We start from the raw sequence: 123,339 nt of genomic DNA, 5'->3' as shown, positions 1-123,339 counted from the left end.
AGAATATGAAAATCTCTGAGGGTAGGTAGGAAGTCCGTGCTGATGGATCTCCCGGACCTAGCAGGTCATCTGTTAGTTTTCAGTAAATTTGATGGACAAATGAGCTAATGACAACCATGACTTTAGCTCTCAGGAATGACTTGATGTGTAGCTATCTCAGGATGTTTATGGAGCTTGAGTACTAGACAAGGATCTTGAGTTGAAAATATCTGAACAGATACTCACTATACAGTTGAGTAGTACACTTTCCCAATTCACTGTTGCTTAAAAAGAGTCATTTCCTGACCTCAACAGACGTAGATCTGAAATCCTATTCACTTAACAGTTGAGTATTTGAGCCAAGGGTCCTAAGCCTGAATTTCCAGTTGTAAAAACAAGTATGCCATCACTCACCTCATTAGGTGGGTGTGGGCATTCCTTTATTCAAATAAAAGGTCCCATTGGATGCCAGGAACAATTTTAGAACTAAAGTGATAGCTGTAAAGATGGGTCAGAACCCTGCCCAGTTGGGGTTTTTACTCAATTTGACTACACATATGGGGTGGGAGGAGAGGAAACATTTCATAAATGAATGCAAACAGAAGCAGGTGACGTAAAAATATGAAGATAATGATATAGGGAAGTAGGATGAGGGTTATTTTACCTCATGTGGCCATGGACATTTTCTCAGAGGAAATATCATTTCAAATGAAAACATGAAGAGTGGGAGCCACCAGTTGTGGGAATTCATGGGGGATAAAAATTCTGAGCAGAGTGGACAACCAATATCAAGGCCTGGGGCTGAAATGAGTTCAGTGTGTTTGAGGCAAAGAACATAAGGTGTGTATTGGCTGGAGCAGATGGACACAAAATGCTATTCACACCCAAGGATCAGCCATCCTATCAAGGTGGCAGTTGCAGGTAAAATTAGGATTTTTGATTTGACTCTAAGTGCAGCTCCAAGGTTTCCAGCAGGGATACCACACGATCTGATCCATATCAGAAGCACTTTCTCTTGCTGCTTCGGGAGAATGGAGACTCACACCAAGGAGCTGGTAAAGAAAAATTTCTCAGGACACTCATTGAAGAAGGTAAAGAAGATGTTATTGGAGAGGAACTACAACAACAGGGATTTTGAAGTAGGGTAGAGAGATGGAACTCAACCATGAATACAATAAGAACAAGTGGAGATTGATAGCCAAGGAGCAGGGTTAGGGTCAGTGGATGGAAAACTACTAAGAGGAAACATCAAGGCTTGGGGGATTCTTGCCAAATCGACTCAACAGGATTCTTGCTGAGGGCAGGCCAGGTGATCAGCTATCACCCTGGGGGATGAGGAATTTGATCCGATATTGATCATGATCTGATACCAATGGTAGAGGATTTGTGCTAAACTGACTCAACAGGACTCTTGCTCAAACTGGACTATGTGGGCTAAGGAGAGAGCCCAAGGACGAGGTCTAGTGAAAAGAGGACTCAGAGCACTGGTTCAAGTTTGGTCAAGGAGAGTCTTTGTCAGTACCTACTTAGGATCTGAATTCTTCCAGGTGAGAGTGGACTCAGGGACACCTTGATAGTCTCTGTGAGGTGCCATGCCCTGCAATCAGCCCTTTAGGCTTGCCTTATTTCATCCTTACAGTATTCCAGGTGCTATACTCTCCAGGATCAGATATTGATCCTGAGGTACCAGAGAAGTTAGACAGATCATCTAAGTTTATGTGGCCACAAAGTGGCAGAACTGGGCTCTGAAGCAGGTAAAATAAATAGCTCCAGAGTCCATGTTTCAGCTGATCACTCTGCTATCATGGCTGTTTGATCTCGGGCATAGTCATGGAGAACTAATTCAGGTTACATCTTCAGAGAGAAATCAATAGTTTGTGATTGATTGGACATGGAGGGAGTGAGAACGCAATAAGCCTCCATTTGAGCCCGGTTCCTTACTCCTCTGGCTGCTTCCCAGATACCCTTCACAGTGAGGAAGGGGTTGGGTTTAGGGTTAGGGTCAAGAACAGTCCCCTCTGCTGTGTGTCTGAGGTGCACACCCACTCTACTTGATTTTTGTCACCAGCTCCATCACAAAACCATGTTTCAGCCAAGGGTGGGCATGGGACATTGCTGCCCAATGAAGTTAGCCAAAGTCTTTTTGGTGGGGGTTTTGAGAATGTTATTGCTGTCTTGATAAAAAGGGGCAGAAACAGCTGTGTACCCTTTGACCTTTCACCCTGCCTGGTAAGCAGAGATGATACTTGCAATCTTAAAGGTAAAAGGCCCTGCTCAGGGCAGCAGAGCTGCAAGAGGGACGCTGGACCCTGTGGGGGTTAGGCTGCTGCACCTGAGTATACTCCAGACATGGATTGAGGGATAAAGTCAGCTGAAGCTTCCTTACATCTGAAACCTCAGGTGTGAACATCCTACCCTAAGAACAGGAGGCTCATCCCAACTTCCACACTCCCCAAGCCTGCTGGACTGCATACCTCATAATTCTGTTTGCACTGGGCTTTGAAACAAATCCTGTGGACCACCCAACATGTAAGCATATACATTGTTTTCATTTTTCCTAAAATTCACATAACGAAATTAACCATTAACCATTTTAAGTTCAGTGGCATTTAGTACACTCACAATGTTGTGCAACTGTCACCTCTGTCTAGTTCCAGACATTTTCAGCACCCCAAGAGGAAATCTCATACCTATTAAGCAGTCACTCCCCCTCCTACCCCTCCCAGCACCTGACAACCACCAGTCTGCTTCCCGTCTCTATGGAGTTCCCTATTCTGGAAGTTTCGCATAAATGGAGTCTCACATTATATACGAAAGCTAACTCAAAATGGACCAAAGACTTAAATGTAAGAGGAAAAACCTAACGTTTGAAGGTATTCATGAGCCGCCTAAAGTTTTATGCAGGCTTAAGAGAAAGGACATTTCCTCACAAGTGTGTCTTCTCATATTAACAGAGGCAACTGTGCTTCTCCCTTCCTCCCTCAAAAGGCAAAGAACCTCTGTGCAGGATCCTCAATACCCTCATTTTTTTCTAGTTTGCAGAGTCTCTTTTGGTCCTATGATCTCCTCAAATTTGTCTTCAGGTCACACTTACCAGCAGATTTCATATTTCTTCCCTTTTTAAAAGAAATGATGGTGACTACTCCTTCCCCAGTGCCATTTATACACCAATCAGGTGTTCAGTGTACAATTTAGCCCTTGTTGAAAGGGTCGAATGAGGTCATTGTGTAAAGATGATCCTCTAAAACATGGAGAAGGGAAATTTAGAGAGGTTAAGTGATTGCCGATTTTTATCCAGATGTTGTTTTGAGCCAATATTGTAATCAAAGCAGTCTTATTCCAGGACCTGTGATCTCAATTCCTCTGCTAATTGATTCAAATAGATACCATCCCAACATCCCCAGTAATCATATGGAAAAATAAGGACAATTCAGAAGAGAAAATTCAACTGATTAAACACAGAATAAAGTATTCTGCTAAACTAGAAGGCAAATTAAGTAAAACTTGTCAAAACCTAATGAGTTTTCAAGGCCGGTAATCATTATCCGATACTCATTGTATGATTACAGTGGAAAATAGAAAAATTATACATGTAACATGATTCCAATTGCGTCAATGAAAAGAATCTTACATGGAAATAGTATATAAACATCCAAAAGTTCTGTGATTGCATTTACATTGCAATGCAGTGGAAGATTCTTATTACTAGTCTTGAGCTTTCTGTCTTTAATTAGCATATATTTTATTTGTATGAGGACATATTTAATAGAACAATGATTCAGCTACATTATGGAGAACTGTCAGAGAAAGACCAAAAAATATCCTTTGTATTTAGAAGCTAGATTGCAGAGGATAGAAACATGCCTGAGATGTCTTGAGTTGGAGGCATGGGCCTAGAATGCTACTTCTAGGAACTTGGCTAAAAAGAGAAACAGGAGATGAGACACCAGCTTCAGGAAAAATGAGAGACTGGATACCAGCCACACACGGCAACACATTAACCCATTGACTAGCAAGGGTCCCTTCACCCTTGATAGCGTGAGATGTTTACACACAAAACATGTTATTCTATGTTGTTCTATTTGGGCAAAGTTAATCCAATTTACGTTCATGTTTCAGTGACCTTAGGAAGCTGAGGTTCAGCGAGAGAAAAAAAAGCTGTTCAAAGTTAGGGAAGGAGTCATCTGCGGAGGCTCCCTTCCAAGATTGTTTCCACATTTGCACAGAGGGGAGGTTAATTTGAAACCTTGGTAACCCTTTGAAGGCATGACACCCAAACATTCCAAGAAAGAGAGAAGGAATTCTCATTCCAGAGATTTAACAATTGAATGAAGAAATAGATAAATGAAGTAAAGAAGCAGGGATGTTACTCACCTCTCCAGCGCCAGGACCTGCTCCCTGACTGTGTGTGCCATAGGTATAGAAAGCCTCCTATAAAAGAGTTTCCCCTTCTTCCCAAGCTCTGTGATTGGCCCTTGGGACCCAATCCCATTGCTGAGAAATTCCTGCATCCACCATGACTACTAACAGGTGGAGACCGTTTCCACAACTTGAGCGTCGTGTTCTTCCTAGACTAGCTGTTCTCAACCTTGGCTCATCTACCTCTGGCATCATTCCAAAGTATCAATACTCAGAGATTCTGATTTATAGGTCAGATTGGGGCTGCCCAGGCACTGGGGTTCTTTAAAGATTCCCAGATGATTGTAATTGCAGCCAAGCTTGGGAACCACTGCTTAGAACCTTCAGCTGTGATTAGCTACTGCCTCATGTCATACCAGGTATGTTAAAATCCATCCACATTTCATGTTAAATACAAGTGATGCATTAAATACAAGAGGTACATCTGGAGCCACGTTCATCAGTTTTACACTGACAATATTAACTTTTGTAGATATACAAGTAACACTTCAAAATTTTGGATTATGAAGTTTCCCTGTTTTAGAACCAATATATCTATGTCCACATCTCTTTCCCTCCTCTTCAGATGCTCAAACTTGAAGAGTCTCTAGACCAACACAGTATACTATACAATAAATTGAATACAGTAAAATAATACAATAAGCATGTACTATAAGTCACATATGTAATTCTAAATTTTCTCATAGGTACATTAAACAAGTAAAAAGAACAAAGTAAAATTAATTTTTACAATATATTGAATCCAATATATCTAAGATATTTCAACATGTAGTCAATATAAAAATAATTCAGATATTTTACATTCAACGTTTCGTACTAAGGCTTCAAAATCTGGTCTGTACTTCACACTTACAAAAATCTGGTCTGTATTTCACATTTCATTTAGATTAGCCAAATTTCTGGTATTTGATAGCCAGATGTCGCTCGGGGCTACCATATGGGTTAAGTCTAGACCCAAGGACAGGAAAGTGCTCTTTGGCTTTAAAAGGGAGGAGAGTCAAGGGATGCAAAGGGCTGGTCTCCTGGCATGGGGCTGTTTCTTTGAGACTCTTGATATGGAGTCCCCCAGTAAGAGGGAGATGAGCCATGAGCCCTCAGACCTGAGAATCAACCCACCAAGAGCTGCTGTTCAGGTCACGGTACTCAGAGAAGGACAGTCATCCCTCCAAACCTTTCTAGGCTGTGCAAACTTGGTCAAGTTCCTAACCTCTGTGCCTCAGTTTCTTTATTTGTAAGATGGGAATGAGAATAGCACCTGCCTCACAGGACTAGACTATTTTCAATGAGTTACCACTTGTAATGGATTTAAACAGTATGTGGAAGAAAGGAACTGTTATCAATTTCCGTTTGAAGATAAACATTTTGCCACATGCCTCAGAGGAGATGAGATGTTGGCAAACATCCTGCTGAAAGAAAAGTAAGTAAACTAAAGAGAAGGAAAGCAGACAAGTTTACTCTTCTTTACTCAGGGATGTTAGGAGAAAGATATATTGGCCTGGGATGACTGGGGTATCCTCAACAGAACAAGGGGAACAAAGAATGAATTTGAGAGGAAATGTTCAAAGGCTCTGCTTTCAGGTCAGTGTTTCATAAACTCAGGAATCTTCAACTTCAAAGACGTTTTTATTTATGTTTTCATGTTGGTAATGACACAACACATCATCTATGCAGTAGGTATGTTGGGGTCATCTGGTTGACTGCCTTATACCCAAGGACTGGGGAGCAACATTCGTCCACACTGGGAGTCTTGGGAAAATGCTTTCTGTTAAAAGAAATCAGTACATGGATCACACATGACAATATTTGCTCTTGAGAGTAAAGATGCTCCTTACCCTAGGAGTGTGTGGTTTACAAGGGAAATTGAGATGGCTCGTCCAGTGTTCAAAGCTTATATCCCTCACATGAAACCAGAGTGGCAACCCATTGAAAGATATTATAACTGGGTTTGGGTTGGCAAACTTTAATTTTCCTGGAAGAAGAGCTTTCTTTACATAGAACCCCAAATGTTCTATGTCCGAAACATACTTTTGTGAAGTGGGCATTCCCTTTACCTTAAATCTAGAAGAGGAAATATGTGATCTTCTCCCTGTGCACACTCTGAAACACCGAGAGCAGAGGCCATTCCACACAGGTGCCAGGGAAGCCATATTAGTAATGTTATACATAGTAATCATTTTAATGACTAAATATTTTAGCTCTTATAGACTGAGAATTAGCCATCCTTCAAAAAAATGTTTTTCGGGTTCTTATGTAAATTTTCATAGACATGCAAAAATGAGGCAATGAATATTTTAAAGTAGATTTATTTTTATAGAAATATTACATCCTCCTGATTCAAAAGACAGAGGTTAGTATTAAGAACAAAGTAAATATGTCCTTTCCTGCCATCCAGAAGTAATCATTGAACATGCTCATCTGCATCCTGTTGTTTCCCCTTAAAATTATATCTTGAACATTTTCACTCCTTTCTCTCTGTCTCTAATGTAAATGAACATGAATTATATATATAATTATGTACATGACCAAGTAGAAAACCATTCAGTCATTTAAATCATGCATATAGTATAATAGATAACAGTATATATATTACATCTAATATGTTATACATATATAAATATATAAATATGCACATATAAATATATTTGCATAATTACATTACATATTACAATGTTAATATATTTAACATGTATAATATATAGTTTATTAAATATTATATAAATATATAAATACATAAATATGCCCGATATAAATGACTGAATAGTTTTCCATTTGGTCATGTACGTAATTGTCTTTATCATTCTCACAGTTTACTTTTATATATTTTTTGTGTTTGTGTGTTTATGTGCACATGTGTGTGCCTGTGTTTGTGTGTGTGTGTGTTTGTGCGGCTATTTAAAGAACACTGAACTGAGAATTCCTGAGAAAAGGAGTTCTGCATTGTGTAACCATCTCTTGATGTCAAGTTTCTGGAATGGGTTTGTTGAGTCAAACGTAACCCACATCTGATATTTTGAGACATGTTGCAAACTACCCTCTAGAAATTCTGCACCAACTGACGCTTCCGCCAACTTCTTCCTCTGACTCAACCACAGAAGCGAGTCAGGCACCGCAGACTCTGAGTTGCTACCTTCTGTGCAGCTCTAAAATCTGCTCCTGCTTTCCACACCAATGACCTTATTAGGCTCAGACCAGACCTTCTGTAATGTAGATTCTTTTGCCAGTCTTATGATGGACTCTTGTCTTCAGTCTCCTCCCTTGTAGTCCAGTCTCCACGGTGGCCTCCAGGAAGATCTTTCTCAAACACAGTTTTGATCCTGTCCCTGCTCCATTCAAAACTCCTCCTTGATTCTCAATCCCTTTTCCATAAAATCCAGACTTAATGTGATTTTCAAGACTTGTTTAAATCTGGCCTCAGCTGATTCCCAACTGTCTTATCTCTTTTCACATTTTTCCTCCACTTGGTGCTCAATCCAAGCTAAAGGTTTGTGGTTCCTAACACATGAGGTAATACTTATTTACAGCGTCTCTTTATCAAAAGTGATGGTAGGCTTTTTAATTTTATTTTTTAAATAAAAATTGTGTATGTTTAAGGTGTACATGATGACGACTATAGTTAATAATACTGTTTTGAACTCTGGAATTGCATCTTATAGACGTGGGTCCTTTGCTATCGCCTCTGCGGTTGATTTCTCCCCATCCTGTTAACTCCCACTGGTTAACACCCCATTGGTTATCACTTCCAGATAACTTGACCAACTGCATTGTTACAGAATATTCTACCTAACTTTCTTCACCTGCTAGACCAGGGGTTGGCAATGTTTTCTGTAAAGGGCCAGATAGTAAATATTTCAGGCTTTGTGAACGCTAATTCCTATCTCAGAGACTCAGCTTTGCCATGGTAGTGCAAAAGTAGCCACGGGCAATATGTAAATGAGCATGGCAGTGTTCTAATAAAGGTTTATTTACAAAGACAGGTGATGGGCCAAATTTGGCCCATGAAGCGTGGTTTGCCAATCTCTGGTCTGGTGTAAAGTTCACCAAAACTGCAGGCTGAGGGTCAGTGTCCTGTTTCTGTAAATAAAGTTTTACTGGAACATAGTCGCTCCAACCATTCATTTACATATGAAGTTTGCTGACTTCTGCACTATATCACTGGTTCTCAACCTTGGTTGCACGTTAGAATAACCCGGGAAGCCTTAAGAAATTTTACTGCCTGCAAGAGATTCTTATCTAATCAAAATGGTGGAAGGTGGAAATCTTTGTTTCCAGGATTTAAAGATTCTTTAGTTGATTTAAATATGCAACCAAGATTGAAAATCACAGTACTCGAGCCATATCTCTTAAGTTGTTGTCTCTTAATTGTCTGAATTTGAAACAGTGGGATTTTATACTTTTCCCGAGCCATAGAATCAATCTTCAACTCTCCTTCTCTATCTCCTTCCCCAACAATTCTCATCCAAACTAAAGTTTGGGAACCATTACACTAGACCAGGTGTTGGCAAATGTTTTCTGTCAAGTGTGAAATAGTAAATATCTTAGGCTTTGAGAGTCATCTGTTCTCTGTTGCATCTCTTTAACTCTGCCATTACAGTGTGAAAGCAACCACAGGTAATATGTAATGTGCAAATGAAACTGTATGACTCTGTGCCAATAAACCTTTACTTATAGACACTGAAATTTAAGTTTTGTATAATTTTTACAAGTTGGAAAATATTATTCTTTTTTCATATACTTCCATCCTATTTGGGGTCCTTTGGTCTTCATGAATATGGCTATGCCTATTAGCTTGATTGTGGTGATGGTACCACAGGTGTTTGCATGTGTCCAAACTCATCAAATTGCACACATTAAATATGTGCAGTTCTTCGTGTATCAATCAACCTCAATAAAACTGTTAAAATAGTATTCTTCTTTTGATTTTTTCAACCATATAAAATGTAGTGATGGCTGCACGACAGTGTGAGTGTACTTAATTCCACTGAACTTTACACTTAGGAATGACTAAGATGGTAAATTTTATGTTATGTACACTTTACCATTAAAATGAAGCCAAAAAAGGGAAAAAATATAAAAATGTAAAATATATGGGCTGTACAAAAACAGGTCGCTTGCTAGATTTGGCCCTTGGGCCATAATTTGTTGACCTCTACACTACACAAGAAATTCTTTGGCAAGTGGGATGGTTTTAGGATCTTTTCCATGCGTCTAGGTTGTAACACAAAACCTCACACTCAAGAGGATTTAAGTATATGTGTTTAATCGATGAATAATGAAAACTTATGAAAAGTTACTGCATCATTCTTTTGATAACTTTGGAGGGTTGAGGAATTGCTGGGCAATGACAGTAGAGATTCTGGAACTGATTGGGTGATAATCTTGAGGTCTCTAGATTCAGAGGGGGTGGCAGGACTTCTGAGTGAGAGGGGTCCCCTCAACCGGGCTGACGGCCTCAGATTTAGCATCAGCGATTCCAGAGGAGGGACCTTCCAATGGGCAGCTGTAAGTCCTATTGCCCATGAAATGCTGGCACCAGTGTGTGGCTTATTTTAGGGCAAGTATTGCATACTCGCTAGTCTGGGTCTGTCTGGGCAACGAGGGTGTGGCAGCTGTCCCCTGTGTGGGGACACTGCAGGTCACCTGGGAATAGGTGACCTCCTGAGGGTCTACAGCTTCAGAGGCCTGAGGAAGAAAGGGAGACTATGAAAAGCAGGTGTGACATGGGGGATTTCTGGGGGCAGCGTAGAGGAAGAAACTCTTACTTGTCCATCCGTTGGTCCATCCTTGAGCTGTCTCTCTTTCCTAGCAGCATCTAGAGGGAAGAGGAGATTGTCACGGACTGCATATTTGTGTCCCCTCAAAATTCATCTGCTGAAACCCTGACTCCCAATGTGATGGTATTTGGAGGTGGTGCCTTTGGGAGTTAATTCAGTTTGGATGACATCATGAGGGTGAAATTCTCATGCTGGGATTCGAGTCCTTCTAAGAAGAGGCCAGAGGTCTAGATGCCTGTCTCTCCACTGTGTGAAGACACAGCAAGACGGTGGCCATCTGCAATCGAACTCTCACCAGGAACCGAATTGTCAGCACCTTCATCTTGGACCTCCCAGCCTCCAGAACTGTGAGAAATGAATGTTGTTTGAGCCTCCCAGTCTACGGTATTCTATTATAGCTGCCAGAATGCACTAAGATGGAGGTGGTCATGTTTTCAGAGAGGGCTGTAGTGGATTCCCCCAGCTCTCTGTTCTGGTTTCCCAGATGGGAGCCGGGTTGCTAGAAGTGATGGTAATCAGAGCAGGAGGCAACAAAACAGCCCACACCTCCTTGCCTCTGGATTCCTTCAACCGCCTCCCCTGCTCCCAGCAAATTCCCCTCCCCATTTCTTCTGTACAATTTGCACCACCAGGGTCTCTGTGTGGGCTCCCCTCCCCCTTTCAAGAACATACTGTTTTTGGCCTTGCAACGGTGGAAGATGAATAGGAGGAGGAGGAGAAGGAGCAAGAGAGTAATGGCCACTGGGACTCCAATCAGAATGTTCTGGTATTTCTCCCAGGAGTTTTGGTTGTCAGGTGAGGCTACAAAAGAGACAATAGCTTTGGAGCAGCTGCCCTTTATAAGGTACCTTCACACAAGGCACAGTTTCTGGGTGCCGTCTCAGATCCCATCACAGTCTCAAAGCACAGAACTGTTGACCCCATTTCTTGGAAAAGAGGAATGAGCTTTGACCACCTCACAGTCATAGATGAGGAAGCACTTGGAAACGGAAATTTGTGTCAATATAGAGATCAGCACGTGACGCAGATCAAACCTGGCACATCACTGTTACTGTGTGGCCCATGAGCTCAGAATAGATTTTACATTTTTAAACTGTTGACACAAATCAAAAGAGGAACAATATTTTGCAACACGTGAAAGCTATCTGAAATCCAAACTTCAGTGACCGTTCGTACCGTTTCGTGGGAACATGACCTTGCTCCCTGGCTTTTGTATATTATCTGTGGTGGCTTTGGTGCTACAAAGTCAGAGTTGAGTAGCTGGGGAGACCAGATGCCCACAAAGCCCAAAACATCTACTATGTGGCCGATTATGGAAAATATTTGCCCACCCCTGAAGTAGAGGAAGAACAGCTCAGGAAAGAGCCAGCAGAGAAATACAGAGCGTGATGATAGCAAAGCTGAGAGGAGAGCTCATTTCAAGAATTAAGAATTCAGCAGTTATATCGAAATTTGTATGGAAAAAGTATGCATTTGCACTTTGTAAAAGCAGCCACAGACAAGACATAAAGAATTCTTTATGTGTTGGCTAGATTCCAATAAAGCTTTTTCTTTTTTTTAACCAAACGAGCACCGAGCTGGATTTAGCCCTCAGACCAGTCTACCAATCTCTGTTCTGTCAATCTCTTAGGTATTTTGACCCCAATAGATTTTGTTTGCGAGCGTATTTGTCTTTTCCTTTAGGATTCTCTTCTCCCACTACCCACAGTGCCTGGATTATTTTATCTACTTGCTTTGTGATCTTCATGCTCAGCAATTCCACACTTGTGTCTCCAGTCCTTCATCCTTCTGGCTCAAGATTTATAAAGCTAACTTCCCATTGCACATTTCCCCCAGAATGAAGCACGGCCAACTCTAAAGCAACAAATCCAAGTTGAAACTTCTCCTCTTGCCCCTGATCTTGGAAACTCCTCATGTGTCTATTTCTCTGTGAATGGTCCCCCAATGCACCCACATCACAGGCACCGATAGAGAAGTGACTTGGGACTGGAAGTAAGTTCATATTAAATTCTTCTGAGCATATAGGCAGGGAGTGAGAGCGGCCGCACCACAAAAAGTCTTGTCTCAACAGTCCTTAGTCATGTACAGAATTTGCTTCTATATCTGTGGGGAAAATGGTGCTCAGAGGAGGGAAAAGACTTACTGAGGGGGGCACAGTGAATTAGTTGTAGAAACAGTTTTCATAATTTTAGTGTCATCAGCCCAGTATAGGGATGAAGCCTCCAGAGAACCCAGTTGAGTCTAGAGTTCACTAGAGCAATTATCCTGAGCTGATACTATGAGTATTTGCCCTTCTGGGAGTAGGGCAAATGGGTAAGGGGCTGTGAATCCTGGACGCTCTCAGGAATATTGGAAATGTGGATCAATGACGAATGACATCTATGGATAGTACTGATTTTATTTGCAATCCATACACTCTCTAACCTTCTGCTCATCCTTGTGGAGAGCAGTCCCTATATCTGTTTGCTGTCTCTGCCTCCAGCCATCAGAACTCCTCTTGAAAAGCTGGCTGTATTTCTGGTAAATAGCCTTCTACTCCAAGTCTGAGAGAAGAGAAAATGGAAACTCCTCCTTTCAGTTTTCCGCCTAAACTCAGTTACTCACCAGTTGAATTTTGGGGGTTCGTGGGGTCTCCACGGTCAGGAGATTCTGCAAATGGGGATGAAATGTGGGTGGTTTTCTTCCTCTCTGCTCAGGCTCTCTTCTATTTGGATGTTTTTTAAAGTTTTCAACCTAAACTCAGTTACTCACCAGTTGAATTTCGGGTGTTCATGGGGTCTCCACGGTCAGGAGATTCTGCAAATGGAGATGAAAGTGAGTGGTTTTCTTTCTCTCTGCTCAGGCTCTCTTCTACTTGAATGTATTTTACAGTTTTCCACCTAAACTTGGTCACTCACCTTTTGAATGTCGGGGATTCATGGGGCCTCGAAGGCCAAGAGCTTCTGTAAATGGGGATGAAATGTGAGTGGTTTTCTTTCTCTCTGCTCAGGCTCTCCTCCACTTGAATGTTTTTTAAAGTTTCAACCTAAACTCAGTTACTCACCAGTTGAATGTTGGGGATTCATGGGGTCTGGATAGTCAGGAGCTTCTGCAAATGGAGATGAAATGTGAGTGGTTTTCTTTCTCTCTGCTCAGGCTCTCCTCCACTTGAATGTTTTTTAAAGTTTCAACCTAAACTCAGTTACTCACCAGCTGAATGTTGGAGATTCATGGGGTCTGGATAGTCAGGAGCTTCTGTGAATGGAGATGAAATGTGAGTGGTTTTCTTTCTCTCTGCTCAGGATCTCCTCCAATTGAATGTTTTTTAAAGTTTCAACCTAAACTCAGTTACTCACCAGTTGAATGTTGGGGATTGATGGGGTCTGGATAGTCAGGAGCTTCTGCAAATGGAGATGAAATGTGAGTGGTTTTCTTTCTCTCTGCTCAGGATCTCCTCCAATTGAATGTTTTTTAAAGTTTCAACCTAAACTCAGTTACTCACCAGTTGAATGTTGGGGATTGATGGGGTCTGGATGGTCAGGAGCTTCTGCAAATGGAGATGAAACGTGAGTGGTTTTCTTTCTCTCTGCTCAGGGTCTCTTCCAGCCAGATTCCCAATGAGTACACTGCCGTTCCCAGCCCTTGGGCATGTGGTACGAGAGCAGCATTGGGGGTGAGGGGGAGTGAGTTCCTCCGAGCTTTTGTATAAACAGATGGTGCTGACACGGCCTTCCCACCCCACTGTCCTCCCTTTTCCCAGTCCCCGCTCTACCTGGACACTGTCAGTCTGCAGGAGGGGACCTGAGGATGGATGGGCTGGGGCTTCCTCACCTCTGACCTGAAGATGCAATGGGTCACTGGGGCGAGACCACACATAGGGGTAATGTTCAAAGAGTCCGTAGCATCTGTAGGTCCCAGTTTGTGTGGAGGAGACTTGATTCAAGAGGAAGACAGCCTCGTGATTACCACCCTGGTGGCTGATGAGTTGGTTCTGGATGATGCGATCTCCATGTTCTTTGCGAAGAATAAATGCTTCAAACTTGAGTGTGGAGAAACATTGTAACTTCACATTCTCCCCAGAAGCCACCACATTTCTCGTCATGCTTGATAGGGACGGTTTGTCATAAGCATCTGAGGAAGAAGGAAGTTTGGTGACAAAGGGAGGGACACCTGCATTGTTCGTTTTTGTTTCCCGGGAGCAGACATGGCTCTGGTTTCTATCACCTCATTGTCCTTCCCTGAGGAGTCTGTCTCTGCCTCACCTCTGATTCCTTCCTAGGGATAGAGGTTTTGGTCCTCTGTGCTTGATATCTGCAATGTCTAGTACTTCGCTCTGCAAAGAGGTCAGTCCTGGCTCTGCTGCCTCTGTGTCCCACTCACCGGTCATCACCAGCTGCAGGGGCTCACTGAACTGGGACCAGCTGCCTCCACTCTGATAGGAACAGTGGTACAGCCCTGTCCTGTCTGGTGTCATCTCTGTGATACTGAAACTGTTGATCGTCTTAGACAGCAGTTGTTTCTCTCTGTCCGAGGGCTCAGGGCTTCCCACTTTAGATATCACATATTCTTCAGCGTCTGCAGGCCCTTGGCACAGGATGGTCACAGGACTCTTAGGTCCAACCGTGGATCCAGGCAGAGCTGTGATGCGAGGTGGGGAGAGATTTCCTAGAAGGAAGGGAACAGGCATGGACTTACAGGTGTGTGGGTTTCTCATGCCGTCCTTCCACTCCTCTCCTCTTCCAGCCACTGGCCCAAATGTGGAGTCCCGTCTTCCCAGCAGTCAAGAGAACTGATATCTGGCCTACACCAGGAGTAGGGTCCTGGGAGTGTTAAGAGGAATACTCACTGTTCTGTGCCTGAGTGTTCTGGCCTAGATACAACCCTGGAAGGAAACAGCGGGTGAGACAGTTTAGCCTCCTAGAACTGCTGGACCTGCCCCCCTGTAGCCTGTATTTGTAGCTGGGCCCTTGTCTCTCAGACTCACCAAGACAGAGCAGGGAGGGAAGCACCACGGACATGGTCCTGTGCCCAAGTCGGCCTGCTGGCCCCAGCAGTGCTGCTCTGATCAGGAACAGGCTTGTCTGCAAGTGACACAGACCTCCAGGAAGTGTGGGATGGCGTAGTTCTCAACCTTAGAGTGAAGGCAATCCACATCCTCTTTCCTCCTCCTGGGTGGGGCTTGCAGAAGTGCCTGACATCATGAAGACGTTCATCACCTGAACTTCCACCTACAATCAGTCCAACCTGATCCCTACTTCCTGTCCCAATGCCACATGAGCCTTTTAAAGTTTGTATATAAAGCCAGCGGTAAGAGAAATCACAGGCAAGGAGCAGGACCGAAATAACTGCCAGGACTGCTCTGACAGACCGTGTGAGCTTGTAGCTCTCGCTTTGTAACACTGAGATTATATCTCTTTGTGTACAGCAGGGGCAACGATAACGAACTTCTGAAAAGCTGTCCTCACAGCGTGAGCACGTTGTCCAGAACAGGCTCTGCCAGAGAGGCAGTAGCGTAATTATTAGTTCTTCCTCTTCGTCCGTCGATAGTCCCAACACGTTGTTGGCATCGATCCTGTCCATGGGGAAAATGGTGAACCTAAAGAAGGTACTTTCATTGCATTTTGTCACAGCTTAGTTCTCAAACCATCACACTGGCTGAACCTTACTGAGCAGCTATTCTGTCCATTCTTCTGGATCCATATGTAATTTAGATTTAAAATCATCCCCTCGGGGGCAGCCCGGTGGCACAGTTGTTAAGTGGGCATGTTCCTCTTTGGCGGCCCAGGGTTCACCGGTTCGGATCCCGGGTGTGGACATGGTGCCAATTGTCAAGCCATGCTGTGGCAGGCATCCCGCATATAAAGCAGAGGAAGATGGACACGGATGTGAGCCCAGGGCCAGTCTTCCTCAGCAAAAAGACAGGATTGTTAGCAGATGTTAGCTCAGGGCTAATCTTCCACAAAAAAGAAAAAAAAAAATCTTCCCCTCATTCTGTTGACATGAGGCATTCTTCTCCATAAATCTGAAATAATTTAATAGTAACCCTCACTGAGTTTTCCTTTACGAAGATCACATGGGGGAAGGTTACTTATAATCTTCAACAAAATGGTGGTGGGTTGGATTATTCCACCAAGTTATTTAGTCAGCTCTTAATTCATCAGATTCTTGGACCTTAGGTCCATTTGTAGAATCATATATAGTTCTGCAAAATCACAAATATCTCCTGCTTCTGCTCAAATTTCTGTTTGGTTGTTGGGCATTACCAGCGTCTTCACAGCCCAGTCAATTAGGCTCAGACAAATCAGATCCCTATGTCTGTATCCTTGGGTCACGGCCTGGTCATAGAGAAACGTGATGTGGAGTTTGTGATTGGAGGTGTTGGTGGCTGAGGAGAAGGGGTTTCTCCAGGACTGAGAAGATAATGGAAGGTTCCAACTCAGAGGAAGAGGCCGACAGGTCAAAAGTGGTTACACAGGGCTTTCCTCTCTTTGACACCAGGGGAAGTATCCATATCTGTCTGACTCTCTATCTATCATCTCTCTCATCTCTCTCTCTCTCTCTCTCATTTCTCTCTGTCTTTCTATTTATCCATCATCCCCCTACATATTTCCATCATGTATATCTCTCATTTATCCCTATTTATTTATCATTACCTACATCTATCTATTAAACTTTACCATCATCGTCTCTCATCCATACATCATCTATCATTTATGTGTCTTTTATTGCCCTATCAATACCTATGTCTCATCTGTCTATGATCTATCTATCTATGATCTATCTGCCTATGGTCTATCTGTCTCTGCCACTGAACCATTAAAAGAGTCAAGAACATAGCAGTCACTATTTCCCAGGAGAACCATTTCCAGTCACATTAATTACTGTTTCTTTGCTCTCAAACTATTTGGACTCATTTTTTTTTTTAAAGATTTTTTATTTTTCTCCTTTTTCTCCCCAAAGCCCCCCGGTACATAGTTGTATATTTCGTTGTGGGTCTTTCTAGCTGTGGCATGTGGGACGCTGCCTCAGCGTGGTCTGATGAGCAGTGCCATGTCCGTGCCCAGGATTCGAACCAACGAAACACTGGGCCGCCTGCAGCGGAGAGCGCGAACTTAACCACTCGGCCACGGGGCCAGCCCCTATTTGGACTCATTTTTAAAGGATATCTCATAGGACTGGATTGTTGTGTTCTAAAACCTGCTGTCTATTTTTTACAGTCTGAGGACTAAGAACAATTTTTACATTTTTAAAGGATGGAAAAAAATAAAAAAAATTTAATATTTTGTGATTCAATGAAGATGATTTGAAATTCACAATTTAGTGTTTGTAAACAAATTTTATTGGAACCCAGCCAGGTTCGTGTGGCTCTGTGTCACCTACAGTAGCTTTTGTGCGACAACAGCAGAATTGAGTGGTCGTGAAGAAGATCAGAAGACTGACAAAGCCCAATATATTTACTATTTGTCCGTTAGAAAAAGCTGTCATTTAGAACATGACAGTGACGGCAGGAAGAGTCTGAGCAGGCGTTCAGATAAAACATCCAAGAAAAAGTTATGCATGTGCTAACACTGAGAAAAAGTGTAGGAATTAGCCAGAAGAAGGGAAATTTGGTGAGGTGACAGCAGCCAGTGTTAGAGAGCTCTTAGAGAGTGTCATCATGGGGCAGAGAGGAGAACAAAGAACAAGTGGTGGACCTTAGAATCTACCTGTGTCTACAGAACGGAGTATCCTTCTTGTTAAACTCTGAGGATATTTGTGATTTACTTCAGTAGGTTGGAGCTAAGAGTTCCAGAATGATTTCATCAACTCAGCTGTAACAGGAGTCTGATCTGACCATTCTGTGAGTCTGTTGTTTTAGTGCCATGCTCTTAAAGGTGTTCCTTTTCAGAAAAAACAAAAATAAACCCCAAACTGGAACAATGGCTAACATCACAAACATCGGTGTTACTTGAATCGTGAAAGAAACACACCAACATAAACGTTCATACTTTTACATTTGCTTTGTATATTCTGTAAATTAAAAGTAAAGGACGTTATTGAAAAAAATCAGCATTTCTATTCCTAGACCAATTTTTTTCCCCTCAAGTGCAATAACTCCGGAACTTACACATTCAGACATACAGAACCAGGATTCGTTAAGCATCTCTCTCTCTCTATTTAGATCATGTCCTGTCTCAAATTCTAAAGAATATTAAATATTCAATCCCCACGTCTCCCCCAGGAGTTAGTGCACAAGTGCAAGCACAGCCCTGCGCTATGGTCAGATATACTGAGCTCCGGGAGGTCGGCTGAATGGTCCCCCTCAAGTTGTGCTCGTCTAATTCCCAGAACTGTGAGTGGGACCTGCCACAGCAAAGGGACATTGTGAGGCGAGGAAGATGAGAATCTGGAAACTGAGAGATTATCCTGGATTATCTTCTTGGGCCGAATGTCACCACAAGGGTCCTTATAAGAGGGAAGCAGGAGGGTGGGAGCAAGAGAGAGAACAAGGCGGGAAGGAAGCAGAGGTCAGAGAGGAGAGAAGATGCTACACTGGTGGGTTTGGAGATGGAGGAGGGATCCAGAAGGCAAGGAATGCAGGCGGAGCCCAGAAACTGGAAAAGGCAGGAACACAGACCACAGCCTAAAAGAGGAACGCAGGCCTGCAGACACTTTTTAGACTCCTGCTCTCTAGAACGAAAAGAAAATGAATTGGTGTTGTTTTAAACTGAAGTGTCTGGGGTAGGTTGTTACAGCTTCAACAGGAAACGAATCTTCTTCATTATCTCAGTAGATGACATGGCCAGGGCCCTATCTCCTCTAGCTGCTCCCCCAGGGTCCACACAATCCTCAGATGCCAAAAGAGGGACATCAGTGCTGTCATTACACTCAGGTGGGGGCTTGTCTGTGTCCATTTAAGGGCATCTTCTGGCTGTACCAGGCCTCAGCCAAGAGCATCCCCAGGACCAAGAGAATCAGGCCAGCCATGCTCAGCCGGACTTGATTCTCTGCAGAAAGATGCCAAGCAGCAGGCTCTGCGAGAAAAAGGACAGAAGGGTACAGAAGAGGCATCAAGGCCCATTCTGCTAACATACTCCAAAACCCGAGCCCATTTCTCCAGTCTACTGGCTCTGGCATGTAGCCTGCCCAGCAAACCCCTCACTGGATAAGCCATTACTTACCTTTCGTTCCTCCTGTCATTGAGACTGTGGTGGTGATCCTGACAGGGAATTCTGTGATCAAGAAAGACAGGAGTTGGGAACAGGGTACCTCTTCTTGCCCATTGGAGCCCTGCCTGCTCTTTCCTTGCTATTTCCCTGTGATAAGCCATGGACTCAGCAAACAGGGACTGTCCCCCTTGACACTCTGTGGGCACATGAAGCTTCTCTCTACCTCATGCCTTTTGCACCTGCTCTTTCCTGTGCCTGCCCTGCTCCTTCTACAAAGATCAGCAGTTATCAGGTGAACGTCTGGCGTTCGTGGGATCGGGATCGTCAGAAGATTCTGCAAACGGGGCTGAAATAGGAGTGGTTTTCTTTCTCTCTGCTCAGGCTCTCTTCTAACCGGACTCATAAAGACTGCACGGCCCTTCCCTGGCCCCTGGGCTTGTGGTAGGATAGCAGCATTGTGGGACATTGGGGGTGATTTCCTCTGAGCTTTATGTATAAACAGATGGTGGCGACATGGCCTTCTCACCGTGCTGTCCTCCTTTTCCCAATCAATGCTTTCGCTGGACACTGCCAGTCTCCAGGAGGGGACATGAGAATGGATGGGCTGAGGGTTCCTCACCTCTGTTCGGAAGCTGCAACCGGTCACTGGGGTGAGGCTGCCCATGGAGGGCATTGCTGAAGACACCGTAGCATCCTAGACACTCTCAGGAATACTGGAAATGTGGATCAATGACGAATGACATCTATGGATAGTACTGATTTCATTTGCAATCCATACACTCTCTAACCTTCTGCTCATCCATGTGGAGAGCAGTCCCTATATCTGTTTGCTCTCTCTGCCTCCAGCCATCAGAACTCCTCTTGAAAATCTGGCTCTATTTCTGGTAAATAAGCCTTCTACTCCAAGTCTGAGAGAAGAGAAAATGGAAACTCCTCCTTTCAGTTATCCACCTAAACTGGGTTACTCACCAGTCAAATGTTGGGGGTTCATGGGGTCTCGATGGTCAGGAGCTTCTGCAAATGGAGATGAAATGTGGGTGGTTTTCTTTCTCTCTGCTCAGGGTCTCTGCTACTTGATGTATTTTAGAGTTTCAACCTAAACTCAGTTACTCACCAGTTGAATGTCGGGGATTCATGGGGTCTGGATAGTCAGGAGCTTCTGCAAATGGAGATGAAATGTGGGTGGTTTTCTTTCTCTCTGCTCAGGGTCTCTGCTACTTGATGTATTTTAGAGTTTCAACCTAAACTCAGTTACTCACCAGTTGAATGTTGGGGATTCATGGGGTCTGGATAGTCAGGAGCTTCTGCAAATGGAGATGAAATGTGAGTGGTTTTCTTTCTCTCTGCTCAGGGTCTCTTCCAGCCAGATTCCCAATGAGTACACTGCCGTTCCCAGCCCTTGGGCATGTGGTACGAGAGCAGCATTGGGGGTGAGGGGGAGTGAGTTCCTCCGAGCTTTTGTATAAACAGATGGCTCTCACACGGCCTTCCCACCCCACTGTCCTCCATTTTCCCAGTCCCCGCTCTACCTGGACACTGTCAGTCTGCAGGAGGGGACCTGAGGATGGATGGGCTGGGGCTTCCTCACCTCTGACCTGAAGATGCAATGGGTCACTGGGGCGAGACCACACATAGGGGTAATGTTCAAAGAGTCCGTAGCATCTGTAGGTCCCAGTTTGTGTGGAGGAGACTTGATTCAAAAGGAAGACAGCCTCGTGATTACCACCCTGGTGGCTGACAAGTTGGCTCTGGATGATGCGATCTCCATGTTCTTTGCTAAGAATAAATGCTTCAAACTTGAGTGTGGAGAAACATTGTAACTTCGCATTCTCCCCAGAAGCCACTACAGTTCCAGTCATGCTTGAGAGCAATGGTTTGTCATAAGCACCTGAGGAAGAAGGAAGTTTGGTGACAAAGGGAGGGACACCTGCATTATTCATTTTTGTTTCCCAGGAGCAGACCTCGCTCTGGTTTCTATCACCTCATTGTCCTTCCCTGAGGAGTCTGTCTCTGCCTCATCTCTGATTCCTTCCTAGGGATAGAGGTTTTGGTCCTCTGTGCTTGATATCTGCAATGTCTAGTACTTCGCTCTGCAAAGAGGTCAGTCCTGGCTCTGCTGCCTCTGTGTCCCACTCACCGGTCATCACCAGCTGCAGGGGCTCACTGAACTGGGACCAGCTGCCTCCACTCTGATAGGAACAGTGGTACAGCCCTGCCCTGTCTGGTGTCATCTCTGCGATCCTGAAACTGTTGATCGTCTTAGACAGCAGTTGTTTCTCTCTGTCCGAGGGCTCAGGGCTTCCCACTTTAGATATCACATATTCTTCAGCGTCTGCAGGCCCTTGGCACAGGATGGTCACAGGACTCTTAGGTCCAACCGTGGATCCAGGCAGAGCTGTGATGCGAGGTGGGGAGAGATTTCCTAGAAGGAAGGGAACAGGCATGGACTTACAGGTGTGTGGGTTTCTCATGCCGTCCTTCCACTCCTCTCCTCTTACAGCCACTGGCCCAAATGTGGAGTCCCATCTTCCCAGCTGTCAAGAGAACTGATATCTGGCCTAACCCAGGAGTAGGGACTTGAGGGTATTTAGAGGAATACTCACCCTTCTGTGCCTGAGTGCTCTGGCCTAGATACAACCCTGGAAGAAAACAGCGGGTGAGACAGCCCAGACTCCTAGAACTGCTGGACCTGCCCCCTGTAGCCTGTATTTGTAGCCAGGCCCTTCTCTCCCAGACTCACCAAGACAGAGCAGGGAGGGAAGAACCAGGGACATGGTCCTGTGCCCAACTCGGCCTGCTCTTCTGAGGAACAGACTTCTCTGCAAGCGACACAGACCTCCCGGAAGTGTGGGACGGCCTAGTTCTTCCCCTTAGGGTGAAGACAATCCACATCCTCTTTCCTCCTCTTGGGCGGGGCTTGCAGAAGTGCCTGACATGCTGAAGATGTTAATCGCCTGAATTTCAATCTACAACTAGTCCAACCTGATGCCTACTTTCTGTCTCCAATGCCACATGAGCCTTTTAAACTTTCTATATAAAGCCAGTGGTAAGAGAGATCACAGGCAAATGGCAGGACTGAAATAACTGCCAGGACTGCTCTGAAAGACACGTGAGCTCATGGCTCTTGTTTCTTAAGGCTGAGCTTCCGTCTCTTTGTTTACAACATGGGGCCATGATAATGAGCTTCTGAAAAGCGGTACTCACAGTGCGTGCCCAGTGGCCGGAAGAGGCTCTGCCAGAGAGATGGTAGCGTAATTATTAGTTCTTACTCTTCCTCTGTTACAGTCCCAACAATTGTTGGCACTTATCTTGTCCGAGATGAAGCACCTAAACACGGTACTTTCATGGGTTTGTCACAGCTTTGTTCTCAAACTATCACAGTGGCTGAACCTTCCTGAGTAGCTATGGCATCCATTCTTCTGGATCAATGTGTAATTTAGGTTTAAAATCTTCCCCTCGTTCTACCTATGTGAGGCACTTTTTTTCATGAATGTGAAATAATTTAATAGTAACCCTTCCTGAGTCTTTATTTATGAACATTACATGGTGGAAAGTTACTTATAATCTTCACCATAACAGTGGTAGTTTGGATTATTGCGTCAAGTTATTTAGTCAGCTCTTTTTTTTTTTGAGGAAGATTAACCCTCACCTAATTGCTGCCAATCCTCCTCTTTTCGCTGAGGAAGACTGGCCCTGAGCTCACATCTGTGCCCATCTTCCTCTACTTTATACGTGGGACGCCTACCACAGCATGGCTTGCCAAGTGGTGCCTTGTCTGCACCTGAGATCCGAACTGGGGAACCCCAGGCTGCTGAAGCGGAACGTGCAAACTTAATGGCTGCGCCACCGGGCCGGCCCAATAGTCAGCTCTTAATTCATCAGGTTCTCTGGACTTTGGATCCATTGGTAGACTCATATATAGTTCTGCAACATCGGAAATATTTGATTTCTGACAGGTCAGAAGTGGTTACACAGGGCTTCCCTTTCTTTGACACCAGGGGAAGTATCCATATCTATTTATCTATGTCTCTTTATCTTTCGTGTACCTTATCTCTATCTGTCTGTCTATCTATCTGTCTATCTATCTGTCTATCGATCTATCTATCTATCTATCTACCTATGTACCTATCCTCTCTCTGTGTCTTTCTCTCTATTTATCCGTCATCTACCTAGATATTTGTATCATATTTATCTCTCATTTATCTATATCTATCACTTACCTCTGTCTATTTATTAAACTTTACCATCATCGTCTCTCATCTATCCATCATCTATTATTTATCTGTCTTGTATTTATCAATCAATATCTATATATCATCTGTCTATAATCTATCTATCTATCTATCTATCTATCTATCTATCTATCTATCTATCTATCTTCATCCTCTGAAATAGGGAGCCCTTGAACACACCAGTTGCTATTTCCTAGGAGAACCATTTCCAGACACAGTAATTAGTGTTTCTTTTCTCTCAAGCTAAGTGTTTCTTTTCTGTCAATTTTTGAAGGACAATTCATAGGACTAGATTGTTGTGTTCTAAAACTTGCTGTCTGTTTTTTACAGCCCCAAGAGTAAGAACAATTTTTACATTTTTAAATGCTTGAAAAAATGAAAAAAATTAATATTTTTTGGCCCATGGAGATGATTTGAAATTCAAGTTCAGTGTGTGTAAACAAATTTTATTGGAACACAGCCATGCCTTTGTGGCTATGTGTCACCTGAAGTAGTTTTGTGTGACAACAGCAGAACTGAGTGGTTGCAAAGAAGATGAGATGACTCCCAAAGAAGAGAAATTTAGTAAGGGAACAGCAGCCGGTAGCAGAGAGCTCTTTGAGAATCTAATCACAGGGCAGAGATGAGACCAAAGGGCAAGTGATGGAACTTAGTATCTCCATGTCTCTACAGAACACAGTATCCACCTGGTTTAAGTGTGAGGATATTTATTCTTTACTTCAGTAGATTGGAGCTAAGAAGTTCCAGAATGATTTCATCCACTCAACTATAACAGGAGTCAGATTTAACCATTCTGTGAGTCTGTTGTTTTAGTGTCATGCTTTTAAGGACGTTCCTTTTCAGGGGCTGGCCCGGTGGTGCAGTGGTTAAGTACGCACGTTCCTCTTCTCGGCGGCCCAGAGTTCGCTGGTTTGGATCCAGGGTGCGGACATGGCACAGCTTGGCACGCCATGCTGTGGCAGGCTTCCCACATATAAAGTAGAGGAAGATGGGCACGGATGTTAGCTCAGGGCAAGGCTTCCTCAGCAAAAAGAGGAGGACTGGCAGTAGTTAGCTCAGGGCTGATCTTCCTCAAAAAAACAGAAAAAAAAAAGATGTTCCTTTTCAGAAAAAACAAAAATAAACCCCAAACTGGAACAATGGCTAACATCACAAACATCGGTGTTACTTAAATCGTGAAACAAACACACCAACATAAACGTTCATACTTTTACATTTGCTTTGTATATCCTTTAAAGTAAAAGTAAAGGACGCTATTGAAAAAATCAGCATTTCTATTCCTAGACCAAGTTTTCTCCCCTCAAGTACAATAAGTCAGGAACTTACACATTGTGACATACAGAAGCAGGATTCGTTAAGCATCTCTCCCTCTCTATTTAGATCATGTCCTGTTTTAAATTCTAAAGAGTATTAAATATTCAATCCCCACGTCTCCCCCAGGAGTTAGTGCACAAGTGCAAGCACAGCCCTGCGCTATGGTCAGATGTACTGAGCTACTGGAGGTCGGCTGAATGGTCCCCCTCAAGTTGTGCTCGTCTAATTCCCAGAATTGTGAGTGGGACCTGACACGGCTAAGGGACATTGTGATGTGAGGAAGACGAGACTCTGGAAACTGAGAGATTATCCTGGATTATCTTCTTAGGCCCAATGTCACCACAAGGGTCCTTATAAGAGGGAAGCAGGAGGGTGGGAGCAAGAGAGAGAACAAGGCGGGAAGGAAGCAGAGGTCAGAGAGGAGAGAAGATGCTACACTGGTGGATTTGGAGTTGGAGGAGGGATACAGAAGGCAAGGAATGCAGGCAGAGTCCAGAAACTGGAAAAGGCAGGAACACAGACCACAACCTAAAAGAGGAACGCAGGCCTGCGGACACCTTTTAGACTCCTGCTCTCTAGAACGAAAAGAGAATGAATTGGTGTTGCTTTAAACCGAAGTGTCTGGGGTAGGTTGTTACAGCTTCAAGAGGAAACGAATCTTCTTCATTATCTCAGTAGATGACATGGCCAGGGCACTATCTCCTCTGGCTGCTCCCCCAGGGTCCACACAGTCATTAGATGTCAATAGAAGGACATCGGTGCTGTCATTACACTCAGGTGTGGGCTTTTCTGTGTCCACTTAAGGGCATCTTCCAGCTGTACCAGGCCTCAGCCAAGAGCATCCCCAGGACCAAGAGAATCAGGCCAGCCATGTTCAGCCGGACTTGATTCTCTGCAGAAAGATGCCAGGCAGCAGGTTCTGCGAGAAAAAGGAGAGAAGGGTACAGAAGAGGCACCAAGGTCCATTCTGCTAACATACCCCCAAACCCGAGCCCATTTCTCCAGTCTACTGGCTCTGGCATGTAGCCTGCCCAGCAAACCCCGCACTGGACCAGCACTTACTTACCTTTTGTTCCTCCTGTCATTGAGACTGTGGTGGTGATCCCGACAGGGAATTCTGTGATCAAGAAAGACAGGAGTTGGGAACAGGGTGCCTCTTCTTGCCCATTGGAGCCCTGCCTGCTCTTTTGTTGCTATTTCCCTGTGATAAGCCATGGACTCAGCAAACAGGGACTGTCCCCCTTGACACTCTGTGGGCACGTGAAGCTTCTCTCTACCTCATGCCTTTTGCACCTGCTCTTCCCTGTGCCTGCCCTGCTCCTTCTACAAAGATCAGCAGTTATCAGGTGAACGTCTGGCGTTCGTGGGATCGGGATCGTCAGAAGATTCTGCAAACGGGGCTGAAATAGGAGTGGTTTTCTTTCTCTCTGCTCAGGCTCTCTTCTAACCGGACTCATAAAGACTGCACGGCCCTTCCCTGGCCCCTGGGCTTGTGGTAGGATAGCAGCATTGTGGGACATTGGGGGTGATTTCCTCTGAGCTTTATGTATAAACAGATGGTGGCGACATGGCCTTCTCACCGTGCTGTCCTCCTTTTCCCAATCAATGCTTTCGCTGGACACTGCCAGTCTCCAGGAGGGGACATGAGAATGGATGGGCTGAGGGTTCCTCACCTCTGTCCGGAAGCTGCAACCGGTCACTGGGGTGAGACCACACATAGAGGGCATTGCTGAAGACACCGTAGCATCCTAGACACTCTCAGGAATACTGGAAATGTGGATCAATGATGAATGACATCTATGGATAGTATTGATTTTATTTGCAATCCATAGGCTGTCTAACCTTCCGCTCATCCTTGTGGAGAGCAGTCCCTATTTCTGTTTGCTCCCTTTGCCTCAAGCCAGAACTCCTCTTGAAAATCTGGCTCTATTTCTGGTAAATAAGCCTTCTACTCCAAGTCTGAGAGAAGAGAAAATGGAAACTCCTCCTTTCAGTTTTCCACCTAAACTTGGTTACTCACCAGTTGAATGTTGGGGATTCATAGGGTCTCGATGGTCAGGAGTTTCTGCAAATGGAGATGAAATGTGGGTGGTTTTCTTTCTCTCTGCTCAGGGTCTCTTCCAGCCAGATTTCCAATACCTACACTGCTGTTCCCAGCCCTTGGGCATGTGGTAGGAGAGCAGCACTGGTGGTGAGGGGGAGTGAGTTCCTCTGAGCTTTTGCATAAACAGATGGTGCTGACACGGCCTTCCCACCCCACTGTCCTCCCTTTTCCCAGTCCCCGCTCTACCTGGACACTGTCAGCCTGCAGCAGGGGACCTGAGGATGGATGGGCTGGGGCTTCCTCACCTCTGACCTGAGGATGCAATGGGTCACTGGGGGAGACCACACATAGGGCTCACGTTCAAAGAGTCCGTAGCATCTGTAGGTCCCAGTTTGTGTGGAGGAGACTTGATTCAAAAGGAAGACAGCCTCGTGATTACCACCCTGGTGGCTGACGAATTGGTTCTGGATGATGCGATCTCCATCTTCTTTGCTAAGAATAAATGCTTCAAACTTGAGTGTTGAGAAACATTGTAACTTCACATTCTCCCCGGAAGCCACTACAGTTCCAGTCATGCTTGAGAGGGACGGTTTCTCAAAAGCACCTGCGGAAGAAGGAAGTTTGGTGACAAAGGGAGGGACACATACATGCATTTTCGTTTTTGTTTCCCAGGAGCAGACATGGCTCTGGTTTCTATCACCTCATTGTCCTGCCCTGAGGAGTCTGTCTCTGCCTCATCTCTGATTCCTTCCTAGGGATAGAGGTTTTGGTCCTCTGTGCTTGATATCTGCAATGTCTAGTACTTCGCTCTGCAAAGAGGTCAGTTCTGGCTCTGCTGCCTCTGTGTCCCACTCACCGGTCATCACCAGCTGCAGGGGCTCACTGAACTGGGACCAGCTGCCTCCACTCTGATAGGAACAGTGGTACAGCCCTGTCCTGTCTGCTGACATCTCTGCGATCCTGAAACTGTTGATCGTCTTAGACAGCAGTTGTTTCTCTCTCTCTGAGGGCTCAGGGATTCCCACTTTAGATATCACATATTCTTCAGCATCTGCAGGCCCTTGGCACAGGATGGTCACAGGATTCTTAGATCCAACCGTGGATCCAGGCAGAGCTGTGATATGAGGTGGGGAGAGATTTCCTAGAAGGAAGGGAACAGGCATGGACTTACAGGTGTGTGGGTTTCTCATGCCATCCTTCCACTCCTCTCCTCTTCCAGCCACTGGCCCAAATGTGGAGTCCTATCTTCCCAGCTGTCAAGAGAACTGATATACTGCCAAACCAGGAGTAGGGTCCTGGGAGTGTTAAGAGGAATACTCACTGTTCTGTGCCTGAGTGTTCTGGCCTAGATACAACCCTGGAAGGAAACAGCGGGTGAGACAGTTTAGCCTCCTAGAACTGCTGGACCTGCCCCCCTGTAGCCTGTATTTGTAGCTGGGCCCTTGTCTCTCAGACTCACCAAGACAGAGCAGGGAGGGAAGCACCACGGACATGGTCCTGTGCCCAAGTCGGCCTGCTGGCCCCAGCAGTGCTGCTCTGATCAGGAACAGGCTTGTCTGCAAGTGACACAGACCTCCAGGAAGTGTGGGATGGCGTAGTTCTCAACCTTAGAGTGAAGGCAATCCACATCCTCTTTCCTCCTCCTGGGTGGGGCTTGCAGAAGTGCCTGACATCGTGAAGACGTTCATCACATGAACTTCCATCTACAATCAGTCCAACCTGATCCCTACTTCCTGTCCCAATGCCACATGAGCCTTTTAAAGTTTGTATATAAAGCCAGCGGTAAGAGAAATCACAGGCAAAGAGCAGGACCGAAATAACTGCCAGGACTGCTCTGACAGACCGTGTGAGCTTGTAGCTCTCGCTTTGTAACACTGAGATTATATCTCTTTGTGTACAGCAGGGGCAACGATAGTGAGCTTCTGAAAAGCTGTCCTCACAGCGTGAGCACGTTGTCCAGAACAGGCTCTGCCAGAGAGGCAGTAGCGTAATTATTAGTTCTTCCTCTTCGTCCGTCGATAGTCCCAACATGTTGTTGGCATCGATCCTGTCCATGGGGAAAATGGTGAACCTAAAGAAGTTACTTTCATTGCATTTTGTCACAGCTTAGTTCTCAAACCAGCACACTGGCTGAACCTTACTGAGCAGCTATTCTGTCCATTCTTCTGGATCCATATGTAATTTAGATTTAAAATCTTCCCCTCGGGGGCAGCCCGGTGGCACAGTTGTTAAGTGGGCATGTTCCTCTTTGGCGGCCCAGGGTTCACCGGTTCGGATCCCGGGTGTGGACATGGTGCCAATTGTCAAGCCATGCTGTGGCAGGCGTCCCGCATATAAAGTAGAGGAAGATGGGCACGGATGTGAGCCCAGGGCCAGTCTTCCTCAGCAAAAAGAGGAGGATTGTTAGCAGATGTTAGCTCAGGGCTAATCTTCCACAAAAAAGAAAAAAAAATCTTCCCCTCATTCTGTTGACATGAGGCATTCTTCTCCATAAATCTGAAATAATTTAATAGTAACCCTCACTGAGTTTTTATTTACGAAGATCACATGGGGGAAGGTTACTTATAATCTTCAACAAAATGGTGGTGGGTTGGATTATTCCACCAAGTTATTTAGTCAGCTCTTAATTCATCAGATTCTTGGACCTTAGGTCCATTTGTAGAATCATATATAGTTCTGCAAAATCAGAAATATCTCCTGCTTCTGCTCGAATTTCTGTTTGGTTGTTGGGTATTACCAGCGTCTTCACAGCCCAGTCAATTAGGCTCAGACAAACCAGATCCCTCTGTCTGTAGCCTTGGGTCACGGCCTGGTCATAGAGAAACGTGATGTGGAGTTTGTGATTGGAGGTGTTGGTGGCTGAGGAGAAGGGGTTTCCCCAGGACTGAGAAGACAATCGAAGGTTCCAACTCAGAGGAAGAGGCCGACAGCTCAAAAGAGGTTACACAGGGCGTTCCTCTCTTTGACACCAGGGGAAGTATCCATATCTATCTATCTGACTCTCTATCTATCATCTATCTCTCTCTCTCTCATTTCTCTCTGTCTTTCTATTTATCCATCATCCCCCTACATATTTCCATCATGTATATCTCTCATTTATCCCTATTTATTTATCGTTACCTACATCTATCTATTAAACTTTACCATCATCGTCTCTCATCCATACATCACCTATCATTTGTGTGTCTTGTATTGCTCTATCAATACCTATGTCTCATCTGTCTATGATCTATCTATCTATGATCTATCTGCCTATGGTCTATCTATCTCCGCCACTGAACCATTAAAAGAGTCAAGAACATAGCAGTCACTATTTCCCAGGAGAACCATTTCCAGTCACATTAATTACTGTTTCTTTGCTCTCAAACTATTTGGACTCACTTTTTAAAGGATATCTCATAGGACTGGATTGTTGTGTTCTAAAACCTGCTGTCTATTTTTTACAGTCCGAGGACTAAGAACAATTTTTACATTTTTAAAGGATGGAAAAAAATAAAAAAAATTTATTATTTTGTGATCAAATGAAGATGATTTGAAATTCACAATTTAGTGTTTGTAAACAAATTTTATTGGAACCCAGCCAGGTTCGTGTGGCTCTGTGTCACCTACAGTAGCTTTTGTGCGACAACAGCAGAATTGAGTGGTTGCGAAGAAGATCAGAAGACTCACAAAGCCCAATATATTTACTATTTGTCTGGTAGAAAAAGCTGTCATTTAGAACATGACAGTGACAGCAGGCAGAGTCCGAGAAGGCATTCAGAGAAAACATCTAAGAAAAAGTTATGCATGTGCTAACACTGAGAAAAAGTGTAGGAATTAGCCAGAAGAAGGGAAAGTTGGTGAGGTGACAGCAGCCAGTGTCAGAGAGCTCTTAGAGAGTGTCATCACGGGGCAGAGAGGAGAACAAAGAACAAGTGGTGGACCTTAGAATCTACCTGTGTCTACAGAACGGAGTATCCTTCTTGTTAAACTCTGAGGATATTTGTGATTTACTTCAGTAGATTGGAGCTAAGAAGTTCCAGAATGATTTCATCAACTCAGCTGTAACAGGAGTCAGAGCTGACCATTCTGTGAGTCTGTTGTTTTGGTGCCATGCTCTTAAAGGTGTTCCTTTTCAGAAAAAAGAAAAATAAACCCCAAACTGGAACAATGGCTAACATCACAAACATCATTGTTACTTGAATCGTGAAACAAACACACCAACATAAACGTTCATGCTTTTACATTTGCTTTGTATATTCTGTAAATTAAAAATAAATGACGCTATTGAAAAAATCAGCATTTCTATTCCTAGACCAAGTTTTCTCCCCTCAAGTACAATAAGTCAGGAACTTACACATTCTGACATACAAAAGCAGGATTCGTTAAGCATCTCTCCCTCTCTATGTAGATCATGTCCTGTCTTAAATTCTAAAGAGTATTAAATATTCAATCCCCACGTCTCCCCCAGGAGTTAGTGCACAAGTGCAAGGACAGCCCTGCCCTATGGTCAGATGTACTGAGCTGCTGGAGGTCGGCTGAATGATCCCCCTCAAGTTGTGCTCGTCTAATCCCCAGAATTGTGAGTGGGACCTGCCACGGCAAAGGGACATTGTGATGTGAGGAAGACGAGACTCTGGAAACTGAGAGATTATCCTGGATTATCTTCTTGGGCCCAATGTCATCACAAGGGTCCTTATAAGAGGGAAGCAGGAGGGTGGGAGCAAGAGAGAGAAGAAGGCAGGAAGGAAGCAGAGGTCAGAGAGGAGAGAAGATGCTACACTGGTGGGTTTGGAGATGGAGGAGGGATCCAGAAGGCAAGGAATGCAGGCAGAGCCCAGAAACAGAAAAGGCAGGAACACAGACCAGACGCTAAAAGAGGAATGCAGGCCTGCAGACACTTTTTAGACTCCTGCTCCCTAGAATGAAAAGAGAATGAATTGGTGTTCCTTTAAACCGAAGTGTCTGGGGTAGGTTGTTACAGATTCAACAAGAAACAAGTCTTCTCCGATATCTCAGTAGATGACATGGCCAGGGCACTATCTCCTCTGGCTGCTCCCCCAGGGTCCACACAGTCATTAGATGCCAATAGAAGGACATCGGTGCTGTCGTTACACTCAGGTGGGGGCTTGTCTGTGTCCATTTAAGGGCATCTTCTGGCTGTACCAGGCCTCAGCCAAGAGCACCCCCAGGACCAAGAGAATCAGGCCAGCCATGCTCAGCCGGACTTGATTCTCTGCAGAAAGATGCCAGGCAGCAGGTTCTGCGAGAAAAAGGAGAGAAGGGTACAGAAGAGGCACCAAGGTCCATTCTGCTAACATACTCCAAAACCTGAGCCCATTTCTCCAGTCTACTGGCTTGGCATGTAGCCTGCCCAGCAAACCCCGAACTGGACAAGCACTTACTTACCTTTCATTCCTCCTTTGATTGTGGCCACAGTGGTGATCCCATCAGGGAATCTGGGGTCAAGAAAGACAGCAGTGGGGAACAGGGTGCCTCCAGTTGCCCCATTGGAGCCCTGCCTGCTCTTTCCTTGCTATTTCCCTGTGATAAGCCATGGACTCAGCAAACAGGGACTGTGCCCCTTGACACTCTTTGGGCATGTGAAGCTTCTCTCCACCTCATGATTTTTGCATCTGCTGTTCCCTCTACCTGCCCTGCTCCTTCTACAAAGATCATCAGTTACTCACCAGGTGAAGGTCTGGGGCTTGTGGGAACAGGATGGTCAGAAGCTTCTGCAAATGGGGCTGAAATGGGAGAGATTTTCTTTCTCTCTGTTCAGACTCTGTTCTCCCCAGATTCCCAATGACTATACTGCCCTTCCCTGGTGCTGGGCATGTGGTAGGAGGGCTGCTTTGGGAGTGAGGGGAGTGAGTTCTTTAGAGCTTCTTGTCTAAGAAGACGGTGGTGACATGGTCTTCCCACCATGCTGTCCTCCTTTTTCCAGTCCCTGCTCTACCTGGACACTACCCATCTCCAGGATGGGACATGAAGATTGATGGGCTGGGGCTTCCTCACCTGTGACCCAAAGCTGCAATCGGTCACTGGGGTGAGACCACACATAAGGGTAATGACCGAAGACACCATAGCATCTGTAGGTCCCAGTTTGTGTGGAGGAGACATGATTCAAGAGGAACACAGCCTGGTGTCCACCACCCTCAGAGGTGGAGATTTGGTTCTGGATGGTGTGAACTCCATCTTTCTTCATAAGAATAGATGCATCAAACTTGAGTGTTGAGAAACACCGCAACTTCTCATTCTTCCCTGAAGGCACCATGATACCAGTCATGCTTGAGAGGAAGGGTTTCTCATAAGCTCCTGAGAAAGAAGGAAGCTTGTAGATAAAGGGCTGGGCCACATGTATGCATTGTCCCTTTTTGTTCCCCCAGAGTAGACATGGCTCTGGTTTCTATCCCCTCCTTGTCCTGCTGTGAAGAATCTGTGTCTGCATCATCCCTAACCCTTTCTAAGGATAGAGGTTTTGGTCCTCTGTGCTTCATATCTGCAACGTCTGGTTCTTCCCTCTGCAAAGAGGTCAGTCCTGGCTCTGCTGCCCTTGTGTCCTACTCACTAGTCATCACTGGTTGCAGGGGGTCACTGAACTGGGACCAGCTGCCTACACTTTGATAGGAACAGTGGTACAACCCTGCCCAGTATGGCGTCATCTCTGAGATACTCTAAGTGTTGGACGTCTTAGACAGCAGTTGCTTCTCTCTATCTGAGGCCTCAGGGCTTCTCACTCTAGATAGCGCATATGCTTCAGCTTCTGAGGCCCTCTGCACAGGATCATCACTGGATTCCCAGGTGGAACCGTAGATCCTGGTAGAGCCATGAGAAGAGGTCGTGGGAGATTTCCTAGAAGAAAGAAAACAGGTATGGACTTACAGGTGTGTTTGTTTCTTATGACCTCCATCCATTTCATCCCCTGTCATAGCCACTGGTTGGAATGTGGAGTCTCCTCTTCGCAGCTGTCAAGAGAGCTGATATCTGGCCTAAACCAGGAGTAGGGTCTTGGGAGTATTAAGAGGAATACTCACCCTTCTGCGCCTGAGTGCTCTTGCCTAGACACATCCCTGGAAGGAAACAGTGGGTGAGACACCCCAGCCTCCTAGAACCGATGGACCTGCCACCTGGAGCCTGTATTTGTAGCCGGGCCCTTCTCTCTCAGACTCTCCAAGACAGAGCATGGAGGGAAGCACCAGGGACATGGTCCTGAATCCAAGCTGGCCTGCTGGCCCCAGAGATGCTGTTTTTATGAGGAACAGACTTCTCTGGATTGACAAAGACCTCCAGGAAGTGTGGGTGTGGCCCCACTTTCACAAGGAGAGCAAAGGCAATGCACATCCTCTCTCCTCCTACTTCCTCCTTTGTGGGGCTTGCAGAAATATCTGATACATGAAGAGGTTCATCATCTGAACTTCAAGCTACAATTAGTCCAACTTGATCCCTGTTTTCTGTGCCCAGCACCACATAAGCATTTTAATCTTTCAATATGATGCAAGGGATAAGAGAGATACAGGATATAGAAGAGGAAAGAAACCATTTCCAATCATAAGACTGCTCTGAAATATCATGTGAACTCATGGCCCTCCCTTCTTAATTCTGCATTCCATTTGCTATATACAAAATGGAGGAATGGTAATGAGTTCCTGAAGAGCTCTAATCACATAGTATGTAAATTCTCCAAAATAGAGTTTGCTGGAGAGGCAGTCACATAATTATTATTTCCCCTCCTGCCCCGCTTCTGTCTCTATTCCCAACATAAAGCCAGTACTGATTCCCCATGGGTGTTAATTTTGAACCTAAAAGAGATACTTATACTAGGTTAAGTCTCACCTTTGTTCTTCAACTTTTCACACCGGCTGAGCCTGACTGCACAGCCATGCCACTGTTCTCCTGGATGAACAGGTAGTGCTGATTTAAAATCTTACCTTATCATACCTTCATAATTCTATCATCACCCAAAACCTAAAACAATTTATAGCCAATCTTTTATGAGTGTTCATTTCTTCTAGATAGGTAGATTACAGAGAGGGAGTTTGCATTTAATCTTCAGGAAACTTATTAGTATTTTAAGTGAATAGTTATTTAGTCACCTGTGTAATCATGTTGTAAATCTAAACCTTTTGCAGGTAGGATTCCATGGGAGCCTCGGGACTACTGTGAGTGCCATGGAAGACAGGCTTTATTACAGAGATTAGAGCTTAGGCGATTGTGGTCCAGACAAAGAAGTCTGTAGAAGGCCAGTGCCATTGCATCTGGTGTTCATTCTGATGTCACTAAGAGTCAGCCAGCTTGAGTGTTGAGAGGAAAAGCTGGATATGAGGTGAGACAGCTAAAGGGCACACTGGAGCCCTCAAGGGAATTTGGGGGCCAATCTCTCTTTCTCCATCTCCAACCTCAATGGTGTATGATGCTCTTCACCACAGATCTTCAAAAATGCTAATGCAGCTGCCAGCCTCATTGAAGGTGCTGAGGGAGCTGGAGGAACAGTGGGTTTGGCTGTGGGCTCACACCAATGGGTCAGCCAGCAGGTCCCATATAACATGTGTCTGTATAACATTGTGTATAACGTGTGTCATATAACATTGAGGTCTGTAGAAACAGCAGGGCCCACATCAAACCTGGTCTATGAGGGATTTGGGGCACTGCTGCTGGAAGCTGATGCTGGAGGCTTGTTCACCAGCCCTCCAGTGGTTTTGACTCTTCACAGTATTATCTAATACTCATTTTAAGTGAATCAGGAGTGCAAGCTTCCACTGATATCATCTAAAAGCTGTGAGATTTAATGAGTGGTTGGTTCTGGGGCTGATAGGAAAGGGAAGAAGTAAGTATGGATGGCCCTAGGTTTTTATTTGAGTTACCGACTGAAGGCTGGTGCCATAATGAAGGATTGAATGAGCCTGCATTTTTGCATGTGTGTGTGTGTTGTATCGATGAAATATCTTCACTCACTGTATTACCTCATACGTTCTATGCCTTCAGGACAGAGGTGGGTCCTGGAGGACTGGCTGCTTCATATAATGGCTGCCAAACTTGTGTTACTGTTTATTTAAGGACTGTCTTTCCCTGTTTAAAATACCTCCATGTTTAGTCAATTTCACAAGGCAAAGTCTTATATTCTCTTTGACACTGGCCACCTCTTGCCAGAGACCTTGGTAGGGGTCCACATTCCTTATATCCACGGCTCTTAATTTATTCGCTTCTATGGCCTTTGTAGACAATGGTAGAATTGTACGTAGTCCTTCAAGTTCAGAAATAGCTCTTACTTCCACTAGGATTTCCCTTTGGTAGTTGTGTATCAGTAGCATCCCTCTAAGCTTAACATTCTCATCATCATGGCCTGGCCAGTTAGGCCCAGACAAGTCAGAGCCCCTGTGTTTACGTCCTGGAGTCATGGCCTGGGCATAGAGAAACATGGTGTAGAGGCTGTAATTTGAGATGTCTGTGGGAGAAGAGAAGGGGATTCCCCAGGACTGAGAAGATCATTGAAGATTCCAACTCAGAGGAAAAGACAAACAGGTCAAAAGTGGTTAGAGAGGGCTTTCCTTTCTCTGACACTAGGGAAAAATATCCATATCCATATCTATCTGTCTATCTATCTATCTATCTATCTATCTATCTATCTATCTATCTATCCATCCATGTTTCTAACCTATGTCTTTCTTTCTCTATCATCTTTCTACCTATTTATTATTTATATCTCTCACCTATCTTTCTCTCTCTATTTCTATATATATGTTACACACATTTGTATATTTATCTATTATTTTCTTAGCTTTCTGTATCATGTATATCTCTCATCTATATCTATTTTTCATTCATATACATCTATCAAACTTCATCATCTCTTATCTATTCATCCATCCATCATCTATCTATCCAACCATTATCTATCTATCTATCTATCTATTTCTTTTTCTATCATCTTCTATCTGTCTCCATCCTCTAGAGCCACAAAGAGCACCCTTGACCACAGCAATCACTATTTCTTAGGAGAACCATCTCTAGGCACATTCCTTATCATTTCTTTCCTCTCACACTGTTTTGGCCTCAGCTTCTTGGGGAACAGAATATAAGACTGGATTATTGGGTTATTAAGCCCCCTGTCGGTTTTTATATGCTCTGAGGACTAAGAATGATTTGTACATTTTTAAATGATTGAAAAAATCAAAAGAAAATAAGTATTTTGTGACCCGTGAAAATGGTCTGAAATTCAAAATTTGGTGTTCCTATACAAAATTTTATTGGAACACAGCCATTCCCACTCATTTATGTGTCATCTACAGTTGTTTTTTGCTAAAACAAGAGAACTGAGTAGTTTGACGGAGACCAAAGATCTTGCAATTTAGTATTTGGCCTTTATAGAAAAAGTTAGCTGATTGCTGTTTAGAACATGACAGAGGCAGCTAGCAGAGTCTGAGAAGGCATTCAGAGGATACTTTCAGGAAAAAGCTATGCACATGCATATTTCAATGATTTTTAGTAAATTTACCAATTTATGTAACCATCACTGCAATCTGGTTTTAGAACATTCTATGGCCCCAATGAAATCTCAAATTTCACTTTATAGTTTATCCCATTGCTACCTCCAGGCTCAGGCAATCTACTTGGTGTCTCTATAGGGTTGAGCTTCTTGGAAATTTCATATTTCAGATTTCTTGGAATCATGATAGGTGGTCTTTTGCATCTGGCTTCCTTTCACTTGGCTTAATGTTTGCAGGGTTCATCCACGTTGTGGCATGTATCAGTACCTCATTCTTTCTTATTTATTTTTATTGATTGATTGAGATATAGATGACATATTGTATTGTGTAAGTTTAAGGTGTACAACCTGTTGATTTGATACATTTGTACATTGCAATATGATTACGACCATAGTGTTGGCCAGCACTTCCATCAACTCACATAATTATAATTTTTTATTTGTGGTGAGAACATTTAATATCTACTGTCTTAGTAACTTTTGAGTGCATAATGCCATATTTTTAACTATAGTCACTATGCTGTACATTAGATTCCCACAATGTATTCATCCTATAACTGGAAGATTGTATCCTTTGACCAACAGCTTCTCATTTCCCCCACCCCTCAGGTCCTGACAACCACCATTCTACTCTCTGTTTCTATGAGTTTGACTTTTTTGGTTTCCACATATAAGTGATACCATGTAGTGTTTGTCTTTCTCTGTCTGGCTTGTTTCACTTGGCATAATGCCCTCGAGGTTTATGCACGTTGTCACACATGGTAGCATTTGGAAAGCCTGTTTAGAAACAGGCGGTTTAGAGGGTGGTTTTATTTCTCCCTCCCAGGGTGACAGTCTTGCCTTGTCCAGGAGATTCATCTGCTCACTTGCAGAGCCCCATGTCCTGGCTTACATAGATTTTAATAGCACTGGACATTCTGTTGAACTATTTTTGATTGTGGCTCTTATAAGTTCATCCAGTGCTCTGTTCTGGCCACATAATTCCTCTTTTACATGTCCAATCACCTTCTCAGTCTTTGTCTACCCCAGAAAACTCATTGTTCCAACAGAAGTCTTTTAATTCTACCCCTTTCCCCTGCCACCATGAGTTACATGAACTTGGGGGTATTGCTTAACTTTTCAGTTTCAACTTATTCACTCTTAAATGAGGATGTTAAGAGTGCATATACCCCCTAGGGTGTAGGATGATTAAAAGAAATAATTTAACACTGGCTTATGGTACATATGATTCCATGGAGAAATATGCGATTATATTTACTTCTAGCTGATTTCCTAAACACTAAAATGTGTATGTGAGTGCATGTGAACAAACGAGTACACCTTTAATTTACGTTTTTTGTTATTTAGTGAGCTAACTAGCTAGTTATTGTTCTTAGCTAATAGTTCAAGGCACTGACTGTCATGCCATCCTTTCTTGATTTGAATGCTAGATCAATCAATTGCAATCCTATAACTCGCTGAGAATTAGCTTTTAACATCAGTAAAACTGAAATGATAATATTTCCTATTTCATAAATTTTACAAAGATTAAAAGATGTAACCACACAGAAGGCTATTAGAATAGTTTTAAGCAATAGTTTGCTGAGTAATTTTATTATTATTAACATTGACTTTTCATTTTAAAATTGATCACTAGTAATCAATACTTCATTTTAATTACACAGGTTAAGTCATCATGTTAAAATACTGTGTAGTATTAGATTCTGAGGCGTGGGCTAACATAACCTGTTCTGCAATGCTTACTTTTGGGCATTTGCTTGTTTTGCAGAAGCCTAAGCTCACTTACAAATGTATGAAAATCTTTCCATTATTTGTCAGGCATTCTTAATTTTTGATAGCTGTTTATTGATGAGGTTAATCATCAAGACACTTAATGGATTTGTATTTCAGTATTTCTGAGTTGTAAGCGTGAGTTTTGAAAAGAAGATGAGAGATGTGATTTTTACAGAGTGAAGGAGAAATATGTTTGGGGTGTGTTTGTTGTATGTGTGTATAGAAGCAGCAAAGTGATGGGCACTTTTTATAATCAGTGAGTTGAGACATGGCAAGATGTGGCTTCAATTAAATTCCCATTTGCTTAGGCTAATTGGTAGATCTAGCCAACATAACATTCCACAGTACAGTTTATTTTTCAGGGAGACAGAAAGATAAGCTGACAGCAGTAATCAAGGCTTTTCACCTATATTTTGAGTAATCATATCCAGAAATTCTCTGGCCAAAGGTCTTCCAGTTGTATAATCCAGCAGATCATGGAAAAATAGAAAACACTTCTTACATACCCACATGTACACACACACACAGACACACTGAGCTGTGGCTTTTTCCATATTTATCCTATTTTATCCATTCAAAGCCTGCAAAATAGCTGGTGGGAATCATGACTTTTTGTGTTTGAAAGTGCTAATTTACCTCTTCTTTCTCTAAGTTTAGAAGCAACTCTGGGTACGTATCCAAGGGAAGCGAAATCAATATCTCAAAGAGATATCTGCACACTTGTGTTCACTGCAGCATTATTCACAGTAGCCAAGACATGGAAGCAACCTAAATGTCCACCAACAGATGAATGGATAAAGAAAATGTGGTATATACATACAATGGAATATTATTCAGCCATAAAAAGAAAGAAATCTTACCATTTGTGAGAACATGGATGAACTGGAGGACATTACACTAAGTGAGGTAAGCCAGACACAGACAGGCAAATATTGCATGGTCACACTCGTATGTGGAATCTGATATATGGATCTCATCAGGATTGTGGTGTAGGTGGACTCTGAACTCACCTCCTCTGATGAACACAACCAGGTTACAACTATTCTTGGAAAAATCACTTGGGAGAGAGAACTGAAAACTGGATAAAAAGAACCCGCACAACCAGGGATAGTCCTGACTGAGGTGGACTAGGGAGAAATTCCTTCTGGAGAGAAAAAGAAGCCACCTTCATGAGCTGCAGAGCTTCACAGCAGCTGAGTGGGAGCCACCCTAAGGTACACAGCCCTCCCTGGAGTAGTGGGGGATCTGAGTGGGGGCATGTCACCACTGTAAGCATCCTTCAGACTCAGCACAACTGAGATGAGTGTCCTACTGTCTGTCTTCCCTGACTGTTAACTGCAATGGGGAATACCCCCAGACAAGCTATCGGAAGAAAGCCGAAACAACCTGGCTCTTAAATGGCCCATGCACAAATTCATCCACCTCAGAGAGCAACCTAAAATCATCATAAAGAAAGCTTCACAGTCCTTTGGTAAAAGAGACTCACCTGGTAGGCTCTGGGTGCATCTTGGTGAGAGGTGAGACCTCTCAGGAGACTGAGACATTGGTGGTGGTCACTGTTGTGACCTAGTACATGTGTGCTGACACAGACGCTGACAGTCACCATTGAAGTTCTTCCACTGGTCTGATAGCCCTGGGGTCTGCCACACCCACTAGAGTGTAGATTTAACCTACTTCAGCCAGGGCAGGCAGCCCACCCTAGGGACTGGCCCCACCTAACAGCAAGACCTCATGCTACTTGTCAGCCTGCATATACTGAGTGCCTTGCTCCTCTACAGGCAGGTGAGTGTGTCTGCCTCTGTGGGGCAGGGCTTGTGTGAGGACCAGGTGAACTGTGGGGTGCTTTGGTGGAGAAGTGGGGGCCTCTGCAGTGGGGTGACTGGCTATGCTCCAGGGAGTTGGGAAGTGTGCACGGACCAGTGCTGTGTTGACAGTGTGTGTGGACCTGTGGGAGGTGGGGCTTATCAGTGGCAGAAGACCTGTGCTTCACAAATATCTACAAAGAGGATCAGCCCTGTCTTCTGAAGCCTGAAACAATTGTGTTCCCCTTTCTGGGTCAGCCCCACTCAGTTGCAATCCTAAGAGAGCTGACAACAGCCTTGCAGGCCTGAGGCCTACAGCAACTCTAAGCCCCTGAGCCTAGCAACCAGCTACACTGGGTACCAACCCAATTAAGAGGAAAACCACAACAGGAGTGTGCTATTAGACCTTGTAGTCAATGGTGCTGGGGCTCCGCAAACTGGATTTACTGACTGCCAGCCAGGGAAGGAAAGACTAGACTCTCTGGGTACCTGCAGTGAAAGCAACCCTGCCACAGCAGAAGGACACAAGTAGCCTACAAAGGGGTCACTCCTGGATCATTTGGACTGGTGATGAGAGGGAAGCACACTGCTGGGCCTCAAAAAGAGTCTCTTACATAAGGCCACTTTTCCAAGAACAGGGGACATAGCTGACTCACCTAATACAGAGATATAAGCACAGAGAAAGAAGTAAAATTAGGAGGCAAAGGAATACTTTCCAATCAAGGGAACAGGACAAAACCCCAGAAAAAGAACTAACTGAAACAAAAATAAGCAATCTACCTGACAAAGAGTTCAAACAAAAACTCATAAGGATGCTCACTGATATTGGGAGAAGACTGGATGAACACAGTGAGAATGTCAACAAAGAATTGGAAAATATAAAAAAGAACTAATCAGAAATGAAGAATACAATACTGGAAATGAAAAATTCACTAGAGGGACTCAATAGCAGAGTAGATGATACAGAAGAATGGAAAGACTAGAGGAAATCACCCAAGCTGAACAGGCAAAAGGAAAAAGAATTAAAAAGAAGGAGAACAATCTAAAGCAACTCTGGGACAATACCAAGCACACTAACATTCGTATTATAGGTGTCCCAGAAGGAGAAGAGAAAGACAATGGGACAGAGAATCTATTTGAAGAAATAATAGCTGAAAACATTCCTAACGTAAGAAAGGAAACAGTCATCCAGGTACAGGAAGCACAGACAGCACCAAACAAGATAAACCCAAAGATGCCCACACCAAGACACATTATAATCAAAATGCCCAAAATTAAAGATAAAGAGAGAATCCTAAAAGTGGCAAGAGAAAGGCAACAAGTGACATACAAAGGAAAGCCAATAAGGCTATCGGGGAACTTCTCAGCTGAAACCCTACAGGCTAGAAGGGAGAGGAATGACTTATTTAAAGTGCTGAAAGGAAAAAACCTACAACCAAGAATACTCTATCCAGCAAGGTTGTCATTCAGAATGGAAGGAGAGATAGAGTTTCCCAGACAAGCAAAAATTAAAGGAGTTTATCACCAAGAAACCAGTTCTGCAAGAAATGCTGAAGGGACTTATTTAAGTGGGAAAGAGAAGACCACAAATAGGGATAAGAAAAGTATATAAAAGAACCCAAAACAGGCAATAAAATCACTGGTAAAGACAAAAATACAGTAAAGGTAGCAGATCAACCACCTATGAAAATAATATGAAGGTTAAAAGACAAAAGTACTAAAATTACGGATTTCAATGATAAGAGGGTAATGGACAGACACACACAAAATAAGAGATTAGATATGATTGCAAAAACATAAAATGTGGGGGGAAGAGAGTAAAAGAGTAGAGCTTTTAGAAAGAGGTCAAACTAAACAGACTATCGACTCAATATAGATTGCTATATATGTAGAATATTATATAGGAACCTGATGGTAATCACAAACCAGAAACTGATAATAAGTAAACAAATTAGTAAGAGAAAAGAAATCAAACATATTACTAAGGAAAGCCTACTATCTGATTTTGACAGCCCCAGGACTAAGGACAATTTTTACATTTTTAAATGATTGAAAAAATCAAAAGAAAATTAGTATTTTGTGGTCCGTGAAGATGATTTGAAATTCACAGTTTAGTGTTTGTAAACAAATTTTATTGGAACACAGCCAGGCCCATGTGTCATCTACAGTAGTTTTCGTGACACAACAGCAGAATAGAGTGGTTGCAAAGAAGATGAGATGACTCCCCAACAAGGGAAATTTAGTAAGGGAACAGCAGCCAGTAGCAGAGAGCTCTTAGCGAGTGTAATCATGGGGCAGAGGTGAGACCAAAGGGCAAGTGATGGAACTTTGTATCTCCATGTGTCTGCAGAGCACGGTATCCACCTGGTTGAAGTCTGAGGACATTGATTATTTACTTCAGTAGACTGGAGCTAGAAGTTCCAGAATGACTTCATCAACTCCAATGTAACTGGAGTCAGAGTAAACTACTCTGTGAGTCTGTTGTTTAGTCTCATATTTTAAAAGATGTTTCCTTTTCAGAAAAAACCCCAAAACAAACCCAATATAGGAACAATGGCTAACATCACACACATCTGTGTACCTTCAATCCTGAAACAAACAAAGCACCATAAATGCTCATAATTTTACATTAGCTTTCGATAAACATTAAATCAAGAAAAAGGATATTGAAAAAAAAATCAGTATTTCTATCCTTAGACTAATTTTTCCCCCTCCAAATACCAGCGATCTTAGGAATTTATACTTTACCTTATACGTAAGTAAGCTTTATAGGCATGTCTCTCTGTTTAAATCATGTCCTGTCCTAAATTCTAAAGAGTGTTAAGTATCTCATCCCCACGTCTCCCCCAGGAGTTAGCACACAAGTGCAAGAACAGCCCTGCTCTATGGTCAGATGTACTGAGCTCCTGGAGGTTGTCTGTGTCCATTGAAGGGCATGTTCCGGCTGTACCAGGCCTCAGCCAAGAGCATCCCCAGGACCAAGAGAATGAGGCCAGCCAGGCTCAGCCGGACTTGATTCTCTGCAGAAGGATACCAAGCAGCAGGCTCTGAGAGAAAAAGGACAGAAGGTTACAGAAGAGACACCAAGGCCCATTCTGCTAACGTGCTCCCAAAACCCAAGACCATTTCTCCAGTCTACTTGATCTGGCATGAAGCCACCTAATCCACCTCCCACGGGAGAAGCACTTACTTACCTTTCATTTCTCCTGTCCTTGCTGCCATGGTGGGGATCCCGTCAGAGAATTTTGGGGTCAAGAAAGACAGGAGTGACGAGCAGAGTGCCTCCAGTCTGTCCCATTGGAGCCCTGCCCACTCTTTTCTTTCTTTTTCCCTATGATAAGCCATGGACTCAGCAAACAGGGACTGGCCCCCTTGACACTCGTGGGCATGTGAAGCTTCTCTCTACCTCATGCGTTTTGCACCTGCTGTTCCCTCTGCCTGCCCTGCTCCTTCTACAAAGATCAGCAGTTACTCACCAGGTGAAGGTTCAGGGTTCGTGGGATCAGGATCGTCAGAAGCTTCTGCTAATGGGGCTGAAATGGGAGAGATTTTCTTTCTCTCTGTTCAGACGTTCTTCTACCTAGACACCCTAATGACTATACGGCACTTTTCCATCCCCTGGGCATGTGGTGGGAGAGCTGCATTGTGGGTGAGGGGGAATGAGTTCCTCTGAGCTTTGTGAGCTTTGTGGTGACATGGTCTTCCCATGGTTCTGTCCTCCTTTTCCCAGTCCCTGCTCTACCTAGACACTGTTTGTCTCCGGGACGGGACATGAGGATGGATGGGCTGGGGCTTCCTCACCTCTGACCTGAAGCTGCAATCTGTCACTTGGGTGAGACCACACATGGGGGTAACGGCTGAAGACTCCGTAGCATCTGTAGGTCCCAGTTTGTGTGAAGGAGACTTGATACAAGAAGAAGAAAGCCTCGTGTTTATACCCCTGGTGGGTGGAGATTTGGTTCTGGATGGTTCGATATCCATCTTCTTTGATAAGAATAAATGCATCAAACTTGAGTGTTGAGAAACATTGCAACTTCACATTCTCCCCTGAAGCCACCACAGAACCAGTCATGCTTGAGAGAGAGGGTTTGTCATAAGCTCCTGAGAAAAAAGGAAGTTTGTAGATAGAGGGCTGGGCATCATACATGCATTGTCCCTTTTTGTTTCCTGGGAGCAGATGTGGCTCTGGTTTCTATCCCCTCTTCGTCCCACCATGAGGAATCTGTGTCTGCATCCTCCCTAACCCTTTCTAAGGACAGAGGTTTTTGTCCTGTGTGCTTCGCATCTGCAAAGCCTTGTTCTTCCCTGTGCAAAGGGTTCAGTCCTGCTCTGCTGCCTCTGTTTCCCACTCACCGGTCATCACCAGCGGCAGGGGGTCACTGAACTGGGACCAGCTGCCTCCACTCTGATAGGAACAGTGGTACAGCCCTGCCCTGTCTGGTGTCATGTCTGTGATACTAAAGCTGTTGGTCATCTTAGACATCAGCTGTTTCTCTCTGTCCGAGGGCTCAGGGATTCCCACTTTAGTTATCATGTACACTTCAGCTTCTGCAGGCCCTCGGCACAGGATGGTCACAGGATTCTTAGATCCAACCATGGATCCAGGCAGAGCTGTGATATGAGGTGGGGGGAGAGATCCTAGAAGACAGAAAACAGGTATGGACTTACAGGTGTGTCGGTTTCTCATGCCATCCTTCCACTCTATCCCCTCTTACAAGCCATGAATCAGAATGCTGAGTCTCCTCTTCCCAGCTGTCAAGAGAGCTGATATCTGGGCTAAACCAGGAGCAGGGACTTGGGAGTATTAAGAGAAATACTCACCCTTCTGTTCCTGAGTGCTCTGGCCTAGACACAGCCCTGGAAGGAAACAGTGGGTGAAACAGCTCAGCTTATAGAACCACTAGACCTGCTCTCATTAGCCCTGTATTTGTAGCTGGTCCCTTCTCTCCCAGACTCACCAAGACAGAGCAAGGTGGGAAGGACCAGGGACATGGTCCTGCATCCACACTGGCCCGCTGGCCCCAGCAATGTGCCCTTATGAGGAACAGACTTTTCTGTATGTGACACAGACCTCTCGGAAGTGTGGGCCATCCCAATTCTCAGCCCAAGTGTGAAGGGAATTCACATCCTCTTTTCTCCTCCTGGTTGGGGCTTGCACAAGTGTCTGACATCTTGAAGCTGTTCATCATCTGAACTTTAGACTACAATCAGTCTGACTTCATCCCTGTTTTCTGTTCCTAATTCCACATCCACATTTTAAACTTTCTATATAAAGTGAGTGTGAGAGATTACAAGGCAAAGAGCAGGAGAGAAATAATTCCAGTCTGAGGTCTGCTCTGAAATACCAAGGAAACTTATGACTCTTGTTTCTTAATGCTGAGATTATATCCCTTTATGTACAAAATGGGGCAATGATAATGAGTTTATGAAAAGTGGTACTCACAGTGTGAGCACATTGTCCAGAACAGGCTCTGCTAGAGAGACAGTAGCATAATTAACAGTTCTTCCTCTTCGATAGCCCCAACACATTTTTGGCACTGATTCTGTCCAAGCGTAAAATGATGCACTTAATATGGTATTTTCATTGGGTTTTGTCACACCTTTGTTCTTAAACTATCACACTGACTGAACCTTCCTGAGTAGCTATGCCGTCCATTCTTCTGGATCAGTGTATAATTTTGATTTAAAATCTTCCCCTGAATCCACCCACATTGGGCACTCTTCTCCACAAATCTGAAAAAATTTAATAGTAACCCTTACTGAGTTTTCATTTTTTGAGGATTACATGGGGGAAGGTGACATACAATCTCCACTAAAACGGTGGTAGGTTGGACTATTGCTCTAAATTGTTTTGTCAGCTTTTAATTCATCAGACTCTAAGGACTTCGGAGCCACTGGTATAATCATAGATAGTTCTGCAAATTCAGAAATACCTTCTACTTCTTGTAGAATTTCCCTTTGGTTGTTGTGTATCACTATCATCTTCATGGCCTGGCCATTTTGGCTCAAACATCAGGTCCCTGTGCTTGTATCCTTGGGTCATGGCCTGGGCATAGAGAAAGGTGATGTGGAGGATATAATTCGAGATGTCTGTGGCTGAGAAGGAGTTTCCCCAAGACTGAGAAGATAATTGAAGGTTCCAACTCAGAGGAATAGGCTGACAGGTCAATAGTGGTAACACAGAGCTTTCCTTACTCTGAAAATATCTGGGGGAAAATATTCACATCTAACCTTCTGTCTCTTTAGCTCTCTTTATCTTTCTACCTATCTATCTATCTATCTGTCTGTCTGTCTATCTATCTATCTATCTATCTATCTATCTATCTATCTATCATATATCTAGTCTATTCATAGCATCTGTCATCTATATCATTGCTCTCCCTTTCTCTATTTATCCATTATCTACCTAGATTTCTATCATGTATATTTCTCATCTATCTATACCTATATATCACTTACCTATGTCTATTTATAAAGTTCATCATCATCGTCTGTCATCTATTACCTATCATTTACCTATCTTGTATTCATCTATCAATATCTATGTATCATCTATTTGAACATCATCTTTCTGTCTTATTTGTATATCTATCTGTCTGTCTATCTATCCATCCATCTATCTATCTATCTATCCATCTATCTATCTATCTATCTATCTATCTATCTGTAATCTATCTATCTATCATCTATTTCCAACTGCTAAGGAATCAAAAGGGAGTCCTTGAACACAGCAGTAACTATTTTCTAGTATAACTATTCTCAGACACGTTAATTAGTGTTTCTTTGCCTACAAGCTATTTGGACTCAACTTTTATTTATTTGTTTCAGCACCAATAGTCTAGTTTTTACCTGCCAGAATACACACGTGTTCCTTTGCCCTTTTCGCCCTCCCACATTCCCCTCCTTCCTCTGGTAACCACTAATCAGTTTCCTTATCTATGTGTTTGTTTGTTTACCTTTCAGATATCAGTGGAATGTTATAATATTTGTCTTTCTCTTTCTGACTTATTTTCCTTAGTATAATACCTTCAAGGTCCATCATGTTGTTGGAAATTGCACGATTTTGTCTTTTTGATTTGTCTGAGTTAATATAAATTTATATTCCATTGTCTGTGCATATATATGTACCACATCTTCTTCACCCATTCATCCATTGGTGGGTATTTGGGTTGCTTCCATTGGGTTGCTTCCATATCTTGGCTATTGTGAATAATGCTGCAATGAACAGAGGGGTGTGTGAATTTTTTTGAATTGCTGCTGTCATATACTTTGGCTAAATACCCAGTAGTGGAAGAGCTTGATCATATGGTATTTCTGGTTTTAATTTTTTGAGAAATCTCCATAATGTTTTCCATAGTGGCTGCCTCAGTTTGCATTCCCAACAGCAGTGTTTGAATGTTCCCTTCTCTCCACATCCTCCCCAAAACTATTGCTTCCTGTCTTGTCAATTATGGTCATTCTGACAGGAGTGAGGTAATATCTCATTGTAGTTTTGATTTGCATTTCCCTAATGATTAATGATGTTGAATGTGGTTTTTCACATGCCTGTTGGCCATCTGTGTATCTTCTTTGGAAAAACGTCTGTTCACATCCTCTGCCTACTTGTTTATTGGGTTGTTTGTTTCTTTTTTGTTGAGTTGTATGAATTCTTTAAATATTTTGCAAATTAACCCCTTGTCAGATATATGATTTGCAAATATTCTCTCCCAGTTGGTGGGTTGTCTTTTCATTTTGTTTATGGTTTCCCTTGCCTTGCAGAAGCTTCTTACTGTGATGTAGTCTCACTTGTTTATTTTTTCTTTTTTTCCCTTGCCTGAATAGACATGGTAGTTGAAAATATACTGCTAAGATCAATGTCAAAGAGTGCACTGCCTATATTTTCTCTAGTACTACGTTGAATAGGAGTTGCAAGAGTGGGCACCCTGGTCTTGTTCCTGTTCTCAGAGGAATTGATTTCACTTTTTTCCCACTGAATATGATGTTGGCTGTCGTTTGTCATATATGGCCTTTGTTATGTTGAGGTACTCTCCTTCTATATCCATTTTATTTAGTGTTTTTATCATAAATGAATGTTGGATCTTGTTAAATGCTTTCACTGCATCTATTGAGATGATCTCATGATTTTTATTCTTCACTTTGTCCATGAGATTTCCAAATGGATTGTTTTGTGGATGTTGAATCATCCCAACCTCTCTGGAATAAATCCCACATGGTGTATGATCCTTTTAATGTATTATAGCATTCCACTTGTTAATACTTTGTTAAGGATTTTTGTATCTATGTTCATCAACGATATTGGCCTGTAATTTTCCATTTTGGGTTGTCCTAATTTGGTATCAGGGTAATGTTGGCCTTGCAAAATGAGTTAGGAAGTGTCCTGCCCTCTTCAGTTTTTTGGAATAGTTTGATAAGGATGGGTATTAAATCTTCTTTGAATGTTTATCACAATTCACCAGAGAAGCTATCTAGTCTGGGCTTTGTTTCTTTGGAGGTTTTTTGTTACTGTTTCAAACTCTTTGCTGGTGATTAGTCTATTCCGATTCTCTATTTCTTCTTGATTCAGTTTTGGGAGGTTGTCTGAATCTAAGAATGTATCCATTTCTTCTACATTATCCAGTTTGTTGGTGTATAGCTTTTAATAGTATTCTTTTATAATCCTTTGTGTTGTCTGTTGTAATTTCTTGTCTTTCATTTCTGATTTTATTTATTTGAGTCTTCTCTCTTTTTTCCCTATTGAGTCTGGCCAAGAGTTTATCACTTTTGTTTATCTTCTCAAAGAATCAGCCCTTAGTTTCATTTATCCTTTCTATTATTTTTTTCTCTCTGTTTCATTTATGTCTGCTCTGATTTTAATATTTACTTCCTTCCTCTGACTTTTGGCTTTGTTTATTCTTTTGTTCTTTTTCTCATCTTTTAGGTATAGGGTAAGCTTGTTTATTTAATATTTTTCTTGCTTTGTGAGGTAGGCCAGTATTGCTGTAAGTTTCCCTCTTAGCACCACTTTTGCTGAAAGCCTGATGGGGTTCCTTTGTCAGTTATTTTCTTCTCTTCGGCTGCTCTTAATATTCTTTCTTTGTCATTGACTTATGTCAGTGTTAATATTTTATGCCTCAGAGAAGGTCTTTTTGCGTTGGGGTAATTAGGAGTTTTATTAGCTTCACATATTTGTGTGTCCAGTTCCTTCCTCAGATTTGGGAAGATCTCAGCTATTATTTCTTTGACTAAGCTCTCTGCTCCTTTTTCCCTCTGGGATATTTATAATCTTTATATTACTCTTCCTAATTGAGTCGGCATTCTGTCAAAGAATTTTTTCATTTAAAAAAATTCTTAGTTCTTTCTTCTCCTCTTCCTGGACCATTTCTGGGTTTCTATCTTCAAGCTCACTGATTCTATCCTTCATAATATCTGACGTATTTTTTATGCTGTGTGCCTTTTTTCCATCTCGTTAATTTAATTCTTCATATCTTGAATTTCTGTTTGGTTCTTTTTTAGAGCTTCAATATTTTTGGTGAAGTATGCCTTCTGTTTGTTAATTTTGTTTCTGAGGTCATTGAACTGTCTTTCTGAATTTTCTTGTAACTCGAGTTTCTTTATGGCAGCTATTTTGAATTCTCTGTCAGTCATCTTGTATTCTTCTATGACTTCAAATCTGGTTTCAGGAGAGCTGTTATTCTCCTCTTGTTCTGCCATGTTACTGTAATTCTTCATGGTGTTTGATGAATTGACCTCTGCCAGCACATCTGTGGTAATAACCACCTTTCTTATTTGGGTACAGCTTTGGTTACTTTGTTCCTGAGCTGCTTCTGCTTTTATTTGAGAGCCTGAAATTTCCACCCTCCATTACCTCTGCTAGAGGCATCATCAGTGCCTTCCTTGTCCTTCTTGTTCCTCTGAGGTTGGTGGTACCTTGCCGCTTTCAACGTCATTGCCATCTCAGGTGTTGCCACTGGGGTCACCAGGTTGTGAGCACTTCTGCTGCTTCTGGGGTTGCCTGGGTCTCATGTTCCCCCACTTGATCTCTGTAGGCTTTCCATGGGCTTGGGTGCTTCTGCTCCATGCACCACCTGCAACACTGCTCCTGGGTTACCTGGGGTGCTGGCAGCACTGCTTTCAGGGGCACCGGGTGCACAGGTGTTGCTGTTGCAGTTTGGGGCCCAGGTTATTGTTTGAAGCCCCTGCTGTTGGTAGAGCCAGTGTTGGAGTGCCCCTACTTGGGGCTGGGTCTCAGTTTCTGCTCTAGTTGCTGAGGCTTCATGTCACAGGTGCCACCTGCCACTTCTGGAGGAGGAGTAGGGGCTAAGCTGTAAGTGTTGTTGCTGCCCTGCAGTCTCTGGTCACTGGTGCCCACCACTGTGCTTTAGAGACCTCAGGTCAGGGCACCCTGCTCCTGCAGGTGGAATGTGAGCTCTGGTTGCTGTCCCCCCCCTGCTGGAGACACTAGTGCCACTGCTGGGATGAGGATGGGGCTGGGTTGCTGGTTCCGTTCTGTGTTATTAAGTCTCAGGACATCTGTCTCACTCGCCACCACTGGGGGGTGATAGGGGCCAAGACACAAGTGCCACGTTAGCCCTTTCAGCTTGTCACTGGCATGCACGCTGGTGTGAGGATATGCATTTTGGATCTCTGCCACCAGGGGTGTGGGAGGGGGCTGCTTCCTAGCTCCAATACACCCAGGAGGTCCAGTCCACCCACCTGCAGCTGTGTAGATGCATGGGCCACTCAGGCATTCTGATGAGCTGTGCAGGGAGTCCTTTGTTGGTCACTGGATGTCTAACTTGTTATAACATACGGGAGAGAGACAAAGGAATGACAAACTGCCATGATGCTGATGTCACTCCTGGTCTCACCTTTTAATTTTTGCTGAGGAAGATAAACCCTGAGTGAACATCTGTGCCAATCTTCCCGTATTTTGTATATGGGATGCTGCCACAGCATAGCTTGATGAGTGGTGAATAGGTCCCTACCCAGGATGCAAACATGCAAACCTTGGGCAGCAAAGCAGAGAACACAAGCTTAACCACTATACCACTGGGCTGGCCCCTGGACTCAACTTTTTGAAGGACAATTCATAAGACAGAATTGTTGAATTTTAACACTTGCTGTCTGTTTTGTACAGCCCCAGAGTTAAGAATGATTTTTAGATTTTTAAATGATTGAAAGAACCAAAAGAAAATTAATGTTTTGTGACCTGTGAATACGACTCAAAATCCACGATTTAGTGTTTGTAAACAAAATTTTATGGGAACACAGCCATGTCCTTGTGGTTATATGTCACCTACAGTTGCTTTTTTGCCACAAGAGCAGAATTGAGTGGTTGCAAAGAAGGTCAGATGATGACAAAGCCCAAAATATTTACTAGTTGGCCTTACAGAAAAGTTGTCATTTAGCACATGAAAGTGACAACTAGCAGGGTCTGAGAAGGAGTTCAGAGAAAACATCCAAGAAAAAGTTATGTATTTGCTGACACTTATAAAAAATGTAGGAATTAGCCAGGAGGGTGAGGGAATGGCAGCCAGTAGCAGAGAGCTCATAGAGAGTCTAATCATGGGGCAGAGATGAGAACAAAGAACAGGTGATGTAACTTAGAATCTACATGTCTCTACAGAACACAGTATCCTTCTGGTTAAGTCTGAGGATATTTATTAGTTACTTCAGTAGATTGGACCTACGAAGTTCCAGAATGATTTCATCAGTGCAACTGTATCGGGAGTCAGAGTTAACCATTCTCTGAGTCTGTTGTTTTACTCCTATGCTTCTAAAGATGTTCCTTTTCAGAAAAAACAAAAATAAACCCCAAACAGGACCAATGGCTAACATCACAAATAGCCATGTGACTTCAATCCTGAAACAAACCAACTAAAATAAATGTTCATACTTTTCCATTTGCTTTCTAGAATCTTTAAAGAAAAAAAGGGATACTATTGGGAAAAAAATCAGCATTTCTATCTCTGGACTCATTTTTCTCCCTCCAAGTACAAGCACTCTTAGGAATTTATACTTTACCCAAACTGAAGCAAGGTTTGTTAAGCATGTCTCTCTATTCAAATCATGTCTTGTCCTAAATTCTAAAGAGTGTTAGTGTCTCATCCCCACATCTCCCCCAGGAGGTAGTGCAGAAGTGCGAGTCCAGCCAGATCAATGGTCAGATGTACTGAGATCCTGGAGGTTGGCTGAGTAGTCCCCCTCAAGTTGTGCTCCTCTAATCACCAGAACCTGTGAGTAGGACCTGCCATGGCAAAGGGACACGTGCTGATGCAAGGGCGTTAAGAATCTGGAGACTGGGATATTATCCTGGATTATCTTCTTGGGCCCTATGTCATCACAAGGGTCGTTATTAGAGGGAAGCAGGAGGGTGGTAGCAAGAGGGAGAAGAAGGAAGGAAGGAAGCAGAGGTCAGAGAGGAGAAAGGATGCTGCACTGGTGGTTTTGGAGATGGAAGAGGGATACAGAAGGCAAGGAATGCACACAGAGTCCAGAAACCAGAAGGGCAGGAACACAGATCAGAACCTAAAAGAGGAACGCAGGCCTGCAGACACATTTTAGACTTCTGCTCTCCAGAACCAAAACAGAATAAATATGTACTGTTTTAATCCACTGTGTCTGTGGTTAGGGTATTACAGATTCAATAGGAAACGAATTTTGATAGTCTCAGTAGATTACATAGCCAGGGCCCTATCTCCTCTAGCTGCTCCCCCAGGGTCCACACAATCCTCAGATGCCAAAAGAGGGACATCAGTGCTGTCATTACACTCAGGTGGGGGCTTGTCTGTGTCCATTGAAGGGCATCTTCCGGCTGTACCAGGCCTCAGCCAAGAGCACCACCAGGACGAAGAGAATCAGGCCAGCCATACTCAGCCGGACTTGATTCTCTGCAGAAAGATGCCAAGCAGTATGCTCTGAGAGAAAAAGGAGAGAAGGGTACAGAAGAGGCATCAAGGCCCATTCTGCTAACGTACCCCAAACCCAAGCCCATTTCTCCAGTCTACTGGATCTGGCATGTAGCCCCCCCAAGCAGCACCCACAGGATAAGCACTTACTTACCTTTCATTCCTCCTGTCATAGTGGGCAGTGTGGTGATCTCATCAGGGAATTCTGGGGTCAAGGAAGACAGGAGTGAGGAACAAGCTGCCTCCAGTTGCCCTGTTGGAGCCCTGTCTACTCTTTCCTTGCTATTTCCCTATTTCAGCAAACAAGGACTGACTCCCTGACATACCCTGGGCACGTGAAGCTTCTCTCTACCTCATGCCTTTTGCACCTGCTCTTCCTTCTGCCAGCCCTGCTCCTTCTACAAATATCAGCAGTTACTCACCAGGCGAAGGTCCGGGGTTCGTGGGACCGGGATCGTCAGAAGCTTCTGAAAATGGGGTTGAAATGGGAGAGATTTTCTTTCTCTCTGCTCAGACTCTTCCACCCAGATTCCCAATGATATACACTGTCTTTCCCTGGCCCCTGGGCATGTGGTAGGAGGGCTGCTTTGGGAGTGAGGCGGAGTGAGTTCCTAAGAGCTTCTTGTCTAAGACGATGGTGGTGACATGGCCTTCCCACCATGCTGTCCTCCTTTTCCCAGTCCCTGCTCTATCTGGACACTATCCATCTCTGGGATGGGACATGAGGATTGATGGGCTGGGGCTTCCTCACCTGTGACCCAAAGCTGTAATCGGTCGCTGGGGTGAGACCACACATAGGGGTGACGACTGAAGACACCATAGCATCTGTAGGTCCCAGTTTGTGTGGAGGAGACTTGATTCAAAAGGAACACAGCCTGGTGTCCACCACCCTCAGGGGTGGATATTTGGTTCTGGATGATGTGAACTCCATCTTTCTTCATAAGAATAAATGCATCAAACTTGAGTGTTGAGAAACACCGCAACTTCACATTCTCCCCTGAAGGTGCCATGATACCAGTCATGCTTGAGAGGGAGGGTTTGTCATAAGCTCCTGAGAAAGAAGGAAGCTTATTGATAAAGGACTGGGTCACATACATGCATTGTCCCTTTTTGTTCCCCAGGAGCAGACATGGCTCTGGTTTCTATCCCCTCCTTGTCCTGCTGTGAGGAATCTGTGTCTGCATCCTCTCTACCCCTTTCCAAGGATAGATGTTTTTGTCCTCTGTGCTTCATATCTGCAACATCTGGTTCTTCCCTCTGCTAAGGGGTCAGTCCTGGCTCTGCTGCCCCTGTGTCCCACTCACTAGTCATCACCAGCTGCAGGGGGTCACTGAACTGGGACCAGCTGCCTCCACTCTGATAGGAACAGTGGTACAATCCTGCCCAGTATGGCGTCATCCCTGTGATACTCCAAGTGTTTGTCTTCTTGGACAGCAGTTGTTTCTCACTATCCAAGGGCTCAGGGCTTCTCACTCTAGACAGCACGTATGCTTCAGCTTCTGCAGGCCCTCGGCACAGGATCATTACAGGAGTCCCACGTGGAACCATAGTTCCTGGTACAGCTGTGAGAAGAGGTGGTGGGAGAGTTCCTAGAAGAAAAGAAACAGGTATGAACCTACAGGTGTGTCTGTTTCTTATGCCCTCCATCCACTTCTTCCCCTCTTACAGCCACTGGCCCAAATGTGGAGTCCCATCTTCCCAGCTGTCAAGAGAGCTGATATCTGGCCGAAACCAGGAGTAGGATCTTACGAGTATTAGGAGGAATACTCACCCTTCTGCGCCTGAGTGCTCTGGCCTAGACACAACCCTGGAAGGAAACAACGGGTGAGACAGCTCAGCCTCCTAGAACCGATGGACCTGTCCCCTGTAGCCTTGTATTTATAGCTGGGCCCTTCTCTCCCAGACTCACCAAGACAGAGCATGGAGGGAAGAACCATGGACATGGTCCTGATTCTATGCCAGCCTGCTGGCCCCAGAGGTGCTGCTCATATGAGGAACAGATTTCTCTGTATTGACAAAGACCTCCAGGAAGTGTGGGTGTGGCCCCACTTTCACCTGGAGAGCTAAGGCAATCCACATCCTCTCTCCTCCTACTTCCTCCTGGGTGGGGCTTGCAGGAATACATGACACATGAGTAGGATCATCATCTGAACTTCAAACTACAATTAGTCCAACTCGATCCCTGTTTTCTGTGCCCAGTGCCACATAAGCATTTTAATCTTTCAATATGATGCAAGGGGTAAGAGAGGCACAGGATATAGAAGAGGAAAGAAACCATTTCCAATCACAGGACTGCTCTGAAATATCATGTGAACTCATGGCCCTCCCTTCTTAATTCTGCATTCCATTTGCTATATACAAAATGGAGGAATGGTAATGAGCTCCTGAAGAGCTCTAATCACATAGTGTGTAAATTCTCCAAAATAGCGTTTGCTGGAGATTCAGTTGCATAATTATTATTCCTCCTCCCTCCCCACTTCTGTCTTTATTCCCAATGTAATGTCAGTGCTGATTCTTCATGGTTGTCAATTTTGAACCTAAAAGAGATACTTACATTAGGTTGAGTCCCACCTTTGTTCTTAAACCTTTCACACTGCCTGAACCTGATTGCACAGCCATGCCATCTGTTCTCCTGGATGAACAGGTAGTGCTCATTTAAAATTATCCCCTATCATACCTTCATGATACTGTCATCATCAAAAACCTAAAACAATTTATAGCCAATCTTTTATGAGTTTTCATTTTATTCCGGACGTGTAGATTACATGGAGGGAGTATGCATTTAATCTTTACAAAACTTATTACTATTTTCAAGTCAATTAATTATTTAGTCACCTGTGTAATCATGTTGTAAATCTAAACCTTTTGCAGGTAGGATTCCATGGGAGCCTCGGGACTACTGTGAGTGCCATGGAAGACAGGCTTTATTACAGAGATGAGAGTTTAGGCGATTGTGGTTGTAGATAAAGAAGTCTGGAGAAAGCCAGTGCCATTGCATCTGGTGTTCATTCTGATGTCACTAAGTCAGCCAGCCTGGGTGTTGAGAGGAAAAGCTGTATATGAGGCGGGGCAGGTCAGGGGCACACTGGAGCCCTCAAGGGAATTTGGGGGCCAAGCTCTCTTTCTCCATCTCCAACCTCAATGGTGTATGATGCTCTTCACCACAGATCTTGAAAAACGCTAATGCAGGTTCCAGCCTAGTTGAAGGAGCTGAGAGAGCTGGAGGAACGGTGGTTTTGGCTGTGGGCTCACCCCAATGGGTGAGACAAAGGGTCCCGTATAACATGTATGGGCTGCAACACACTAACCCTACACTTCACACACTCACCGCCTAGGGATAAACATGCGTGTGGGTTCACTTCCACCTTCTACATCTTGTGCCAATTTCTGTTGTGGTCATCCAGAACCAGAGAGGGAAGAAAATTCTAGGAGAGAGAGTTCAAGCTTAGCTAAATTGACATGGTGCAGAGCCACCATAGCTTCTCCTCATCAACTTGGATTCCATACACACATCTTTTAACCATTCTTCACTTTCAGATACAGCAATAGCAAAACCATGGTTTCACTGGACATGATGCAAGTGCTCTTTATGCAGCTAGACACATGCCCATCACCTCCCAGGAAGATATTACAAAGCCCTTTTATCTATCATGGGATACTATTCAGTCCTTTTCTAGTCGAATCATGCTCTTATTTTGATAATCTGTTTGGTAAATCACTGAGATATAACATTAACATCTAAGCCTTGACTTCAGAATCAATTGGGAAATTATGGTGAAGTCTCATTTTTTTAAGAGTAAGAAAGGATGGTGGTCATAGAGATGGACACAGGTGGGGGCAATGCAAGTGATACATGGAAGGCACATGCACCTTCATGGTGATCTTGACTGTCTCTGATTTATTTAAACTTAGTAGCATCTAATACCCATTTCTTCTTGGCCCAGGGCCCACTTTAGTATTGTTCCTGTGACATGGCCATGACTTCTTCCCCTTCTGAAGCAGTAAATGCTAGGCAGTCCTCTCCCCAGCCTCCATTCCATGAGATCCATATTCTGGACATGGATATATAAGCTGGCTTTGACCTGGAGCATCCATGGCCTCTCTCTGCCTGCAGGGTGCCGATGCTAGCTGAGAGCTGGTACTGCTGCGGGTGAGTAATTGCAATGAAATGAGGTTCCTGGTGTTGGGGTTGCATCAATGCAAGGTGAAGCACATTGAGGTCTGTTGTAGAAACAGCAGGGCCCACATCAAACCTGGTCTGTGGGGGATTCAGGCTGCAAGCTGAGCCTGGAGACTCGTTCGCCAGCCCTCTAAATGGTTTTGACCTTTCACACCGTTATCTAATACTCATTTTAAATGAATCAAGAGTGCAAGATTCCACTGATATCATCTAAAAACTATGAGATTTAATGAGTGGTTGGTTCTGGGGCTGATAGGAAAGGGAAGAAGTAAGGATGGGTGGCTCCTGGTTTTTTTATCTGAGTTGCTCACTGAAGGCTGGTGCTATATTGAAGGAGGGAATGAGCCTGCATGTTTGCATATGTGTGTGTGTGTATGTGTGTGTGTGTGTGTGTGTGTGTGTTGTACCAATGAAACATCTTCACTCACTGTATTACCTCTAATATTCTATGCCTGCAGGACAGAGGTGGGTCCTGGAGGACTGGCTGCTTCATATTATGGCTGCCAAACTTGTCTTAGTAATTATTTAGGGACTGCCTTTTCCTATTTGAAATACCTCCATGTTTACTCAATTTCATAAAGCAAAGTCTTATACTCTCTTTGACACTGGCCACCTCTTGCCAAAGACCCTGGTAGGGGTCCACATTCCCTATATCCACGGCTCTTAATTTATTTGCTTCTATGGCCTTTGTAGACAATGGTAGAATCGTACGTAGTCCTTCAAGTTCAGAAATAGCTCTTACTTGCACTAGGATTTCCCTTTGGTAGTCGTGTATCAGTAGCATCCCTCTAAGCTTAACATTCTCATCATCATGGCCTGGCCAGTTAGGCCCAGACAAGTCAGAGCCCCTGTGTTTATGTCCTGGGGTCATGGCCTGGGCATAGAGAAACGTGATGTAGAGGTTGTAGTTTGAGATGTCTGTGGCTGAAGAGAAGGAATTTCCCCAGGACTGAGAAGATAATAAAGGTTCCAACTCAGAGGAAAAGGCAAACAGGACAAAAGTTGTTTGACAGGGCTTTTCTCTCTCTGATACTAGGGAAAATATCCATATCCATATCTATCTATGTGACTATCTATCTATCTATCTATCTATGATCTGTCTATCTATTTTTCTGTCTGTCCTTCCATCCATCCATCTGTCTGTCCATCCATCCATGTATGTATCTATGAATGTATGTATGTATCTCCATATCTCTGTATCTATCATCTTCTATCTGTCTCCATCCTCTAGAGCCACAAAGGGTACCCTTGAACACAGAAGTCACTATTTCTTGGGAGAACCAGCTGTAGGCACACGCCTTTGCATTTATTTCCTGTCACACTGTTTTGGCCTCAGCTTCTTGGGGAACAGAATATAAGACTGGATTATTGGCTTATTAAGCCCCCCTGTCCATTTTTATACACTCTGAGGACTAAGAATGTGTTTTGTACGTTTTTAAATCATTGAAAAAATCAAAAGAAAAATCAAAATTTTGTGACCCTAGAAAATGGCCTGAAATTCAAAATTTAGTCTTCCTATACAAAATTTTATTGGAACACAGCCATTCCCACTCATTTTTGTGTCATCTACAATTGCTTTTTGCTAAAACAAGAGAATTGAGAAGTTCACAGAGACGAAATATCTTGCAATTTAGTATTTGGCTTTTATAGAAAAAGTTAGCTGATTGCTGTTTAGAACATGACAGAGGCAGCTAGTAGAGTCTGAGAAGGCATTCAGAGAAAACTTTCTGGAAAAAGTTATGCACATGCATAATTCAATGGTTTTTAGTAAATTTACCAATTTATGTAACCATCACTGCAATCTGGTTTTAGAACATTCTATGGCCCCAATGAAATCTCAAATTTCACTTTATAGTTTATCCCATTGCTACCTCCAGGCTCAGGCAATCTACTTGGTGTCTCTATAGGGTTGAGCTTCTTGGAAATTTCATATTTCAGATTTCTTGGAATCATGATAGGTGGTCTTTTGCATCTGGCTTCCTTTCACTTGGCTTAATGTTTGCAGTGTTCATCCACGTTGTGGCACGTATCAGTACCTCATTCTTTCTTATTTATTTTTATTGATTGATTGGGATATAGATGACATATTGCATTGTGTAAGTTTAAGGTGTACAACCTGTTGATTTGATACATTTGTACATTGCAATATGATTACCACCATAGTGTTGGCCAGCACTTCCATCAACTCACATAATTATGATTTTTTCTTTGTGGTAAGAACACTTAATACCTACCCCCTTCACAACTTTTGAGTGCATAATACCATATTGTAACTATAGTCACTATGCTGTACATTAGATTCCTACAATGTATTCATCCTATAACTGGAAGATTGTATCCTTTGACCAACAGCTTCTCATTTCCCCCACCCCTTAGCCCTTGGCAACCACCATTCTACTCTCTGTTTCTATGAGTTTGACTTTTTTGGATTCCACATATAAGTGATACCATGTAGTGTTTGTCTTTCTCTGTCTGGCTTGTTTCACTTGGCATAACGCCCTCCAGATTCGTCCATGTTGTCACACATGGTAGCATTTGGAAAGCCTATTTAGAAGCAGGCAGTTTAGAGGGTGGTTTTATTTCTCCCTCCCAGGGTGACAGTCTTGCCTTGTCCAGGAGATTCATCCACTCACTTGCAGAGCCCCGTGGCCTGGCTTACAGAGGTTTTAACAGCACTGGGCATTCTTTTGAACTATTTTTTATTGTGGCTTCTTATCAGTTCATCCAGTGCTCTTTTCTGGCCACATAATTCCTCTTTTACATGTCCAATCACCTTCTCAGCCTTTGTCTACCCCAGCAAAACTCACTTGCTCCAGCAGAAGTCTGTTTAAATCCATCCTTCTCCCCTGCCACCATGAGTTATGTGAACTTGGGGATGTTACTTAACATTTCGGTTTCAATTTCTTCACTCGTAATTCAGGGTGTTAAGAGCACACATACCTCATAGGGTGCAGGATGATTAAAAGAAATAATGTAATGAATGGCTTATGAAACATTTGATTCCATGGAGAAATATATGTTTATATTTCCTTCCAGCTGATTTTATAAACCCCAAATGTGTATGTGAGTGCATGTGAATAAACAACAGTAGACTTTTTAAAAAAAGATTTTATTTTTTTCCTTTTTCTCCCCAAAACCTCCCAGTACATAGTTGTATATTCTTCGTTGTGGGTCCTTCTAGTTGTGGCATGTGGGACGCTGCCTTAGCGTGGTTTGAGGAGCAGTGCCTTGTCCGCGCCCAGGATTCAAACCAATGAAACACTGGGCCACCAGCAGCAGAGCGCGCGAACTTAATCACTCGGCCCTGGGACCAGCCCCAACAACAGCACACTTTTAATTTACGCATTTGCTTATTTATTTAGTGTGCTAACTAGCTAGTTCAAAGCACTGACTGTCATGCCATCCTATCTTGATTTGAACCCTAGATCAGTCAATTACAATCCTATAACTCACTGAATACTAGATTTTAACATCAGTAAAATTGAAATGTTAATAGTACTTATTTCATAAATTTTATAAGTATTAAAGGATGTAATCACACAGAAGCCTGTTAAAATAGTTCTGAGCAATAGTTTGCTCAGTAATTTTATTATTATTAACATTCATTTTTCATTTTAAAATCGATCATTAATCATCGATACCTTCTTTTAATTACACAGGGTGTTAAGTCATCATGTTAAAATGCTGTGTGGTATTGGATTCCATGGGGTGGGCTAACATAACCTGTTCCAGCAATGCTTATTTTTGGGCATTTGCTTGATTTGCAGAAGCCTAAGCTCTCCTAGGAGAGTATGAAAATCTTTCCATTCTTTGTCAGATGGGTTTCCAATAAATGCTATTTTCACTTTTTGATAGCTGTTTATTGATGAGATTCATCAATACGTTTACTGGATTTCTATTTCAATATTTCTGAATTATAAGTGTGAGTTTTGAAAAGAGGATGAGAGATGTGATTTTTTACAGAGTGAAGGAGAAATATGTTTGGGGTGTGTGTGTTGTATGTGTGTATAGAAGCAACAGAATGACAAGTTCTTTTTATAAACAGTGAGTTGAGACATGGCAAGATGTGGCTTCAATTAAATTCCCATTTGCTTAGGCTAATTGGTAGATCTAGCCAACATAACATTCCACAGTACAGTTTATTTTTCAGGGAGACAGAAAGATAAGCTGACAACAGTAACCAAGGTTTTTCTCCTGTATTTTGAGTAATGATATCCAGAACTTCTCTGGCCAAAGATCTTCCAACGGCAAAATCCAGCAGATCAGGGCAAAATAGAAAACACTTCTTACATACCTACACATACACACACACAGACACGCTGAGCTGTGGATTTTTCCATATTTATCCTATTTTATCCACTTAAAGCCTACAAAATAGCTGGTGGCAATCATGACTTTTTGCATTTGAAAGTGCTAATTTACCTCTTCTTCCTCTAAGTTTAGAAGCAATTCTGGGTACATGTCCAAGGGAACTGAAATCAATATCTCAAAGAGATATCTGCACACTTGTGTTCACTGCAGCATTATTCACAGTAGCCAAGACATGGAAGCAACCTAAGTGTGAACCAACAGATTAATGGATAAAGAAAATGTGGTATATATATACAATGGAATATTATACAGCCACAAAAAGAAAGAAATCTTACCTTTTGTGAGAACATGAATGAACCTGCGGGACATTATGCTAAGTGAAGTAAGCCAGACACAGAAAGACAAATACCGCATGGTTGCACTTATATGTGGAATCTAAAAAAGTCAAACTCACGGAGGCAGAGAGTCGAATGGTGGTGGTCAGAGGTTGAACAGGGAGAGGAAAGGGGAGACATTGGCTAAACGGTGCAAACTTTCAGTTATAAGACGAATACGTTCTGGGCATCTAATGTACAGAATGGTTATTATTGTTAATAATACTGTATTTTCTACTTAAGTGATGCTAAGAGAGTAGATCTTAATTTTCCTCACCACAAATAAAGTGGTAGCTATGTGAGATGGTGTGTATGCTAATTAGCTTGATTGTGACAATCATTTCACAATGTATATTTATATCACATAATCATGTTGTACACCTTACATGTATATAATTTATATTTGTCAATTATACCTCAATAAATCTGGGGAAAAAAGACACCTTGGTGAAAAGACAAGACACAATTGAGAAATAGACAAGATAATATACATGAGTTTCCAACACACTATCCATTTTATTGTTGATTATTTCAACTCAGACTGTGTATTTGGAGCAGGTGCTGGAGATACAGAAATGAAGAGGACAGGCAATCCCCAATCCCTCATCGATACCATATTATTCTGGAGATAAATATTTAAAAATTCACATTAAAAAAAGATAATTTCAGGCAGCAATTGCTGTGAAGAAAAAAACAGATAATGCATAGGAAATCGGTGGAGATAGATTAAATTTTATAGTTAAACGAAAAAGTCATATTCAGCCTGAAATTCCAGCTATATGATGATTATCGGAGGCACATTTCAAGCATTTGAATAAGGATTTTTAAGGTAAAAGAAGGCTTGAAAATTTATGTTAGCCAAGCATTTACCAATAAACCAGCCATATCTATATCTATTTTGGAAAAATATATTTTCAGGAAAAAGTCATTATTATGAATAAAGTGGCTCATTTTTATAGTGAAACATGAGTTAGTCACCATGTAGTTATAGCAACTATAAACTTGTATGCAAATAATAAAGGAACCTCAAAATGTATAAAGCAAAAATTAATAGAAAAACAAGAATAAGTTGACAAAATCACTATCCTTTTTGGAGGTGACAAGACAGATATCTCAATTATAGATTGATCAAACAAGAACAATATCTATTGAACGTCTGAACAACCCAAATGACAGGATCGATAACTACATCAATATATGTGTACGTAGAATCCTGCATCCAACACAAATTGTGATTGTGTTCTGTGCCCTAAACAGGTCATGTATTTGTATATTTGAAAAAATCCTCTATGTAATTCATAGGTCAAAGAAGAAACAAAAAGGGAATTAAAAAAATAATTAGAACTGAGTGAGAGTGAAATTATTATTGACATTTGTGTGTTTCACTGATGGAAATGTATCCATGTAAATATTTGTATTAGAATACAAAATAATAGCTTCCAATTATTGAATTGTGTCCAACTTAAGGAGGCGGAAAGAGAATAACATCAAAATATAGAAGGAAGTTTTCAATAATGGTAAGAGCAGAGATCAGTGAAATAAAATGTGAAGGTGCTAAAGAGAAGAACAAAGGAACAAGTTGGTTCATGGAAAAGACTAATGATAAACTTTACAAAGATTGATAAAAAAGACGAAAGACATGTAAATAGTAGCAGTGAAAAACTGGACACAAGCCATACATACAGCAGAGAATATGTGATAATAGTATATTATGAACCATGTTGGCCAAATAATTTGAAATCTTGGACAACACATTTCTTTTTTTTTTTTTGCTTTATTTATGTCTATTTAGTAAACATTCTACTTTAACAATTATAATGAACATTCTACTTTAACAATTATAATGAACATTCTACTTTATAGTGAACATTCTACTTTATTCACCTTATAGTGAACATTCTACTTTATTCCCATTGATCTTTATCGAACATTCTACTTTATTTATTTTATTTTTTTAAAAGATTTTATTTTTTTCCTTTTTCTCCCCAAAACCCCGAAGTACATAGTTGTAGATTCTTCGTTGCGGGTCCTTCTTGTTGTGGCATGTGGGACGCTGCCTCAGCATGGTTTGATGAGCAGTGCTATGTCCACACCCAGGATATGAACCAACGAAACACTGGGCTGCCTGCAGCAGAGTGCACGAACTTAACCACTCGGCCACGGGGCCAGCCCCCATTCTACTTTATTTTTTAAGTGATTAACAAATACAGTGAACATTCTATATTACTGTATAATGTGAAAATTTCTCATGTCAATCAATATTCTTATGCAACACAATTTATAATATATCCAAAGTACTCCATTAATGCATAATCATTTCTGATGTGTTTCAAAATCGACGATGTCCTCTTTCCTTAGTAGAACTCTTCACACCTCAGCCCTTTGAAAAATTCACCCCTGTATTTCTGGAGGTTCTTGCGGGTGTCTTACACGTGCTTGTGAACAAACCTCAGTCTGTTGAGTGGCCAGAGCTCCTGACTGAGCCTCTGTCCTGGACACTCAGCTTCACCACGTCTACCTAAGCTTTGCTGTTGCTCTGTTGGCCAATCGCCGCACTATCCAGGTCCTGTCTCCTAGAACTCTCAAGCTCTAGATCTCTGAGATGCAGAAGCTGTGCTGTTTCCTCCTGGACTCAATGCCATCAAAGCCAGTTTATTTATTTTACTTCTTTTTATTTTTTCATTTCTTTTTTTTTCAGGTGTACATCATAATATATTTTGAATTCTGTGTAGATTACATCACATTCACCACCCAAAGACTAAATATAATCCATCACCACACGTGTCCCTAATCATTCATTTCACCCTCGTCCCTCCTCCTTCCCCTATGGTAACCACCAATCCAATCTCTGTTGCTATGTTTGTTTGTTGTTGTTTTTATCTTCTACTTATGAGTGAGATCATATGGTATTTGACTTTCTCCCTCTGACTTATTTCACTTAGCATAATACCCTCAAATTGGACAACGCATTTCTATACAAAAAACTTATCAAAACTGACTCATGTTGGTCAAAGGGTACAAATTTTCAGTTATAAGATGAATAAATTCTGGGGATCCAATGCACAGCGTGGTGACTAGTTAACAGTACTGTGTTGTATATTTGAAAATCGCTAAGAGAGTAGATCTTAAGTGTTCTCACTCCCCTCCAAAAAAGGGTAACTATTGAGGTGATGGTTGTGTTAATTAGCTTAATTATGGTAATCATTTCATAATGTATACATACACCAAAGCATCACGTTGTACACCTTAAATATACACAATTTTATTTCAATTATAACGTCAATAAAGCTGAAAAAATAAACCCTGGCTCATGAAAGAAAGCAAAATCTAAATATTCCTAGAGAAACCAAAGAAATAAAATCAGTAGTTTAAAATCCCCCTCAAGAAAGAACTTCTGCTTTTAGCTATCACAGCTTATATCAGACCAGTTGCTTCACTGAGAATAACAATAAACATTGGATTGCAATCACACAGTTATATCCTTCATTCACTTATCAGCCAAGGCTGCAAGACCCCCGAATGTCTGAGGACTCCTGGTGGTCAGGGTTGGGAGGATGAGACCTCCTTCTACCTTTAGAGAAGAATTTTATTGGAAAGAAGATTTAATATCTCTCTGATCTGGGTTTTTCCTGCCCTGATAGTTGAGACTTTTGTCAAGCTCTGCAACATCTTTGATCTTTACTTTCCAAATTGTACATTTGAAATATTGCCCTCTTCACAGATTTGTGGTGGAGACTTCACATTTGATTGTGTTGAGAACCCAGTGTGATGCAGAGAATGCTCGTGAAATAATTTAATTCTCATTTCTTCTTTATTCCTTTATCTACTTTCTTCCTCCCTCCCCCTACTTTCTTCTATTTCTCCAATTTAAAGTAGAAAGTATAGAATAACAGTAAGAGGAAGGCCAGCAAACTATGAGCAGTGGCTGAATCTGGCCCACCACTTGTTTTTTTCAATAAAGTTTTATTGAAACACAGTCAACCCATTCACTATGTATTGTCTGTGGCTGCTTTCTTGCTGCAATGGAAAATTGAATAGCTGCAACAGAGACTGTATGGCCTGCCAAACCGAAAATACTTACTATCTGGCCTTTGGTTAAGAGTATGTCCTCTGGAATTTGTCTTTCACACTCTCCATGCCTCAGGCTTATCATCTGCAAAAGAGTTGTGACATTAGTAATACCTATTGTTTTGGGGTTGAATGAGTTAATTTATGCCATGGGCTTAGAAAGTACATGACTCATAATCATCGCTAAATTTTATGTTTTTATAATAATTACTATTACTACTGTTATTACTATTGACATGACCATTTTTACCTCGGTGCTTTATTTCTCTACCCCTTCTTTCCACTTTTCCTAAGCGTCAAAGTTAGATAAGTCTAAAATTCTCTCTCTCTCTCTCTTTCCTGAGACCCATAATCGTGGAGATAAACAAGTGTCTTAGAGAGAAAATTATAAGCTGAAAGAAAAAAACCCAAACAAACAATCCTCCTGAAAAAATCCCACAATTTATTGAATTCTTTCATCCCTCTTATACAGCCAGAGGCTGCTTTTCAGTCATAGAGCCTAGAGAGTCCTCAATTCTTTCCTGGAAAAAAATTGCCTCTCAAATAGGCAAAATGAGTTAAAATTAATATCCATGAGAATTGATACAAAATTAATACAAAATAAGTCAAATGAATGTCAACATAAATCAATGCCATCAATTGTAGAACTAACAAGCTTGGCCATTTTGATGTGCAAATTTTATTTAACACAGAGTATAGATGCATTTCAATATAGTTGGTATGATGGAGAGAGGCAGCTAATTGTAAGTACATCAGTGGTTCTCCATCAGGGGCTATTTTTCCCCCCGCCCCCGGGGGGGATATTTGACAATGTTTGGAGAAATTTTCGGTTGTCATAATTGGAGACGCTACTGCCAACTAGTAGGTAGAGGTCAAGGATGCTGATAAACATCCTGCAGTGCACAAGACAGCCCTCCACAACAAAGAACCATTCATCTCAAAATGTCAGTAGTGTAGAGATCGAAAATCCTGAACCAGATGGTTTAGGAGAGAGACTGAACATTAGAATCACCCGGGGAGCTTCTGAAGACTCCTGGTTCCCTAAAGCCCACTCCAGACCAATTCACTTAGGATCGCCAGGTAATTTCAATGTGAGCCTCTTGTTAAAGGTTGAGAACCACCCGTTGTTAATCATGTGAGGCCATTCCACCTTTGGTGAGGAAGACCTGCCCCTCTTCTCCCCAGGGTCCCACTGGCCAATCATGGAGCTTGGGTCAGCAGACAAATTCCTCTTATTGGAGATTTTGTTTGCATGGAATACCCACTGGCTGCAAGTAAGCCCTATACTAAGGGAGGTGAGTACCAGCTCTGTACATATTTCTCTGTCTTATTTTTGAAGTAAATGGTAATTATTGGTTGAGTCTCTAACAGAATGTTGCAAGCTTTAGTGGTTGGTGTGAGGCTTTTTGAAGTCCTCAAGCTGAACTCTCTCTTTATAAGGAAGAGAAAACAGATTTGGAGGGGATAGCTGCCAAGGGTTCCATATGTAGTATTTTCTAATGTTATTTTTATTTTTAAGTATTTCATTGAGGTATAATTTCCATCCCATAAAATCCACTCATTTTAAACGTACAATGAGTTTTGGTAGACTTATAGAGTTGTACAACCATCACCACAAGCCAATTTCAGAACATTCCCGTCACCCCAAAGAGATCTCTCATCCTCATTTGTGATGTCCTTGCTTTCCCACTGTAACCTCAAACAGGGCACTACTGTCTCTAAGCCTCGGTTTTTCATCTATAACTCCTAGATCCCAAAAGACGGATGCAAGTGTCATAGTCATGCAGGCTGAAGGAGAGTGATGTGGTCATGGAATTTACGGGTTTGCATTTCCCCCCTCAAATACCTGTGGTGACAGAGTATTAAGGAAAACTGAAAAAGCAGGGGCTGGAGCTAATTATGCATGTGGAGTCTTTGATAATTCTGCAGTTTGAGGCTTTATCGTACGACTTCCTTTCAGCAGGTGCTTCTGATTTTATTTTGCCTTGAGGACAGAGCCTCTCAGGCTCATTCTGGCTCAGCTGCTAAGTTTATTAGCACTGCTGTTCATCCTTACATCACTCACTCCTACTTAAAATCAAGAACTGCTTTCTCACCCCTCCAAGGGTAGAGCCATTACCCTGGAGTCCCACTGGGACTTGGCTCCAACACCAACTCACCCTTTCTGTTATTCATTTTCTAAGGCTACCTCTCAAGGCCTGCTTTTATCTGCCTGTGAATATACCCAAGTTGCTGACTTTCTTTTTTCCTCACCTATTCATTCTGGGTGGTAACAACCCTCTTTTGCAATGATCAGAGCAGAGAGCATGATGAGAGTGCCTCTGCTGCTCCCCTCATAAGGCACATTGCTCAGGGAAGGAGCCTCCATACTCCCAGCATCGCATGGTTGCACGTGCAGCAGTTGGCTGACCAGGTGGATCAATGGGAACCAGAATTAAATGACGTACTTTCCAGTTACTTCTGCGGGGTCGGGGGGGGGGGGAGCAGAAGGTTTACAATAATCCCTACTCTGGGGGTTCTTGAATGTGCATGGTCATGCTTGCACATTTGTGCAAAACCAGAAATTCTTCTTTTTTCTTCCTTCTCTGACTTCCTTTGGGTTTGCACTCAGCATCTCCGTCAGGGTGTTATGCACCACCCCCTGGGTGGCCTGGAGAGCTGACAGCCCCTGTGCACCCTTCAGGCTTGGGCATTCACCTTCTCGTTTTTCCAGGCAGCTCTGTGGTTTTCTGTACAGGCCTACCTTGTTTAGTAAGTGAGCAGTTCTTACTGCAGCCCTAGCTGGTTGTCTCTCAGTCATGTGAGAACTGAATTGTCAGTCTGTAAGCACTCTGGGTAGATCCAGATAAGGACTTTCTGCCCATCTTAATGCCTACTTCATGCTGAGCTCTTCTGTGTGTTCCACCTTTAGGTGCAAACCCTTTCCCCTTTCCTTGTCTATATCTAAAGTTCCATCAGACTTCATGTTCCCTCATGTTGGTTTGCTTATCAAGGATCTTCACCCATCCCTTCACGTTGGGGGCTCTTAAAGCTGGATCCTAGGGTCTCACTCTCCCATCAGGTGTCTATGAATAGGTTGCAGGTGTTTCCAAGTCCTCACCACTCCACTGTGTCAGGACCACTCAATGGCTGCTATCCTCCTAACCCCAACACCTTCCTGAAATTGCTTCCTTTGGTCTTAACTGAAAAGCATAACAGATGCAGCACATTCGCCCTTTGATGACTCTCTATGACCTGGGTGACCTGTTCTGCCTCTTAAGTTTTTTTCCTCACAAAACCAATGCATGCTGATCAAAGGCAGCATTGGAAGAAAACAATAATAGGATAAAATCATCCATAGATATTGACATTCAAGCACAGCCATTGGGTGGTGGGGGTGTATATGCTTCCAGCACTTCTCTCTGAGGTGGTGGTAGTCTTGCTTCAATTGGACACTACATGTGTAACTTGACTTTTTTGGGGTTATTCTCTTCTGACTTAGCATTTTTAGTATGAGCATTTTTACAGTAAATATTTCATAACAACCAAGGGCCCTTATTATCCAATGTGTTCTGAAACATTTTGCATAATCAGTCTTCTGATTGGATGTGCTTTCCCTGTGTTCTGACTAAACAGTTGTATTTCATCTTGTGAATCATCCCTGGTGTTGCCCAATGAACGCCTCAGGATGTGAAGGTTTTTATTTGTTGGGTTGAGGCAGTGTACCAGTCACTGAGAGCACGGGAGCTTCAGTTAAACTCCCTTGATGATAATCTTGGCTTCTACTCGAGCAGCTGCATGAGCTTGGGCCTCTGTCTTATTTCCCTACATCAGTGGTCCTGAAACCAGCATTCATCATAATCACCTGGAAGGTCTGTTAAAACAGCTTTCTGGGCCCATCTCCAGAGTTTCTGATTAGAAAGGTCTGGGGTAGAGACTAAGAATCTGCATTTTACACAAGTTCCCAGGTGATGCTGCTGGTCTGGGGGCCACACTTAGAGAACCACTGAGGCTTAGGCCCCAGATTCATCCTTTGAAGTGTAGACAATAGAGTTTACCTGATGAGAGTGTTACAAGGATTAAATGTGATCTATGATAAGTTCTTCCATTGTTCCCAGCACATAGAAAATACTCAGATGTTAGTTGTTATAATAGCTCCTTAAAAAGAGGTTACAGAAAAATGTAATAAATTATCCAGATACAGGTGTTACATTTATAAAGTGAACATTTCATGTAGTTATATTTCATCCTTTAACTTAATTCTGTCACTTCTAAGTCAAAAAGCTACACTTTCTCAATTTTTAAAAACATATGAACATTTGTGTGTGCATTTGTATATGTGTACATGTAAATATAACCTCTAGCTGGTTATAGATATTAATTATCATGATTATTGATAATTATTGATATTAACTCTTAATAGTTGATGTTAATCTGGTTAGCGATTGCATGGGTGTACATTTGTGTATATAGTCACACTCATGTGATCGTTAATGAAGTCAACAGACAACTTTTTCAGATGTCTATTCTTGTCTTTCTCAGTCAAAACACCACTAATCTGACCACTGCCACCATCGATTAGTTTTGCTTGTTATGAACTTTGTATGAATTGAGTCAATTTAGTTGTAGGGTTCTTTTTGCATAGTTTCTTTAACTACTACAGTTTGGCGAATAAAGGATGAATAAAGGTTCTATGAAAAGATGTGCATAGTCTTTTGTAGACTTTGGCCCTAACTTATTTGGGGTATATGCCAGGAGTAAAATGCTGTGTCATAGAGCACATGTATGTGGTTTGCTGTAGTAAAAACCATCCACAAGTTTGGCAATGCAGGGTTTTCTTTCAGTTTATCTCCTGTAGGTGATATAAGAGAGTTGGGCTTCTCCTTCATTATATGCAACGGGGCTTGATGTCTCATTAATTTTAACCACTTTGATGGGGCAGCTTTTCTATCATTAGATTCCTTCTTAAAAATTAATTTTATTGAGGTCACATTGGCTTATAACACTGTGTAAATTTCAGGTGTACATCATTAAATTTTGGCTTCTGTATTGACTGCATCGTGTCCACCACCAAAAGTCTAGTTTCCATCTATCACCACACATATCTTCCCCTTTACCCCATCTCTCTTCCCCTACTCCATTTCCTCCCTAGTAACTACCAATCTGTTCTCCTTATCTATGTGTTTGTTTACCTTCCACATATGAGTGAAATCACTGTCTGACTTATTTCACTTAACATAATATCCTCGGGGCCCATTCATGTTGTCACAAATGGCACAATTTCGTCTTTTTTATGGCTGAGTAGGATTCCATTGTATGTGTATATATGCTACATCTTTATCCATCCATCAGTTGATGGGCACTTAGGTTGCTTCCATCTCTTGGCTATTGTGAATAGTGCTGCAATGAATATAGGGGTATATATGTTTTTTTGAATTGATTTCATGTTCTTTGGGTAAATACCTAGTAGAGGAATAACTAGAATATAGAGTATTTCTATTTCTAATTTTTAAGAAATCTTCATACTGTTTTCCATAGTGGCTGCACCAGTTTTCATTCCCACCAGCAGTGTATGAGGGTTCCCTTTCCTCCACATCCCCTCCAACACTTGTTATTTCTTGTCTTGTTAATTATAGCTATTCTGTTGGGTGTGAGATGATATCTCATGTTCAACATCACTAATTATTAGGGAAATGAAAATCTTTTCATGAGCCTGTTGGTGATCTGTATATCTTCTTTGGGAAAATGTCCATTCACATCTTCTGCCCATTTTTTGATCAGCTTGTTCATTTTGTTGTTGTTGAGTTGTATGAGTTCTCTATATATTTTGGAAATGGACCTCTTGTTGGATATATGATTTGCAAATATTTTCTCCCAGTTGGTGGGTTGTCTTTTTGTTCATGATTTCCTTTGTCTTGCAGAAGTTTTTAGTCTGATGTAGTCCAATTTATTTTTTCTTTTGTTTCCCTTGCCTGAGTAGACATGGTATTTGAAAAGATGCTGCTAAGACCGATGTCAAAGAGTGTAGTGCCTATATTTTCTTCCAGGAGTTTTATGTTTTGGTTCTTACATTAAAGTCTTTAATCCACTTTGAGTTAATTTTTGTGTGTGGTGTAAGATAATGGTCTACTTTCATTCTTTTGCATGTGACTGTCCTGTTTTCCCCACACTGTTTATTGAGGAGACTTTCCTTTCTTCATTGTATGGTCTTGGCTCCTTTGTCAAAAACTGGCTATCCATAGATGTATAGGTTTCTTTCTGGGCTCTCAATTTTGTTCCATTGATCTGTGTGTCTGTTTTTCTGCCAGTACCATGCTGTTTTGATTACTCTAGATTTGCCACATCTTTATGCACTCATTCATCGATGGGCACTCAGGTTGCACCCCTATGTTCTTTGCAGCATTATCATTAGGTTCTTAATTTGCATTTCTCTGAGGTCTAAAGGGGTTGAGAGCCTTTCAATAGGCTTATTGACCTATTGGACACTCTTTTTTTGAAGGGCCTTTTCCAATCTTTTGATTCATTTTCATTGACTTATCTTGTTTTAATACACACTTGCAATTCCTTAGAGAAATATATAACTCAAAATACTCATATTTTGAGCGTATATGCTCCCAGTTAGCAGCCTCTCTTTGCTTTTATACTATTTTTTTGAATGAGCCTAAGATCCCAACTTAAAATCAAATTTGGTTTATCAGTCTTTACCTGTATGCCTAGTTTATCTTTTTTATGAGATTTAAAAATTTTTATTGCAGTAAAATACACATAACATACCATTAACCATTTTAACTGTTTTAAAGTGTATGTGATCCAGTGGCATTTAGTACATTCACAGTGTTGTGCAGCCATCACCTCTTTCTAGTTTCAAAACATTTTCCTCATCTCAAGAGGAAACTCTCTGCCCGTTAGCAATCATTCCCCATTCCTTCTCCCCCAGCCCCTGGCAGCCACTCATCTGCTTTCTGTCTCTATGGATTTGCCTGTTCTGGACATTTCATATAAACTAAATCATTCAATATGTGACCTTTTCTGACTGGCTTCTTTCACTCAGCATTGTGTTTTTGAGGTTCATTCACGGTGTATCAGATACCATTGCCTTGTTCCTTTTCACTCCTAGAGGGTTTTTTTTTTCTTCTGAGGAAGATCAGACCTGAGCTAACATCTGTGCCAAACTTCCTCCACTTTATATGTGGGATGCCACCACAGCATGACTGAGTGGTGTAGGTCCATGCCCAGGATCTGAAGCTGTGAACCAGGGCTGCCAAAGTGGAGAGCACCAAACTTAACCATTATGCCATGGGGCCAGCCCCAACTTGTAAAGCTTTTTAAAGACATACTTGCCTGAGCTCCAACCCAGACATACTCATCTAGGATAGGAAACAGGTGGGGAGAGGGGGAAAGGGGCAAAGGACCACATGTGTACAGTGATGGATGGAAACTAGACTTTTGGTGGTGAATACAATGCAGTCCATACAGAAACCAAAATATAATGGTGTACACCTGAAATTTATATAATGTTATAAACCAATGTGACTTCAGTGAAATAACTAAAAATAGAGGTGGTGAGCCAGATTTGGCCCATGACATTGTTTGGCTAGTACGTTATCTTGACAACCTCAAAGCAGTGGGGGTAGTCTTTTTCTTTTCATGAGCTTTATTGCTTTGCCTTTCACAGTGGGGATTGTAATCAATCTCAGATTAGTTTTTGTGTATGCTGTGACATAGGGATAAGACTTTCTTTTATGTGGATATATGATTGACACAGTACCACTTATTGAAAAGACTGTTCTTTCCCCATGGCTGTGCACTGTAGGGTCACAACTATAAGATGCTGACTGTGTGATGTGAGTCTGTTATGAGCTCACTATTCTGTTTGTTGGTCCATTGTTTACATTACACCAGTTTCCTATCTTTTGATCTATTACATGGTAGCGTAATTCAGGGTCAGGATGAGGTTAGAGCAAGTCAGTATCATCTTAAATTTTGTGCCCTGAGCTCCTTTTATCACATCCTCATCCAGACCCTCATCTTCATCTTTCAGTGTAAATCTTTCCATTACTGTTCTTATGCAAGTGGTTTGGATTATTTTACATCTTTGCATTTGCATATGAACTTTAAATTTAGCTCATCAAATACCCAAACCTGCTGGTATCTTGAACGGGAATCCATGGAAACTGTAGAACAACTTGGAAAGAACAGATATTATAATAGGGTCGTCCAACTCTATGAATGTTATTTCTCCATTTATTGACGATCACTTCAATGCCGTTTACAAACTTGTAATTCTCAGGGGAGAGACCTGACCCACAATTATAGACTTATTCTTAGGTATTTGGTGTATTTGTATATAATCTTTTCCATAGCACATGGACTTGACAGATTCAATCACCTCTAATAGCGTGTCTACTCCTTCGGCTTCTCTCACATCACAGTCTGCTCAGTCAAACTGGGTGAACCAAGAAGGCAATATAGACTTAATGGTAGACTCTCGATGAAGCTCAAACATTATGCTAAATGAAGGAAGCAAGACACAAAAAGCCACAGAGTTTGATTTTGTTTATGTGAAATGTCCCCAATAAATCCAGAATTTATCCAGAGACACAATGCAGATTAGTGGTTGCCAGAGGCTGGGGAAGGGGGAAATGGGGAGTGAGAGCTTAATCGGTTTGGGGGGTCCATCTGGGATGATGAAAATCTTGGACCTAGATAGTGGTGATGGTTGCATGACACTGAAGGTTTTCAATACCATTGAATTGTATGCTTTAAAATAGTTAAAACTTTTATTTTTATTATAGTAGAATATACATAAAAGACTTGAATATTTAAAGTTTGCTTTATCTACAATAATGTTTCATCTAGGAAGTACAAATAATCCTATGGTCAAGCTTTCACCCATAGGTATTTTACAAAGTGCACACAAGTGCAAAGAATAGATAACCCTAAGTCAGGAAAGGCAGACGGGGACTTGGAAGTAGGAAAAGTCAGGTAGATAAATACTGTATTACAGTCATACATTTGGTGTCTGGTAGAGTGTAAGATGATTTGCCTCTTCTTGGTATTCCTCATTTCTGGTCCTTTACAAAGTGTATTTTCCAGTTGAGTATAATTGGCACCCCAACTTTCTCCCATTATGTATTACTACAGGTGAAGACGAGAGAGAGAGAGAAGCACGATGGAGAAATTTTCTATCTGGGAGAACACATTTTAGCCAGGAGATGGTGATGACTTTCACTACAGTATCACTCAGAGAAGCCAAAAGTTCATAACATTCTTGAATCCCCAAATATCCACACAGCTAATGCCACTTACGGTCGTGCTGCATGGTCCTGCAGGTGTTGGGAAAACAACACTGGCCAAAAAGTGGATGGTGGATTGGACACAGGACAACCACGCAAAGACATTCAATTCCACCTTCTATCTCAGCTGCAAGGAACTCAACCACAAGGGGGAGTGCTCTTTTGCAGACCTGCTATCTAAGAACTGGCCAGATTTGCAGGATGCCGTTCCAGAGATCCTCACCCAAGCTCAGAAAATCCTGTTCATCATCGATGGTTTCGAGGAGCTGAGAGTCCCCTCGGAGGCACTCATCCATGACATGTGTTGTGACTGGCAGAAGCAGAAGCCAGTGCCTGTCCTCCTGGGGAGTTTGCTGAAGAGAAAAATGTTACCCAAGGCCACTTTGCTGATCACCACTCGACCTGGGGCTCTGAGAGAGCTTGGGCTCTTGGTTGAACAGCCATTCTTCATAGAAATAGAGGGGTTCTTAGAGCTGGATAGGAAAGCGTATTTCCTGAAACACTTTGAAGAGGAGGCCCAAGCACTGAGAGCTTTTGACTTGATGAAGAGCAATGCAGCTTTATTCCACCTGGGCTCAGCTCCTGCTGTGTGCTGGATCGTCTGCACCTGTATGAAACTGCAGATGGAGAAGGGAGAAGACCCCGCCCCAACTTGCCAAACCATCACATCACTGTTCCTGCATTTCCTCTGCAGCCAGTTCACATCACCTCCTGGCAGCTGCCCCGGTCCATTCCTCCAAGTTCCAGTGACAGCTCTGTGTCTCCTGGCTGCTGAGGGCATATGGACACAGACATCTATGTTTGATGGAGAAGACCTTGAGAGACTTGGGGTAAAGGAGTCTGACTTCCATCCTTTCCTGGACAAGAATATCCTCCAGAAGGGCAAAGACTGCGAGGGCTGCTACTCCTTCATCCACCTCAGCGTCCAGCAGTTTCTTGCTGCCTTGTTCTATGTTCTGGAGAGAGAGGAGGAAGAAGATGGGGATAGCTGCAGGTGGGACATTGGGGGTGTGCAGAAGCTGCTCTCCAAGGAAGAAAGACTCAAGAACCCCAGCCTGACCCACGTGGGGTATTTCTTATTTGGCCTCTTGAACGAAAAGAGAGCCGGGGAGCTCGAGACAACTTTTGGCTGTCAAGTGTCGAGGAAGGTCAAGCAAGAATTACTGGAATTCAGGGTAAAGTCCAATAAAAATAAACGCTTGTCCTCAGTGACAGACATGAAGGAGGTTTTGTACTGTCTTTATGAATCTCAGGAGGAGCAGCTTGTGAAGAATGCAATGAGCTATGTCAAAGAAATCTCTATTCACTTGACAAATACATTTGAAATGATGCAGTCTTCTTTCTGCCTTAAACATTGTGAAAACTTACAGAAAATTTCACTGCAGGTAGAAAAGGGGATATTCCTGGAGAATGATACTGAATCAGAATTGGATGCTCAGGTTGAGAGGTAAGAACTCTTATTTCTTACTCTCCCAGCTCTGCCATCTTGAGCCTCATCTCATGCTCCATTAGGAAGAGGACAGTCTCCTGTGCCCTGTGGTTTAGGGTCATAACTTGCTTCTTGCTGGAATTTCTTCCCACCAGCTCACCATTTAGAATGGGAACATGATGTTCAGATTAGGAATGGGGGCTTGGAGCCTTATTTTGTTTTAATGTTGTAGTGTTCATATGGGGAATGGGTTTAGAATATCCCTAGACACTCTTAACATTTTACATATTTTCCCTCCCTACCAATTTCTTTTGACTATAGTCACCATGTTGTATCTTACATCCCTGGGATTTATTTATCTTATAACTAGAAGTTTGCACCTTTTGAACACCTTCACTCTTTTGCCCACCCTCTGCCTCTGGCAACCACCAATCTATTCTGTTTCTATGAGTTCTCCTGTGTTTTTTTAGATTCCACATATGAGAGACGACATATGGTATTTGTCTTTCTCTGAGTTTTCTCACTTAGCATAACAGCCTCAAAATCCATCCATGTTGCCCCAAATGACAGGATTTCCTTCCTTAAGGCTGAATAATATTCCATTGTGTGTTTTTTTGTGTATATATATATATATCTCACACCTTCTTTATCCATTCATCCATTGGTGGACACTTAGCTTGTTTCCATGTTTTGGCTATTGTAAATAATGCTTCAATGAACATGGGGGTGCAGATAACTTTTCAATTTAGTGAGTTCTTTTTCTTTGGATAGATACCCAGAAGTGGAATTGCTGGATCATAAGGTAGTTCTACTGTAAATTTTTTGAGAAACCTCCATACCGTTTTCCATAGTGGCTGCACCAATTTACATTCCCACCAACAGTACACAAGGGTTCCCTTTTCTCTACATCCTCTCCAACATTTATCTCTTGTCTTTTTGATAATAGCCATTCTCACAGATATGAAGTGGTATCTCATTCTGGTTTTGATTTGCATTTCCCTGATTGGTGATGCTGAACACGTTTTCATGTACCTGTTGGCCATTTGTATGTCATCTTTGGAAAAATGTTTAATCAGTTCCTCTGCCCATTTGCTAATCAGATTTTTTTCTATTGAGTAATATGAGTTCTCTATATATTTTAGATATTAACCCCTGATCAGATACATGGTTTGCAAATATTTCCTCCCATTGCGTTGATTCCCTTTTCATTTTGTTGGTGGTTTCCTCTGCAGCACAGCCTAAGGACTCCTGTTACTTTCCCATATGTGCTCTGAATATGTTCTCTATCACTTCCTCGTAGGTCACAGTGCGACCATCGCTCTCTCCCTCTCTGGACAGATCTCTGCTCTGTGTTCAGTTCAAACAAGAACCTGAGCTTTCTGGATGTGAGTCAGAGCTTCCTGAGTCATTCCTCAGTGAGGATTCTTTGTGAGCAGATAACCCGTGTCACCTGTCACCTCCAGAAAGTGGTGTAAGTAGAAGCTAATCCTCCAATGGTGATCCCCAGATGTTTTTAAGGTGGGAGCAGTAGTTGAATGCCTCCTCTGGCTCCAACAAGCCAGGTGCTCAGAAATGAAATGATTCCTATCCTTAAGTATGCCTAATGGTGGAATCGTATGTTATATTGAGGCATTGTCATGAAATTTGGCCAGTTATATAGCTGCTATGAGATGTATTTAAAACTCAGCTTGTAGGAAATACAGGCACATGCATGTCAGAAGGAGACATGAATGAGAATTGGGGAAATATTCCAGAGAGCAAAGTTTAAAATACTTGAATAACAGTGTTGGTGAGGAATGGTGAACTTTTAACTAGTGTGTGGAAGGGGATCAAGAAGTGAGTCTGGGTAAGGTAGATTGTGGCAGATGATAATCATGATGTGAGCCACCTGGGCAGGTGACTATTAGGACATCCTTTTAGACCAATACATATTCAAGGGATAAACTTTCAGTTCTGTTCAAAATTACATACAGATACATTGCTGAAACTTTCCCCCAGACCGGTATGCTTAGAAGGCTTAATTAAGGCTTAACTATAAATGGTTGTAGATGCCTTAGAAGGCTTAATCAAGCCACTGAAAATGTAGTGTTATTTACTGGGAACAAATAGCTGTGCCAAACATCAATTGACTGTACCTGCTTATGTCAGGTGACAAGTAGCTCACTTATCTCAGAATGCCACGGAACTTGTCTGTACAAAGCAACACAATCTAACGATAGGCTGTTGCCAGGAAAGGTGGAAATTTCTTCTGCATGACTTTGAAAACTTTACATTGCTCTAGTTCTGTGAGGTGTTGCATGAGAAAAGGGAAATGAGAACACGCGTCTAATTTATTCCAAGACTTAAGAACAACTTAAGCAGGGATTCTGAACAGCTGGCACTCCCCTTATCCCGGATCTCTCTCTGCTGAAATTTAATTTTGAAGCTTCTTTTGAGCCACAAGAACATTTACTATCTAAAAATGAAGGCTCAAGTCTTGTAAGACCAATTGTGAGTTTAGGGAGAAGAGGATTTCGCAATGGGGGGATGGATTGCCTGGTTTGGAGGTAGTAGATAAAAACAGGTTAAAAAGCTGTAACAAAAAAAATACTAGTGAAAGTGAGGGTCTGAAAGAGGGTGGTAGGAGAGGCAGTAATTCAGGTGTTGATTAAAAGAAGCCCTGACAAAGTCCTTTCCACAGTTATTTCCTACCATGCCTGCAGGAAAACTTACGAGCTGGTTCATTACTGCATAACACGAGGTTGGTTGATTCTTCTTCTGAAGAAGGTGGTGCAGTCAGGTGCTGGGAAAATCTTATTTTTTTTTGTGCTGAATTGTTTCTTGAGGCCTAGAGTTTGATTACAGAAAATCCATGTTATATTCTACTTAAGATTTCTTTTAATCCCATTTAAAATCCCACAATCATGTTAGATGGGGAAATAGAAAACAAAGAACAACTCAATGGTCCATACCTTCAAGGAGTCTAATTTATTTGTTAACTTATGTATCATAACTTATTGTAGCCTTAAACAAACTGCTTTGTGAAAATGCAGATGACTACATGGGGGTGTAGTATGAAGTGATTTCTCTTAGTACAAAAAGTCAGCAGGTACTGAGGGGGAGGGGAGAAATATGGGAGCTGAGTGTTGAAGGAAATAAAGGATATAACACAAATATAAAGATAGGGATATTCAATCTGAAGAGCAGCATGAGCAAAGACAAGCCCTTCACTATCCAATTCCATCGCCCCTCCCATCACCATATACTATTTCCACTGGTAGTCACTCCTTTTTTTCCGTGCAGCTATGACTCCATTGACTTGGTAAGCTTGACCAGACCATCTCCTCCTCTCCATCCTGGCCTGTGGCATCTCATCTCACTATCTGTTCACAGCATCTACTATCTATAGCACTCTCAAAATGGAATCCCTTCTCATTTTTCTAGGATTAAAAACATCTCCCCTTCTGATGCTTATCGAGACTTGTGTCTGGCTTTCATTGGTAAGAAGACTCTGACACACCTGATCCTGGAAGGTGATGTCCACACTGATAAGATGCTGCTGCTGCTGTTGTGTGAGATGCTGAAACACTCAAGATGTAACCTACAGTATCTGAGGTAGATGTCACAGTCATTGCTGCTCTCAGCATCGAGAGGATGCTGTGAGCTATGCTGTGCTGCTGGGTGAACTAGAAAGAAAATGGTAGCCACTCTGAATGGATGCCATGCTAAAGAGGGGAACATATTCTCAAATAGAACCTGGGTGGGGTTTCAACCTCTATTCTTCCCCCAGCCAGCTTGTCTTAATGCATTGAATACCAAATACTGAGTGCAAAGAAACACCCAGAATTTTGAGTCATCCTTTAGCTTAGGGACTTGGTATTTCAGATGGCATGTTGCCTACCTGTTGTGATTCAGTGCAGCCATCAACCTTACCTGGCCACTCACTAACACTGTAGAAGCATCAAGTGTCCTGGTTCCTGGTAGCTCATTGGTTTAAGAGATTCCGCTGTGAGTGATCCCGACGAGTGCTCTGATTATCATCACCATCTTTAGGGTACCATTTTTGTTTTCTTCTCTACTTAGTTGAGTAGCAATCTGAGGTACTTGCTAGTGGTACAGGTTTTTGGATTTGGGAATGAGATCAAATCCTCACTCTGATATTTATGACCTATATGATCTTGAGCTGTTTCTTCATCCATAAAATTGGATTTTGAGAATTGAATGAATGGAACATGGGATGTGAACTGCATTGCATAGGCACCAGACACTAATGGTAGCTCTTACCATTATTGATGAATTCTGATGGTGCTATTTTTCATTTAATTAGAAAAATGTCTGTTGCTCTAAAGTTCTGACTAATGCTGTTTCTGAGTTGGATACACTGAGGCTCCAAAATGACAAATGGCTGATACAGAATCGCCTATTTATGGCCACTTGATTTGAGACCCTTCATGTTTCACCTGTATTCCAATTACTTAAGTAAACTTATAAGGTTCTTGTTATAGGTTAAGCTCCAAGGTAAGAAAGATACTAATTTTAAGAACTCCAATTTTACTTATAAGTACTTTCTAATACGCACAGTATACGGATTGATTATCTCCTTCATTTGCTTGACATAAAGGGATTGTTTCTCCTCAAAGTACAGATTGGAGGAGAAAAGAATATTACAAAGGTTAAGAAACTTGCAAAGACTTTGAAGATATTGAGAAACAGAGCCATGAGTCAAACAAGCTTGTCCTAGGGTTGTCCACTCTGACCTGTGTTTATAAGAGCAGCTGGGTTTCAGAGACAAATGTAAGGGACTACTTGCCTCAATGTTCTCCAACAGCACCACATTCATATTCCCATCAACAGGAGCCCCCAATTGTCACTATCCTTGCAACACTTAAACTCAACAAATTTTGGACCTGGCTGCCAAGTGTCAAATTGTCCCCTTGTTTTAATTTGCATATTCCCTAATAATTTATGAAGTTGAATTTTGAGTATCAGGCATTTTTTTCCCCCTATGGAATCACATATTTAATTCTAAGTGGGATTAGGACAGACTCAGGTGGGAGAAAGTGATCAGATAAAAAGCGGACTTTGAGAAATAGCAGGCATGTTGGTGCAACTTCATACAGATTCTAGTACAGATTTTTTCCTCTTAAAGATGAGGCTGGGTGTTGATCAAATGGCCATGGGGATATTTGAAGAAGCAAAGGAGATCAACTCTCTCCAATAGTTCAGGCCAGTGTTGAACACATATTGGAGTAGAATGAGATGGAAAAGAAGTATGTAATTTTCAGGGAAGCAAAATCTGATACAGTCTCTGTGTCACCCCAGAAGAATGACTTGCCCCCATTTATCCCTCAGGTTGGGATCTTGTTGTGATGCAGCTCAGAAGTGGGATGATTCCTCCTTGGCCCTTGGAATCAACCAGTCCCTGAGATGCCTGGACCTCACAGCCAGTGAGCTCCTAGATGAGGGTGTCAAATTGCTGTGTACGACTCTGAGACACCCAAAGTGTTTCCTGCAGAAGTTGTCGTAAGTCCCTCATCTGCTCCCATGGACCATCTCCATTTTAAGCCTGGGGCCACATAGAGAAGAGTGATGTTAATTCTGGACTTATGGGGCAGCTCATGTGGGACCTCCTACTGATGTCAACACCTAGTTCCCGCTTATGGTCCCAGGCAGATGATTTATGCATTTTGCTTGCTCTTCTCTCATTCCTGGTCCTTCAGGCTTTGGTCACTGGTGCAAGACAGAGAAAGAGAATTAACAAGAAGGGCTGTCAGCCCAGAAGGTTGGATTTTGGAAGTATTCTCACTGTCTTACCACTTGTGTGGTGCTTTTGCAGGTTGGAAAACTGTCATCTTACTGAAGCCTGTTGTAAGGAGCTGTCTTCTACTTTGATTGTCAACCAGAGGCTGACATACCTGTGCTTGGCCAACAACAAACTTGGGGATGGTGGGGTGAAACTTCTATGTGAGGGCTTGAGTTACCCTGAATGTCAACTACAGACCCTGGTGTAAGTCCCTGCTGGCTGTGTGTGTGTGTGTGTGTGTGTGTACATGGACACACATACCTGGATTCAAGTAGGACAGAAATGACAGCACTTAATAATTCTACTTGAATGAAACTGGCAAGACCCTGGTATGAGCTGGGGAAAGAACAGGTAGAAACAGATGTAAATATTTGCATGTCTTTCAGAACAGGTTTTACTTTCGTCCTCTTCCTGTTCTGAGAATTTGGGATAGGCGATTGGTTCTCAGCTCTGATATTTTGTGTGTGTTCTTAAAGTTTACATGACATACTTCTTCCTGCACTTGGGAATGGATCAAGTTATACGGTAGGGTTCAATACATTTCTCTTTATTCTGCAAAGGGCCAGATGGTCACGATTTTCCACTTTGTGGGCCATATGGTGTCTCTCGCAATTATTCAACTCTGCCATTGCCAGTGTGAACATGTAAAGGAAGGAGTGTGGCTGTGTTCCAATAAAACTTTATTTATAAACAGGTAGCGTGCTGGATTTGACCCATGGGCTGTAGTTTGTTGACCCTTGTTACATGGGAACAAGCTCAGCATGAACTACCTGTCCATGTTGGAATCATAGTTAGGGTAACATTCAAGAAATTGTGTAGAGTTGGAGACCGATTTCTGTTCAGAAGTTTTATCTGGTTTTTATTTCTCTGGGGTTCTTGCTCTCCTTTAAAACTACCATCTGTCAGTTTGTCCTGTGGCTTCTAGCTGGTTCTAGAAAATCTGCCTTAACCTAGGATATACCTAATCCAGACAGGCCACAATTGTTTAAGGCTGAAAAGGAGAAACAGGTATTTAGTTTATAGTGGCAGATAGAGAAAAGGAAAAGATCATAGCTCTACCCACACAGCATTCATTAGAAGAATGTAAAATTTCCTAAATGATATTGCTATGTAGACAGCCCTATTTTAAAGTTAGAATTGATTTAGGCATCTAAAGAACAAAAAAGAAAAATGCCCAATGCTTGTTAACCACTTACTGTGTATCATAGACTCTACTAAATTTACAAGAATCACTTTTTTAATCCTTACAACTATATGTGATAGTTACCTTTATTTCAGTTTTACTAATTAGAAAGCCAAAGCTTAACCACTTAGCATGCATGGTCATTACTGTGTAGTAGGTATGAAGCCCCCTCTATCAACTGAGTTGTCAACTATCATTACTTTCTATATAAGGTCAATGTTGGACCAAGCCTTCATTTTGTAGACTGTAAACTTAATGTTAGACTTTGTTTTAGGCCCCGTCCCCAAACCCTCCAGGTTTCCATATGATTTTGGGGTTTCACGTAAGACAAAGCATGACATCTTTTGGTCCAGTTATCCGTCTTCTTTGTCATGTTGCTTCAGGTTCTGCAGCCTCTGTTGCTGTTATGCTGTGCTTAGCGCACAGGGCTGTTAGCGTTGATTGCAGATCCACCTGCCTATCTGTACCACGTGGCCATCCTTCTGTGGTCTGGCCTCCAAACCAGGAGGACTAGTAGAAGCCTAAGCTTGTAGGAAAATCTATAGCATTTAAATTAGAAACATAGCCACTAAGATATCAGAAATATTGGACTTTTGGTGTACCACAATTCTGCTGGGACGATTAAATCCAAGACTTGAAATAAAACATAAAAATACAGGGAGAGTGAAATCCCAGTGATCTAACCATGCAGAAAATAAGCAGGGCTTATTCAGTCTTGGGTCTATCTGAACCTAGAGTCTGAGTTCTTGATCTATATGGTATGCTGCTGTTCTAGGAAAATCTGTATCTTTTGAGATGTATATCTGTTTCTCCATGATAAAAGGTGGCAGACAAAGGCCAGTTTAATTCTCTACCACATAGGCAGGGTGGAAATGATGTAATTATCATTCCATTTGTATGTTTTTTATGTACAAGCTTGCCTGAAAGTATATGGCTTGAAGTAGAAGATGGTGTTGGAAGTAGCAACCACTTCACAGGGCATAAGTCACAGAGGAATAATAGACTTCTCTTCTCATGATCATCCTCATAGGTTGTGGCATTGCAACATCACCAGACGTGGCTGCAAACTTATCTCAAAGCTTCTCCAAGGAGACTCCAGCCTAACAAACCTGGACCTGGGTCTCAATCCCATAGCCACTGGATTATGGTTTCTTTGTGAGGCTTTGAAGAAGCCAAATTGTAACCTAAAATACCTGGGGTAGGTACTTTTTATTCATTTTTAAAATGTTTTGGAAATATGTAATCTCTGAGATATTTTGGAAGGTAGGCTGCAATGGTGTCACTCCTGGTCCAAGTTTAGGAGAAAGCCCCTTTAGCAATTGAATACAGGTAACTGGGTGCTTACGGAGTCGTTCAGAGGGCCTGGAGGAGCAGGATATAGGTGGATATGGCCTCCAGTGAAGTGGATTTCAGGAATACACTGCTTCTTCTGGGATCCAGTGATTGAAGGGGATACAGGGGGCCTGCCCCAGCTCAATACCCAGCAAACTGTAGATGGATACTACCCCCAGGAAATGCAATGGCTCCACCAGGATGGTGAGCTCTGCATCACTTCCCTCTTCCAAGTCTCAGTCAAATGCATCTCATTGATGCCACCTACTTTGCAACTACAAACCTAATGGAAAGAGAATCTGGGTCAGGTAAATACTTCCTTAGCCTTGCAGAGATCAGAAAGAACACTGGAACATATATACGATAGTTTTGTCTTATATCTTGTCTGTATCTGGGACACTTAAAATTCTTGATGGGTGGGTTTCCCCTGGACTGATTAAATCTAGGCGAAGTGGATCCAGGCATCAGAATTTCTAAAGATATTCCACATAATTCCAATATTCAGTCAAGTTTGAGCTCCCCTGAATTAGAAGTTGGAGAACATGCTGGAAAGCAAATCCATGGTATCTACAGATTGGGATTCATCTTTCTAGATCACTGAACAAGGATCCAGCACCATAGCAAAGGCATTGAATAGGGGCATTGACATTAGACTATGGTTCGTGTATCATCTGATATTTATTAGCTGTGACTTCTGGTATTCTGTTTTTACCTCATGGAACAGACAATTCCTCTATAGGACTCATCCTCTTAACAGCACAGTTAATGCATTTACTGAGTTACTTTGATCTTGTAAACCTCGTTTATAAAAACTTTTATGTAATAAGCATATAAATCCATATTTGTTAACAAGTCTAGAGTGTTCGCTATGACTGACCCCCTTCCTGTCTCTCTAACCTCATCTCACACTTTTCTTCCTACCTTGGTGTACATCCCTCAACTGGCTTCTTTCTCAGTTCTTAGAACACACACAATTCTTCTCCACGGCAAGGTCTCTGTTCTTACTGTTTTTTTCCCTGATGAGAGCACTTAGATCCTGTAGTTTGCAGGTTATCTAGTATTTTGCTTCTTGCCTTGGTTATTATGTGGAAGAACAAACAAGTTTTGATAGGTCACAGTTTCTTTAACTATCCTATTGCAATATTCTCTACTCTCAATAAATTGTAGTATTGTCCTGCCCAGTCACTGGAACTGTAACTTTTTAAAAGTTTGAGGTGAAATTCACATAGCATAAAATGTCATTTAAAAATTATTTTATTGAGGTCATATTGGCTTATAACACTGTGCAACTTTCACATGTACACTATCATATTTCAGTTTCTCTACAGACTGCATCATGTTTACCACCAATAGTCTAGTTATCCATCACCATGCATACGTGCCCCTTTACCCCTTTTGCCCTCCCCCATCCCTTTATTTTCTGTTAACCACTAATCTGTTCTCCATATCTATGTGTTTCTTTTATCTTCCCCATGAGTGAAATAATATGGTGTTTTTCTTTGTCTGACTTATTTTGCTTAGCATAACACCCTCAATGTCCATCCAAGTTGTCACAAATGGCATGATTTTATCTTTTTTATGGCTGAGAAGTATTCCATTGTATGTATGTATATGTATGTGTGTATATATATATATATACCACATCTTCTTTATCCATTCTTCCATTGATGGGCACTTGGGTTGCTTCTGTGACTTGGCTATTGTGAATAATGCTGCAATGAACATAGAGGTGCATAACTCTTCTTGAATTATTGATTTCATGTTCTTTGGATAGATACTCAGTAGTGGGAAAGCTGGCTCATGTGGTATTCCTATTTTTAATTAAAATGAACCGTTTTCAAGTATACAATTCTATGGCATTTAATATATGTACAATGTTGTTCAACCACCACCACTATCTACTTCTAGAACTTTTTCATCATCCAAATGGAAACTCTAGACCTATGGACTGTCACTCTTCATCCTCTCAACCCCTGGAAACCACAAATCTGATTTCTGTCTCTATGGATTTACCTGTTCTGTGTATTTCATATAAATGGAGTCATACAATATTTTTTGTTGTTGAGCTTCTTTCAGTTACTATAATATTTTCAACGTTGATCCACATTGAAGCACATGTAAGTACTTCATTCCTTGTATGGCTAAATAATATCCCTTTGTGTGGGCATAGCACAATTTGTTAATCCATTGACCCATTGTAAATTTTTAGAGAGAAATTGAATCTATTTTCTGTACCTCCAGTGCTTATCATAGTGCCAAAGAGCAGCAGAAGGATGGTTAGAGACAAATCATGAAGATGGGCAGATGCTGTGTGCTCAAGGGCACATGGTTGAGGGGTCACTGTGACTTGAGTCAGCTCAGTAGGCTATACATAAGCTGGCATGAGCTGGATCTACTCTCATTGGTGCCTCCCTCCGTCCTCCATGGACAAAGGCATCTTTTAGAAGGAGCTCTTGGAAAAGTAGGTGAGGAATGGAGGCAATGATAACATATCATGCATTACTGAGTGTCATTAGCTCAACTTGCTGCAGAGTCGAAAAGAAAACAGTCCAATCCTTCTATTCACTGACCGCAAGGCTTCTGATCTTTTACTTCTACCATCTCACACCTTACACTCAAACCCTTTTGAGGCACCTCCTTCCAGATACCTAGACGATGACTACCTAGCGCCCTCTATTGCTAACACTCTCCATTGCTAAAACTCACCAACTCTCACATGGATTGTTGGATAGTCTCTGAACTGGACTACTGCTTTTGGTTCTTGATTTCCTGAAGTTTGTTCTCAGACCATCACCCTGAGGTACCTTTCAGGTTGCAAGCCAGACCATGACACCCTTGTTTCAAAAGCTCCTCTTATCACTGCAGATAAAATCTTAAGGTTTTCACAATAGCCTACAAGATCCTATGGGGTCCTCTTATTAGTTATGAGCCACTCTTTCTACCTCCCCTTAGCTCAGTATTTCAGCTACACTGGCTTCCTTCCCCAATTACCATAATGTCGCACTTTGTAACTTCCTTTATTTATTTTTTATCACCTTCCCAATGAGGAATTCACTGACCACCATAAACCTACCTAATCATTTTATGGCCAATTTACCATAATCCTGTTCATTTTATTATAATACCATTATCCACTGTCTTTAATAGAATGTCCTGATGTCTCATGTCGCTAAAATAAACTCCATGAAGAAAATAACTTTTTCTCGTTTCTTCACTACTAGGTCCTCAGCAAGTAAGAACGTGCCTGGCAACACAATAGGGTCTAAATAAGAAGTGGCTCAGTGAATGAGTGGGATTCTGTCCTCTTTCTCAACAGGCTCTGGGGCTGTTCCATCACTCCTTCCTGTTGTCAGGGCCTTGCATCTGCTCTCATCAGCAATCAGAGGCTGGAAACACTGGACCTGGGCCAGAATGTCTTGGGGAAGAATGGAATAATGATGCTCTTTGAGGCTTTGAAACAGAATGATGGCCCCTTAAAGACACTCAGGTTGAAGGTTGATGAATCTAGTGTGGAAGTACAGAAGCTGTTGAAAGATGTGAAGGACAGCAATCCAAAATTGACGATTGAATGTAATAATGCCAGAACAACCAGATCCTCATGTTGTGACTTCTTCTCCTGAGCGCCCTGACATGATTCTCTAGTAATTATATCTCACAAAGGGGGCAATCTGATTTCTCTAAGATGGCTCATTTATGAAGAACAGAGGGCCAAATGTTAATTCCTGGGTCAAAATGTAGAATTTAGCTCTGGCTTTCACTCTTTGGTTTCTAGTAAATTCTGTACAAGTCACATACCCACTTTGTTATGTTTTATCTTTCACAAGGATATAAGGATAATAAAAGGTAAAGCACTTTGTTTGAAGCTGCGCTTATTAATATGCCCAAGAGCCAACTCAAAGTAAACTATATGCTTGACATACTTAGCCTAGGAAAGAATGTTAAAGTTCATAGATGGTTATGTTGATTTCTTCTTTCTTTCTGCCATAGCTCAGGTATTTCTTGGCCTGACATAGTAGTTGCCTGATGAGTCAACTTGATCATTATGGTTTGTAGCTTCCTTAATCTATTTTATGATATTCTAACACGAGTTGATAATTTCCTTTCTGTAAAGGGCCAGATAGCTAATATTCTAGGTTTTGTAGGCTATGTGGTCTCTGTCACAACCACTCAACTTTGCCATTGTAGTATGAAAACAGCCATAGACAATACATAAATGAAGGGCCATGATTGTGTTCCAATAAAACTTTATTTACAAAAGCAAGCAATGGACCAGATTTGGCCCATGGACCATAGCTTGCCAATTCTCATTCTAATATATCCTGTTATTGATGAGGCATAAATATGACCACATCACTATTCTCTTTAAACTTGCAATGATTCTGTGTGTGTGTAATCCATTGCCATGGAAAACACAGCCTTTTCCTGAGTTATTCACAACTTATTGCTGGTAATTCATAGAAAAGGTGGCAAAATCACTTGAACTTTCTTTTAAAAATTAATTCAAAATCACTGTTTAGCACTAATTCCTAGGCACTGACAAAAGTGAGTGATCTATATATTCTCAATTTTTCCACCAAACTGGACAGGTAGGTGATGTGACTACTTTTAGAATGAGAATATTGAGATGCAGATGTTATCAAGGTCCCAGTTACAAAAACAATGGCCTATGGTTAGCAATTTAGGTTGAAAGCTGAAATAATGTCTTGGCCTTCATTGCTGTTGGGTTATCTGCTCCCAATCTAATTGCTGTTTCTTTGTAGCCAATCATCCTTTCATTCTGGCTGTTGTTGAGATAGTCTTGTCTCTTGTTTCCTATTTTTAATTTTATTTCTTTTTATGCTGCTAGAGATTCAGAATTCTGGAAAAAAATTCAGCCCTCATCTCTTGATTTATTGTCTCTTTTCTATTTTCTATATTGTTTCCTCATTTTATCTTCCATATCTCAATCTCTTTCACATTTTTCCTTCTGTGCTACATTTTATGGGTTAAACATCACATTGGTTAGTTGAAAGAGAATTAGTCAAGTAGAAGATAAAGGCCACAAATTGACACAATTCTTTATTAACTAAATATGGAGGTAGTATGGCTTAACATAGTCACTCAATGATACCAGGAAGGAACCAATTTCTCTTACTATTTGGCATTGCCATCCCTTGGAGGCCCTTATTAAGATAAATTTGCTGAAATTCTCAAGGTTGCTGCAGTATTTGGGGTTACACTCATATGATCCTAACTTAAATAAGGCTTTTGGATAACAGTGTTTAGTGGGATGCGGTGAGACAAGCATTTCAAGGGAATATATGGTGGAGGAATCGAGGATGGATCACGAGAGGCTATCAAGTTATTAGAGGTGAGGCTGAGTAAAAATCCAGGGTTCTATTTAGGTACAAAGCTCATGAGTGAGATTTATTTTTAAAAAAAGATACAAACATAGTGGAGGGAGGTTGTGATTGAGAACATCTGGTTCACACCCTCTGCTGGATATTTTAAATGCATTGTATTGAAACTTTGCATCAGTTTTTTCCCAGGAAAAAAAATCATATTTTATATATTCGTAAATAAGGAAATGCAGTGAGAGAACTCAATGCCCTGATATGGCACAGCCTCTAAGAAGCCAATTGAGACTTAAAACCAACGATTTTCAGATTATAAAGCCTGTGGCTTGTCTTATAGTTCACTTTGTGAAGAAATTTTAAAGTCTTATGGAATTTGGGGTACAACAGCAGAGTTTAGGACTCTAGATTGGTGGCTCTCAGCGTGAATGATCTTGCCGCCCACCGGACATTGGGAAATACTTGGAGATATATTTATTGTCACAACCGGGGGTGCTCCTGGCATCTAATGGGTAGAGACGAGGGATACCGCTAAACATCTTATAGTGCATAGGACAGTCTCCTGCAATAAAGAATGATCTGGCCCATACTGTTTTCCATAGTGGCCGCACCACTTTCCACTCCCACCAGGAGTGTACCAGGGTTCCCTTTTCTCCACATCCTCTCCAACACTTGTTATGTCTTGTCTTTTTAATAATAGCCATTCTGACAGGCTTGAGATGATGTCTCATTGTGATTTTCATTTGCATTTCCCTAATAATTAGCGATATTGAACATCTTTTCATGTGTCTGTTGGCCATCTGTATATCTTCTTTTGGGAAATGTCTGTTCATATCCTTTACCCATTTTTTAATCAGGTTGTTCATTTTTTCGTTGAGTTGTATGAGTTTTAAAAAAATATATTTTATATATTAACCCCTTATTGTATGCATGATTTGCATCATTGGATATATGATATGTATGGATATCTTCTCCTATTCAGTAGATCATCTTTTCATTTTGTTGATGATCTCCTTGGCTCTGCAGAAGCTTTTTAGTTTGATGTAGTCCCATTTATTTATTTTTTCTTTTGTTTTCCTTGCCTGAGGAGATATATCTGAAAAGATATCACAGCCACTATGGAAAACACTATGCAGGTTTTCAAAAAATTAAGAATAGAACTACCATATGATCCAACTATTTCACTTCTGGGTATTTATCCAAAGAACAAGAAAACACTAATTTGAAAAGATATATGAGAAGGAGGTGGGGAAGGTGAAAGGGGTAAAAGGACACATAGGTATGGCAATGGGTAAAAACTGGACTGTTGGTGGTGAACATGATACAGTCTCATGCAGAAATGGAAATATAGTGATGTACACCTGAAATTTACATGATCTTGTAAGCCAATATGACCCCAATAAAATAATTGAAAGAAAATACTTTTTCTGAATTTTTAAATAAAAAGAGATGTATGCACCCCTACATTTACTGCAGCATTATTCATAATATCCAAGGCTTGGAAGCAACCTAGATGCCCATCAATGAATGAATGGATAAAGAAGATATGGTATACATAGCAATGGAATACTATTCAGGCATAAAAAAGATGAAATCTTGCCATTTGTGACAATAGGGATGGACCTTGAGGGTATTATGTGAAGTGAAATAAGTCAGATGGAGAAAGACAAATACAGTCATGCATCCCTTAATGATGGGGATACATCCTAAGAAATGCATTGTTAGGGAATTTCATCATTGTGTGGTCATAGAGTGTACTTACACAAAGCTTAGGTGGTACAGCCTACTACACACCTGGGCTACATGGTAATCATATGGGACCACCATTGTATATATGGTCCATTGTTGACTGAAACATCGTTATGAGGCTCGTGACTGCACTGTATGATCTCACTCGTATGTGGAGTATAAAGAAAACTAACAAAAACACATAGATGCAGAGAACAGATTGGTGGTAACAGGGAAAGGAGAGTAGGGTAAAAGAGGTCAATTGTATGTGATGGATAGAAACTAGACTTCTGGTAGTGAGCACACTGTAGTGCATACAAAAGTCGAATCATAACGGACCACTGAAACCTATATAATGTTATAAACCAATGTTACCTCAATAGGAAAAAAAGGAATGATCTGGCCCAAAACTTCAATAGTGCTGAAGTTGACAAACCCTGCAGTCTACGGTCTAGCCATTCATTAATTTCAAATAAGACAGTGGCCCTCAACTGAGCACAATTTTGCCCCCAATCTGGCAATACCTGGAGACTTTTTTTTATTGCGGCATAACACACAGAATTTACCATTTTAATCATTTTAAAATGTACAATTCAGGGATATTTAGTATTTAGTATATTCACTGTACAACAATAACCACTATCTAGTTCCAGAACTTTTTCATCACCCCAAAAGGAGATCCCATACCCATTAATCAATCATTCTGCATTTCCCCCTCATCTCCTGGAAACCACCAGTCTGCTTTCTGTCTCTATGGATTTTACTATTCTGGATGTTTTTGGCCACAACTAGTTGTGCTACTAGCTTCTAATGAGTTAGATGCTGCTAAGCATCCTACAATGCACATGACAGTCCCCACAACAGAGTGGTTCCATTGTTCTGAGGTTGAAAACCCTGCTGCAGATGGAGAACCAGCAAGACTTCTTGTCTGGCGTAATTTCTTCAGGATATTGCACCCTCCCTCATTCTCCACACTGCTTAGATAAAGACCTAGGAGTAGTAGTTTTTAAAAATTCTCTCTTCCTTCAAGAAGACAGGTGTTAAAACCTCAGCCTCATGGTGTCAGGTGGGCCCTGCTCCTCACATCTTGTACCTCTACCTGACCTCCCAGCATCAGTCCCTTCACAGCTCAACTCTGCAGGGCACAGAGGGCCTGCACGGTTGCAGAATTAGGTTTCCTACTCTCACTACCCTGCTGAACCTTGGTGAGTCCCAGGAAGAAGGTAGAGGTCCATACCATGCCCAGAAAGGAAGGCAACTCTTAAACTTTGGGCTGATCTTATCAGGACTTCTCTTTCAGGGCTGTGTGTATGAGCCGGAGGATCCAGGCATGGGAAGGTGAGTCCTTCCCCCAACCTCATAGTTACTTAACTTTATTCTTGTTTAGCACAAGGTGGTTGTGGAAGACAGATTATAAGCTTACTTTTATAAAAGTCTTAAGAGGGAGGATGGCATTGAGAGCTGAATCAAGGGAGATTCAGGGTTCGATCCTTCTTCCCAGTAATGCTTGCCAGATTTTCTCTTTCAGCTCATCCTGATTCCATGATTTCAAACAAGAGGTCTGTGACCACTAAGTGTCTGGGTCCTCCAGAATTGGAACAAACATGATAGACTAAGGGGAGGTGGCTTCACACTCAGTGTAGAGAGAAACCTTCAGTGTCCAGACCACAGGTACAATGCATCTCTCAGAGATGGATCCAGGCAGACAGAGAAGTACCGTTCTTCCTATCGAGGTGGAGGACCCTGGACAGAGCTCAGTGATCCCTTGAAGCAGATGGTGATGGGTGAGCGGAACTCACAGGGACGTCTTGGTCAGGGCAGGGCTGGGATCTGTTATCTCCAGAAGACCCACTGCCCAACATCCCATCCTAAATCTGAGTGCATTTAGGTCTCACTCAGAGCTTTCTTAGATTCATCTCTGTGACCCAGGCTAGGATCCTGGGTTTCTCTCTAGCCCAGTGGTTCTCAACTGGGGGTGATCCCCCCCACCATGTCTAGAGACATTTTTTGTTGTCACAACTGGGACAGGGGGTGCTACTTGTGTCTGGAGGTAGAGTCTAGAAATGCTGTTAAACATCCTTCAACGTGCACAGTACAGCACGCCCTCTACCCCAGTACAACAAAGAATTATCTGGCCTTAAATGTCAAGTGTGGAGGTTGAGAAACCCTGGCTTAGATGATTCTCTGCCAGAAATAATCGCCACCTTTGATCACTCAATTCGGGGGAAAGGCAGGGTTGCTAGTCCAGGGCAATTCTCCAAACTTAGCTTAGGGTAAGACTCCCTATTTTTTAGAGAGCTGGCATTAGGTTCCATGTCAGTAAAAAGAGATCAAGCGAAGCTGGAAAAGATGTATAGATTGAGATATTTTATGAAGAAAAACTTTAAACAAAAAGTCCTCTATCTGGCCCTGCTGACCTCTTCATTCACCTTTCAGCTGAGTTTCCCCTGAGCTCACTCTGCTCTTGCTGTGCTGGGTGTCCTGCTATTTCCATACCTCAGGCTCTGCACTTGTCGCTCTCTGAGCCTGGTGCGTGCGTGTTCCTGGGGTGCTGCAGTGTTTCACATGGCTGCCTCTTCTCAGCAAAGTCACCACCTCCTCACCCAGCTGCTCCCTAACCCCCAAATATCATGGAGGCCCTTCTCCCACCACAGTCACCTCCCATCACTCTGTTTATATCCTTGATTTTGTGATTTTGTTCATAAGGGGACATCTGGCATTATCTAGAGATATTTTTGGTTGTCAGTTAGTGGGTGCTGCTGGCATCTTGTGGATAGAGGCCAGGGATGCTGCTCAACATCATACAATGCTCAGGACAGTCACTACTATGGACTGAATTGTGCACCCCCCCATCGCCCCCAGTATATATGTTGGAACCTTAACCCCCAATATGACTGTATTTGGAGATAGGGCTTTTACGGGACAACGAAAATTAAATGAGTTCATCAGGGTGGGATCCTAATCCAGTAGGATTTGTGGCTTTATAAGAAGATAGTGATGTACACCTGAAATTTACACAATGTTGTAAGTCAATATGTTCATGCACTGAAGAAAGGCTGTCTGGAAGTCAGGAATAGAGCTCTTACTGGGAGCCAAATAGACCAGCACCTTGATCTTGGACTTCTAGTCTCAGAACTGTGAGAAATAAATGTCTATTGTTTAAGCCATCTCATCTATAGTATTTTGTTATGGCAGCCGAAGCAGACTAAGACAGTCTCCCCCAGTACAGGATCACCTGGCCCCAAATGACAGCAGAGCTGAGATTGAGAAACCCTGCTAACATGTTGAGTTTGAAAAGTGTCAGATGTGCATACACAAGTAGAGATGTCTGTGGGAGACTGATTTATAGGTGGGGTGACTGATTCTTCCTGCTTTTTACATTAATGGTTACATTACATAACAATTTACATAACAATTACATTAAATTGTTAAATTAAACAACCAGCTTCTACCATAAAAACATATATGATGTGTATGTGTGGTATGTATGTATGTATATAATGAAATAGTTAATCTAAAGCAAAAGAAGTTTAATAGGAAAGATGAGGACATTGCGTTTTGGGGTTTGTGAGGCCTTTTAAATGGAATGTAGGAACACAGAAGTCAAAAGTATTTACTAATGACTATACATAAATCAAAGTATTGTGAGTTGCAATTGATACCATATATCAGAGAAACACAGTGCCATAAATACAACTAAAGAAATTATATGTATAACATACTCCTAAAATTATAAGACAAACAGTTCTTTAAAAATGTTTATGTATGAGACCTTTACCTGATCAGAATTTCAAAAGACAAGTTGACATAAGGTCATTCATTAGGAGAAACAATAAAAAAAATGTCTGCCCATAAATACAAAAATGGTAAATGGCATTATTACCTGCTGATTTGTGTGACACATTTTTTACAACAGTGGCCAGAAGCACAAGTATAGGTATTGAGAAGAAAGCAAAGTAACCAGGGACATGGTTGGGATTTTCCCAAGTTAGAGGAACAACTTTGGTGGCAGGAAGATGATAAGTCCAGGTTGGTTGGAAAAAGCTCATAAAATGACCTGAAATTCCAGGAAAAAAGTTAGTTTTCACAGAAACAGATTTGGGCATCCATATTAGAGAAATTGAAACCATTGATTAAATGAGATCAACCGATATTTGTATCCTGGGAAAGGTGGGTCTGCCACAGGACCCTCCAGCTCTGGTATTGGAGAGCCTGCAAACTGGATGGTGCAAGAACTGTCAGAAAATAAGTAGAGATAAGTGTCAGAGAAAGCAGATGAAGTGACAGTTTCAAGGAGGAAGTGGTCATATAAAACTGACAGAAGAAGAAAGATAAGAGAAGGGTTGAAAGTGTCCACTGCGAGTTCCAGGAAGCTCATCAGCATTTGTTACAAAACCAGCTTCAGAGGAAGTGTGAGGTGAGAAACCAGTTCCCAGTGGTTGACTAGTGAGCATGAAGGGGCAGAGCAAAGGCTACCTGTGTGGGTCATGTCTCACGGAAATTGGTCTTCAGATCCAGGGACCAGACAGAGTTGAATGAGATGGACATTGCTCCACATAACTATCTCCATGTTCTGAAGCTTAGCTCCTGTTCCTAACTCAGAGTTGCAAACTTTGGTCTCAGTGGTGGTGGCGGAGCATTGATAAATCCCTAGGATGACATCACCACCTTGTAACACTGCTAAGAAGGAGCTACTGTTCCCTCCTTCTGGCAAATGGAAGGTGGAAATAGAGGAGACATATCTTGCCTCAGGAACACATATTTTAACAGATATTGAATTTGGTCCTTTCTCCCTACCTTGTGATTCTGCAATGCATTTGTTGTACAAAGTGGGATGAAAGAAACAGACAGGGAAGGCAGTCTGGAGATTCTGCCTTGTTGTAATTGGGAATATGGAAGAAACAGAGGTCAACGCAGAAGGAAGAGAGGCTGGACTGAGGTAGGGAAAGGAGAGGTCAACCCAGCCTTCCGGCCTCACCTTTCCTATCATTTGTGAGACCAGGATACCGTAGCATCAACCTGCAGAGACAGACTGCCCAGCATGTGAGCATCTTGAAAAGGGAGACAGGCTAAACCAGGCTAGTCCTGGAGATCTAGTGCACAGTATAGTGAGTATAGACAACAATGTTGTATTATAAACAACAATATTGTCTTATTCCTAAGAGACTAGATCTTAATTATTCCCACCATAGATAAGAAATAATTATGTGATGTGAAGGAGGTGTTAGCTAATGCTATGGTGGTAATCATATTGCAATATATAAATGTATCAAGTCAACATTTACACCTTAAACTTATACAATGTTGTATGTCAATTATATATCAGTAAAAAATAATAATACTTTTCAGTTTGGGAAGATAGATCACTAATTTGTGTCTCCAGCTCTGCCCCAAATGTATCCTCTTCTTACCGGAACTCTCATGGTTCATCTACAATATCAACACCAAATGGGTGGGATTGGTGGGGGGGAACATCCCCTTCATCCACTCAGGTGCCCAATCTACAAATTTCAGAGTCCTTGTTGATCCTGCCACCTGCACAGCCATCATTTCTAAACAATCAAATGAAATACTGTTTCTGTGCCTAAAATATGTCAAAGGTGCCCACCTTTCTGAGTAGTTACCAACTTTCATCTAGAATAATGTAGGAGCCTGATAACTGGTCTCCCTGAATATGCTCTTTCTCATTTCAAATGGAAATAAGCTTAGCAAAAGAAGAAAATAAAGAAATTTTCTAACTGGGACAATGAGTATCTACAAAAAATTATAGCAATTAGCTTACTCAATGGTAAGATACTAAAAATATTACCCATAATACTGGTACTAGGAAGTGAATACCTGCTATTATTACTCCTATTTATTAATGTACTGGAGGTTCTAATTAGGTAATGACAGTAAAAAAATTAATTTTTGAAAAAAATTCTAAAAATCTTTGAATCTAAAAGTAATCTGAGATAATCTAAAACTATTAGAATTAAGAAGCGAACTCTGCAAGACCACTGAATACTCATTCAATATACAAAAGTCAATTTTATTTTTGTAATACCAGCAACAAACAATGGCAATAGAATTATTTAAAGAATGATACCACTTACAAAATAAAAGTCATGTAACTAGGGACCTACCTGGAGGTGATGTAACTGATGATATGTCTGGCAGACATCTAACAAAAGACATGTGCATTTTCTGCATAGAAGACTACAAGATATTATTTAGAGAAATTAGCAAACGTAATTAAATGGTTAAATATTCCACAATTATGGCTGGAAATGTCCAGATTGAAAAGGCTGAAGAGATAATAATTCTCTTTAAATTCATCTGTGGCTTCAATACAATCTCATGTGCAACCCAGGCAGGTATTTTGTGAAAACTGACATCCTAAAGTTAACAATGGAATCTAAAGAACCTAGAATAATCAAGGCAATCTTGAAAAATAGGGGCAAAGTTGGAGAATATATGTCATCAAATCTTGAGACCATGTACCCTGGACCTCCCTCTGGGTTACCAATATTAGTTGTGGTATCGTTATCTTCCTGATTGTCAACTCTAGAAAAAGATGAGCCATTCTCAACTCTTCTCTCTTTTTTCCTATGTTTTTGTTTTCTTCTGCAGATTTCATTTTTCTCACTGCAATCAGAAGGATCTTTATACAGTGCACAACTCATCATATCACATCCATGATCAAAATGCTTAATGAGCTCCCTTCACCTTAAGGATAAAACATGCATTTATTACTGTGGCTTCCATGGCCATGCTTCATCTGTCTCCTGCATTTTCCCAGCATCACTCAGTGCCACTCTTTCTCTCACAATCAAAGCTTTAATGAATGTTTTTCACCCTCCATCTTACATCTGAGCATTTTCATGAATTGGTACAGACACCTACCACCATCATCCCTTTCCCCACCTCTACATCCTCCTCAATGTCTAGTTAATGGAATCCGGCACAGGAAGAGGCTCCCCTGGCATCCTGGATTTCCTCTATCACAAGACTTAGCCCTTGTTCTTTACTCACTTATTTAAGACCTGTCCTCCTGAACAATCAATCCTACTATGGCAGGGATAATATTTGCCTTGGTGTGTTATACTTTTACAGTGCCTGGCACATAGTAAGCTCTTGTAACAGAGATTGGAGTTACCTATTACAACTCTATTACATTACTCCTCCCTTCACTGGTACCAGAAATACCAACTTCTAGCTTGGCACAGAGCCACCTGAAATAAAGGCTACACATCTCAACCTTCTTTGCATCTAGGTGGGGCAAGCTACTGGGTTTTGACCATCGAGAAATAAATGTAAGTGTTGTGTTCTTCCAAGAAATCTTTGTAACAAACAATTGGCCAGTGCTTTCCTCCCTCCCCGTTCCCCCTCTCTCCTTCCCTTCCTTCCTCTTCGTCCTTCATTTTGATGTCTGCAATACAAGCCATGTTCAATATTTCAAGAAGAGTAGTGCAATAGTTAAATATCTGGTCTTGCCCTGTTGACAAGGTTTGGAAGATTTTTGACTTGGACTGATGAGACCAGTAGGGCCATGGGTGGTAAAGACCCCTCCATTCCTCTGAGCAGGCTTCATTGCCAGGTCAAGCCCCTGCGTCTATATCTTGAGACCTAAAATACTTCTCCTTACACATTTTTTCCTTGAGATTTTACGTTTCTTGCTATAAGCTAGAATATGGAATATTTAGAAGTTCATAAACATACTTTAAACACCCTCATCTCATCTTGTGAAAAAGACTATAATTTTATATTAATTTAGAAATTCTTAGACCTCAGGACACTTGTAGGTGAAGAACAGAAAGTAGAAAATTCAGTATTAGGGCCACTGGTAATGAGGTAATAATTGGTGAAATTTTCATTTCCCTGTGGTATTGGGAATAATAACGGTTACTATGCATTGAGTAACTTACATATGTCAGAACTTCTGGGGTTTCTTAAATCTTTACATCACTAAATCTTTATGTTATCCCTTTGAGGTTGGAATTATTATTCTCTGGTATTTAACAGAGAACTCAGATTTAGAGAATGAATTTAACCTATGTGAGGTGTCAGGATATTGAGAGGGGGTGGGAATCCATATAATAAGTGTATTAATGAATTGGTAAAGTAGAAATTCTCAAGGAGAAAAGAGCTTGTGGTGCTTAGATAGCATTTCAAAGACCATAAACAGGAGGCTCAAGTTTCAAACTGTACTCTGGTCCCATTTGTATGTCCATTTATCCAACATATATCTTCTGAGAACTCTCTTAGTACTGGGTACTGTGAACATGGCCATGAAATCTGACATAGATTTAATTCACGTGAGTTCACAGTATAGACTGGAAAATGGGTATATATGCAGCATTAGGGTTCAAGTGCTGTTATAGAGAAATAACAGGTGTTTTGGGAGTATAAAAGTGTCATCTTAAGTCAAGCTGGAGGACTTGGGAAACTTTCTTGGAGGAGATGATATCTACTAAGAGACCAGAAGAACAAGATGAGGTATGGATAAAGGAGTGAAGCCGGGATCTTGTGGTGGACGGGATAGAGGAAGTTGAGGCTGAGGTGGGTGAGATCAGCCAGGACACACTCATATAGCTGCACTGTTTGTTTATAGCCTGCATCTCCAGTGACTGGTTGTTGCCTTTCTGGCTCCTGTTGCATTTGACAAATGCCTGTTCTGTATTGGTTATTAAATATTTTGAATGACATCTGTAGAGAAAGCAAAGAGGAAATAAGGATAAAGACCAGGTTAGGAAGGAAATATTCCATGGCCGTGCTGTTAAAGATGTTTTCAGGAAAAACTGGAGTGGCTAAAAGTTTAGTTTGCAGTAAGAGGGCGCAAAGATACTTAGAACCTAGAGGAGAAAATGGGATCTGTCCACAGAAGAAATTTAGCATCTTCATCCCCCCTTTTTCCTCCTCCAGGATGCTTGCCAAACTCCATGCAGTTGTCCCTTAGTTTCTTGCAATGACTCCCTCCTCCATGGGGACAACACAGAGCTCTCAAGCCCAAGGTCAAGATCAGCTTTCAGCTCTACCTACGGCCACTGCATCCCTTGATCATTTGTCCAGGGATCTTTGTGTTCTGAACCTTCTCCTGCATTCCAAACTTGAAGCCCTGCTTGTTCCCTCTTGAGTCCTCTTTCTGTGAAGCCAGTCTTCAGCTAGGAGCCACACGAGGGCCACCAGGACCAGGAAAGCCAGACCAATCCGAAGGAGATTCTGGATAGCGTAGTTCCTGAGGGCAGGATCTGGGGTCAGAAGAACAGGGTGATCGCTGACAGGAACATATGCACACCACCTCACTCCATCCCTCTCCCTCTCTCCTTTCCAGATCTTACTTCCTTTAGAGACTAAAGTCCCAGATGCTTGCTTACCTTCCTGGAATTGCATCTCTGTGGTTAACAAGTACGGGTCCCATGAATCTGAAGATTACAAGGAAAGTGAAGAAGTGAGGAAAGGGGATGGTGTTGGCCTCTTCCATCCAGGCTCTCCTTCCCTTGGATATACCCCATTACATTCTATTGCTTTTTGAAGTCCCCATCCTACACTCCAGGTTCTAGTGGCTTCATCTGGCAGGTAGAGTGGAAGAGTCAAAAGACAGATGAATCTGAGGAAGAATTCAGCTCTAGGACTAATAAATGTGTGTCTTCATGCCATTCTACATGAGCCTCAGTTTCCTCATTCAGTCAATCAATATCATTTCTTCTTCCTCATACATACTAAAATTCAGAGTTTTACCATTTTCTTCAGGGTCCTAAAAGAGTTGCCCCAGTACCAGCCCTTCCCCACCATCCCCTTACTAACATCATTTCCAGTCCCACTGGTCTCCTTGCTGTTCTTTTATCACGCTGGCCATCTCCCCGCCTTAGGGCATATGCAATGGCCATTCCCTCTCTCTGGAACCTTCTTTCTCCAGATAGCCACAGGACTAATGCCCTCAGTTCTTCAAGTGTCTGCTCAGATGCTTCCTTCTCTGTGAGGCCAACTCAGACAACTGTGTTTAATACTGCTACCTGCACTCCCAATCACCTTGACCGCATTTGTCCTGCTTTGTCTCTTTCCATACCATAATTTCCTCCTCATGTGCTATATACTTGATCTATTTATCCTTACTTTGACTCACAGTGTTTTCTGCTACAATGCAAGTACTACAAAAACAAGGATATTTGTCTGATTGACTTAGAGAGCTGTAGGTCATATCATATACTATGCACTCAATGGATATTTTGAATAGATATCACATTTTTAGCATCATTAGGAGGATTTGATTTCTCCCCCAAGTACCTGTTACTCACCAGGAGAAGAGATGTGCTCTGTGGGCACAAGGCTGGGGTCCCCGACATCTGCTGACAATGGAGGCAAGGAAACAAGTAAGGGTTTGGGGTTTCCTCTGCTCTTCCCAGCTATTCTCTATACCCTCCCCCCATCCCTCTGGCATTCTTCCTCATGAATGATCAGCTGGGCCTCCAGGAAGTGGATGTGGATGAGGGCACTGGTAGGCGACACCCTCTCTGCATCTTCCCACCTGTCCTTTTGCTGCCTTCCTCTTCACTGGTTGAGGTTTACCTGGGGTTCCAGAGGGGACATGGGAGAAAATTGGGGATTTCCTCACCTGTGACCAGGAGTTTCACGGGCTCACTAGGGAAAGACCACACATGGTTGTTATAAGAACCAAAACATCTGTATGTCCCTCTGTGGGCTGTGGTCACAGGGCCCATGGGGAACTTCGCCTGGACATTCCCATATCTGCGCCATGGGCGGCTGGATCTTCCCTCCTTGAGCAGAAAGAACGTGGTTGTTGCAGTCTCTAGATGGCAACAGAAGGTCACATTCTCTCCTGAAATCACCTCAGGCCTGGGATGAACTGAGAGGGTGGGTATGTCATACATTCCTGTGAGAGAAGGTGACTGGTAGGTAAAGAACATCTTTATATATCTCCCATCCCCCTGGACCTTAAAACCAGGTATCACTTCCCAGAATCTCAGTCCCTTCTATTTCCTAAATTTGCCCTGATCATGGACACACCCTCCCTGATCTCTCCCTTCAAGGATGAGACACTCACTCCCCTAGCTCCCATGAGTATTAACATGAATCTTTCTCTGGGGACTGCCCTACTCAGTGGTTATCAAAGTCTGGTCCTTGGTACCAACAACATCAGCATCTCCTGAAACCTTGTTAAAAATGCAAATTCCCAGGCTCCACCGAGGCCCACTGCATCAGAAACTCAGGAGTACGGCAGCCATCTATGCTAAAAAATTATTATTTTTGATTGTTGGAAAATGCACGCAACATAAAATTTGCCATCTTAACCATTTTTTTAAAGTGGACAATTCAGTGGTGTTAAGTACAGTCAGATTGTTGAACAACTATCATCAATGTCTATCTCAAGAACACTTTTCATCTTGCAAAAGTGAAACTCTGTACCCATGAAACAATAACTCCCCATTCCGTCTTCCCCCAGCCCCGGGCAACCACCATTCTACTTTCTGTCTCTGAGTTTGACTATTCTAAGTATCCCATGTAGTATCATTCTGTGACTAGCTTATTTCTCGTAGCATAATGTCTCCAAGGTTCATCCACGTTGTAGCAGGTGTCAGAATCTCCTCACGTTTTAGGGCTGAATAATATTCCATTGTATGTATATACCACATTATGTTTATCCCTTCAGCCATATATAGACACTTGGGTTGTTTCTACTTTTTGTCTATTGTGAACAGTGCTACTATGAACACAAGTGTACTAAAGCCACCGGTGTTTTCACAAGTCCTCCAGGTGATTCTGATCCTTGCTTAACTTTGAGAAGCACATCCCTCAGCTGAAGGAACTGTTCGACCCAAGATTATCCTCCCTCCTAATAACTTTAACCCTGTTCTGCTTTGTCTTTTTCCATACCACCATTTCTTCCTCATGTACTATATAATTGATTTATTTATCCTGACTTTGACTCATGGTCTGTCTTCCGTTAGAATACAAGTGCCACAAAAGCAAGAATATTTGTCTGGAACCTCACTAACTGTGGTTCTCATTCGATAACTGGTTGACACCGGGTGGTATAGAGCTCCTAGCCTCATTTCAAGACAATCCTGAAGGTCCATCCCAGGTCCAGTATCCCACATTTGCTTGGCTGAGGACTCTTCTGAGACTACATCACAGGCCAGCTTAACCTTCTACCCGGCCTGTTTCCCAGCCTGTGTTGTGTTTGAGGATATTTCCCAGTAATCCCCCCTGCACACACACATCCACCTCAGACTCTCTTACCTGGAGAACTTGACCCAACACAAATCCACTCCTAGGTCATAGAGACAGCTCTCTATAGATAACTCCTGTAGGAAGTGATCAGACCCCACCCCCAAGATGAACAGTATCTGAATGAGCTTGGAAGAGACTAAATGTGATGAATACATGATGGCCTTCCTGAGGATTCAGGCTGAGGAGATGACTATACAGCTAGAGAATGGGACGGTTACCTGTTACCACCAGATCCAGAGGGTCACTAGGCTCTGACCACAGCTCCCCACTTCGATAGAAGCACCTGTATCGCCCTGCAGTGCTTGAGGTCATAGCCGGGATGGGGAACTTGACTTTGTTCATCATTCCAGGTGTTTTTGGTCTCTCTGAAGCAGAAAGTTGTCCTTCGAAATGCAGCTGATACTCAACCGTCTTGTGAGTGCCCTGACACCAGATGACCACTGGCATTCCCTTTGGAATCATGACATCAGGCTTGGCCCAGATGACAGGTTTAGAGGGAGTACCTGGAGGTGAATCAGAGGCTGGAATTCTAGATAAAGCTCCTGCCCACCCTACTTCCCACCCAGCTGCTAGCCTCAAGCCCTCCTAGCAAGTCAGAGCCCCTGCTTTCTCCCCTAGTTGTTTTCAGGGAGATACTTATTCTGAACCCCGCAGAGTGACTCTGGGGCTTTGAAGGAAGGACTCACGCTTCTGGGCGTTGACCCTCTGGCTCAGATACAGCTCTGGAAGATAGGATTAATAAAACATGTTGTGCCACCCATACCCATACTCCTGGATTTCACCTCCCTTCCATGCGAGAACTCACCGAGGCAGAGCAGGACAGTGAGTATAGAAGGCATAGCACAGATTCTGCCAGGCTAGTGTGGAGCAGCTGAGCAGAGACTGAGGCCAGTAGGCCAGGAAGATGCACAGGATGTGGTGGGTGAAGCCCAGCACGAATCACCATGGGGCTTTCACATCGATCTTTTTACAAGAATGTTCACAGCTCTCCCTCCACCTCTGACCATGGGGCGTAAGAACATGGTACTCACGACACATCTGGTCATATCTGCGGTCTAACCAGATCCTCTGACCATTGCCTGCCTCACATGAAACTCATTTATGAGTCAACTTCCAAATTTTGAAATGTGGACATTATGTCCAGAAAAGGCATGGGGCAGTGTACAGAGAAAAAACCTTAGAATCATTTAAAAAAAGTGTTTAACCCTGCTTCCCCTGTGTACAGCATGTATATGCTTGGATAAATTAATTGACCTCATCAGAATGGAATGATAACACTATCTTCTTTAAAGATTTGTTACAATGTTTTAATAAAATTCTATTCTTCATGCAAAAAATGTTCTATTTCTTACATAAGTACATTCATTTAGTCTGTTATAAAGCAGATATTAAATATCAAAATCTTGACTATTTTGATAATTTTTAACTAAAAAATGTGTCCATTATTCTTTTTTCAAAGGGCCTAAACAATTTTTGAAAATGAAATGTTACGCCGATTTATATTATGCCTCGTATTTTATGAGAAAATCTTCTCTAATCTATCACCTTTTGTTCTTATTTCTTGATGTTGTTGAATATTTTCCATTCATTTTTTAATTTGTGTATGGTAAAATTTACTCATTTGGTGTTCAGTTCCATGAGTTTTGATAAATGCGCATAGTCATGTAACCAACACCTCAATCAAAACATAGAACAGTTTCATTCTCATGTAAGTGGTGTCAGTAGTATTTGTCCTTGTGTGTCTGTCTTATTTCACTTAGCATAATGTCCTGTGAGCTCATCCATGTTGTCACAAATGATAGGATTTCCATTCCATTCTTTTCTGTTGCCTTCAATCTTCAGCTTCAAATTCCAGAATTCCCCTTCTCCAGCCAGCCAATATCCATCCACTCTACCTGTCTAGATAGTCTCTACCAAAATGTCCTTATAACATTTTGAGGGAAGGCATCATTCCCATGTGTCTGTAACATCTTGCTCAGAAGCTTTCTTGGAGAGGAAAACTAAAGAGAGATGTTCACTCTTGACTGAGATGATAGCTTGGACATCAAACTCCTAGGCAGATTCTAACCTAAAATCAGAAACTGTGCTCCCCCTGTGAAAAGGACCATCCATTGGATTGCTTGTCTTGTCCTCCCCTACTGGGTGTCTCCCATATAGGACTCACAAAGGATAGGTTTCAGTGCTTCTTCTAGCTAACTTCCTATTTTGCATGGTTTGGAGACCTTAGCTTCTGTAGACTTACAGAAAAGATGGGTGCAGAGAAAATAGCGAGTGAGATCCCAGGTGAGGATGAGGTCCCCACCCGTCAGAATTTCCATGTCGACCACATATAGAGAGAGGGGACACAGCCCATGCAAGTGAGAAACCTGGCTATGTGGTATGGTTTTGGGTCACACTTGGTCTGTGGAAACATTTAGATGCCAAAACACTTGGGAGGGAGGCTGGAGCAGCTCCTTCGGAGGAGACGATGGGGCTAGCTCACCTGTAGTTGAGAAAGATGTCTCTGGACCAAGAGGGAATCTTGTCTCACTCCTCCCACACAACATATCTTAATTTACTCATCTTTGTCAGTCTAAACTCAACCCACAGCATGAAGGTAAGGTTACTAGTGAATGGGTCTTTGGGTCAGGAGAGGGCTAGTTGTGCTTTGGGGATAAAGTGATCAGGGCAGAAAAATAGTTCCCCTGGAATGGTGATAAAGTTCTGCTACTTCTCTCCTCAGTGAGGCTGAAGTTCTATTTCAGTGACTGGTTGCCTGATAACGTGTTCCTGGGAAAATATTTAAAAAGTTGGGAGGAACGGCCCTGGAATTTGAGTCAACCCCCAGGTACCACCGAGGATGAGGCTAAGCTCTCCATGGTATGGCCCTCATTGGGTTTGGGTCTGGATTTTAGAGAATAGGTGAAGCCTTGCTTTCCTTATGGATTTTCTTTCTTCTTACTATTTTAATAATGTATATATGCATATGATTGTTCTATATCTCAACTTTTTTGGAGGTGCTAATTCTTCCATTATACTTTGGGGTTCTTTGTTTCCTCATGAGGTTTGTAATTTTTATTGATGATAATTTACATTGAATTTTCCTGTCTATGGGATTCCAAAATATATTGTTATGTGTGCTTGTAGCAAAACAGTCATGTGCCACATAACAACGTTTTGGTCAATGATGAACTGCATATATGATGGTGGTCCCAAAAGATTAGCACCATGTAGCCTAGGTGTGTAGTAGGCTATACATCTAGGCTTTCGTAAGTACATTCTATGATGTTTGCACAACAATGAAATCACCTGACAATGCATTTCTCAGAACATATCTCCGTCGTTAAGCAAGGGATGACTATAGTGTTGTCTTCCATTTGATTCTTCTAGAGTTCCCAGGTGTTTCAGCAGATTGTAACCAATTTTACATTAACTTATGGGTTTGGTCCCACATGTCTCAGGAGCGAAATTCAATCTCATACTTTCGTGAAAGACGTCTGTGTTTTTGATTTTTCATAAGTCTTCTTCCAGACTTGCAGACATAGGCAAGTTTTCTTGTCATTTTCTGAGCTGGCGATTGGAGCAATTCTAGAGCTGCTTTTTCTAAGAAGGAAATCCTTCCAAAGACTTGGCATTACTCCAGTGTTTTTTTCTCTGCAATACTACCTCTTAGTTCAAAACACTTGCATCATGAGGGCTTAAGAGCACAGCTATTTTCTCTGGAAGGTACTGAAACCACATCCTTAAGTCTTTAGAGATAATATCCTGTCCAGTATCTGTCTAGTAGCCAAGACTTTTGTCTCAAGAAAGTTAATCAAAATGGTTTTAAGTTTCCATTTCTGGGAGTGGATAATTTGCCTTTTTATTTCTTCATTTAAAATTTTTTCCCAGTTTTATTGAGGGATATATTTATATATCATCACAATGTGGTATATATACATTGTAAAATGATTAATATAATGAAGTTAATTAACACATCCATTACTTTCCCTAAACAGATTTTTTTTTTTGTGGCAAGAACACTTAAGATCTCTTCCCTTAGCAAATTTCAAGTATGTGATACAGTATCAACTACCATCACCATGTTGTACATCAGATCCCCAGAACTTTTTCAGCTCAGAAACCGAAGTTTGTACCCTTTGACCAACATCTCCTCATCGCCCCCACCCCCCATAATCACTGATCTGCTCTCTGGTTCTATGAGTTCAATTTTTTTAGATTCCACATATCAATGAGATCATGCAGTATTTTTATTTATGTGTCTGGCTTATTTCACTTAGCATAATGAAGTTCATCCAGGTTCATCTGTGATGTTGCAAATAGCAAGATTTCCCTTTTTTGGGCTGAATAATATTCCACCATATATATAATATAACAAATTTTCTTTATCCATTCATACATCAATGGACACCGGGTGTTTTCCGTATCTTGGTTGTTGTGAATAATGCTGCAATGAACACAGAGCTACAGATATCTCTTCGAGATATTGATTTTATTTCCTTTGGATGTATACCTAGAACTTAGAATGCTGGATCGTATGGTAGTTCTATTTTTAATTTTTTGAGGAACCACCATCCTATTTTCTATAATGGCTGTACCAACTTACATTCTCAGCAACAATGCACAAAGTTCCCTTTTCCTTCACACCCTCGCCAACACTTATTATCTCTACCTTTCAAATACTAGTCACCTGAAAAGGTGTGAGGTGACATCTTATTGTGATTTTGATTTGCACTTTCCTGATGGTTAGTGATGTTATGTACCTTTTCATGTGCCTGGTGGCCATTTGTTTATTTTCTTTGGAAAAACGTCTGTTCAGATTCTTTGCCCATTTTTTATTGTGCTATTATTATTGTTATTTGCTATTGAGTTATATGAGTTCCTTATACATTTTGGATATTAATCCCTTATTAGATATATGGTTTGTGAATATTATCTCCCATTCTGTGGGTTGCCTTTTTGTTTGTTGATTGTTTCCTTTGCTGTACACAATCTTTTTAGTTTGATATCATCCCACTTGTTTAATTTTGCTTTTGTTGCCTGAGATTTTGGAGTCAGATCCAAAGAAATCTTTGACAAGATCAATGTCTAAGAGCATTTATTTTCTACTAGGAGTTTTGGAGATTCAGGTCTTACATTTAAGTTGGTAATCCATTTCATGTTAATTTTTGTGTATGATGTAAAATAAAGGTCCAATTTAAATCTTTTGCAAATATTTTCTCCCAGTCTGTGGCTTGTCTTATAATTCTTTTAGTGTTGTCTTTTAGAGAGCAGAAGTTTTTAATTTTACTGAAGTCCAGGTTATCAATTATTTCTTTCATGAATCACATCTTTGGTCTTGTGTCTAAAAAGGCATCACCATACTCAAGGTCATTTATGTTTTCTCACATGTTATCTTCTAGGAGTTTTATAGTTTTCATTTTACATTTCAGTTTGAGACCAATTTTGAGTTAATTCTTGTGAAGGGTATAAAGTCTGTGTCTAGATTTGTCTGTTTATTTTTGCATGTGGATGTCCAGTTGTTCCACACCATTTGTTGAAGAGACTATCTTTGCTCCATTGTATTGCCTTTGCTTCTTTGTAAAAAATCAGTTGACATTTATGTGGGTTTATTTCTAGGCTTTCTATTCAGTTCCATTAATCTGTCTATTCTTTTGCCAATACCACACTATCTTGATTATTGTAGCTTTATAGTAATTCCTGAAGTTGGTATGGAAATTTGGGAGAGCAATGATCTCTCACCGCGTAATATTAATGATTCTTTAGTCCTCTCTTTTCTGCTTCAGAACTCACATATGTAGACCTTGGGTGCATGAGGCCACTCAGAGTGGAACACTTTACTCCAACAGTGTGTAAAGACCTGAAGATAGAATCATCTTTAGAGGTGTGGCTTGTGTTAACCAGACTTGAAAAATGTTTCCTGTGTATGAAGCACTATCCTGGGCAGTTTGCAATCGTTAATTTATTGAATCTTCATGATAAGCTGATGAAATTGGTACTATTTATTCCATCAGTTTGCAGGTGAGAAACTGAAGCACAAGCATGTTAAATAAATTCTATGTTTTATCCAGCTAATTAGAGGTGTTGTGTGATCACTTTAGGGGGCTATGCCTCTGAACCTGAGTGTCTTCCCTGGACACCAAACACTAACATCAACCATACCATTCACCTCACTGTTTGTCTTTGGTTTCTTACAGAGCCTTCTGTATCTATGTAGTTCAGCCAAGTTTCCACCTTAAGCTCACACCTGTACTCCTAGAACTATCCTCATAGACAGACAGAAAGCCATGTTGGAGATGATGGACTTCAAGTCATGACTTAACCAATTAAAGAGTAAGTGACACTGAGGATGTTGCTAATAATTTTTCAGTTTTTGGTACTTGAAAAAACCTCAACTTTATGGAGATATAATTGATATACAATTTACCCATTTGAAGTGTGTAATTCAATGGTTTTAAGTATATTCACAGAGTTGCCTAACCATCACTGCAATCTAATTTTAGAACTTTTTCAGCACCCTTAAAATAAACCCAATACCCACTAGCTGTCACTGCTCATTACCCCCTTACTCTTCCAGCCCTAGGCAACCACTCATATACTTTCAGTCTATAGACAATAAAGAACTTTCTAAAAATGGTGGAAAAATAGACATGGTATAAAATTTACCATTTTAATCATTTTTAAATGTTATTTTTGGTAAAAAAAAATGTAACATGAAATTTACCATCTTCACATTTGAAAGTGCACAATTCAGTAATGTAAAGTACATTCATATTGTTTCAAAGTGGATCTCTAGAATGTTTTCATCTTGCAAAACTGAAACTCAGTACCCCAAAAGAGGAGTTGTCATTTACCAGATATAGAGGTTCATTCAAGCCATTTTAAACTGTGCAGTTCAGCAGCATTAAGCACATTCACATTCTTGTGCAACCATCACCACCATCTGAGTCCAGAACGTTTTCATCATCCCAAACTGAAACTCTGTACCCATATATTTGAATCATTATCCAAATCATGCCACTTCTGAGCCTCTGTTGGCTCACATGACATGCAGCTTGATTAAAATAAAATTCACAGGGTTACAGTATGCTCCTGTAAACAAATTGCCAGCATAAAACCTAACATAGAACAGAAAGTCATGGAATATAAGCCCCCATACTCTTTGCTCCTAAGCCAAACCTTGTACTTAACCTAAATCAATCCAATACATGAACTATCAAAGGCTAATGTACTCACTATTCAATGCCTGAAATTAAAAGGCAAAGTCAAATTTATTTTTACTGTGGTAAAGGACAGCTCTGCTGGCCAGACATGGTGTCTCTGAGCAGAGCCTACTGATGATTCTACATCCTATGCGGTTTTTTCTCTTTCTTTCTTTTTTTTTTTTTTGGAAATGTGGATTTTCAGGGGCTCCTGTGGTTTGACATCATCTGTAAAAGTATATTTATTTGAAGGAGACTATTTTTTTTTTGTGAGGAAGATTAGCCCTGAGCTAACATCTTTTGCCAATCTTCCTCTACTTTATGTGGGATGTGGCCACAGCATGGCTTGACGAGCTGTGCTAGGTCCAGTGGGATCGGATGCTGCTAACCCAGGGCTGCCCAACTGGAGCACACGAACTTAACCGCTATGCCACCATGCCAGCCCCAAAGGGAGACTATTTTGATTGGTTATCACTCACAGGTGTGTTTAGTGGAGTGAACTTGTTTCTGTTTGGCTGACATTTAGAACAAAGAAGCAGTCTGATTGGTTGAATCTCCAAGGCATTTTCACTGGGGTGAGCGGTCATTGATGGTGAGTTAAAAACTGGTTGGGTGGCTCCTTGTCACGGGGCTACAGGACAATAACATCTTTTCCTAGGAGTGCAGCATGTTTTTATTCTCAGAAGCCTTTTTCCAAACAAGGCCCTGCCATCATCTAAACCACATAACGTGAGGCTGTTCTTTTCCCTCTCCTGGAGTCAAACCCCATTGCATCTCTGGTCCAAATCCTGGATCTGATGTAAAGTCTCTTGTTAGCCCTCCTCTGAAATCATGGCTCTTCATTGTTTTATGAGGCCCAATTAGGAACATTTCCTTCGCCAACTTATTTATTCATAATTTCAAAAAATATTTCCAATATTTTACATTGTCTAGACCTCATGATGAATACTACAAAAAGACGAATCAATAGACTAAGTTGCTCAAAGTGCTGAGATAACCCAAAAGAGACTCTTGTTCTGGCTATTTTCACAAGTCTATCTACTGTGCTTGAGGCATGAGACAGTTTGAAATGTGTTACAGTTTCATAAGAACAGGAGAATATTCTTAAAAATGGGGAAAGCATGCATTAATGCAAGAATTTTAGTGTAGGGAAAACTAGAATAACATATGTATGGAATATGTGGTATGCTGAGTGGACAGTATTAATAATTAATGGAATTCTAAGTGTTAAGGTGCTACATAGGAAGACGTAAAGGTATTCTGCTTTGCTGATGAATTCAAGACAAAATGAAATTATGGGTCAGGACTTCTACAGAGGATGGGTGAAAAACAGTCAGCAAGGAGAATTGACAATGCTTTGAATTATTTTTATCACAGGAAGTCAGTTAATCCAAGATAATAGTGAGAATTTTATTATCAGTGTCCAGGAAGGTGGGGTGCAAATATCCCAGATCCCTATAAGAAAATGCTATTTGATTGGCTTGAGAATGGATCCAAGCTTGTTAGTGCCACTTTCTTCCTTCTGTTCTCCAAGTAGCTTTTCCAGACACCACAAAATCCTACTCATCTGCCTTTAGCACCAGGTGTCTACCTGCTGGCTGTTGGGGGTTGGTGCAGAGGCTGTTTTTGGTTGGTCCAGAGGGTCTGTCTTACATTTTCTGTTTATCATAGCTCCATTCAGGCAAGTCTTGCCTGTCTTCCTTGTGAGGAAGCTTATAGCTGTGCCAATTTTCAGCCAGTATGGCCAAGAGAGCCACAAGGACCAGCCCTGCCACACCCACTCGGATCAAATTCTCCAACTTGTAGTCTTGGTTCATGGTATCTAGAGACATAATTCAAAGGAGATGAACAACCATTGGTCATGTTCTATTCAAACTTCAACCCCAGAGGCCTGAAAAGGGATCTCATTTCTCTAGTTGTGGTCCCACTTGGACCCCCTCCTTGATGAGCTCATGCATTTGTGAGTGCCACACTTAGCCTGCAAGCCTAGGTCTAATGGTGAGGAACTGTGGTTCCCAGAAGGCCTTATAAATGGGGAAGGAGGTGGTTGTATGGATGTTCTGTTTGCTTTTAATTTCCTCCTCATACGGCGTTCTTACTGAATGTCTAAACATATACCAGCAAACCCCCCACATATCCAGAACTCTAAATTCTCTCCTCTACACCTTCTTCACTCCATGTAACAATTTGTGTTCCTCTCTCATACATGACAAAGGGTACAGCACTGTTGGTATCTGGGAAGTAGGTGGGAGGAAATTTTCAGATAAACTTAGGTAAAAATTATCTCCATTATTGTGTGACTCTTCACTCTATGTTGCTGTTGTCTGAAACTTTAAAAAATTTCTTGATTTCTTAATTTTTTGTGTGGACTGCATGGGCCTATGTTCCTCTCAAGGTGTAATAAAGTACTGTGAAATTACAATGTTTAGAATTCCTAGTAACTCTTTCCTGTTAAAATACGGAAATCAACTCCAAATGAGCTTGCAATTCCTAATTGCAAAATGCAAAATATTTTGAGTTTCTGAAGATAACACAAGAGATAATCGTCTTGGCACTGGAAGAGCAGACGGTTTCTAAAACAAGACACAGTGACTATCTACTCTAAAGGAAACGACTGATAAGTTCACTCCTCCTCCATAGATGCCCGATTGTCCATGCACCATTATTTGAAAAGACCATTCTAGCTGTGACTGTCATATTTGCTTAGCTTGTAGAATGACTAGACAAGGCGGATCTGAGAGATGAATGTGGTCACCCTGCTTAGCGATCGGCAGGGTTGCTGGGTATCACAGTTCCTCACCACTGCTTTTCTTGTCTATAACTCTTCTACCTCTGAGCAGAGTGATGTAAGCAAACAACATAAAAATGGGGCTTATGATAGAGTTTTTAAGAGTTCTCCCATGAACCATAAGTTCCTAGCCAGTCACTCAGAGTGGATCCCAGTATTGCAGGTTAGTGTAAGGATGCCCAGCTGCAAGTAAGCATGTGAAAAAGAGAAGTGAGTCAGTCTAAGGATGTATCAGATACCTATTGTCTCAACAATGCCCCTTAACATGATTCTGAGCACTTATTTTTCCTTTCTCAAAAGACCACGTGTTTTCAAAGGGTCCTGTCTAGAGAACTCTAGGAGAGGATGTTAAAGTCGAATGTGGTGTGATTGAGAAGTGCTTCTCTCTTCACAGTCCTCTGAGTAGCGACTCTCTACTGCCCCATCGTTCTTTCTTAGAACACCTCTTCAGACTCCTGCCTGATGCCCAGGCCTTGGACAGCCAACTGGAGCCCCAAAGAGAAGGTCATTGGCTGGGTTGAGATACACATACCTTTGACCACAAGCTTCAGGGTGTCACTGGGGGCTGACCACACGTAAGGGTTGTCACTATACCAACCATAGCACCTGTAGTTCCCTGAGAAGCCAGGGGTCACAGGACCCAGAGTGAAGTTTCCTTGGTGTCCCTCATCTTGGTGTTGTGGCAAGGTGGCTCCTCCCTCCGTGGTCAGTGAAAATCTATCAAATGGGGTGTGTGGTGAACCACACTGGAGGGAAATATTCTCTCCTGGAATCACTTTAGAGTCCTGGTCAGTAGAGAGGAAGGGTTTGTCGTACAAGCCTAAAACAGAAGAGAGCGAGCTGTTAGCAAGCTATTCGCAGTTATTCCCTTTTCCCCCTTCTCTGTGCTAAGAGAAGGGAAGATGCTGATGTTCCCTGCTGTAAAAGAATGGCAGCTGGGAATATCCCATTTCCCTACCACAGGACACATACTCTGTCCCAAGCTATTGCAGACAGAGTTGAGCAAACAAGCAGCCCATGGGGCTTAGATTAGATGCCATCTTCAAGAGATAGATCTGGTCTCTAAAGCCAGAAGATCCCTACCATGCTGTTCCCAATTACAATGCGTGGGTTTTATTGTTTTTCCCACACCACCAAGCAATTCTGCAACACCAGACGGGTGTCCCACAATTCAACTCTGTTCTCACACTATCTACCCTGAGATAGTATAACATCCCACAGATTAGGGGCTCAGTCCCACAACTTACCCCCACCCCACTTGAGAACTCCAATTGCAAGTCCAGGACGTCACCTGTGCTTCTGATTGATCAGCTATAAATCAGAGGTTCCCATGACCCCCTCCTTGGGTTCAATTAATTTGCTAGAGTGGCTTTCCAAACTCAGGGAAACATTTTACTTATTAGATTATCAGTTTATTATACAAGGATATAACTTAAGTACAGCCAGATGGAAGAGATGCATAAGGTGAGTTATGGGGAAAGTGCGGAGCTTCTGTGCTCCTTCCACGTCACCTACTCTCCCAGCACCTCCATGTGTTCACCAACCCACACACTCTCTGAATCTCATCCTTTTGGGTATTTAAAGAGGCCTCATTACACAGGCAGGATGGATTAAATCATTGGCCACTGGTGATTGAACTCAATCTCCAGCCCTGCCTCTCTCCCCGGGAGGTCAGGGGTTGGGGCTGAAAATTCCAACCCTCTAATCACATGATTGCCTCCGGTGGCAACCAGACCCCACCTTTAGGTGCTTCCCCAAAATCACCTCATTAATCTAAACTCAGGTGTGGTTGAAAGAGGTTTGTTATGAATATCAAGGCACCTTTATTGCTCTTATCACTTAGGAAATGCCAAGGGTTTTAGGAGCTCTGTGCCAGAAACAGGGACAAAGACCAAATATGTGTTTCTTATTATAAATCACAATATCAGAAGCCATATGTTGGAGAAAAGATGGGATAGTATCCAGAAGTTTGAGGAGCTATGTCAGGGGCTGAAGGAGGTGACAATGTATAAGAAGAATGTCAGTAGGTAGAAGAACCTGGAAATCTGGGGTGCCCCTTTTTAGAAACACAGAGTGTGGGTCACCCTGAGGACAGAGCTTAAAGCCGAGGGCTGGATTCATGCAGCAGAAGCACAACTCCTCACTCCTTAGGTACAGGCTGCATATAGTGATTTCCTTTCACAAAGAAACGGTAGGTAGGAGGAAGAGTAACTTTACAGTGGAGAAACCTGACACACACTATCTCAGCCAGGGCCTCAGGGTCAACATCAACAGCCATATTCTTTTGTAGAGTATGTACCCTTGATATGAGGCCACAAAAATGGCACTCTGCCTCTATGTTCTTCCTCACGATAATCCATAACCCCTGTCTTATCATGAGTAAAACGTCAGGAAACTTCCAACAGTGGGACATTCTACAAAACACCTGACCAGTGCCCCTTAAAACTGCCAGGCTTGTCAAAGACAAGGAAAGTCTGAGAAACTTCCATGGCCAAGAGTAGACTAAAGAGGCATGACAACTAAATGCAATGTGGGATAGGATCCTGGAATAGATGAAAGACATTAGATAAAAACTAAGGACATGTAAACAAACTATGGACTTTGGCTCATAATACTGTATCAATATTGGTTCATTAATGGTAAGGAATGTACCCTACTAGTAGAAGATGTTAATGATAGAGAAAACTGGGTGCCGGGTATATGGGACCTCTCTGTCATATCTTCTCAATTTCCCTGTAAATCTGAAACCGCTCTAAAAATGTTATCAATGAAAAAAACAAGAAAGAAAAAGACCCTGAAGGCCCCCTCACCTGTCACCACCAGCTGCAGGGCTTCACTATACTTTGACCATCTGTATGCTTTCCTGTATCGGCACTGATAGCGCCCTGCAGTCTTTGTATCCATGTGGTTAATGATGAATTCAGCCTCCTTCTGAAATCCATATTTTTCCTCCACCATCTTGTTTGTGGAGTTTCCCAGGATCTCCAGTTGGTACAGGAAAGACTGAGGAGTTCCCTGGCACAGGATCTTCACAGACTCATTCAAGGGAATCACAGAACTGGGTACAGCAGATATGATAGGAATGGGAGAATCCTCTGGAAGAAAATAGAGCCCAGACTCAGAAGGCCTGCCATGGGGAAACTACTTCTTTCCTTCACTGTGAGGGAGAACGCAAATAAATTAAATTGCGAAGAACCTATAATTCCTTTCTTTTTTAAACAGCTTTTTTGGTATTTCCTAATGGTGGTAAAATAAAATGTGTTATACAAACATAAAATTTACCATTTTAATAATTTTTCAAGGGTACAGCTCAGTGGCATTAATTACATTTGCCATATTGTGCAATTATCACCACCAGCTATTTTCAGAATTTTTCATGACTCCAAACAAAAACTCTTTAACCATTAAGCAATAACTGCCTATTCTCTTTTTCCTCAGTCCCTGGTAACCTCTAATCTACTTTCTGTCTCTATGAATTTGCCTATTCTAGGTACCTCATATCAGTGGAATAATACAATATTTGTCTTTCTCTGTCTGGCATATTTCACTTAGCATGATGTCCTCAAAATTCATACATGTTGTAGCATGCGTCAGAATGCCCTTCCTTTTTGTGGCCAAATAATATTACATTGTATGTGTAGACCACATTTTGTTTATCCATTCATGTCAATGGATATTTGGGTTGTTGCCACCTTTTGGCTTTTGTGAATAATGTTTCTATGAAAATTGGTGTACAAATATGTGTTTGAGTCTCTGCTTTCAATTCCTTTGGTTACATAGGTGGGAGTGAAATTGCTGGATCATGTTTAGCTTTTGAGGAACCAAAGGACTCTTTGAGGAACTGAATTCCTTCCTTTTTATATATTTTTTTTATTGAGGTGAAATTCACATAACGTAAAATTAACTATTTTTAAAGTGTATGGTTTAGTGGCATTTAGTACATTCACAATGTTGTGCAACCACCATCTCTATCTAGTTCCATTTTCATACCCCCGAAGGAGACCCCATATGCATCAAGCAGTCACTCCCTATTTTACCCTTCCCGCAGCCCCTGGCAATCTCTAGTCTTGCGTGGTGTTCTGTTGCCATGGTAATCCTTATCACTATGCAATCCTGCTTTTCACTCTAAAGCGAGGGTGCTGAAGCTTGGAGAAACCACGCCAATTGCTCAAGACGACAAACTGAAGAGTGGTCAGACCTGATTTGGAAACTAGGAATATCTCACTTAGATTCGGTGCTTTTTCCTCTGCAGTTGAGGAGAGCTCTCTATCCTGAAGCAGTTAGAGAGTGCAATGTGAGGGACAACTAACACAAGTGTCTGATGAATATGATGATTAATTCTGTGAGAGAGAGCCAGAAGGCTGGGGCTTAGAAACTAAATAGCTCTAGGAGTGGGATGTAGGACAGAAAGGGATTTGGGAAAGTTTTGGGGTATAGGAAGGTGCTGGTTAGCTTCTTGGCGCCAATCCATTCATGCTCAGTGGCTTTGAGCAAGTAATGTTGCATTTTGAAGACTTCTTTCAGTTTTAACCCAGATATAGTGTATAGGGGAGCTGGGAAGATTTAGGGAGACACTTACCTTCTTGTGCCTGAATTTTCATGCCTAGGCAGAGCACTGTAAGAGAGAGAGCCATGAAAAAGCAATTCTCCAATTGCCAATCTCTATTATAGCATACCGGGGGAAGGGACTCTCAAAACCTGGTTCCTCTTGTCATGTGTATTATTATTATAGACCTGATAGTGATGAGCTCAACAGCAGCTCTGTGAATGAGGATAAGAAGGGAGTTTGCCATACCAACAAGGATTATTGTCAAGCAAGACAAAACCCTGAAGAATTTCCCTGTATTGAGTATCATTCACTCACCAATACACCCACACATTTGTTGTTCCAAGATATGTGAAGAGATGCCTCCATTAACCCAGGTGCATTGTTTATCTACTATCATGACCTAAACCAGTGGTTCTCAACAGTGGGCAATTTGGCCTCCCAGGGGACAATTTGGCAATGTCTGGAGACATTTTTGTTTGTCACAACCGGGGTGGGAGGTACTATTCGTAAGTAGTGGGTAGAGGCCAGGAATGCTGCTAAACATCTTAGAATAAACAGGACTGCCCCCAAAACAGAGGATTATCTGGTCTCAAACGTCAGTAGTACTGAGCTCAAGAAATCTGACCTGAACAGACTTTGTTAATACCTTTAAGGGAATGATGATATGGGAGATGTCACATACTAATTAAAAAATACATAAGTATGTAATTGTAGATCATGATATATGGCCTGTGGTATAAAGACAGAACTCAGAGACCTGATAACAGACATAAGGGTTCAGCTGATATATGAGGATGAGTAGGAATTGCCTAGCTGATGTGGATAGGTGGGTTTGGAGCATTGCAGATAGACAGGAAGTGAGAAAAGGCCCTGAGATAACAAAATGGAATGAATGAAGGAAAAACTAAATTAAGGTCAGTGTGGGTGCAGAGCAGACACTCAGAGGGAGAGTGGAAGATGTGCTGGAGGAGTAGACACAAACCACTGTGGGCAGGACTTGGGAGACCTGGAGAAGCAGCTAGGTTTATCTGAAGATAGACTCCTGAGGAGTTTTAAGAGGCAGATGAACAAGTTTGTATTTTAAAGACAAAAATAATCCAGGCTACAGTTTTTAGGTGAATGGCTATAGGGTTGCACCCATTAGAAGGCCAAGGCAGTAGATGGAGTGACAGAATATACAGAAGTAATTTAGTATTGCTTAGTGCTTTGTACTGTAGTTAGTATGGGAGAATACACAGATTGTACAGTAGCATTGGACTAAGGCAGCGTCCCTCTAAATGAAGCAAAGTGGATAGACTGAGGAGAATTAGTTGTGAAAGCAAGTAGACGTGACATACGGGAGGATTTGGGCAATCACAGAGGGCTCCCGACTTCCTCATCCCTGCAGTTGTCAACATCCAGTAAAACACACGTCTTTGGTGGACAGACAGCCTAACAGAGGCAAAGAGTCAATCTATGTCTGAGCATGATGAATTTTAAGGGGTTGGAGATATCAAAGTGAAATAGAAATTATGCAAGGAGAACATAGCAGAAACAATCAGAATGGGGGATATAATTGGAATTCATCTTGGCTTTAGACTATCCCTTCATCCCTTCTACTGCCAAGCTGCCAAGAGGGTACAGGGGAGCTTGGGAGATATAGGGGAACAATTACCTTCCCCCACCTGAATCTTCTGGCTCAGACAGAGATTAAAGAAAAAGCAATCCTCCAGTTACCAATCTCTACTAGAAATCACCCTAAGTAATAGCAGACAGGGTGTCATTTTTTCTTCCACAGTGAACATAGCTTTGAGGCTCATCTTTTAGTTTTATCTTCTAGATTCTAACCCCTAAGGCTCTCATCTACAGGAACTCTGGAACCATCCTACATCCCCAGACAATGTGGCATGGGTTGGATGAGCCCCACAAGGTCAACTTGACAACTTGACCACTGAGCCCCACAGTTTGGCTTGGCCTTGGTTAGAGGCAGTTACAGACATCTAGCCAAAGACCATCTCTCCATTAAGGAGATTGGAATCTCCTTGGCAACCACTAAAATCACCAAGTCCTTGCGTTAAGAGGGACCCTGACTATTCTGGGATTCCCTCATCTTCCCCTCTAACCTGCTTGCGTATTAGGACTCACCAAGACAGATGAGGGTAATATCTCTGGGGGTCATGATTCTGATACAGCCTCAGCCCAGTTAGCCTCTTGTTGGCGCACGTTAGCAGGATGGCAGATTCTCATAAGACAGTAAGATCTACAGGAAATATGAGGTCAGAGACCCTAGTCAGAGAATTTCTACATCTATTGCTCCACAAGAAATGATTTCTTCTCAAAGAACTTAGTTCCGGGTAGCTCTTGGATTGGATCCAAGAGGAGACCAACCTTCTTCCTGTTTATGTTTCATATTAGAAGTGAGTGTTTTCTTCAACCAATGTCTGATGGGGCTTAAATCCTTCATTGGACCAGACCCCACATCTGAATGGAAGGGCCTGGGATAGAATATAAGATGAGTGCTATATAGACAGAGATTTTTCTTCACTGGACCATCAGTCAAAAGCCATGTGGTCTTGCCTGTTATGGACCACACGTCCTCTCTGGAATTCACGTACCCTAACTCCTTCACATACACTTGTACCCGATCAAGCAGGCAGTGTAGTCTTCTACTGGGATTATCTCAATGCCAGCATATAGAGGAATTTTCTCAGGAGGTTTCATCATCTCTAAGGAAAGAACCTCCTATATCTATATTTATCTATATCAGTAATTCATGGGTGGATAGAGAGTATAGGATGATAGATAGATAGATAGATAGATAGATAGATAATTTGGTTATAGTCTCCTGAATGTTACTATTTCTTCAAGTATGGGAAGTCAGATATTTCAAATCACACTTTCTATTGATTGTCTTATTTTAATTGTAAAACATCACTCTTTTTTCCAGCTTTATTGAGATATAATTGGTGTGTAACATTGTATACGTTTAAAGTGTACAACATCTTGATTTGATACATTTATATATTGCAAAATGATTTCCACTATAGCCTTGGCTAACACCTCCATCACCTCACATAATTACCATTTCTTTCTTTTTTTTTTATTGAGTTATTGATAGGTTACAATCTTGTGAAATTTCACTTGTACATTAATGTTTGTCAGTCATGTTGTAGGTGCACCACTTCACACTTTGTGCCCACCCCCCACCCCACCTTTCCCCTGGTATCCACTAAACTGTTCTTGGTCCATAGTTTTAAATTCCTCGTATGAGTGGAGTCATACACAGATTATCTTTCTCTTGCTGGCTTATTTCACTTAACGTAATTCTCTCAAGGTCCATCCATGTTATTGCAAATGGAATGATTTTGTTCTGTTTTGCAGCTGAGTAGTATTCCATTGTATATATGTACCACATCTTCTTTATCCATTCGTCTGTTGATGGGCACTTAGGTTGCTTCCACGTCTTGGCTATTGTAAACAGTGCTGCAATAAACATAGGGGTGCACAGGACTTTTGGGATTGCTGACTTCAGGCTCTTTGGATAAATACCCAGTAGTGGGATGGCTGGATCGTATGGTAGTTCTATTTTTAGTTTTTTGAGGAATCTCCATACTGTTTTCCATAGTGGCTGCACCAGTTTGCATTCCCACCAGCAGTGTATGAGGGTTCCTTTTTCTCCACAACCTCTCCAACATTTGTTGCTATTAGTTTTAGATATTTTTGTCATTCTAACGGGTGTAAGGTGATATCTTAGTGTAGTTTTGATTTGCATTTCCCTGATGATCAGCGATGATGAGCATCT

The 123,339-nt window shown here is 42.0% G+C and overlaps 6 protein-coding genes and 1 long non-coding RNA gene across 38 annotated transcripts; 1 reads left to right on the top strand and 6 right to left on the bottom strand.

Moving 5' to 3' along the window:
* Positions 1–9,638: 9,638 nt before the first annotated feature.
* Positions 9,639–22,184, bottom strand: LOC103554733 (leukocyte immunoglobulin-like receptor subfamily A member 5). 19 transcript variants are annotated; one of them, XM_070633404.1, is made up of 15 exons: positions 22,038–22,163; positions 21,901–21,936; positions 21,435–21,719; positions 20,886–21,185; positions 20,557–20,601; positions 20,412–20,456; positions 13,505–13,549; positions 13,359–13,403; positions 13,213–13,257; positions 13,067–13,111; positions 12,921–12,965; positions 12,774–12,818; positions 10,842–10,970; positions 10,158–10,207; positions 9,639–10,077 (listed from the first exon to the last, which is right to left on the bottom strand). In XM_070633404.1, exons 1-15 carry the CDS (start codon positions 22,069–22,071, stop codon positions 9,940–9,942), a joined length of 1,332 nt encoding a protein of 443 aa, XP_070489505.1. In that variant the 5' UTR covers positions 22,072–22,163; the 3' UTR covers positions 9,639–9,939. The 19 variants fall into 19 exon arrangements, with proteins under 19 accessions (XP_070489505.1, XP_070489506.1, XP_070489510.1 ...); XM_070633405.1 differs by lacking the exon at positions 21,901–21,936 and having other exon boundaries at positions 22,038–22,184; XM_070633409.1 differs by lacking the exon at positions 13,505–13,549.
* Positions 22,185–23,954: 1,770 nt separating this feature from the next.
* LOC139085526 (leukocyte immunoglobulin-like receptor subfamily A member 5) lies at positions 23,955–46,145 on the bottom strand. 8 transcript variants are annotated; one of them, XR_011543892.1, is made up of 9 exons: positions 28,347–28,503; positions 28,209–28,244; positions 27,744–28,028; positions 27,246–27,491; positions 26,864–26,908; positions 26,424–26,542; positions 25,910–25,960; positions 25,401–25,762; positions 24,220–24,599 (listed from the first exon to the last, which is right to left on the bottom strand). XR_011543892.1 is itself a non-coding variant. In XM_070633429.1 (8 exons), exons 1-7 carry the CDS (start codon positions 28,378–28,380, stop codon positions 25,925–25,927), a joined length of 801 nt encoding a protein of 266 aa, XP_070489530.1. In that variant the 5' UTR covers positions 28,381–28,603; the 3' UTR covers positions 24,220–25,762; positions 25,910–25,924. The 8 variants fall into 8 exon arrangements, 4 of the variants coding, with proteins under 4 accessions (XP_070489530.1, XP_070489527.1, XP_070489528.1 ...); XR_011543891.1 differs by having other exon boundaries at positions 24,220–24,595; XR_011543890.1 differs by lacking the exon at positions 26,424–26,542 and having other exon boundaries at positions 23,955–24,595.
* LOC103554721 (uncharacterized) lies at positions 30,433–32,534 on the bottom strand. Its single transcript, XR_545793.2, has 2 exons — positions 32,276–32,534; positions 30,433–32,129 (listed from the first exon to the last, which is right to left on the bottom strand). It is a non-coding gene; the product is annotated as an uncharacterized lncRNA (long non-coding RNA).
* Positions 33,210–92,500, top strand: LOC103554719 (NACHT, LRR and PYD domains-containing protein 2). 4 transcript variants are annotated; one of them, XR_011543888.1, is made up of 11 exons: positions 33,210–33,739; positions 55,483–55,638; positions 75,871–77,197; positions 77,408–77,469; positions 78,752–78,922; positions 80,875–81,045; positions 82,783–82,953; positions 83,267–83,437; positions 85,447–85,614; positions 87,657–87,865; positions 88,970–89,608. XR_011543888.1 is itself a non-coding variant. In XM_070633403.1 (8 exons), exons 1-8 carry the CDS (start codon positions 76,025–76,027, stop codon positions 89,366–89,368), a joined length of 2,391 nt encoding a protein of 796 aa, XP_070489504.1. In that variant the 5' UTR covers positions 75,871–76,024; the 3' UTR covers positions 89,369–89,608. The 4 variants fall into 4 exon arrangements, 2 of the variants coding, with proteins under 2 accessions (XP_070489504.1, XP_008524151.1); XR_011543887.1 differs by having other exon boundaries at positions 33,254–33,739; positions 75,871–77,469; positions 88,970–92,500; XM_070633403.1 differs by lacking the exons at positions 33,210–33,739; positions 55,483–55,638; positions 87,657–87,865 and having other exon boundaries at positions 89,065–89,608.
* LOC139085527 (leukocyte immunoglobulin-like receptor subfamily A member 5) lies at positions 52,142–55,853 on the bottom strand. Of its 2 annotated transcripts, XM_070633431.1 has the most exons (7): positions 55,724–55,853; positions 55,586–55,621; positions 55,119–55,403; positions 54,566–54,865; positions 54,237–54,281; positions 53,969–54,019; positions 52,142–53,823 (listed from the first exon to the last, which is right to left on the bottom strand). In XM_070633431.1, exons 1-7 carry the CDS (start codon positions 55,755–55,757, stop codon positions 53,678–53,680), a joined length of 897 nt encoding a protein of 298 aa, XP_070489532.1. In that variant the 5' UTR covers positions 55,758–55,853; the 3' UTR covers positions 52,142–53,677. The 2 variants fall into 2 exon arrangements, with proteins under 2 accessions (XP_070489532.1, XP_070489531.1); XM_070633430.1 differs by having other exon boundaries at positions 55,586–55,830.
* A 6,319-nt stretch (positions 92,501–98,819) lies between the features above and the next one.
* On the bottom strand, positions 98,820–106,015 carry LOC103554709 (natural cytotoxicity triggering receptor 1-like). 2 transcript variants are annotated; one of them, XM_008525899.2, is made up of 7 exons: positions 105,846–106,015; positions 105,727–105,762; positions 105,259–105,543; positions 103,404–103,682; positions 103,087–103,137; positions 102,166–102,213; positions 98,820–102,039 (listed from the first exon to the last, which is right to left on the bottom strand). In XM_008525899.2, the coding sequence occupies exons 1-7, from the start codon at positions 105,877–105,879 to the stop codon at positions 101,849–101,851; spliced, it is 924 nt and encodes a 307-aa protein (XP_008524121.1). In that variant the 5' UTR covers positions 105,880–106,015; the 3' UTR covers positions 98,820–101,848. The 2 variants fall into 2 exon arrangements, with proteins under 2 accessions (XP_008524121.1, XP_070414627.1); XM_070558526.1 differs by having other exon boundaries at positions 103,087–103,134.
* A 7,595-nt stretch (positions 106,016–113,610) lies between these two features.
* Positions 113,611–121,863, bottom strand: FCAR (Fc alpha receptor). 2 transcript variants are annotated; one of them, XM_070558527.1, is made up of 5 exons: positions 121,683–121,863; positions 119,589–119,624; positions 117,820–118,104; positions 115,542–115,829; positions 113,611–114,043 (listed from the first exon to the last, which is right to left on the bottom strand). In XM_070558527.1, exons 1-5 carry the CDS (start codon positions 121,714–121,716, stop codon positions 113,871–113,873), a joined length of 816 nt encoding a protein of 271 aa, XP_070414628.1. In that variant the 5' UTR covers positions 121,717–121,863; the 3' UTR covers positions 113,611–113,870. The 2 variants fall into 2 exon arrangements, with proteins under 2 accessions (XP_070414628.1, XP_070414629.1); XM_070558528.1 differs by lacking the exon at positions 119,589–119,624 and having other exon boundaries at positions 121,683–121,802.
* Between the last annotated feature and the right edge of the window lie 1,476 nt (positions 121,864–123,339).

The sequence above is a fragment of the Equus przewalskii genome, chromosome 9 (assembly GCF_037783145.1).
Source record: "Equus przewalskii isolate Varuska chromosome 9, EquPr2, whole genome shotgun sequence".
NCBI lineage: Eukaryota > Metazoa > Chordata > Mammalia > Perissodactyla > Equidae > Equus > Equus przewalskii.
The sequence above is the reverse complement of the archived record's forward strand: the minus strand, read 5'-3'. Positions and strand labels throughout refer to the sequence as shown.

Coding starts and splice junctions, on each gene's coding strand:
- LOC103554719 (XM_008525929.2), top strand. CDS start 76,025: ATGCCACTTACGGTCGTGCTGCATGGTCCTGCAGGTGTTGGGAAAACA. Junction 77,470..78,751: donor TTGGATGCTCAGGTTGAGAG/GTAAGAACTCTT, acceptor ACTTCCTCGTAG/GTCACAGTGCGACCATCGCT. Junction 85,615..89,064: donor TGTAACCTAAAATACCTGGG/GTAGGTACTTTT, acceptor CTTTCTCAACAG/GCTCTGGGGCTGTTCCATCA.
- LOC139085527 (XM_070633430.1), bottom strand. CDS start 55,757: ATGTCCATGGTTCTTCCCTCCATGCTCTGTCTTGGTGAGTCTGGGAGA. Junction 54,866..55,118: donor CCTGCAGCTGGTGATGACTA/GTGAGTGGGACA, acceptor CTTCTTTCTCAG/GAGCTTATGACAAACCCTCC. Junction 54,020..54,236: donor GAACCCCGGACCTTCGCCTG/GTGAGTAACTGC, acceptor CCTTGACCCCAG/AATTCCCTGATGAGATCACC.
- LOC103554733 (XM_070633404.1), bottom strand. CDS start 22,071: ATGTCCCTGGTTCTTCCCTCCCTGCTCTGTCTTG. Junction 10,971..12,773: donor GAACCCCCAAAATTCAACTG/GTGAGTAACTGA, acceptor TCTCTTTTGTAG/CCTCACCTGACAACCAAAAC. Junction 10,208..10,841: donor CCGTTGCAAGGCCAAAAACA/GTATGTTCTTGA, acceptor TCTTCCCTCTAG/ATGCTGCTAGGAAAGAGAGA.
- LOC103554709 (XM_008525899.2), bottom strand. CDS start 105,879: ATGCCTTCTATACTCACTGTCCTGCTCTGCCTCG. Junction 105,763..105,845: donor CACTGTCCTGCTCTGCCTCG/GTGAGTTCTCGC, acceptor CCTATCTTCCAG/AGCTGTATCTGAGCCAGAGG. Junction 103,138..103,403: donor CGTGAAACTCCTGGTCACAG/GTGAGGAAATCC, acceptor CTCCATTGTCAG/CAGATGTCGGGGACCCCAGC.
- FCAR (XM_070558527.1), bottom strand. CDS start 121,716: ATGACCCCCAGAGATATTACCCTCATCTGTCTTG. Junction 118,105..119,588: donor GAAAATTCAGGCACAAGAAG/GTAAGTGTCTCC, acceptor ATTTTCTTCCAG/AGGATTCTCCCATTCCTATC. Junction 115,830..117,819: donor CCTGCAGCTGGTGGTGACAG/GTGAGGGGGCCT, acceptor CTTCTGTTTTAG/GCTTGTACGACAAACCCTTC.
- LOC139085526 (XM_070633425.1), bottom strand. CDS start 46,018: ATGGCCCACACTTCCGAGAGGTCTGTGTCACATACAGAAAAGTCTGTT. Junction 45,566..45,748: donor GAGCACTCAGGAACAGAAGG/GTGAGTATTTCT, acceptor TCTGTCTTCTAG/GATCTCTCCCCCCACCTCAT. Junction 44,461..44,728: donor ATTGCAGCTTCAGGTCAGAG/GTGAGGAAGCCC, acceptor CTCCCATTTCAG/CCCCATTAGCAGAAGCTTCT.